Source organism: Cydia fagiglandana, chromosome 20, assembly GCF_963556715.1.
Source record: "Cydia fagiglandana chromosome 20, ilCydFagi1.1, whole genome shotgun sequence".
In the NCBI taxonomy this organism is placed as follows: Eukaryota; Metazoa; Arthropoda; class Insecta; order Lepidoptera; family Tortricidae; genus Cydia; species Cydia fagiglandana.
This window is the reverse complement of record NC_085951.1, coordinates 5,849,891-5,951,204: the sequence shown is the minus strand read 5'-3', so window position 1 is coordinate 5,951,204 and position 101,314 is coordinate 5,849,891. Positions and strand designations below refer to the sequence as shown.

Here is a 101,314-nt window from a genome sequence, read left to right as displayed (position 1 = left end):
TAATTATTCGTTATATCACTATCACCACAAACAAGAGTTAATAAAATTAGGTACTTATTGAAATGTCATAGGGAATCACTAAATTTATTTAATGACTGTAAGCCATATACTTGGTTATAGGTTATAGTTATAGCTATAAAATGCATTTAACCCTTTTAAACGCTTTACTAACGAGAACGCAAGTCAGTGTACATAAATAAACCTTGCTTAAAAGTGTGAAGGTTACTATGAGAGCTTAAGCCACAACACTCATGTGTTCACTGCGCTGTGGCACTAGTTATGACGCTTTGTGGTGTTCTTGTGTAGAATTGCTACAGAACTTTATCAATAATATTTGCAGAGTCATTCTAATTAAATTCATGTTTAGCTATCATAACCTTAATTTTACTCAAAAATTTGTATATATGTAGTAAGAGTAGTTTCTTAGTGGTTTACTTTATCTGGTGCCTACTGGTAGACATAAGCCTTAAAACTTTATTGGTTCTGACCGCTAAAGTGGCTTAATTTCTGTAAACTATTCATAGACATTGCTTAGTTGAATTAGTTCTGAATATTCAGTTTTCTCTATTCAGTGTGTAAATTATAAGGAATCAGATACTTAATTCGAAACCCTAGCTCATCGCGTAGGTGCTTTTAACCGAAATACAAATTTATGTGCTTATTTCGTGATTTTACATTATTTGCTGTGGGAAACCAGGGGGTTCCCTACCATTTGCCGGGCGCCTGTGGCCCCAAAGCCAACGACGCAGAGGCCCTTTAAGAGGGAGCTATTTTATCCAATGCTAGAATCAACACTTTGTCGAATCTAATAGATATTTAGGTATACTTATCCTCCTTATGAACTAAGGATAATTGTTACTTGTTTATATTTCAATAATAGCAAGATTGTAAATTATTTTATATTCTGAAATATAATATTACTTAATTTGGGCCAGTGTACTTTTGTATACTATATCTCTGGCCTACTACCTACTATAGGTTAGTCTAATAACATCCCGCCTCCTGGGAGGCAATATACAGAATTCTTGGATATATATTCACGATATCGCTAAGTATGTGGACCTAGTTTTCCGACACTTGACTGCATGAAATTATTGTGTACATTTTTTACAGGTCTCGAGCAAGAAGGGTACCTATATATAGGTTGAGGTCCTTAACTTGTGGATTTGGTAATAGGAGCAAGACACAGACGGGGTGTAAATTAATTGATCCACCATGATTCAAGAGATTCATGTGCATCGATGCCTTCAAGTTACACTGTACAGACAGACTATATAACTTTTTTGCAGAGTTTTGCCAACATATTATAATAAATGACTGCATTTGTTTGGGTGTACTTGTTCCACGACAAAACCATATTTATATATATTACAATGTATTTTTGAAAAGTACTCGCCTTTCAAAATAGCTTCGCCTTTTCGCAAGGCTTGCTCCTGTTTCACATTGTGCAAAGCAAACAGTATCGCAATGCTATAATTTTGTATAAATTGAGAACTAGAGGGTCATTCATGCCCTAGACGTGACCGCCCAGAAGTTATACTAGAATCGTTCGTGCAAACCATTAAGTCACTGTTTATTAAAAACCTTATGACTGGGTACATTACATTCCACTGTGGGTACATTTGTTAAACGTATAGTATCAAACTATGACGAATAATGATAAGTGAATTAAGTGATAACAATATTCGGTCCGTGCATAGAAGCACGTGCCCTTGAGATTAGTGCATGGGTAGTTTAAAATAAACTTAATCTGTGCATAGGAGCACTTACGATCAAGGTGATTCGAATCCTCAAGGTTCATAAGGGTGTAAAATAAAGCATTCATAAACGCCCCGTTAGGTCAGTTTTGTATATTTTTATTTCCAACATGCTTGTGTAGCACATGACAATTTTCCTATACCATGCCAGTCAGGGATATAATAATTAAATAGGTAACCTTGGTTATGTCGTGTACCTACATAGGTAGGTACTCGTAAAAATGGTAACTGAAAGACTAGTGCTCTCGAGGCAAATATTAATTTATATTAATTTCTAGTCTGTCATAGCAGGCATAGACTTCAAAGGTTTTTTAGATATTCATAGGGCCGCTAAACGGAACCCTTTGTACACCTTGAGCAGGCTGTTTGTGCTCTTGTAATTTTATTTTCACACCATGAGTGATATTAAACATAGCTTATTTCAGAATTGAAACGTAAGCTATGTTGTGTCGTGAGCTTAAGTGAGCCTGATTTAATTAGAGTCCACAGATTATCTGGACCTTGGAGGATTGACCACACCTTATTCTAAATATCAATATTCTGCCTGGGCTTATGGTCGAATTTAGGTGACTAAATCTCTTAGTATTATCCATGCCACCCACGTTATGAGGCTTAGCGTCTCCAGACCACAATTTTATATTAGGGTGCAAAGATTTTTTCATCTTTAAAATAAAAATGAGTCGAGATAGGCCCGGAATCTTAGGTTATTTTATACCTATTATATTATAATTTTAGAAATGTTAATTAGTCCAATTTTGGGTTTAGCCAATAGGGTGTCCGGGACCCTTAAAATAGATTGGTAAACAAAAATGAAACCTCGAATAACGAAGCCTATTTCGACTGATTTTTACCCAGAACATTATTTTGTTAGAACCCTTTTCACTTGTCCTTTGTTATTTTATACCTATTATCCAAAAGGAGGTATTTACATATTCATCTTTGTTATATTTTTATGATTGTGGCCTACTCGCTCGCCTGTGTTATGACCATATCATTTAATTTCTGACATGCCTTGCGCAGGCTTATATAGGTTGTAATATCATCATCAATAACTTGATATCAGTTTGTGAATGAATCAAAGATTCTTTGGCACACCTTACGCAGGTGGAAACATGGCAGCCTTGCGCAGGCTTAAATAGGTACACAACATCTTGGTTTCATCACAAATAACTTGACGTTAGTTTGTGACTGAATATTCTCTTAGGCACACCTTACGCAGGTGGAACCATAACAGACATAGCTTAAGAATATCATTCAAATGAAGTTTATGGGTAATATTCCCTTAGTTGAGAGTTCTTCGCTTGACAAGGGGAAAGGATTTACTTTAATAGGCACTTTTAGAAAGTGTCATTCACGGTGACGAGATTTGCCATAACTAAACTTTAACTCTACCGTTAGCGAATATAATTTGAAATTATGAAGCAAACCATGCGTCTTCGTCAATGAATCAATCTAAACATTCCCATATCGTTAATGCCCTTTCACAGGCTTCCGATTTTATTTAAAACGTTTACAAGTGTAGGTACTATTTATGTAGGTAGGTAGGTAGGCTTAAAGATTGAATAATCAAGTTATTCATATCCAAAATAATACAAGCACATATAGCAACTACATGCAAGAGTTCTTTTAAGCTGTTAGTACCTGTTATTTATTTAAAAAGATACCTATCTTATCTACCTACATTTTAACAATTTTTTTTTTTTTTTCAAAGATCTAGTTGGAGAGATATAAATTGGTAGATAAGGAGTGAAATACTTAAGGATTTCCATGTCATTCTTGCGCAGAGCCATGCTAATCTCTCTCATTATCTAGTCAGACTTAAGTTTACGTACTGCCGAAGTACTCACTTTCCACAAAAATAAATGCAATGCTTGCGATGTAGGTTTGTTCGTTACCTTGTGTCCCTCAGAGCGGAAATAGAAGCCCCGCGAAGCGGGGCTTCGTCGACTCCTAAGCGGGTACACGTTATTTATCAGCAAGTTTATTACCAAAAATATTTTGCAATATTATATTTAACCCGGAACGGGATAAACCGACAAGTTGCTGATAGATACTTGGACAGATAAACCCTACACGTCTATAAGCTTCTACCTTAATACGTAGGTTCTACGTAACACGTATTAACTATCCGATCCTTTCGTATTCGAAAACACAAATCACTTGAAAACTGAAGGGTATGCTTCCACACATCACCATTTAAGTATTATACCTAATTTCAACCGTTATTATAGACACACAAAGATTTAAAGTAATAAGTAATAAGACTCAGAAGAGACTTAATGTAGGTATAATATTAATTAAATTCTAATGGTGACAAGTGCACGCTTTACCAGCTCGATGTGTTTTCTAACATTATGTGTTTTAGTATTTTCATTAGCATAGCCACGGTGCGCGCAGGCAGCCTTTGAAAACTTACACATTACTATTCCGGATCGTTTTTATTTGCTAGATAGTTTAACGGACACTAAATTTAAATGTTTATTTCGAACGGCAAAAGCCGTTAGAAACTGTTTTTCAATATAGTCAGCTAAACTGGGGTACAAATTCAAAAACTCACCAGCAGTTTAGCTTCACGACCTTCCAGATGGAAAAACAGCAAGCCAATGAGTTGGAAATTTGTTTTTGCGACAACCGCCAAAAAGCAAACTGCTGTGTGGTGGGAGTGTGGGAGAGAGAGGGACGTATATGCTAGAAAAGGACAATACGACCGTCAACAGTGTTGCCACTCTCTCAATATTATTATTAGGTTCCGAATAGCGGTACAGTTGTTTAATTCAGATTTATAAAAATTGTGTTATTGAAATAAACATGAATTCTAAAAACGTTTGCTATGTATGGGACGAGAATTTAATCCAAGAATGTGATCGCCTGCCGGCTGTACCCGGTCGTGTATGTTGTTTTTATACTTCGTGCTTACCTAATCTTAGATTCAGTAGATTCTATCACGCTATTTATTTTGTAAGCGCAACTTATATTTTTACTTTTCAGGCTTCTATGGTACACAGCTTGATCACAGCATATGGTCTACTACAGCACGTTAAAGTGGTCCGATCAAAACCAGCGGTTGATGAAGACTTGAAGAGATTTCATTCTGATTTATATTTAAACCACTTAAAGACCTTCACAGAAATAGATGACGAATATATGACGACTAATGAGGATGAAGAGTTAGGCATTGGTAAATTACATTTTTGTATTTTTATGCTAATTACCATTAATTAACTAAATGGAATTATGTTTAAGTATATTGTATTAATCTAACAAGAGGTAATTATGTTAAGAATAAATTATGAGTTGAACTTTTACTGACTAATTAAATTTTATGTAATTATTTACTCAATATTTTCTCTGAAACACTAAACATTTGCAAAAGGTATTTTGTTTAAGTGCCTACGCCTTTTATCTCTACAGGTTATGACTGTCCACCAGTGTCAAAAATGTCTGAATTGGTGTCAACCCTAGCTGGAGGAACCATCACAGCGGCCCGGTGCCTCACTTTAGGTTTAACAAAAACTGTCTTGAACTGGTGTGGAGGATGGCATCATGCCAATAGGTACAGTCTACAGCATATTATTAAGAGTCCATCAATATCTATATAAACTTGTATTGCATCATTTATGTTTTGATACCAATTAACTTGGCTAAATCCAGATTTCCTAAATTCCTGCAGCAGTTGTGGCTAGGTTAAATTACCTTAATTCTGTCAATCTCTTTTAGTTCTTAAATTATTAATTTATGAATTTCTAGACATGGTGCTGAAGGGTTCTGCTACGTGAATGACATCGTACTGGGTATAGAATATCTGAGAGAAAAGTTCCCAAAAGTCCTGTACATAGACTTAGATGTACATCATGGTAATTATTGTTGAAGGTAAATTCTATGCACTACATAAAGTATCTATTATACTTATAACTCATCTATTTAATATAATATAATATAAAATTCAACCTCACAGTTAATTTCTTGCTAAAAATGCAGTGATTCCTTTTCACGCTTGTTTCTTAGTAAGTAATAAATATAAATGTAATTCCTGTAGCAACAACTAGGTAGCTAGCAAGTATTTTACTAGAAGATAGAATTGCTTCATTTAGCTGGATAACTTACTTTTAATGGCCCCGTCATCATCAGTATGTATTGGAGTCAATATGCCTGTGTTGTTGTTTGTCCTAGGGCACCCCGGAGGTGCATAGGGCCTCCACAATATCAATCCTGTAACAAATGAGAATTAAATTTTGTGTTCGAGATGACAATAACCCAATATTTATCAAATATGTCTAATTTGCATATAGACATATTGCATATTAATGCTTAAACATAAAAAATACCACCCAAAAGCTAACTTACTTTTTTTAAACAGGTAATGGTGTCCAAGATGCTTACAACCTAAGCAAGTCAGTGTTCACACTGTCCTTCCACAAGTTTGAGCCTGGGTTCTACCCGGGTACAGGAGATATTGATGACATCGGGAACCTGGCAGGCAAGGGGTATGCTTGCAATGTGCCTCTACATGCCTTCTATTCTGATGATACTTTAGAATATGTGTTTGGAAAGTAAGTTCTTAGTCAAATTAAAATTGAAAATTGTTTAAGTATTAGTTTTACAACATACAGTGTTAGGAGACACCACTCCTTAGTTTTGGTATATTTCAATGATATATTATATTATCCTGTATTAAATATTTGAAGGCATTGCTTCTGGAGCCTATAATATGTTACTGCTTGGTATAGGGCTCTTGTACGAGAGTGTTAATAGGCTGTGGTCCCAACATAATCTAATATGCGGATTGGAGACTTTACCTTGGGATTTCTTTACAGATGTATTCAGAAACTGCTTTTCAAGGCGAATATTTTTCTTCAAAATTTTCTATAATGATTGGGAAGTAGTGGTATAACCCATGCCTGTTCACTGTACCGGTCCATTAAAATTAGGACTGTTGATTTGGAACATGAATTCAATACCTATGTGTTCTACATTGCAGGGTATTCGCATCGATACTCGACTATTTCCTCCCGGACGCTATAGTAGTGCAGTGCGGCGCAGACGCGCTAGCACTGGACCCGCACGGCGGTGCGTGCGTCACTACGCGCGGGTACTGCAAGTGCGTGAGCACTGTCTTGGAGGCCGAGAGGCCGACCATGCTGCTTGGTGGAGGTAATTATCCTCAATGTTAGAGATTGTCATCGATATCCTCCAATAGGGAATATTACGCGAAACTCTGCGTAGGGAGCGCCACTACCGCAATCGCATCACAATCCGGGGGTCTACCGCGAAACAAGAAATTCGAAATTTCGTTATCTAACCTCTCTATCACTCTTGCATATTCGAGTGATAAAGAGGCAGATAACTAAATTACGATTTTCGCGCAGGCCCTTGTTAACAAACCGCCTTGATGCATCCATATCATATTTTATTGTCTGTGGAAACTTGTCAAAAAACAGTTTAAGGCACATTATGTATAAGTTACTCTATGGTTTACTAGAGGCGCTAGTGCTGCACTCTGGCGGCAGAACATTGCAGTAATACCGCCTATTTCCTATAGCGGTGGAGTAGTGCGCCACCGACCGCCACTATGTTGATGTATGCCACTTATACATATAGACGGCGCGGCGGTATTTGGCTCGCGGGCAATACCTACCCTTCATTATGATTCACACAGGCTATCAGTCTAACCGATAACGCGTATGAACTGAAATAATTGAAGGGATGTTTACAAAAACAACATAACTGACTACACTGGTTGACACCTGAAACGATTAACGAATGTTCTTAAAAAGTGTCAACAGCTCTAATCAGTTATATTGTTGGTGTAAACATCCCTTCAATTGTTTTTTTTTTATCACAAGTTAAAAAGTTTTAAACGATTGCTAATAAAAAAATTTAGAACAGACCGAAATATGGCATTCATAACATTCGAGTTAGACCAAGAAAAGTCCGCAACGATTTTGATAGCAGTAGCACACGCAGTGCAAGTGTTAATGATTCATAATTTCATAGAAGATTGACGTTTAAAATAACACTTGCACTGCGTATGCTATCAAAATCGTTGCAGACTTTTCTTGGTCTGACTCTAGACTCAGACTTTTATATTGAAAACGTGAATTTGCTTTCTGAATGTGCTATGTACTTCCACTTGCAACATTTTATGTAATCTTCTACATTTGTACCTTATAATTCTGTTGGAATAGTAATGGAAGTACCTAATGTGTTTTGCACTTTTTGCAGGTGGCTACAATCACGCTAACGCCGCTCGTTTGTGGACGAGTCTCACGGCCTTTGTAACTGGAGTATCGCTTGACGAGAATATTCCGGAACATACGTACTGGCCGCAGTACGGGCCAGACTATACTCTGTTCATACAACCAACGCTATCTAGGGACACCAATAAAACTACTTATTTGGACGAATGTGTCACGAGGATACAGAGTACGTCCATATTATCTTGTGTACTTAATCTGTCGTTTATTTGTTTTAAGCTGATTAAATGATTATTCATCTTTTTATTTTCAGGTAATTTAAACACACATTTACAAAAAGCAAATTGTGTCTCAAATGAAGCATCATCATCATCATCTGACAAGCCCTCAGAAAACGGCTTAGTTTTCAGGCAAAATCGGAGAATATTCGAAAAAACAAGTGAAACAAAATTAGACGCCGAAGAAAAGACAGCTGACGACGTCTATGCGTTTACGGAATAAAATATAATATAAGAAATAAATATTAGTGTTTATATATGAACAAATCGGCCAGTGTAGACGTGCCTTCGGCCCAGACACGCTCGCGGCACGTCTATACTGGCCGTTTTGTGCTCGAAGAAATTGCCTCGCGCGTATGCTCGCTCTGTGTGGACCCGGCTAAATACTTTACAACCGTCAATATCATTACGGGATATCATATCTAAATAAACAAACAACCTTTAATTCGGAAAAAATATATATTTAAAGTTCTCACTGAACTGATCAGCACACCTGTTGTAGTAATCCAGTAACATATCAACTTAAAAAATATTCTAATACATATCAAGGACTGATCACTATGAAATTCACATTTAACATTTAGAACCAACAATATTACAGAATGCAGTAGAGACACTACACAACAGTTGAGACAGGTGGTAGCTGCATTCCTCAAAATCAACCAATTTTCCAAAGGATTTCCCAAAGACAGGTTACAAATATAAAAAAAACCAACAAAGCCTTCTCAGTAACATTGATCAATACCATTTAAAATGCATACTAGGTACTATCAAGAAAACAGCTTTAACATTTAACTTTTGTTCGCTCAATTCTCGGGCTTCAATTTTTTAATTCTTTCCATCTAATGCAAATATTTACATGTATACAAATCCTGACAGGATCATAACACTTGCATATTTTTCACTTCAGACATCAAGCATAAAATTTACGAAGTCCAAAATAATACGAAAAAATAGATTTATTGTCTCTCAAGGTCAAATTGACTACAATACTTATTTTGAGACATATAAAAGTATTGAAATAATTATAAATTTTCCAGTTACCTGACTTATTAAATACAATTCCAAACCTCTAATTTAAGACTAAGCATTAAGTTTAAGCTTTCATCTCCGCCATTGTGTCACTAATTGCTTAGTGGTTTATAAATCTGTGCACAATAGTTATTACAAGCAACATAGTAGTGAAAAGCTATTTCAATGCTAGAAGATAAGATGTAGCTGAATTAACAGCAGTGTTACTGAAATGTTTATAGCTGACATGACTTGGTATGTTGCATGTTGTAAACATACTTTTAATAAGGCTATCTTCTCAAATGAATGACTTGTGACTTAAATAAGTTAATGACACAGTATTATTAATAACTACAAAATGCAAGTTCTCAGGGTAACATAACAGGGACAGGAAAACTTAGTAAATAATATAAATAAATGGAGGTAAACCAGTAAATAGCAATATGACTTGCCCACTGCTGCTAATCCGTGCTACAATCAACTAATCAATGAGCTTAGTCCGAAGGCCGCTTCTCACTATGTTTCTTAGTAGACTCCTCTGCATTTTTTGTAAACTTCTTTCTGTCTTTGAGGAATTCTTCGGCAAGTTCTGCACGCAGCGGGTGCTCTGGTTCGGGATCATTGACAAGAGCAACTAAGGCTTGGATAACTGAAATAAAAAAATGTATACATATGAGTCTAAAATACAGTAGTGAGGGCTCAGTGCATTTCTCCTTAAATTGGGGAAAGGAGTTCTTAAAATAGGCATTTGCATATGGTATGAAATTAATAATGTTAAGAAATTGGGTGACACATTGACGGTAGGGCTTGAAATTTCCTGGGAATCCCCAGGCGTTATATACACAACTGTCTGTATTTTTTTTAACTTGATTAGGCTCTGTAAATTCCAATCTATATAAGAGTATGAAAAATAGTTAACCTACCTTGATCAGTCTTGGTGGCTGGCTTCCAGTTCTCAGCGCTGATGATTGGCAGACAGACCTGGCCTTTCTCATCTATGTTGGGGTGGTAGATTTTTGTCTTGAAGCTAATCTTGGGCGGCTTGAATGGGTATTCAGCGGGGAAGTTAATCTCAATCCGGAAAGCACCTTTGTTGTAAGGTGGGTTATCCTACAAAATAAAGCAAAAGTTGGTTTAATTTAAACCAAATTCAAATTGATATTTTACTTTTATGATAACTCACTTGACCAATGTTAAACAATTACATGGTTTACAAGTCTGTTCCTAAATTTAATTGAATTTAGCAACGTATTAATGATTACACTCTAATTCTCATTGAATATACTTACTGGTACAATTAATCCTTGCCATGTCAGGATGTTTGATTCATCTACCTGGATGTCCCTGAACGATTTTAATCCCGATTGTCTTATATCATTTAATTCCTGAAACAAGTGAAACAGCACCATTGGTAAGACTCCTAATTCGATTTCTAAGCGTTTTTAACCAATTCGACATAGTTGATGTTTACATCAAATCACTTTAACAGCGAGGTGCTACATAATTTAAATAAAACCACACACGGAAAAGCTTAGAAGTAAAATTCTAGAAAACTACTGAGCAATACCGTGTGAGTAAAAGCGATGTCTCACCTTTTGAAGTCTCCTGGTTGCAGCCATTGTACTATCTGTCAAATATCACGTCGCGATTATACGAGTATACGCTTTCCCAGAAACAATATTATTCCTTATTTGGTTAACCGCATGAATACCATAATTAAGCAGCACTACTCAAGTTTCATAAAATAACTAGAAAAACGACGTCAATGCCCCGAAACGAAAATTCTGCCTACCACTTCCACCATTACAAACTTGCGTTTTATTACACCATGAATGAATCATTCGGCGTTACGTCAAAAAACCGGTTATGTTTCGATTTCTATAAATCGATTGAAAAGAAATGTTTGTTTGCAATGTTAATATTCAATAATGTTCCTGTGTTCTTTTTCAAGCTATTTCAATGTTTTGGCTTGAAGAGGGATATATAAAAAGAAACTATATATTTTCTGTACATTAACTAAACGTTTCATTGGTACTGCCATCTATTAAATCTTTGAGGTACTTAATATGAAATGATGTACGCAACCATTACGCAAAGCTTTCAGGGTCGGAATTGTCTCGCTAGATGGCGTTGTTTTACGACTTTTTGTATAAAAATAAGATAGAAAAAACAGACACGAGGACACTTGCGGACCTTGCGGTTCTTGGCGCCCAAGTCCTATAGCCCATACTGGCCCATACATACCTACTTATACCGGTGTATTGGTAAATAATGAAACACACTTTGTGACAAATTAATAATTTTATTACACTGCGATTACAATGCGAACGTTTGAAACCAGGCTATTGAAGTTTACGGAACCAATTAAAAACTTTTGACGGTCGGTCTAACCAATAGTTACACGGAGCGAACACGCGAGCATAGGCTCTATACACTTTTTAATATTTTTACGGGGTAATTGCACTTTTTCAAGCACAATTACCCCGTATAAGTGCATCGGCTCCCGGAAGGTAAGAGAGTTAACGCACCAATTGACCAATCGGCCGATGCGATAGACGTTAGTTCGACATGTCGGCCATATGCAATTTTCTTGATGGTCGGATTTGGTCGGTCGGTGTGTTGATCCCTCAAGTCGGCTAGAGCGACTGGGGCTGCGTTCACTCGTCGTGCGAGCGCTCGTCGTCGCGGCGACGGTTGCGGGTGCGGCGGTTCCAGCCGCCCTCACGCATGCGCTCGCGCTGCCGCCCGTCGCCGCGGCCCGCGCCCCCGCGCTGGAAGAACGAGCCCTGCTTCTCGAAAATACGCTCGTTCGAGTCTACGAGGTTACCGACCTGGGAATAAAAATTAATATAATTATGATTTGTTGTTTGTGTAGCCTGGGATGGCTGTTTAACCTCATTGTTAGTATTTCAACCTTAATGTTGAAAAACTATCAATAAAGTGCGAACTCCTGCCAAACTAGTCAAGAGAAAAAAGCAAAAAAGTGTTGTGTTGCAAAAGTAGCGTTTAGTCATCAATTTTATTTAAGCGTAAAGTTCGGTTTTCCTAGGATAGCGGTGCCGTCGTATAGCGGCCGTCTCCATACTAAATAATACGGCTAAATATAGAGTGCGTAATATTTTGTATGGAGATGGCCGCTATACGACGGCACCGCTATGCTAGGAAACCAGAGCATAAGCGTCATTTCTAGATCTGTGCGTTTAGTAAAACTCCATCATATATTTCCGTGTCACAATGACGCTGAACAGCTCGTTCTGTGCCTCGTGTCCTAACTTTAACCGCATGTTGCGATTGTGACAACCCTGACATAAAGGTGCGTCCACACGCAAATGCATCGCTATGGGTGGTATTCCATCTATCCAATGGCATTGCGTCTCACTCTCTCATTAAATAAAATGTAAGACAAAAACACATTGGACAAAGAAAGTGACAGATGGAATACCACCCTATGGGACCATTGGCGAATTGCTAACGAACTATACGCACGCAGCACAACGTGCTAGCAGTTAACCACTTTTTCCTAAACACACATTCGCAGGGCTTTCTCCAGATCTGGACGCACCTTGAAGTCTTTTTACAATAAATGTTCGAATTATATTATGATGTACCCATAGATGAGGAATCTTCTAGACGGAGCTTAGAGCAATTATTTCATGAAACCGATGCTGCCAAAAATACAGGGGTGCGGGGGACGAGGCGAGCGAGTCCCGTGCCGTGATTGGTCCGTTCAAAGTCACGGGCCCACGGGCGTCACACAAAGACACTTGACTCGATGGAGTAAAACTACCGTATATTTGTGGCAGAGGGGGTAGCGCTACTATACTCAGTCTGGAGGATGTATGTGGTGTGTAGCAGTAAATAATGTCGCAATAATTGACTTGTTAATTTACTTTATTATTTTCTCTAATGTATGAATCTTGTATATTTATAAATCTACCTTTAATGTAGTTTAGTCATGTAAGCCTGACCTGTAATTTATATTATCAATATAATATGAGTATGAGTATGAGAGGGTCCTCCTTTTATATAGAGAACTATGATAAAATCATTACTTACATGCCCACAAGCTGTTAACTATTGCCCACAGGAGAGAAAACTAGTGTGTGTAGCGCACGAACTGTGCATTTTTCTCTCCTGTGGGCAATAGTTAACAGCTTGTGGGCATGTAAGTAATGATTTTATCATAGTTCTCTATATAAAAGAGAGGACCTTTTCACGTGGATAAGGGTTAAATAAGAAAATTAACCTTTATAGCCCTTAACTCTTGTGTATGTCTACAGGAAAGACGTAACACAATAATGTTTTTGACCCATGTACCTTGTCGGCGAGCTGCAAGGCGAGCGCCTGCATGCGAGTGGGCTCCGAGCGGTGCAGGATGGCGCACTCGCTGGGGTCGTCCAGCGACGCCAACAACTCCTCGTTGATTATCATTTTGGACACCAGAGAGTGGACCTACAAATAAATGAAACGCATTGCATTGCAACATAGCCAAACTCAAATTTTAATTCAACAGTTTATTTATGAATGCTAATGTCTAGTTTATGTCGGAGCACACATTTTGTCGTATGTCATTGGTAGTGTACTGGGCCGTGTTGCATAATAAACTACAACTAATATTACAAGCGGAACTCCTTTTCTAATTCCACTTATTAGCAAAGGAGTTCCGCTTGTAATATTAGTTGTAGTTTATTATGCAACACGCCCCTGCACATATAATCCGACAAGAAATTGTAGAAAATTATTGAGCCACTTCCTGCGTAACATTCACATGGCAACAATTTAGTATGGATTTTTTTTGTTCCATTTTATTTAATTGCTACTATTTTATGTCGCACTATAACTGGTAACGTAACGTAAACCGGAGCAACATGTCTTGTTCCTCCAAGAAGCTAACATCGGTACCGCCGTAGATTCAACAACAGTACCAACGCGTAATCAACCCTAGCCTTGTTATACCCGCGCGCACGAAACACTCCATTATACCAGGGGTGCGAAACGCCTGACTTCGGTCAAACTCTGCTCCGCGCGGCTCAGCATTGCTCCGAGCAATTATTAGGATTGGCACCACTTGACTTCCTTTTGCGTGCACGACCACAGATAAGATATCCACTTGATTTTTGACAACCCTAAATAGCCGAAAGGGATAGTACCATATATTAGAAAGGGACAGCATGATTCGACTCTGAACCGCTGTCAAACTTCGTTTTTGTAGGAAGTTTACTTTCTGTACAGTAGTACTATTAATTATTCTGTGATTATGCCTACCTATTCTTACAGATGTAGTGCATAATTGTTTTCCTTCGTTTTTTCTCGGAAATGTTTGTCATGTCATGCTACTTCAGTCAACGTCAGTACTTTTTGTACCGAGACTGACTGAAATAGCAAGATACGTTTGTACGTTACCGCAAAAATACGAAGTAAAACAATTATGCACTACATCTGTACACTGACAACGCTACTAACATTGTCGTTGGTCATTAAGGCGTATCCAGATTAGTTAATTTTTCGCCAATCTGATTAAATTGCCCGACCGAATCAGGAGGTGCGGACGTAAACGGCAATTTGGCTCGCTGATTCGATTGCCCGAGCACATCAGGAGATGCGGGCACAAAAATGACAATTTTCGAAGCTAGTATCTATGGAATGCTAGGATCTGTACGTGCGTTTGTTTATGGTTCTGGTTCTAAAATTGGTGATTAAATTGTGTACGTGTGGACACTGATGAGATTGGCGCCAATTATTTTCCTGATCAAATCGACCGATTTGATCAGGCTCGTCTGGATACCACTTTAGTTTACCTTCTGGCGAGGCAGCTCGAACATGTCAGCGAGCGACTTGAGCGACAGCGAGGCGTAGACGTGGGCGTACGTGAACAGGTAGGTGCGGAGGGACTCCTCGCGGATGAGCCGGCCCAGCATCGCGCGCACGTTGTCGGCGCCCACCATCAGGTCCCACACCTGGAATCAGAACATGATTAGGCATGTGGAATGGAAATATCCCAACAACATGGATCAGCATCAGCCATGATTACAGTTGGTGACGCACCTTCTCAACCACCAAAGACGTCAACTGACGCGCACGGCAACAGCTAGGGTTGCCAGATGGTCGGGATTTGACGGGATTCTTCCGATTTTAGCATGTGTTTCCGATTCCCGACAAAGTCGAAAAATAGCTTCACGTTATAAAACAATAATTTCAAGTCCCGAACTGTCGTAGTGCCAATAATGTAAAATATCGTTGTTTTTAATACAATTATTTTAATTTCAATGTTTTTTTTTCCGACTTAAGTCCCAAAATCCCGAAAAAATTATATTGTTTCCCGATAATAGCGCCTTTCGATCTGGCAACCCTAGTAACAGCCCAATATCAACCTCCGTACATTCGGACAAGGTTTACGATCAGTGTTGGCCGAACGTTAAATGCTGTTTAACTGGAACGGACGGTTACGGTTTACGGTTCAATTTATAACAGTTAATGCATTAACGTTTCGGCCAACACTGTTTACAATGACGCGCTGCACTCTATAGGCGTGGTGTCTAAAGTTAAAGATCGTCTTGTAAAAATCTGTGTACATTTTCCAGAAATAACCGTTGTCAAATTTAGAGTTATTTAGGGTCAAACCCGTGCTTTGAAATTCTCACTATTGCAATGGTGTGTAACCCTCGACCGCTAAATACGTGAAGCACAATATTCTTCGTACATTCCGATCCAAGCGTCCAAGTCATCCCGCCATCTCCGTCTGGGCCTGCCACGTCCGCGCTTCTTTTGCGGCATCCACTTGGTGGCTATACTAGCCCACCTATCCGGATGCATGCGGCAGACGTGACCCGCCCAGTCCCACTTCAGCCTGGCGGTCTTCTCCCCCACGTCAGCTATGCGTGTTTTGGAGCGTAATGTGGTGTTTCGGATGCGATCCGTCCTTTTGATAATAGTATAGCTAAATAAATTCATTCTGTTTAACAGTGACAGACGGTTTGCTGCGACCAATTGTAAGCCTATTTCACTACTGCTGCGATTCACTTTTGCTGCTGCTGCGAGCTTACTGTGGGACTAGGTCGATCTGTGTAATGGACGCAGCCATGCCCTAGAATGAGATAGCAATATTTGCTGCCTCTAACGTATGCGTCCCCTGGAGTGGCCGGCGTTGGCCCATCGTGTAGAGGAGCCATAAAATTGTCCTATAATATTAATTTATTTCAAGAAGAGTTAGTTTACCTTGGCGTTCATCTTCTCGTTGACGATGTAGTCGAGACAGGCGCGCCAGTCGCCGCGGCGCATGGCGCGCGCGGCCGCCACGGCGTGCTCGCGCATGGACTCCGGCGGCCCCACCAGCGCCTGCCGCTCGCTGGCGCGCAGATTCTGTACACACGTGTTTGTATCAGATCAGGGATGTTGCGGATGCAGATTTTTTGACATCCGCGGATGCGGATATTTAGAGCCTCACATCCGCGGATGCGGATGTCATGATTTGAAAAACGTCAAATATTACGTTTAGCATTTTTTATTTAAAAAAAAAACGAAACGTTTAGTATTTGAGCAAGGAGCATTCCATGAAATTGTCTACCGTTTGTTTCGTACAAACGCGATTTTCTGAAGATTTGCAGGTATAAGCGTTTCCTTTTCTTTGACAAATGGTCAAAAGTATGCACAGAAAAATAATCGCCTGCTTTAAATGCCGAAAAAAAAGTCGCAACACAGGAAATAAAATGCGTTTGTATGGGACAGCCCGTGGAATGCTCCGCAAGAATATCGGTGTGTTTTATTTAATAAACAGTAACTTGGCCGACTTTTCGGGATCGACACGATTTCGTTATATATAATGACGAAATGAGGTAATTTACGCCGCCGGCGCCGCCGCTAATACGTTCCTGTTACCGACTTGTTTGACATCCGCATCGATTTTAAGCGGATGCGGATGCAGATGCGGATGTTGAATATAATGCGGATGTTCCGCGGATGCGGATGCGAATATTCGCAACATCCCTGGTTTGTATTAGGGCTGATTTAGACGGCGCGCGAACTCGCATGCGATTTTAGTTACATTGCGCAAAATGTAGCCGCAGAGGGTTATAGTCCCATAGAAGAAATTCGCGCCTTTTTCTACTGGCAATGTTGTTTGACAGACTATACAAGTGACGTAGGTAAAGGGTGTGTTGAAATCAGTGTAGTAACTATAAGGTGGCAAAGCGGGCTAAATGCAACGAGCCCTCGGCCTGTAAGGGGCCTCAATTCGACCGAGAGAAACATGAGCGCCGGCCTCCATTTGACAAATTTTCCATGAGCATGAGCTGGGTATAGTTACGCCACCGAGCCACCGACTGTCATTCGTTATGTATTTAGCACAACGAGAAAAACCTATTTCCTTACGCGATTGAATCTGCAAACTAAGGAAAGTTTGCACAAATCGACTGAACTAGCGAACACCCGCGGAGTGATTCTTTTTTCAATAATTTAGCTGTTGTAGGAAAACTAGAAAATATCAATTTAGGTGTGAGTGGCTACTCGATGAGAAACGGTTTTTTAACGGCATATATTTGCTTAGCATTGATTACACGTGTGATTTGATTTGGGCCTACTTGGGTCGACCAACTGGGCACCGTCCTGTTGGTCGTCCTAAATACAGTTGGGCAGATAGAGTGGAGGCAGATCTCCGTGAGCTCGGCGTCGGCGAAAGCTGGCGGGATACCGCTCTGGACCGATCAAAGTGGCATGCTCTTGTGTTGGAGGCCAAGACTCATTTTGGGTCACGTCAGTAAGTGATGCCAAAAAATTCTTATAAAAATTAATGTTATTTTTTATTGAAAGGTTGTAAATTTCAATAGCTCTTGGTGCAACATACCTGGTAGAATGTCTTGCTGATCATACGCCGGCGCGCGTCGAACTCGTGCGCCGCCATGTACGGGATCTCGATCATCATGGCCGACACCAGGTACACACACTCCAGCAACTCCAGGTTGATGTGCATGTGGAACGGCATCTGACGCTGCTTCTCGATCTTCTCCTGCTCTTTAGAGCGCTCGTGCTGACGCTGAGGCAGCAACCCTTGGGCTAACAACTCCTTAGGTTTGCCGGTCATCATCAGCTCAGCCAGACATCCGTGAGCTTCCTTCACATTGCCGCGGCGGAACGCGCAAAGACCCAAGTTAGCCATCGTGCGGTTGTACAAAATCTGCGTGCTAGGATCAGAATGCTGCACAGTTTCCTGAAGATGCGACATGAGAAGCAAGTCGCGGGCTTGGAACCAGTTATCGTGGAGCGCATGGTGGTACATATGGGACAAGATGGCGCGCGTACGAAGACGGTCGGACTCGTCGTGAGCGTAGATGTACTTGCAGAGACGCTCCATCTTCTTGATCGAAGTTTCCTCGCCTGGAGGCAGGTCTTTCCTCATAGCTCTCGTGTCGAACTTGTAGTACAAGTGATCGATCTTCCGAAGGTACGCGCGGCAGATTTCCTGAGGCGTTCCGTCGCGCTCGACGACGAGGCATACGCGGTCGATTAAGGCTGAAACGCGGACTTCGTCTTTCAGCCTCTCGACGTACTCGTTGGAGTGAGGGTCGCACTCTTTAAGAAGCTTGGTGAATTCGTCGTCAAGACGCTCTAAGGCGGTGAGCAGACAGCCGCGGACGCGGTACGGAGGGGTGACCAGTTGCTCGTTCTCCTCCAGGATGGACTCGCTGAGGACCATGTCCTCATGGGCCAGGAGTAGGGTGACCATGTGGTCGACGTTCTCCACGAGCTTCGACCAGTATTCAGGCTTCATGGCGTCGGACACCTGTATAAAGAAACGTAAAATTGTATAAGTAGATAACTACTTATTTAAATGATAACATTTATTAGTAAAAAACGTTAAAGGAAACTCACAAGGTTGTCTTCTCCTGATCATTGATGCGCATTACGATAAACTAGTCATTAATAAATTCTATTGGTTCACGAAATTAATGTAGTCGAGTTATTATTCATTTATAGTTAGTAGGTAACTAATATCACGTGACTTTTCGGCATTGGTTTGTAGAGTGAAAGTGTATGTTGCAAGTGTCCATGGGCGGCGGTAATCCTCCTAATTCATAAAAAAACCGGCCAAGTGCGAGTCGGACTCACTCACGAAGGGTTCCGTACCATTACGCAAAAAACGGCAAAAAAATCACGTTTGTTGTATATGGGAGCCCTTATCCACTTATATTCTGTTTTTAGTATTTGTTGTTATAGTAGCAACAGAAATACATCATCTGTGAAAATTTCAACTGCCTAGCTATCATGGTTCATGAAATACAGCCTGGTGACAGACAGTGGAATTTTAGTAGTAGGGTCCCGTTTTTACCCTTTGGGTATGGAACCCTAAAAAGTTCACCTTATATGAGTTTGACTATGCCTATTGTGCGAGCCAGTCGTCATTTCGCATGAGACAAAAACAAGGTCGTGTCTCCTCCTCCTTATTCATAAAACTTTAGAAGTTACAAATACATAAGAGAACAAGACAGAATAAGACAAACGAAGTTCGAGGAGGAGTTTCAGGTATGCGCGCCAGTCACTTGCTAACATGGCTAGTTCTAACCCAGTTTCTTCAGACAGACAGAGTAGAGAGTTAGAGTCTAACCTTGGGGTTGTAGTCGAAGAGCGCAGCGACAGTAGCAGCGCGCAGTTTGAGCTGCAGCGCGTCGCCCAGGTTATGTTGCTGGGCAACGGTACGAAGCTCGCGCAGGAGCTCGAGCTGCGCGCGTCGATCGGTGCGCTTGCGGCCTCTAGCGGCGCTATAAATTAAGCTTATGTTTTTAGACTAACCTTGGGGTTGTAGTCGAAGAGAGCAGCGACAGTAGCAGCGCGCAGTTTGAGCTGCAGCGCGTCGCCGAGGTTATGTTGCTGGGCAACGGTACGAAGCTCGTGCAGGAGCTCGAGCTGCGCGCGCCGGTCGGTGCGCTTGCGGCCTCTAGCGGCGCTGATCTCGCCGAGCTTCTTCACTACTAGGGCTGCGTCGATGTCGCTGTCCTGTAACAGACAAAAGGGATTAGATAGCTCAATAAAGCTGTTTAAAATGGCTTTTAATAAAGCCTGAGGTCCTTGTTTTTTGATTATTGTGATAAGGTGCTAGGTGGTTTTAATGTTTTGAAAGAATTTGGTGTAATTCCGCACTTTTATGTGCGCAACATTGTCATTCCAGTATAGTATGGTATAATCAAGACAGTGGGGATGTGGATCGTCTCTGAAGCCGACGGTGTTAAGTTTGATTAATTAAATCACATAAGATCTAATTCCCGAAAATTCGTTATAAATTAAACTTCTAGTAACCTGTTCTAGAGTTGAATAAACCTGTTGTTGTTCATGAGCTTACCGTGGGGCTTAATCAATTCGTGTAAAAATGTCCTATAATATTTATTTATAAAACAAATCCTCTCACCTTAGCAAACATCTTAGGCTTGTCAGACGTAGCGGCGCCCTTCCTGACAGTCTCCCACTCGCCACCATCGTCTGCCTGATCCTTCTTGCCAATCTTAGCTCCACGATCCCTTCCCTTCCTACTCTTCTTCTTCTCCTTCTCTTCATCCTCGTCCCTCTCCGTGGTCTTCTTCAAGAACTTGTCACGGAGAGTGGTGGCGCCGCGCGCCTCGTCGTCAGAGCTGGAGCTGGAACTATCGGAGCTGGAGCCCCAGTCCATGGAGTCGGAGGAGTCGTCGTCCTCGGGCGGCGGGCGGCGCGGCGGCTCGGGCGAACGCCTGACTTTCACCTTCTCTTTTGGCTTCTTTTCTTCTTCCGACTCATCTTCGGACGAGGAATCTGGAATATCAAGTTGATTGAAATTGTATTGACATTGTAAAAATCAGGATTCACCACACCAAAGTTTAATGCAGTCTACACAAAGCAGTGTATATGCTTGCGTTGCATTTGAGACTGTTTGCTGAGTAATTAAAATTTCTGTGTTAAATGCCTCATATGTACTACTACTGTCAGCACTTTGTTTATTCAAATGAGCACATATGAACATAAGACTGTAATTGAGTAAATTTTTGAGGGTTACTGTAAAATACAATAGTGCTTCTAAAACACAAACTGACAAAATGGCTACTTATTGACCATGGGACACCATATTGAACAAACACAATAGTCAAATGAATGAGAAGATTATAAGAATAAATTTTAAACACCCACCTTTCCTTTCCTCATCTTCCTCATTATCATCAGGCAAGTCGGGATTCTCACGGAACTTGGTAATCTCAGCTTCAAAGTCCTTAGTGTACTTCCTGAGCTTTTGCCTCAAAGAGGTTAGGGCTTTGCTGGTGCCCTTGGACAGAGTCTTTCTGCTCTCCCTGTCCGCCCAGGCCCCAGCAACCCAGTCATCAAGTTCCACCAGGGCTCTGATAAAGAACCGTGGAGCAATGCCATTTTCCTCTTTCGCTACAACAGGAGCTGCGCGTGTGTAAGCTTTCTGAAGCTCTTCAAAGGAAGCAAGAGCTGACGAGAAGTCTTTGATCTTGCGGTGGTTACGAATATTGTGGATGATCCCATCTAATTCTTCGTACCTCTTCTCCTTCATGGAGCGCACGACGCGCTTTGTTTCCTCCTCGTCATCACTGAACTAAAATTTAAATAAAACATTTTATTTTATAAATACAGGAAAAGAAAATAACAATCCAATGCCTCCTCTTTTTTAGATGTGTATTAAGTTTTGGAGAGGCTGCTGGTCAATAGATATGAATCATATATCATAATCCACAATAAATGGCCAATCCACATATATAACTGTTAAATATTTCATCATAATCTTATCTGAAGTGATAGTGATTTATATTACAGGTTACAAAGCATGAAAACTTTCTTTTAAAGTTGATGGCCCTTGTTTAAGGGAGTTATTTATAGGTTCTATTAAATTTACTATAGTATAATAGAATGGTACAAGGGAAAATAGGTGTACTGACTTAATGATACAGAATATAAATAGTTTTAAAGAATGGCTAAGGCAATGAGTAGAATGAAACTTACCGTGTAGACAGGGGCCACTGGGCGCACTACCTGATCTTCCTCGCTGGAGCTCTCCTCACTGGAGTCCGTACCAGTCGCGAAAAACCGACTCATTTTGAATCGTCTACCTTATTTACCTGAAACACCACTCACCATTGACAATCACAATAATCGAATATCGTTTTTACATCAAACATTACATAAATATAATTGAAATAACAACAAATTTAAGTAATTAAACACGGTATAGCCAAATATGAGGTGTTGTCTCGTCCCTTTTAGGTTAGGTTTTGTAATAGTGATTTCCGGTGTCTTATTGTAGATTTTTACCTTCGGTAAAAAATTATTATCTTATTTCTGTTAGAAGCACTTGTTAAGAGTGGTAGCTTCATGAAAATATTTTGAAAAAGAGGAGAAAGTCGAGGCAGTCCAGCTTGCCCACGACGCACGTCACTCTAAAAAGAGAGGCTGTTTATATTAGAAAAAGATGGATGATGCTTTGCACGTTGTCAAATGCTTGACAAAAGCAGCGGATAAAGATATAGCTCAAATAGAACGAAATAAACGAGATTGAATGAATGAATTGAATGATATTTTAATTCTAGTCGGTCAGCTATTCAGAAAAAATGACGTTTCGATAGAAAGACGCATTTTCATCAATTTTATTGCATTTTCTTTATGTAAATTAAATTAATGTTGTTCTTTACTACTTATTGATGCCAGTACTTTAAGTTGAAATGAGATGAAGAAAAGCATTGCAAAGTCAAGTTATTAGACGTCTCGATTAAGTTTCTACACACCCATGGAGTTCACCAGCTTGATACTGCCTCTTACAAAAAATATTTGTCGTACATGCCTTGCTGAATCAGATACTGAAATGCTTTTAAATGTACAGGATTTAATCGAACATGAAATGAGCAAAATCAAACTTATAGATATCTTAATATATCTGAATTGTTTGGAGGTAAGGGTCCATTCCAAAGGACACTTTCATTTTTCTACTGTGTCCTACTTTTAATTATATTGTATTGTATGTTTAATTGTAATTTATTTACAGAATAACGATGAGGAGAATTGGCCTAGTGGAATGTGTGCATCATGCGTATCAACAGCACTAGTATCCTACAATTTCAAATTGAACTGCCTTAAGGCTAATACTACCCTGTCTCAAATATTTATTCAAACATCACCTACCAACCTGCAGAGGTCTGACATAGACTCAATTGATATCAATGTTGTGTATCAGGACCATGAGTATGAACTGCCCTTATTCAGCAGCCAGCCTGCCTTAGATTTTGACCATCTGCCAGCCACTAAGGAAGTCACTCCCTTACCTTCTGTCTTTGAAATAACATCTACAACACAACCTCCTAGAAAAGAAGGAGAGAAACGGTATGCTTGCACTTTTTGCCCCAAATCATTTACTAGGATTTACGGACTGAAGTACCATATGGCAAAACACAATGATATACGGAAATATCTTTGCCCCAAATGTGGCAAATGTTTTCACACAGCCAGTGGGTTGAGACAGCACTCAATCTCACATCAAGAAAGTGCTCAATTTAAATGTGGATTTTGCCGTAAAACTTACAAATCTAGACAGTCCTTGAAGGAGCATTTCCGTGTGGCTCACTCAAAAAATCGCAAGCTCTTTGTTTGTGTCACATGTGGCAAGAGTTTCACTGCGAAATCAACTCTTATGATGCATATTAGAAGCCATAATGGAGAAAAGAAGTTTGTTTGTCAGCATTGTCCTAAGACGTACACAAGAGCATCTTATTTGAAAGTGCACAACCTTACCCATACTGGAGAAGAGAGACCTCGGCCATTTGTATGTGAGAATAAAGACTGTGATAGAAGTTTTTCAACCAAACATTCATTGCTTGTGCATATTGCACACACGCACACCGTGGAGAGGCCACACAAGTGCAACATTTGCCTCAAAGGATTTGCTACTTCCTCTGGGTTGAAGGTCCACTGGGAATCTCACTCTAAGCAGGAGATAAGCTGTAATATTTGTGGTAAATCCCTGGCCAATAAGAGAGTGCTCCAGAAGCATATGAAGGTGCATGATGTGGATGCCAATGATATGATTCTTGAGACGGTGGTGGACGATGTGTTCTTTGACCAGGTCTATTGATTAACATCTGTGTTAAAAGTTATTCAGAATTGATATTGTAATAAGTTTGCAACTTTGTATATGGTGTAGTCTTGTTACATTAGTACCCACCATAGTAATGTAAGATTAATAAAAATAAAATTAAAAGCATTGTTGTTTTTATGAACTAGGTATCGAATTGAGTATTGTCTATAATCTATATATAGCGACCATTTCCCCTACCTACCCTTGATGATTGCATTAGAATTACCATGCTTTTGTCAGCGAATGAATATGATTGAGGCACATATCAGTTATCCTGTTTGACATACACATATGTAAATTAAAAACACATTGCTGCATATAAAGTTTATTTATGATACATATAAACTAATGAGGAAAATCTTTATATTATATTTATAGCATACTTTTGGTGATTATGCTGATAACACTAATTAGCAGTTTGCGATTTAGCAATAGTAGTATTTTTTTTGCTATTTATATTTTTATCTACAAATATGTGTACATAAAACCTAAAAATATAGTAACAAAAATATACAGTGGTGAAACATAAGTTTAATAAAATAATAATGTGGAAAGTTCTCTTCTACAGGGTGTCCCATAAGTGACACGACACAGTGACACTGGAGGTAGACCAGGCCAAGAGGACCCAAACCAACTTAACATGACCCCAGTAAAAGTGGCACGGTTTTCAAGTTATTGCCAAATTAAGGTTTTTCATGAATTTTGACCGTTTTTAACATTGTTAGTGCCAGTGTGCACTCGGAAAGGTCTCGAAGTTAGTTTTTATTATGTGTACGGCATCATGAATAGTTGATTAAGATAACAGAAGAGGTATTTTATCGATAAACATTGTAAAATGCAAAAAAATACCGGTTTAATCTTGAATTAAATTCACAGCGAAACATTAATTTCGACTTTGACCACCTGTCGTGAAAAAAAAATACTAGAAAAGTAATGAGCAAATAACGTCAAGCTATTAAGCATGTTATGCAGATTCAAAAATGGTATCATACATGTACCTTTCCGTAATAAAATAAGAATTATGATCATCTTTCGAATGCCTCATAAAAATTAGGTTAAAACTAGGAAATCTGCAATCCGTTGCTACTTAGTAAAAATAACGATTTAATGTTAAGATATCTCATTCTGGATACAGAAATAAAAAATCGCCCATTTAGTATTTGCCGAATGCCTAAAAGAAAGAGATGGAAAATGCTTATCTCCCTTTTTAGGGGTATCATTGAGTTGATAAAGGTTCAAAGAAAATAAAATTCAGGTTGAAGTTTATTTGATTTATTAAAAATGTTACAGTACCTAGATGCTCGAATTGTTTTCCCCGGGCTCGTATGCACGCTTGGCACCGTCTTATAAAATTTCTCGTTAATTTCCTTAAATTAATTTCGGATATGCTTCGTGCTGCCTCGAAGACACGCCGCCGTAGTTCCTCTTGGGACCTTATTGGTTTTGAGTAAACTTTATCTTTTAAGCATCCCCAATAAATAAAATCCAATGGGTTCAGGTCCGGGGAACGCGGCGGCCATGCCACTGGTCCCAATCGGCCGATCCCATGGACATATATATTACTTCGTAAGGACGCGGCTAACGAGCACTAAAAAGGGGGCCGCTACATGGGTGTGATATTTGCATTTATCACACCCCGGCGCTCAGTCGTGTGGCGAATTGCGCAGTAGAAAGTTGTCACGCAGCATAACACAAAAATGCCTTATTGCGTTGTAAAAGGGTGCAAAAACCATTATAGGAAGTATAAGAAAAAAAATGGGATCTCATATCATCGGTAAGTAATTTCCAATTAGGTTTATTTATTGCTTAAAACCAATTTTAAACGATAATTTTATTTCATTCTCACGAGCAACTAATGTTCGCTCGTACGTCATAGCGCTAATGCATTAACCTTGTAAGGACGTCATTTCTCTTTGGAAGTTATTATGAAGTAGAAATGCATACTGCGTGATTTGTATAGGTAAATTTACTTAAATATGATTAGTTGATTACCTACCGGATATAATTACCGAAATTAAAGTACCTATTGTCTGTCTTACAGAGTTTGTTCCCGTTTCTTTTACATAATTATTAAAAACATTCGAAATAACAAGATCAAGTATTTGTTATTGTTTTATTCGTTGACTTAGGTACCTAGTATATTAATTCTTGTCAGGTTAAAGTTTTTAATTAACTGTAGGTAAAACTCAAAAAAAATTAACAGGTGAGCGCTAGAAACAAAGCGCGCATTTTCAAACACCGATTAATTCACATCGCTGTATTTAATACTTTCCATTACCTACTTATATTTTTGCATCATATTTGTGGACAGGTGGCACGCTCTCGTTTCGGAGGCCAAGATTCTCTTTGGATCACTGAGCCAAAATAGTTAGTTTGTATTGCTGTTTCCTTCTTTTTTACTCTACCTGTTTTGCAAGCAAGAAACTAACAGAAATAGTTGTTCGCCGCATTTTACTCGCGAAAGCTCGGGAGGTACTTATCGAACTGTACTGCTGTAGCTAGTAGCTCGGCCAACTTGTCGACCTTGACAGAGCCGGCTTACACAGGGCGGCACACCGCACTGCGCGAATGTTTAAAATATTGCATTGCCACCTGAGACGATAATGACATCACGAAATAACGTAGAAGAACGGAAACTTATAAGGATAAGTTCGCCCATTTTAATACAATAAATATGTTAACTAAAGCATTTATTACGAGAATCATAAGTAATACATAGGCAAAGGGTTAGGTTAAGACATATGTAGGTAGGGTAGAAAAGGGGTTTCAGTCGATGTGTGGAAGGGCGGCACCGTCGTCGAACCCAAGCCACCAGGCGGGGGACTTAAACCGGTGGCGTGTGCCTCGGATGCACATGCTGGTGGCACGTATAACGGCGTTACTGATCCTGCATCTCAGCCAGCCCAGTACAGTACTTAGAGATCGGTTCCAACGTTGAGATATGGTTTCTGCCATATGTTTTATAACGGAGGACATTTGGGGTGCATAGACGCTGTCAACAGATGTTACAAGTGGTGTGAAAGTTGCATGTCGCATTTCACAGGCCGTGGAATATTTTCTCTGTTTTTCGTCTTCAGCTGATTTTAGTACAGATGTCACGGGTCTTGAGAGGTAAGAAGGAGCGTCAGTGTCGACGACACGGATATCAAACAACGCCAACAAATACAACAAATAATTTTGATTAACCATAAACTTAATCGACGCTCTTCTGATATAAACCGCGAATAAACTTAACAAGCCTTGTACGCCCGTACAAAGTTATCGCGAGAGTCGAGCTCACGTAGTTGTACGCAGTGTGTAACAGATGGCGCTTTTTTGCTGACATGAAGATCGCAACGGGCAATTCATATGCATGCGCTCATCCATAGTTTATATCTATGGCCGATCCATCTTCTTGGGAATGTCCGTGTGAGGTGGTCGCGGACGTCGCGAGCGTAGTGTGCTGGGCAGCCATCTTGCTGGAACCACATCCTCCGTCTGAGTGCGAGCGGTGCGTCTTCAATTAAGTCTAGCAAACCGTCTTGCAAGAACTGCAAGTAATTTCTCCCATTCAAAATGGCTGGCAACTCGACCGGTCCTATTATTTGGCCATTGAATATTCCCGTCCACAAATTAATTTTAAATTGGTGTTGGGACCGGTCTTCTCTTTCCTCGTGTGGGTTTTCAAGTTGCCAGCTATGAATGTTGTGGAGATTGAGATACCCATCTCTTCTACACGTAGATTCGTCGCTCCACAAAACTTCATTAAAAAAGGTTTCATTTTCTCTAATTTTTTGCAGCATTTGTCGGCAAAATGCAACTCGAGGTGCGTAATCCGTCGGAAGAAGTGTTTGCACGCGTTGGATATGGTACGGATGATATTTGTTACGTTTTAAAATTCTCTGTGCTGAGGACTTAGGTACGCCAGTGCGGCGTTCAATCATTCGTACTGAAATTTCTGGCTCTCTCCGTACCATATTTAAAACCACGTTGTCGTCAATAGTCCGGGGTCTTCCTTCAGCGTTAGCTCGTCCTGGCATTCTGCCATTGCGATATGCATTAACAATTCGCAAAATAACTTCGTGATTCGTGGCATTACGATCTGCATATCTTTCATTGTACAGTATTGCAGCTAATCTTGAGTTGTAAGTGACATTCCCTCGATTAGATACACGCCTAGTTTCTCCATAAATCATGTGCATGTCACTGTACTCACGATGGGTGTAATTGTTGCGATTTGCCATTGTAGTGGAGTAGTTCCACAAAACAATAATCAGTGTCCAAGAAGAGGGCAGAGTCGTCGTTTCAGTTCCACAAACAGTCCAAGTCAAAAAGAAATCAGAGTCCAGTTGAATGCCAAGTCGATTTGTTTAGGAACACAGAAACAGAGGTGCAAAGACAACACAGGTGTTGCACGAAACGCAAGGTAACGAACTAGGTTTAGCATTCCTGAATGCTTACTAGAGATAAGGATGACAAAGTTGTGCAAGCGTGGCTTATCCCCACTCCTTTTGTTTTTCGTAGTGATAAGCTCTGGGATATTCCCAGGTAGCAGTCGACCGTGCGACAAAGTCGAGATAAAAAGAGCGAGATAGAGCAAGTGGATGTTATGTTGTCTCATTCTCCTGACCTTTTGAGAACGCGGACTCAAAACCAATAAGGTTCCAAGAGGAACTACGGCAGCGTGTGTTCCAGGCAGCACGAAACACCGAAATTAATTTAAGGAAATTAACTAGAAATTTTACAAAACGGTGCCAAGCGTGCATACGAGCCCGGGGAAAACAATTCGAGCATCTACTGTAACATTTTTAATAAATCAAATAAACTTCAACCTGAATTTTATTTTCTTTGAACCTTTATCAACTCAATGATACCCCTAAAAAGGGAGATAAGCATTTTCCATCTCTTTCTTTTAGGCATTCGGCAAATAGGTACTAAATGGGCGATTTTTTATTTCTGTATCCAGAATGAGATATCTTAACATTAAATCGTTATTTTTACTAAGTAGCAACGGATTGCAGATTTCCTAGTTTTAACCTAATTTTTATGAGGCATTCGAAAGATGATCATAATTCTTATTTTATTACGGAAAGGTACATGTATGATACCATTTTTGAATCTGCATAACATGCTTAATAGCTTGACGTTATTTGCTCATTACTTTTCTAGTATTTTTTTTTCACGACAGGTGGTCAAAGTCGAAATTAATGTTTCGCTGTGAATTTAATTCAAGATTAAACCGGTATTATTTTGCATTTTACAATGTTTATCGATAAAATACCTCTTCTGTTATCTTAATAAACTATTCATGATGCCGTACACATAAAAAAAACTAACTTCGAGACCTTTCCGAGTGCACACTGGCACTAACAATGTTAAAAACGGTCAAAATTCATGAATAACCTTAATTTGGCAATAACTTGAAAACCGTGCCACTTTTACTAGGGTCATGTTAAGTTGGTTTGGGTCCTCTTGGCCTGGTCTACCTCCAGTGTCACTGTGTCGTGTCACTTATGGGACACCCTGTATAATGGTAAAAACTTAAACCTAATTACAATGTTCTACTTCTACTATAGCCACTATAGCCCATCCATTCTTACTCCACTTATTTGGTAAAAAGACATGAAATCTTAAACAAAAAACAAACAATGCAACCCAAAACAAAGAATGTAGTTGTGTGTTATTACAATTAGGTAGTTAAATTTATGAATACATAACATGTTTTTGTTACAAAAAACAATTCAAGTGTCTTTTTGTTTACCAGTTTAGACAAGTAGTTGGACATTATACATATAGCCTTATATTATACTAATTATATCTCATTATCTAATGTCTGTGAGATAATCAGAACACAACAATTTATAGGTGGTTGGTGGTCTATATAACTATGTAATTGATAGCTGAAATCAGTGATTGCAAGTTGGGACTGCCACTTGGTTTAGGGATATACAATAAATTGGGTTTTACCAGCAAGATGCATGATGGGGTTTACCACAAAAAACAAGTTGCATTCCCAATAACAGAGTGCCAGTAAACAGTTTGTTAGGCTTCATCTCATATAATATAAATAAGGGAACAACATTATTCCCATTTTTCCTCACAACAAAGTCATTTGAGTATAAAGCAGGACAAATGGGAATTCATAACAAAGTGCAACCACATTTATGTATTGATACAGTTCATTAGGTAACATATTGGTGCTCAGCACACATATGCTACCTCATTTTTCTAATAACAATGCCCAGCTTCAGAACCATGCACTATTTCCCCAGTAGTTTGTTCATTGTCTTATTTTGGCGACCAATTTTAATATCTGCTCCCTCAACTTTGTCCTGGATGGTGTCTATGAGGTCATTTTGTTGTTCAATTTCTTCACCAAGAGCTGCTCCCAAACCTTTAAGTCTTGTAATAGCATGGACCATCTCATCTAAGTTAGCATCTAACATTTTGTTAACACGGTCACTGTCAGTCACGGGGTCAGCCATGGTCTGCTCATTCATTCCTCGTAGCCGAGTAGATGGATGTGAATTGTAATTGTCTCCAATGCCCGAACTCATTGGACCTAGATTATCTAGAGTTTCATTTAATCTGCTGCTGCTAGCAGCAACCCGGCCTGTTTGTGAATTAGGAGAGGCTTGGCTTCGGGATGGAGGCTGTTCAGACTTGCCAGAAATGTAGTTTTTGAGACCCCAGAATACTGATTTGATTCCATTGAGATGTTTCTGCGTCGTGTTTAGGTTGGTGTTGATTTCATCGAGACGGCGGTTGGTGTTGTCGAGCGCGTCGCGCTGCCGCGCCAGCTCCTCGGCCGTGGCGATGCCGATGTTTTCCGAGTCACGCAGCAGTTGCACGCTGCGTGCGGAAGAGTCCAACGTGCGCTGTTCGATCTCTCTTTGTCTCTCCAACATTACTTGCCTTTGTCGTTCTAGGTTCGCTATGTGGCCTCCGTACGCTGTACTGGACGTGTTGGCAGGACGTGTCACGGCTGATGGTGGCGGATTACGGCTCCTGTACGCGTTCACAAAAGTGTCGTCGTCTACGTCCTCCTCGTCCTCGAACAAGTTGTTTGGATTGACATACTTGTGCCCAGCCATTTCAAATACTTAAACTTCCAAAAACGAACGAGTTAGGTATGACTTACACCACAATAATTTTACTGAGACAAAGAAACACAACAAACAATTTAAATTGGTTTGAACCAGATGAGTAATTTATTGTAATTACTCCGTTTCGTTCGATTTCCTTTCACGATATGATGACTAAAACGTCACCATGACAAGTCCGCAGTTCCGCCCCCGCCCACAGACTAACGCACAAAATTGAATGGAATGAAATGAACTAGTTCAAAAAATGGTATTCGTTCAATCGTGTCAGTCGAGTCGTGTTAAGCGGTATCCAAACGGAATGATCAAATCGGTCGATTTGATCAGAAATGAAATTGGCGTCAATCTCCTATTAATCACCAATTTTAGATTTATGGTTATATTGGAGCCCTCTAAAATCTCTAAATTAAAAAAAAGTCCCAGAACGAAAATACTGGTGTGACAAATTGGTATTCTTGCGTCTGCACCTCATTTTTTTATTGGTAATATCGGTCATTATCGGCGGTTGAATTCGGCGAGTCAAATTGGCGTTTGCGTCCGCACGTCCTGCCGGCCTAGCCAAGGTCACAATCGCTATCGCTTCGACAACGAAAAGCATTATGTCTCTCTATCACTCTTCCATATTAGTGTGACAGTGACAGTTGCGTTTCGATCGCTACGGAGCGTAAGCGATTGACATCTTGGCTACGCGGCCTGATTCGATCGGGCAATTTAATCAGATTGGTAAAAATTGACTAGTCTGGATACGCCTTTAGTTTTTTGAATATTGCCATATTCTGTGAATTCTGCGATTCTGTCTTCTGTCATGTTTTGAATGAATGAGATGATTGTGTGATGACTAAAAATGAAACCAAGTTTTTACTTAATAAATATAAGATTAATATAGATATTTACATTTCAATTCTTCAATCATGATGGCAGGAAAAGGTAAGTTAAATAAGCAAAGCAATAAGAAACTGATACTTTTTGTTTTAAGACATGAAAACTAAAGTTATTCCGTGCTACGCTGAATTTAGAAAATCTCTTATTCTTTCAGGAATGCCGGAGACGGAGGAGCAGAATAGGATAAGGTTTCAAGTGGAGCTGGAATTCGTTCAATGTTTAGCCAATCCAAATTACATTCATTGTGAGTATTGAGGTTATATTTTGTAAATAAACTTAAAGGTTACCTACATCAGTAGCAGCCCAAGACTGTAATAGATCATTAATTCGTACTTTTCACAATATATTCTAGTTACCTATACATTACACGTATCAATGGTCTTGTCTTCTAACAATAATTAGTGAGTAAAAACTATGCTTTGGGCAGTGACGGATTTGCAGTCTTTGCCGCCCTAGGCCCCAGGCTCGTGGCCGCCCTTTCGCAGCACCCATCATATTGACTACATTTTGTGTTATTAGGTACATGTTATCATCAGCAATTTTATTTTTCAATTTGCCTTCCCTAAATATTTTGCCGCCCTAGGCCCGGGCATACTGGGCCTTAGGGCAAATCCGCCACTCGCTTTGGGCACTAGTGAGTGGTATTATCAACACATCATATTCAGTTCTAGCACAGCGAGGCTACTTCAAGGAGCAGACCTTCATCAACTACCTGAAGTACCTCCAGTATTGGCGGGAGCCGGAGTACGCTCGCTACCTCAAGTACCCGATGTGCCTACATTTTCTGGAGTTGTTGCAGCATGAGGCGTTTAGAAGAGAATGTGTGTCAGCTCAGGTATGTATCAACGGAAATGACTGCTGGGTCATTTATCATCTTAATAGTTTTAAGAGAATATAATATTTTTTTTTATATCACAGAAATGTAATTAATGTAGTAATCAAGTAAAACTGTCAATCAGAAAGATATAAAACTATTTTATATTCTAATCTAATAAAAAAAAAACTAAGTAGAAAATTAGAAATACTACTATAAGTTCTGTCTTAATATAAGTTCAAGTCTTGATTTCTTTTGCTTTCTACACTCAATCAGTTTCCTTATATTATATCTGATAATTTGATAAAGTAACTGTACCATGAATAGTTTGACAGATGTTGCATACTCAGCCTGTTAGATTATAAATCATAAAGATTGTTTTGAAATTGTATAACATGGGTATACATTTCCACATATTATTTCAATGTAAATATATTAAAAACTGGTTAGATATCTGTCTTATATTAAATATCATTTTGATATATTTCTCTTTGGTGAAGGAAAAATTGCAAGAAAAGCAATTTATATTAGCAGGGCCTAGTTTAAGTGGTTTTCCCTCCGTATTAGGAAGTGTGTCTGCACAAATTCTTATTTTAAAAAGTAGATATGAGGCCCCTTTAGACAGCAACACTAAGATGAGGAGGATGACCCCACTGCAATTGGAAAAAAAATGTTGTGCAAGATTCCACTAAAGTCATTAAACAATAGAATCTATTTCCCAAAGGCCGTAACGGTTATGGCTAATGGTCAGTGGAGTTAACATTTAGTTAGTTCGTTAGTGCTTCTGGGATTTTTCCGCTAATTGACAACCATTGTGGTGCAACAACGAACAGTTTGGTGCAACCAACCCTTAGTACCCGGACCCGGGTATGTCCTTAAACCACGTCCAAGACCACTGGTGGACGGGCAGCAGCGTCCCTCAAATTCCGTGTACTCGACTGCGATCGCCAACCCGCCTGCCAAGCGTGGCGATTATGGCATTCACCCCCCCAAAAACGGGGAGGCCTATGTTCAGCAGTGGACGTCTTATGGCTGAGATGATGACGATGATGAACCCTTAGTGTGCTCGGAGTCCTTAGGTATTTGCTCCTGTATACATTACACCCTTTACGTTCCAGGTGTGCAAGTTCATGGACGACCAGGCGATCCTGCTGTGGCAGCACTACACGCGGCGGCGCACGCGCACGCTGCAGCCGCCGGACGCGCCCGCGCCGCCCGCGCCCCCCGCGCCGCCCGGCCCGCCCAGGCAACAGTCGTAGGGTTAGCTTTGAAAGATTTTAAAAGTTTTGCCCTCCTGTGACTAAGGCCCAGTTGCACCAACCACATTTAACAGACTAATAATCGTCCAACAGCAGTGAAGTATGAAACCCATTCCCATACAAAAGTATTTAGTGAACGCTTTAACGGTGACAGGCGGTTTGGTGCAACCGACCATAAAAGGCCTTGTTAGCCTTCCCTACTTTTGTTTTCAAAGGGTTACCTTTGACTGTACAAGACGTTAACTGACGGGCGCGGCTTCAGCCGAATATCAACCTTCGTGCATTGCGACAAGGTCCATGTTGACACGCCGCGCGCGATAGGGTTAAAGACTTTTCCAGACTCCAGCGGCTTTTTAGTTTGTAGTTTGAGGGTGACAGTGTAGTCCGGATAGACCCTAGCGCATATGCTGATATTGCTAATGCTAGCAGCATAATCGCAAAACTGTATTCTGTGGTGCAAAAACGCGAATGGAAATTAAAAAATATGGGGTAGTAATAATGGTAATATGCCTTACTCAGTCCGTATCCATACACTCTGGCTGGCTTAGTAGTTAAAGGCAAAGAGTTATTTGTTATAGAAGAGGTGTAAAGTTTAAAAAAATCGTGCAGCTGAACTGAATGGCGCTGTACGTCTCCATATGTTGTGTGGAAACTGAATGGTCTAAAATATAAGCAACTTATGACAACCAGGATTACCGCATAATGTACGAAGCCATATAGCGCCATCTATGTTACCTGTGAAATTGTAAGTACGAATGTGTCTTATACTTTACAGATATAATATGTAATACAATCATTGAATGTTTGGTAATAGGGTTCCGTTCAGCATTCTTGAAGCCGAAAATGTCGGCCAAAAATACAGGTCTCTACTGCTATTCTTACCCTAAATATACTTGTCATCGTAATTTAAACATTCTTTAAAAAAAATCTCATGTTTTTTATGTCAGTTTCTGAAATATTGATAGACTGATTGATGTATTATAGTAAGTTTAAGTAAGTAAATTAATTAAAACAAATAATTTTTAAACTATCGCTTTATTCCATTTTCCTTAGTGACCGAAAAACATTACAAATAAGTCTTAGTTTTACTAATTAAATTCATAGAACTAAATAATTTTAGTTCTTAGAATTTAATTTAATTTTTAATTTTGCTAATGCATGAAGCAACCTTTTGACTTTATGTTGCGAACAATAAGTGGCATATTTAAAAGTAACATAATTTGTGTGGCCCTGGAGTTTTTATGACATGTATTTAGCTCAAAACCACAACCAAATATAATTTTATAATTGGTTACATAGAAGTGTGGCGCTCGTAACTCTTTGACTCCTTCAAAAGGCAGTCATTAAACCAATTGTAAGATGGATAGCGTCAATATTTGCTGCGAAGCGTAGAGCAAAACCAGTTCTATATCATAAGTATTACGGTTCGAAATCGAATGTCCCTCCACCCAGTTATTGTGTGAAGTGATGCTTAGGTCTCCGTCGCGTCTGGCAAAGAGCGCGCAGCGTCACGTAGTAGATCAGTTCTACTAGGCTCATCATACTGAAGCCCATGCACAAGCCCAGTAGCCCTCCAGTGTTCGCTGCTCCGGAAACAAATAAAGTATCGGTAATCATTTGTGTAGCCATTTCAGTCAGAAAAAAAATGTGATCTAATTTTCGCACCAGTATAGATAAAAATAATTCTAACATTACAAGACTCGAAACTAGAAGTGGGTAAATGAGAACTATTTGTTCATGTACAGATATAATTAAGTAAAGTATACTATAGTCAGTATAGTCTATGAAGGAGCTGATGAAGGGCGACCTTCCTCTGACCCTAAAACGGAAACTCGTCGACATGTGCATTCTGCCTGTCCTAACCTACGGTGCTCAAACGTGGTCACTCACCGAGGCGCAAAAGACCAAATTGAAGGTTTGCCAGAGAGCTATGGAGCGCAGCATACTAGGAGTAAAACGGATGGACCGAATCCGTAACTCTACGCTGCGCTCAAAAACGCGCATTACCGATGTTGGAACTAAGACCGCCAAGCTGAAATGGGACTGGGCCGGCCATGTCTGCCGCATGCACCCACAGAGGTGGGCCAAAATAACCACGGTATGGGTGCCGCAAGACGGGCGAGGATGTGGTAGGCCCAGACGGAGATGGCGGGACGACCTGGACGCATACCTTAACGACTGGCCGGAGATTGCCCAAAATCGAGACGAATGGAAATCAAGGGGGGAGGCCTTTGCCCAGCAGTGGGACACCGTATAGGCTTATAATTATTTATAGTCAGTATAGTCTGTCAACCAACTTTGTCAGTAGAAAAAGGCGCGAAATAATTTTACTTTATGGTATGATAACCCTTCGTGCCTACATTTTTTTTTTATTTGCCGCTGTCTGCTGACGGAAATGGCTTGACAGACTATATATATATGGAGTAATTTGAGGGATTTTTACTAGGTAATTACCCTGCCCTACACCTACGCGGAAAAATAACGGGGTCGCGTCATTAAAAAAGGCTGAAAAAACATTGTCCTAGAGTACAGTTCATATCAAAAGTAACGGATCAAACTATTACGCGTCGGGTACTTTTGAACTCGAATTGTAGAAATAATCTCTATTTAGAAGAGTATTCCAAGGTGGTAGATACTTTTGGTGTGTTGTTTCACTCGCGACCATTGATACTGACTGTACCTATACGAGTAAACACAGTAAGTAATATTATCTAATTTATACTTACACAAGAACTCCGTCAGACCGAATATTTCGCCTTTGGTGTATCTTGTAAAAGAGAGGTCCTCGAAATAAAAGTGGATTATAAGCATGTTGTTTCTGGAAAACAATAATCTAAGGTTACATTTCAATTCAACTCATACAAAACATACTGGAATACTAGTAAGATCACGTTAGTTATTTTTCAGTTTTAGTAATCTAGTTTAGTTTTTTTTTTAATTTAAATTAAGGGCAGATTAAGGTGGACCGACATGCTTTGGTTAAAGTACTGCTACAACTGCTTTTATCTGTCGCCAGCACTTCACTTCGTGGCTGGTTACTGCACTTTTGTTTGCTCTATAAAAAGGCTGGCTTGGTCACCTAGAGAGGATGGGGGAGGATCGTGCTGTGAGAAGAGCGTATGTGGGGCACCCGGGCGGAAAACGTCCGTCTGGGCGTCCCAGATATCGCTGAAGTGACGAAGCCCGAAAAGAGCTGTCCGCCATCGGAATATCCAACTGGCGTGAAGTGGCGCAGGATAGGGCAGATTGGCGCTCTCTTGTGTCAGAGGGCAAGATCCTCTTTGGGTCACTGAGCCAGTGATGTATGTATGTATAAAAAAGAAAAGGAGCTCCACAACGCAATAACATATTTAGATATGAATAGGCAGCATACTGGCTTTAAATGGCAGTGACATACGTGACATATTCAGCCGTCTTGTTGCCGCTGAGCCGCTTCGCGTACTGCTCCACCATCGCCTTGCTCAGTCTGGCGGAGCTCATACGCTCGTAGTATGAAATTTCTGTGCACGCCGGCAGGCACTCTTCGCATGACTGTTGACGTCCTGCAATAGATACGATGTGTTCTGGTACTCTAGGGGTTATTCCCACTAGTTACCACACAAAACAGTGGTATCATCATATATTTAAGAGTATGACTCTTGTCGGTGGAGCATTTCCATGTTTGGCGGTCCTCTGCCTTCTCCTTGACAGCCCGATACGACACGACGTTGATCTTTTCCTTTATTTGATCCATGTACGCTCTCCTTGGTCTTCCCTTCTTCCTGTTTGCTTCAACTTTCCCTTCTATGATATTTTTGATAAATTCGTCGTGGCGTATCAGGTGCCCAAGCATTTTTCCTCTTCTATTGTCTATAGTTCTTAACAAACCAGTGGTAACTACTGGGATTTTTTCCCATCTTTTACCATTCGCAACTACTGGAAAAAAATCGCAGTAGTTACCACCAAACTGAACCAAACCGAGTTGGTGGTAACTACTGGATTTTTTTTGCCAGTAGGCACCACTGGTAAAGGCGGGGAAAATAATCCCAGAAATAAGACAGGCTATACCACTGGTCACAACTTGGTGGTAACTAGTTGGTTTAACCCGTACTTTGATAAGGAGTTACAAAACAACAATTTTAATTTGTAGCGGACTTTATCTGATATACACATAAATCAATAGGTCTTACCTTTTCTAATAAAACTTATATTAGAATAACAGTTCGCGTCGGCTTTACCACAAACCCGTGTGGTTTTGTTTTCTGAAATAATATAAAAATTGAAATACCTGATTCTTTAACTGACAAATAAGACGACTAAGTAACCAATCAAATTAGATAAGTAAGTGAACCGGTGGTGTTGATTAATATTGACATTTAGACATATATTTTCTACTTACTAGGCATGTAATACAACACACATTTGCATAAAGCCAGCATATTTCGAGCCTCGCACTCCATCTCACAATTTTTTAAAGTGTAAGTCCTGAAATTAGATTCAATATCAATTATTAGGTAAGTAACAGGTTAAACCCTGGAGCCTGCTACAACTCAGAAAAAGTTTGTACATGTAAGTACATATTTCTATGGTCATAGCGCTTATAGCGATCCGAGGTGGCATGATGGTCTATTAGTACAGTTACCTGTAGAAGACCAAGGCTTTCTCACTGGAGAACAGACACACCCGCTTATTGACATCGATCCCCCGCAGGGAGGGGGCTGCGTCCATGATTCGGGGCTGGATGGCAATCCGAGCTTCTATGCCTGGACCGTATATATCACCCAGATTCGCGATGTTGGGAGTTTCCGTGGGATTGTGCAAAAGGATCTAAAATTTCATTTCAAAGGAAATTGATTAGTTGACGTACTATTGTTTGCTACGGCACATGGTACATTAAAAATAACTTGACAATCATTTTATGTGATCAATGTGATCATACTTGCCTTAAAACTGGGACTTTTCGTGGAAGCGCAGTAATATTCAGCCACATTCGCGTCCAAAACCAACGTCAAACCATGATCAGTTCCGATACCTACAAAATAAGCTATTTCTTACATTTTTCGATAGGAAAAAAGGTAATTTTCTGCTCGATGGTGTAAGTAAGTATGCAGCGGTCGCCCGGTTTATTACGATTGAGTACTTAGTTCGATAGATTACGTTTCCGATCGATTTTCTTTTAGTAAAACTAGTCCCGTGAGCCGTGAGACACGATATTATATTTCTCAATCTCAAGTCCAATACTACGTGCCTTAGACATCAGAATTTTATCTGTACCCCAGTTTCTAATACTTCTGAACTGCACGTGTTAATTTGCATTGACGATAAGTAAAAGCTATGTACTTGGTACCTACATACTTTGTATGCTCCGTCCTATCTAGGGTCCTACTTTATTACATAAAATGTACTTAAAAGTGTTATATTCACTTTTAAGTACATTTTATGTAGTGTTAACGTATATAGGTACCTATTGTTGTCTATTACTAACCTCTGGGTCTCCATGGAAAACCGTTGTACGGCGCATCGGCCGGGTACCCGCCTTCGGGAGTCCAATCAACCGAAGGTAATGGGAACGTAAAATTCATATCGTTTAAATCTTTGCTGCAAACATTAAGCATACCTTAAATTTGAATAAATGTAACGACGAATTAATTCAATAGGTTTAATGTATCAGGTAGGTAGGTATTACGGATTGCGGAACAGCTTATTGCGATGGACGACGTTGAAGGTGCAACACAGGCCTTCGTCGGTCAGTTGCGCGTTGAACAAGTCCTGACAGCTCATCTCGCCGGAGTCCCAAATGCACATTGCTAACATCTCGCTACATGGCTGGGTTACCTAGAGGCAAGAGTAATTTCTAAGACAATCTTGTAAAGTCTCTTTCACACAGGAAATCTCGTGTGAACCCCCGAGCGTTAAATATGTAGGTTCGTTCGTACGTTTTTAGCTTTTCCATTTTGGGTCCTATTCCGTTATTCCATACGTGGATTACGAGTAATCCTAATAGCAGTGAGAAAAGTTTAAGCATTTTAAGAACATCGCATAGATTAGTAAAACTCACATTTATTAAGAAGGAGCGGAAGTAGTCCCAATCGGCGCTTTGAGCTACGTCGCTTACAAATATTTCTGTGTCATCCTGAGATGTGCATAAGCTTTCGAGTAATTTCTTGTTCACTGGATTACTGATAAAAATATTCCAATAAATTACACAAAGAAAATTTACAATACATTAAACAAAACCTTTAAACTCACGTGTAAGGTAATTTACTCTAAAACTATGGATCTGAAAAAAGCATGTAAAATATTTAAGTGCCACCCCACACTAGCGTCTTTTGAGCTGCGCAATTGAGCCAACGTTGCGTCTTGCAGCAGCCGTAATAGAGTCGAGTAAAAGCCGACGCTTGAGAGATGCTAGCTTGGGGTGGCCATAATACCTCGATTGTTTAAATATTTACCCATCTTTTTTATACCGCTCCGCGACACTTTTCTTCGCCTGATTGACGTTGCACACAGTAACGGCTGGAAAGGGCAGGTTCTGGAGAGCCATGTTCTCAGGGTTGATGCTCACGATCATGGGGGAACTTCGCCATTTCTCATATATGTTTAGGATGAAGAATCCCGCGCAAACTATGGAGCAACTGAATGCTCCTAACCAGAAGAATCTGTGGGCAGAAGAAGTTGCTCCGATAATGTTGATGATAATGTTGTGTGAACTTGTGTGGGGCAGGCATACCTTAATTTCAATTGCTAACCAAAAATGTACGCCGTGTTATTGACAATATTGACTAGGGATCGGCCTTATTAACTGTTAAGATTGCAAGTCCGCAAGTTTGACAATTTCCCTTGTAAGAAATGTAAGAACTTGCTAGTTGAGCTACTCGTGTTCGTACAGAAATTGGAGAGCTTTACAATGAAAGGGTCGTGAATTGTGAACCCATTTAGTAGGCAAGAATTTAGAACTTTTGAGAGATAAAGAGAGAAAGACAGTGAGACACATTGGACCCCTATCGCGTACCTTTCAAACCAAGTTAATTTCTTCTCTCCCACGTATCGGAGTCCATGCAATGTGGACGTCAACAGATATTCTCTTAGGTCTTTCCGGACACCTCTGCCATCGCAACCTGATATTACATCCTGGTGAGTGTGGTGTGGTCTCTCCTGTGTAAAAATGTCTTTATAATATAAAACTATATTCACATGCGCATCTCTTTGTATTTTTACGTGTGTGCCACCGTTCCACAATATGGTGAATAGGTTCGTTTTATGACATTTGAAACTAACTCCCAAAAATAAGAAATTCGTAGGTACCTAGTCCATTAACCTACCTCACTCTTGCTTCTAGTTATAGTTCGTGTATGATCCCAAACATACCACGGTGCCGGATCGTGGCTATTTTCAGAGGTCCAATAATTAGCTTTTTGCTGAAACGACAGCAGTCATTTTAATAGTTAAATAATGTAACGTAAGTTGAGATTAAGACCGGATCGGATAATGTCTAGAGAAAAGAAAATAGCCAGGTCTACACTTACCCCAAAATTACAAAAAGAAGTTACGAAAAATTTTCATAAATAAAGGATTATAAGGGATATAAAATATCTAAATTAAAGGATATAGTTAAATCACCTAAAACATTTTTCAAATATTCAGTAATAAAAAGCACCTTTCTGAAATCAGTTGAATCTCTCCGTGGACGAATGCCAAAGTTGTGATGAGGATAGACCATCATAGCACTATAACCCTAGTATTTTTTCATCACGTCGAATTCAGTAAAAGTAGTGAAGACAATGGTACAGGACTACTTGTAACGTAATTCCCCACTGTAAATGTTTGTGGTAGATAATCGTTTGATTGCAAAGCTGAATGATAGATCGACCTTGCCCCGCCTCAATGGCCAGCTTTCGATAGCACAATTATACATTTTCTAGTTATTTGTCGTCCTGTCTGATCCATGTAATTAGATTTGTAGTTGCGCTCATTCGGCGGCGAACCTTTAATTTCGTTAATTTAGATTTGATTTTGATAACATGTTTGAACAGTTAACGGCATCGGCGTCTACAAAGATTAATTTAATGGGAGATTACTAAGGCACGTTTTAACTAATCTGAGTGTATTTTATTTATGCTGCGGTTCTGTTTCAAAATTTACCAAGTACTCGATATTGATATTACAAAGTGTACACTGAGAGAAAAGTACAACAAAAACGCACTTAGAATTACAAAAAAAAAACTTAATCCGGGGACAAGGAGAGTTAACTAATAGGAACAAATTGACTTTTGCAATTTCTATTATCTGTTTGTTGAAATTATATTTGGGATTACTGAGCTGTTTGTAGAAATAAATAAACTTTACAGAAATAGTGAAACGTCCATAATTATTACTAAAACTTCATTTTTCCCCCAGTACAGAACTGTTTTTAATTCCTGGTGATGATTTTTCTCTCAGTGTAGGATCAGGAATTCCCAGTTTTCTGTGATCCATTGTCAACAACAACTGGGAACCGTAGTATAGATACTTACTTAAATATTTATGCCAAGTCAGTCAAAAATCAAATTTCTCCTACAGTTAAAGTAAGGATTTTTGTTCTGATCATTTTGCACTATGTTAAATCATTGGGTTGGGACATTGGGTTTAAAAAAATGTTGGTTATTCCCACTAGTTACCACCAAGTTTTTACTATTAGTAACTACTGGGATTTTTTTTCGCTCCCGTTACAGCTTACAGGCTCCATCCGGTAAATAAGTAGACTTCATTTATTATAGAGGGCGATGAGTGTTTGTACTCGTACCTATTGAAATAAGAAGCTAGGAAACCTCTTATTTACTTACATTTAAGAAGATACAATCTAAGATGAGCTGTTTCACATTTTATGTAATGAATTTAGGGATTTATTTTGTCGATGTCATCATTTCACGTCACTATTTTTGGTAGATATTGTATTTAAATCTGCCCTATTTTTTTGAGGCACCCTACTCGTATCATTTACCTGTAGTGTGTAGTGTATTTGGCTGCTTGTACCGTGCTAGGTAACTATTAACGGAATGTAAACTATGACGGGGAATGCAAACTCTATTACGGTTTGTTGACAACTTTTAATTCAAGCTTACGGTGACCCCTTCATGCTGCATCCTCAATAATGTAGTTAGATCGGGTTGATAAATGACATGAAATATCGATTGGGGTGAGCGCGTCGTGGCGTGGTGAGTGTGAGAATAAAAATAAATAAGTACTCGTAGCGTTACTTGACGGAGAGCTCGAAGAGAAGAAGACAAGGAGACAAGTCCTCCAATAATCGTAAGTAATTTATTTTGTTTTTAATATTGACTCCGTTCTGCAAAGGATATGTAAATAGGTGTATGACCATACCGGCCACGCTTGTATGTCCGGCCGTGTTGGGCCAGAATATTTCCCGCTAACCTTGTCCGCTTCTACAGCTATCTACCTACGTGTGCAGTGGAAAGGTGACTCAGTAATTGAAACAATCAGGTATTTTCCGTTCCATATAATTCGTTATTACGCATACATACATAATTATGTACAAAATATCATTCAATATAATTTTATAAAAGTAACAAAAAGCCACAAAGATAGAAAGAGGCTGACGCACTTGCACTTGAAGTGTTCCTAAACGAAGAAGAGATCGGAGGAAGGAAGAGACGACCGAGCGGAGATCTAGCGTGTGACGGGCGCGGCTCGCCAGGAGCGCGGGTCACGGGCTAGCGCTGCGCTCGCGCCGCCGGGAGGGGAGGGGAAGGGATTCACCAGTGCTGCTGGGGAGCGTGCTGCGGGGGCGCGGCGTGGGCGGCCTGCTGGTGGGCGGCTAAGTGAGCGGCGCGCGCCGCGGCCACCTCGGGGGTGTCCAGGATACCGGAGCCATCGTTGGCCAGTCTGATCTGAGCGGCCTGGTGTTGGGGGGCACCCTGCCAGGAGGGAGCACCGTTCCACTGGTTGTGGGCGGGAGCGGCGTTCCACTGCTGGGCGGGGGCGGCGTTCCACTGGTTGTGGGCGGGAGCAGCGTTCCACTGCTGGGCGGGGGCGGCGGATTTGGCGGCGGACAGGGCGGCGAGGTGAGCGGCGCGGGCCTGCGCTACTTCAGGGGTCTCGGCGACGGGGGCGGGAGCGGGGCCGGCGGCGTTCCAGGCGGGAGCCGCGTTCCACTGGTTGTGAGCGGGAGCAGCGTTCCACTGCTGGGCGGGAGCAGCATTCCACTGGTTGTGAGCGGGGGCGTTCCACTGCTGGGCGGGGGCGGCGTTCCATTTGGGCTGCTCAGCGCGCTGCCAGTACTCTTCGCTGTCCCAGCGGGGATCGTATGAGCCATCGTCCTGGGGGTTGGGGTTGTTCTGGGCGGCCTGTTGCAGGGCCGAGAGGTGGGCGGCGCGGGCCTGCGCTACCTCGGGGGTGTCGAGGATGTTGCGGCCATCCTGGGACAGCGCGATGTTGGCCGGGGGACCAGCCCAGCCCTGGCTAGCCTGAGCTCCGCACGCCAACGCCAAGCAAGCGAATACAATCTGTGAAAAACAGAACCATTACTAAAATGAACTTGTAATTATCCAGTCGCGGTGCATGTAACCGAAGGATAAATGGTTGTTTCTTGCATTCAGGTGTTGATTTTGTGTTTGATCGAAAACCTACAGTGTTACTTAAATCGCAGCAGTTGTAATAACCGCGGCAATAGTTATTATTTATTGTACCAACTAGCGAGATAATATTCCGAGCTACTCGCCCGCACCGTGTCTAATTGCTAGCTGCCTCTCGTTATACAAAACGAGTTGTGGGTACCTATCTGGATTTAGTATAATTCTAGTAGTCTGATAAGTCGCCCTCGATAGTCAGGTGTCTGTTGTCTCGCAATTCAGGTACTTTATGTTCGTGTAATTTATACGATATAATAGGCGCAAAAAGGATATAAAGATAATCCACTCATAAACTAGAAGTTATCTAAGAAAATATTAAGTTATGTTGGTAATTGGAATTATATGATAGAATAGGTATAAAGAGGATATAAAAATAATGTTCATTCATATTCTACTCTATGAATGAACATTATTTTTATATCCTCTTTATAGGTACCTATGTTATCTAACAAAATATTAAATTATATTGGTAACTAAATATGAGCTTAATGTTTAAGTTTAGTGACTTATAACTTACTTAAAGCCCTCGAGCAGCCTTTGTTACAAAAGCTAGTACATTTATTTTAATGTATGCAAACAACCCAGATAAAGCTGAACTGGGTGCTGTCAGTGATATGGAATGCGCGAGGTAAAAAGGTCAATTATAAATTTATGTCTGACCATCGATGCCAGTTTATTTATACCTATAATGGGGGCTTTTAAAAATGATATTAAAATGGAGTTACTGAATGGATGCGATGCGAACTTTAACTGCAATTGGTCACCAAATATGGATCGATAAAAAATGTCTTGATATTGTTAAACATTTCATTGACCGCGATTTCATACTTGATAGCACCCGTCAAACAAAAATGTACAATCGATTATTCACCGGTTTCAAGACAATTTTTTTAACAAAAATTAAAGTTACATCTGAGTGAAAATTATATAATATTGTTTATTTTTAAACAAGTTCATAGCCAAAGTTAGGTATTTTCATATACACAGTAGGTATATTTAATGTCAATATTATTCATTTATATGATTAGTGTGTATTTAAGTAGCATAAATATATGTAAATCAATGTAAATATACTAATGCTTGGTCATGACAATGTTTATGTTCTAGTTTGCGTCCATTCTTGCACATTAGTCACAATATCAGTTGAGAAATATTGTAGTTACAATTTGATGAAACTTTAACTACTTATACTAAAAAAACCGGGCAAGTGCGAGTCGGACTCGCGCACGAAGGGTTCCGTACCATAATGCAAAAAAAGGCAAAACAAAAAACGGTCACCCATCCAAGTACTGACCCCGCCCGACGTTGCTTAACTTCGGTCAAAAATCACGTTTGTTGTATGGGAGCCCCACTTAAATCTTTATTTTATTCTGTTTTTAATATTTGTTGTTATAGCGGCAACAGAAATACATCATCTGTGAAAATTTCAACTGTCTAGCTATCACGGTTCGTGAGATACAGCCTGGTGACAGACGGACGGACGGACGGACGGACGGACAGCAGAGTCTTATTGTTAGTAATAGGGTCCCGTTTTACCCTTTGGGTACGAAACCCTAAAAAAGAGGAACCAATATAAGTATCTACGAAAAACCATGATTGTCTTATTCTTCACATCGAATTTCAAGCCTACGTTAGGTACGTTACTACTTCTTTCCGCGAGGGCATATTATTTATTTTTACTAACTTTACGTTAACTTCACTTCCGCCTGGACAATTAACTCAAATCTCGAGAGTAGGTTTTTACTTAAGTGCCTATTTCTGTTTCAACGTATTGTTAGTACTTATGACTCACGACAGTTCGAATTAGACTAAGTATTTCTATTTGTTGGTTTGATTTGAAGAAATACGTCTTTCTTGCTTTTACAAACTCATTTAATTTAAAGTCTTTTGTATTGATGTCTTCCAGAATTTATAGAACTAAGTATACAGAATTAATAGTCTTCAAGTTTATAGTTTCAAGTAAATAAATTTCGTTTAATTTGAATATAACGTTGCTCAAAGTGTGAACGAAATAGTTAAGCTTGATTAAGAGTTTATTTACGAGGCAATGAAATTTAATGAGATGAGAGCATAGGTAAAGAATTTGCGGCGAGCGTAAGTTCAGGCTCGCGTAATGATGTCAGGGCTTGTGGTCGCGATCTCGACCAGGCCCTAGGTTTGATCTAGATCTAGCCTCATATTGCCATTGGGCACCGACCACAAGCTCAGAAGTATATATTAATTATATACGAGTGAGCTCCTATTAGGAATTCTTGCTACTGATCTCGAAGCCACATTTATGCTGGTGGTCCATAACATATACCTACTATGGAAATAGGGCTAGACACATAATCGAATTGCAGATTTATGTACTTGTTTCTACATAGCGGCAGATTTACACGTTTACACGCAAAGCCTTATAAGTGCCGATCAATTTCCAATAAGCTATACAGATACAGATATAACGTATACAGAGAGGTAAAGAAATTTTAGTATTTTTTTCTGTCTGTAATATGAATAACGATTAGATATTAACAGCCTCCTAGCCTAGTCGATAATGACCCTCGCGTGACCATGCCTACGACGCAGAGGACCCGGGTTCGGATGGATCGTAAATCGGATCGATATAAGAACGATACATGACGTTAATTGAAGAGCACACGATCGCGTGCGCCGTTGCATAATAGTTGAATTAAAATTAATTTAGAACGAATTTTTGTGACGCGCTTAACTCTAAGTTTTAAGAGACACTAATTTGAAATAAATATATAACTGTTAAACTAAATGCGAGTTAAGTAATCCACGTCCGTTCTTGCGCGTGACGTTACAAAACGTGTGATTAAAATCGCGGACACTCGCTTCTCACAAAACGTAGAGTTCATCCTTGAATTTCCAACTGTGGTGAAATTAATGTAGACAAATAATTAAAATATATTGTCCTGGAACCAGGCCAAAGTGATAAACATCTAAACAATAGGCAATTTTAATTATGAAACGTTCTGATTTCAATTAATTCGGTCGCGATAATAGGAAGTACACGAATACGAGTAGTAAGCGACAATGAACTTCAAGTTGCAAAATGAACAAAAAATGACACAGGCGTGGTGGCATGCGCTCTAAAGTACTGGTACGAATTACAAGATGTAGCGGTTTTAAGAATTTGTATCGACAACAGCTCCATGAATCTTGCTTGAATCGAAATTTGGAAGAGATTTATTTTGCTTACAAGTTGGTAATGAACTTTACAGATTTGATCGAGTTGTAACTTCTTAATGAGTGTAAAAACGCGTCCGCCTCCGCTCTTGCGCATTTCCAATAAAAGTAAGTCAGCGAGTGAACGGCGCCAAGGTCCGAAGGCCGGCCCAAGGTCGCGGAGCAGGAAGCCAGCCTTCCGGACTTGCCTCCACACTGACTGACCCTCATATGTCAAGTTGGCATTTGCTTTCTATGAGACTGCAATTGCATTTCCTATTTTTGACAAACGCAGCTAGAATACAATAGCTGTAGGTAATTGAAGCTCCATGTAAATCATGGTCAGGGGGGGGCGCTTTTTGAATTTCGTACCTCGATTTCGTCACACGAAAATCGGTGGAAAATGGTGATGTGCAAATTTTTGGAATACGAGATAGAAATTTGGAATCGAGTGGTATTGACTACTCTTTTTCGATTCTATTAGTAGAATTTAAAGGCCTAGTAGTGGTTATATTATTGAACGAAATACACGAAATCGAGCTGTCGAAATTCAAACATCGGCCCCCAGAACAAAAATTTCTTACTTGACATGACACGATAGTGTTGCCTACGTAAGCGAGTGCAAGTACGTGACTGTTTTTTTAAAGATTTTAATCTCGATGCCATGTTGCGGCCACATGCAATATAAAGTTTGGCAGCTATTCAATTAAAATTCTTGTTAATTATCTCCATTTCCTTATTAAACATACTTCCTTTATATTTCGGAAGGTTGCAATAAACATTCGCATGCATAGCGACGTAATTTAGCAAACGAGTAAACAAAGTTAGAAAATACTAGTTAGGTCGCGAAGTTTCAGTTCAAAAAGCCCCGACTTTAGTCAATATTGGCAAAATAAAGTGAGACATTCAAGTGTTAACTACAACATAAATCGCACCAGCCGTACTGCCTTATTACCCACGGGTTATTGAATTTTTCATGCTACCACCATTTATCTTAATACGTTCGTATAATTTTACAAGGGATAAAGAAGGTAATGTCGTATTTATCGAGCCGAAGTACTTTTTAATGCTATGAGATATCGACGACCGACCTTCTTAAAAGTTGTTTGCATTTAAAGTAATGGCTGATGCAACTCTCCCACGCGATGCGTCATGCGTGGACAAATTTAGAGATAAGATGCTGATAAACAAAGACAGGTAATATTAACTAGGATTTAGATTTCAGCGTAACCTATTGCTCTAACTCTAACACTGGCCATTGGTGGGTGTTTTACGTATAATTTATAATTAGGATATCGATTAAACTGCCGCGGGGCGGTGCGTGGGCACCGGGCATGCCCTTCTAAATCGGTGCGCACTGGAATGCAGACAAAAAGCGCCAGTGAGCGGCGAGGCTGGCGACACCCGAGCTGCAGCCGCATTCGAATTATAAAAATCTGTTATTGATTATTATTTGACATTACTCTCAGTACAGCTCACCAACATATAGGCAAGTGCGTGCCAGGTGCACTGCAAATAATATATTATCAAATCAAAATCAGATAACTAAAAGTTGGAAAGCCGCTTTAAGCCAGGTCCCGTGCAGCGAGCGCTGGGTGCGCCGGCGCCGATATACGCTGACAAAGTTGCCCATCCCGACGCAGTCGTCGTCATCAACCAATCAGGCTACACTGATTAAATTCATCTGATAATGCAGTCGAAATAGAAATGTTACTACAAACAATAGACACATTGAAATAGCATCAATAAATAAAGATTGTATCTGAGCGAAACTAATTCAAGCGACATGAAATTGTCATTAAAATAATAATAAAGATATCGCGGCTTGGATTATAATATTGGACACTATGTTTGAGAAGGCGGCCCGGGTTAATCTGTTGACAATTGTTGAGGTAAATTGAGCATGAAAAGGCTGGACAGAAACTAGACAGCTCGTTTACTAACACGATGCGTGGGAGGTGCGAACTTAGCTATCATGTACGCCCATAGTGCCAGTTTGAATTCCTAATGTGCAACTCTGGCTGAAATCGCTGTCAATGTCAGCCAGTTGTCACTTTTTTTGGGAAGTGTCATGTCATAAGTTGTATTTGTTTTAGTTGCCAGTACTTCTACTAACGAAATATATGCACAATTTCCTAAAATTCTCACGTTTTGAAATAGAAACGGCAATTTACAATTCGTCGTTAAAACGCAATTAGGTATGATTTAAATATCTAGGTGGTCGTAAGTTATTTTAAAGTTGATTTAATGAACGCTGGAAGGCAATAATTTGCATTTAAACATTATCGACAATCTTATCTGATCCTATTTACCTTTAAAGAACTGGGGAGGTTACATTTGGAGACAATTGAAATGAGGAATGTAATATTTCATTTAATTTGGTGCTTGTTACCGATGAATTAAATTTGATCTCATTAAATTTAAGTAGTGCAATGTCATTGTCAAGTTATTTATAGCAAGTGAAGGTTGTTTTTACTGGCACAATGACTCTGAACTGCTCGCTATGGATTATGAAATTAATTTCAAGCCGATCGGGCGTAAGCCATCGCTTTATTTGTATCTTCTATCTATCCTTTATTTTTCCGGCAATAAGTTGATGATTCTAGCTTTCCATGTGTAGCAGAAACAACTTCTCTAATATGGATTACTGTGATGTTATTTTTCTTTCATCTGTCAATATCCTTGCCCGTTAATCCTTTCTTGTCCTGACAATGGTGGTACAATGATGACTATGCATTTATAAGGACATGTCGCCCTTGCCTTAAAGATCAATATCTCGGCAATTGGTCAACTTTCAATGACATTGGTGCGGAAACGGGTCGGGTTTCGTTTTGTACTCGTTTTCCGAACACCTTAACCGCATTAGTTATTGTTATTGCAAAAAATGTATACTTTACTAGCTCTTACTCAACTTTATTTCTTTGTAGCGTGCGTACCTATGTTAAAAATAGACCTCTTTCGCAGTATCTATTTAAGGAAGTTCATGTTGATGAAAAACTTTTAGAACATGGGTTATTCAAGTACAAAATGGTTGTCTAATGTAATTATGTCACGTTTATGTAATGGAATGTTAATTAATCGACAATTGAATGGAAATAGAGCAAGTGAAGATGGAAAGGAGGTAGATAAACGTAATTAGTAGTTAGATGCTCGGCAAGAAACTAGTGAAGCTTGGTATCTTTCATCTTTTAGTGTTGTACTCGAAGCTGTCGTTAATGTTACATTCACAAGATAGTTACATTTTTAATTTACATTAATATCGATCATAACAAATATTTACATAACGTAAGGTACCTGACAAAAAGCTGTCACCAAATACGGAAATAAAATTTATAATGAAGCTTTATAAGTGGATCTTGAACTTTTTGGTGGTGCATTTCTTTTTTACATGTATTAAATAAATTAGCCAACAAGTTGCTTATCCTTAGCACTCTTCGTAAAAGTTTCACGGAGACGTGAAAAATAGTATATTTACAACATATGATAGTCAAGTTATGATTTTATAGAGCATAAATGTTTTGAATTGTAAATGTCTGACTGACAATGACCTGCGCGTGCGCCGACCTCACGTGCCGCGTCGCTAACTTTTTAATTTTCGACACAGGCCTAGTTGTTCACGTTCTGCCGGTTAACGACATAATTATGACAATGTGCATTAACTTTACTAATGAATATTTTGTAATGCATATAATGTGATCATTGTTTACAATAGTTTACATTAGCGCTCGTAAAGTCACTTTATGTAGATTTTCATTTATGTTGCCATAAAGTAGGTACTTTAGGTGATATGTTATGAATATTGGATAAGTTTAAATATATTGACATTCGTAAAACTTTGTCTGATGAGTAAAATTTAACGAAAAATGAAAATGTACAACAGAAAACACAAAATATGAACTGACATGCAATCTAAGTACATTTTTTTAAATTAATAATTTAATTTTAAAAAATGATTAGAAAGTTATAATTTATATAAGTATATTAGTCTGTGATATGATGTTGAATGAAAACTTAGAGGTGTTAATGAAAAGTGTTAAGTAGCAAGAAAATAAAAGCGGGAGGTATTCGAAATCGTTTTGTGATAGTGATTGAAAAATGTGGTTGCCATATAATATAACGCAAGTGGATATACTCGTATGACCACTTCGTCTTTTTGATGCTAAATAATGCATTTCCGACAACAAGATAGCAACTAACTATGATGAAAATGTTCATCTATAGTAAGAACTGTCTTTAACGAGATCTTTTGCTCTGTTTTATTACCAGAATATATTATCAATTGCAAGATATGAAATAAAATAAAAAACAATAAAGAAATGAAATTGAATTATGACATTTATGGATTAAACACATGGAGCATTCAATTGTTTATCGTTAAGAAATGTATTATGTTTGATCAGAATTGATTGCTTTGTTATATTGTTAGAAGAACAAGCAGAACCAATAAGATTGAGTAGAGGTCAGGTATCCTGCGGTGCCTGGCGTAACAAGCAAGTTGGGCAAGGCAGAACAAAGTGCGCTACAACTGGTTCCCAGTATCTGATTTAACAACAATAAATTGAGTTATCGCAAACCGAAACTGCCGCTCGAACACCGTTAATCATTCGAACGGAACCATAGAATTTGCATAAGTGATCTACGACACATCATTAGATCAATATAGATCATTGCTAACTGTCCGATTGTATCGAGCCCCGAGGCATATTTAATTAACTTATTCACACATGTCACTGTCCATTTAGATTATGATTAATATGTTTTCGAATAGAAGCTTTTAGTACTCACCATGGGATTCATTTTTGAAAGGATTTTAGCACAGAAGTGAAAGAGAGAGATAGTTTTAGATTATTTAGCGAGTTTCGATAAATAGCGCTGCTGGAAGACTAGAATCTTCCAGGACTCGCTATATTGAAGTGCAACTTGCGTCTGTGGCGAATGAGGGCGGGAGCGGGCTTATATAGTTGGGCAGGTAGGGGGTAGGGGAGGGGGCGCGCCCGCGCCGCGCGCGTGAAAGTACTGGGACTACAATATGCCATTGATAATAGCTGAATATCAACACATTTCAATGGCAGTGCGTAACCATGTGGCCGTCCGTTGCATTTTCGGTGATTTTTGACAGTCGCGCATGTTTCATTGACTTTTCGGAATCGTGTTCGTATAGGTTCGTAGTGGCAAATATTGATTATTAGGTTTCTGTGAATTTAATTTTTCCTTTTACTATTTATGTTTTGTGATTATGTATTAAACGTAAGTTTAAAAGAATATTAATGTTGTTTTATTTTATGGCACATATTTGTTGTTTTTTTAAGGCGAAGAGTTTAATTATTTAGTTTAAAATATTTAACTATTTGGATCTAAACATATACAAGTACTTTAGATATTGTTATGTCAACTTAAGCTTCATGCTAAAATCTTTACAAGTCTTTTGTTGAAATTTGCATTTAATTCTTTATTTAAATTTTAATTATTGCATTATGAACTTATAACATTACTTGTTATATATTTTTGCGATTTTAATAGTATTACTATCTAAAATTAATGATTTCCGATTTATTTTTATAAACCGTGTAATTGATACAATTTATAATTACCAAATCTTAATTCGTTCTTGAAATACGTGACATTGACGTAAACTGAGCCTATATTTCAGTAGGTTTATTGTAAGATACGAAAACGTGGTATGGTAAAGTGTCTCACTTTCAGTGGTAATAGAAAAGAAAAGTGGAGATTTGTAGATGTGTAACGACAACATTTGATTGTGGTTAAAATAACACCAATTATTTGAGCGGCATGGAGAAGAAAAGGGGCGGAGAGTATGTAGTTGCGTAGCCGCGTAGCGCGCGTAGCAATGCTACGGGTGCGTTGATATTTGTTGTGCAGTGGGTGCTGCCTTTACGCCGTATTTTATATAGGGCAAATTAATTTATTGGGCCCTTAACCTTTTGAACGCCACAGACGGCAATTGACGTCAACGCAAAATCGTGACAACGTCGCCAAAGACGGCATTTGACGTCGATCGATTTTTGATGAAAATCTAGTGAAAAACACAGTAGGTTGGCATTATTTATTCACAAAACTTATATATAAACTATTCAGTGGTACGGCAAATGGATGCGCCGTTTGGCGTTCAAAAGGTTAAGGAAAACTGTCTCAAATTCTCTGTTTTTTTTTGTTATCGTAGTAATAAGAATTCCAGAAAATTGAGCTGTCTGAACGATTTAAGGCAGGTTCCTCTAAAAATATACCAAGAAAATGCTACGACATTACAGATGCTCCTTCATGATTGTTAAAAATAATAGAATCTGATGTGTTAAAAAACTTGTTTAATTATATTTGTTTGTAAACAATAAACTAAATCTATATGTAATTTGTAGTGTTTATAATCTTGATTTGATCAACTAAGAATCGGTTAAACGTGATTAATGATTATTCCCTAGAAAGCTTACGATCACTATCAGATTAAGTTCTTAATCCAGTTTGGTCATTCAGATGTAATCAATCAATCATTCAATCTTTTGGTATTCAATATCAATAGTTATTAGTATAGGTACATTAGGTACGATAAGTATTCAACTCAGAGGTTTATTCTTTTATTTTCTCAGCTGTTTTTTTAAGAATCTGTGCAACGGTCAAAATGACGAATGCCATGATGAAGGAAACATGTTGCTCTAATTGTTACTACCAAGACGTAAGCTTAAACGTTGCAGCTTAATAATGAATTAAATTAAGGTATCAGTATTATTTTTCGGGCATTTAAAAATACGGTACCTACTACAGAAATTTAAAAATTCTCATCAAATGAAAATATGGGGTTCACAAAAGGCTACGGCGGCTTTTTGCTACGGCACGCGTGTTCTCTCATAGCTTAATTTTCTCGCAAAGTAAGGTTCCTGAGTCCATAACCTATTGCAAACCACTATGTTGTAAGCAGAACTTTCCTTAAGACTTAATCAAAATCTGACATAATAACTATGAAGATTGTATCTCTAGAGGTGACGCTAGAGTCTGGCTAGCCAAAAATTGTTGACAGATATTTCGTTGTTGTATCACCAATTGTCTATGATTTAAAAAAAAGCTAAAAGTCAGTTGTCAATTGATGTCATTCATTCAAATTGTTTGCGGTTTATAAGGGGTTTATTTTAAATAAAATTAATAATTTCTATACTGAGCGTGGTTCGGCAACTATTATTTAAGCTCGTAAATAATTACGACAGTGTGCGAAGTCGATGTGTAGCGTTGTATAACGAAAAACTGCAATGTTTACAACTCCTAACCAAACGTAAACAAATTTGGAGGTTGGTGCTCTATAAATATTTTGATACTTTAAGTACTAGTTCTAACATTTGCCTATTACTTTGATTAAGTAAGTGAATTTATTAATGCCTGAATCTCATAAATAGGACAAGTGTATAAAGAAACGGATAAACTAAAAGTTCTGAAAAATATCTATAAAATATTAATATTTGAACGTAAACATATGTGTTTGTCGTTGACTGTACTTTAAATTGTGGTAGAAATTATGTGAGCTGACTTTGAGTGCACGTAAACGTTTATTTAACTTATTTCATTAGGTACCTTACTTGAGCACATAATATCAAAAATATTGTCTAGTATCAAAACTATAATTCCTACTACACAAAGTGTGACCAGTCCAAGATTTTTTGAATTTCCCGCCAAATCTTTAGGTAAAATTTCAGTAGCCAGACTCTATCGAAAATAATTATTCTACATATACAGTGGTGATATTTATTCGATCTTTTACTCTTATCTGGATTTGATATTGATATGAATTATCTCGAACATCTTGCTCGCATCAATATACAAGCGCGGGCGAGATTCACAGAGAGTAATATCAGATCAATGTAACAAATCACCTTGGTTTTTAAAGTTCAAATAGCGCTCCAGTTTCGCTAAAACCGTAGCCGTTACTTTCTTGTAATTCTGTACCTAAGTGCGAAACTAGACCCAGTTATATAAAAATACAACCGGGTCATAATACACGTTTTGTAGTATGCTTAACTCGTTCGCGTCTTTTCTGTAGTCATCGCAAAATGAAGGTAATCTAGGTAATTTTTATGCTGCACCCTTACGCGGTATTTTTTTTCAGTACCAGAGTCGTTAACTTTTATTGTGTTGTTCACAGAAGTCATCTTTTCTTAAATATGTTTGATTCAACCATCATATTCGTATAACTTTGACGATGGTGTACTGACAGGCGGAGGAGATAGATTGCTATTACCATCCAATTAGCTAAGAAAATAAACCAATCACTGTCAAAGATCGCAGTAAAACTGTCGTGACACTGTTTTATTTACTGCCACGTAAATTAGGGACTGTGCATATGTATGCACAGTCCCAGTGCAATAAATGGCACTTACGGTGGTTACATAACCACCGTAAGTGCCATTGGAAAAATGTTTTGAACTTGGAATTTAATGCACGAGAATACGGTAAACAATTGAATGAGTTTTCGAATGTCATTCACTGTTGTTATATGGGTTGTGGGGAAGAGCTGACGTGTACATAAAAAGAACCGGGGATCGCTGCCAGTATCTTAGAATTATAATTTAACCTGTAACCTGTACCAGGCGGGGCTTGCTCCGCGATTTCGTCGCTTTGCTACAGGTAGCTAATAGTACATCCGTTCCACCCCAATTTTGGGAAAGCCATAAGCCGCGCGTGGCGCTGTCGCCACCTGGCCGCCATATCTGTGTCTGTGCCTGTACACTATCAACATAAAGCTATCATATACTGGGGTTACTTTGATTCGTGAGGTGACATTGATTGACGATTTATATTTTAGGAAGTTAGTTTTTGAATTTATGTAAATATGACTCTTTTGATTGCCACTAAAGTAGATAACAGCGCACACATACCCATTATTTTTTAGTTTTATGTGCGTTTTCCTGTGGACATAATAAAATATATTTCAATAATTACGTGTAATAATAAATACATGAGTTTTGTAAGTGTTTTTATATTTTACTTTTATATGCATATTATAATTAACCTAACTTAAGAAGGAAAATAAATAAAGAAAATACATGAAAAAAAAATTGAATTAAAAGCCGTATTTTCATGATGTGTTTTCATTAGGCATATTCAAGCTTTATGCTCTTTAAAAAGTTTATGATGAAATTTATGAAAAAAAATAGTAGTAAAATGTGTAGGTACCCCAAGTTATTAACTTTTATATTTTATCCATAGGAAAGACGCCCGTTTTAGGTGGCCTTTAGAAATTCTAGAACCCTACTTTTATCTTGGCTCGTGTTAAAAAACGCCGAAACCTGCAATAATCCACTGTTCACGATATACTAACCGTTGATAAGACTAACGTCACAGAATAAATAATACCTACTCACTCTCTAACAAAACGCGTCTGTTACGATCAGCACAAATATGGCCGCTAGGTGGCGACAGCGCCACGCGCGGCCTAATGGCTTTCCCCAAAATTGGGGTGGAACGGATGTACTTTTAGCTACCTGTAGCAAAGCGACGAAATCGCGGAGTGAGCCACGCCTGCTAACGTTGGGCAACAAGAACCGCTCCAACACGCACATCGAGATCGTTAATTGATTGTGTTGCTTGCGTTTAGTCTAACGAGTGTCAGGTTGTCATTAGATAACACCATTGCGATATTTTTCACACGTTTTTGATGTAAAAGTCTCGATGACGTTGGTAAATTTGTTTTTTTTATTGGAAAAAGGTAAACATTTGACCACAATCACACATGATGATAAGTGCCGATGCAGTCTAGGATGGAGCATGCTTACCTTAAAGATGTCCATTTACTCTCGATTTAAAGAGAGCCAAGTTATAGTGGACTGGGAATAGATGTAAACTTTTGTGTATAGAGATAAACATATTAGTTAGTACTGTAAATTGTAGTTATCAATGTTTTATTCATGTAAATTTAGGTAGCTAGTTATCTTCAAGCTAATGTGAATGTATGAGTCGTTGATAACACTCGGGTGTATCAATCGCATAATTTCTTTGGATGCATTTTTGTCGAAGTGAAGAGATACAATTCAATTATATTTGGCAGTAGTCAGGGACTTCCATGTGATAATTGAAAATATTATCAAAATTGCGAAACACTTCGTCATAACTCATAAGTAAATACTTATAGGTATCTATGTCCATAAAAAATAGGGGAGTTCAGAAACGCTCTGATGACCCTGGTATTTTTATGCTGTTTAATTGTGTCGGTGCATATAAAAATCGCGTATTTCAAAAACCTATGAAATTTTTATATGAATCGACTTATTACACATTTTTTGTTTTATACGAAACTTTAGGATACCTACATTAGGGCTACAATTTTGTTATTATAGTAGAAGAGCCGGCCGCAAATTTTCTAACCGACTTGATACCACGATGAAATACACAATGGGAAACCATAAAAGTGATGCTAAGTCCGAATTCGATAGTCTGCCACGACGGAACTTGCCGAAAGTACGAAAAAGAAGGCCACTTCCGGTGCGAAAAAAGGGGGCTGATTTAACCCATCTGATACCGAAATAATAGTTATGGCAGCAGTTAGAAATTTACATGTAGACACATAAAAGCGAAGTCTGCCAGTATTTTTTTTGCCGGAAGTGCTTGGCAGACGCTCTCAAAGGTGGCCAGCGGGACCCCTAATTTAACCCATCTGATACCACCATGAAACCAATTCCAGTCGGTAGGTATGAACCCTCATGTCAGGAATATATAAGTCTGCCAAGGCTTTTCCTGCCGAAACACCTTGGCAGACGAGATTATGTAAGCAAGGTCGGCATCGGTTACCCTACACTAACCCATCTGATACCACCATGAAACCAATTCCAGTCGGTAGGTACGAACCCCCATTTTAGGAATATATAAGTCTGCCAAGGTTTTTCCTGCCGAAACACCTTGGCAGACGAGATTATAAGCAAGATGACCATCGGTTACCGTACACTAACCCATCTGATACCGCCATGAAACCAATTCCAGTCGGTAGGTATGAACCCTCATTTCAGGAATATATAAGTCTGCCAAGGCTTTTCCTGCCGTAACACCATGGCAGACGAGATTATGTAAGCAAGGTCGGCATCGGTTACCCTACACTAACCCATCTGATACCACCATGAAACCGATTCCAGTTGGTAGATATGAACCCCCATTTTAGAAATATATAAGTCTGCCAAGGTTTTTCCTGTCGAAACACCTTGGCAGACGAGATTATAAGCAAGATGACCATCGGTTACCGTACAGTAACCCATCTGATACCACCATGAAACCAATTCTAGTCGGTAGGTATGAACCCTCATTTCAGGAATTTATAAGTCTGCCAAGGCCTTTCCTGCCGAAACACCTTGACAGACGAGATTATGTAAGCAGCATCCACATACGAGGGATCCGTATTTTGGGATTATACAGATTACGGACATTATTAATAGCTGTAGGCTTATTTATTACTTTATGCTTATACATATTTGTATATTATTATGTTATTAATAAAATATATTTATAATTTATTAAACCTAAACTTAATACATTGGGAATTCATTACCTGCTTACGGCAGTAGTAGGGATAAGTGGGTCAGTTCTGGCTCACTGAGCCAGGCCAACAGTCCCTCCCCCTTTTTTCCCTTGTTGAGGCCCTGCAACCTTGCCTTGAACCCAAACTAATGTCATTGTAGCTCGAATCTAACCTAATCTATTTTTATTGCTTTTAGAATATTTCAATTATCTACTTTTGCAAAGTTAAAGGTTGAAATCTCTATTTCGCAAAATGGAATTTTAATGTGACTTTAATGTATGTGCAGTCTACTTAGTAATTGGGTTTAAAGATATAAAAACACACATTTATTTCCTATCCTAAGTATCCTATCCTAAGTTTATTCAAATAATATTCTGAACATATATAGTAATTAGACTGGTCATATTTTTCATAAAATCTATTTCGACTGGCAAAGTATATAACTTTTTGGCAACCGGGTTTTTTAACCTAATTAGATCCCGCTGAATCCGAATTTGCCGGTTGCTCGATCGAAATCTTGACCGGAAGTGAGATATTTGACATTAAAGGTCCCTTTTTTCGTTTTTCGTAAATAACTCTTAAACGGTGGCACATAGCAAAAAATGTTCTATAACATAAGTATTCTGCATAAAATTGCCTACAAGAAAGATTCAGTACAATTTTTCGCTAGGATCAATATTCAAAGAGATTTTAACGCGGGAAATTTAATTATAATCACTTCTAAGGTCCCGTTTTTTAGGTTTTCGTAAATAACTCATAAACGGTGGCCAATATCAAAAAATGTTGTTAGACGTTAATAATCTACACAAAATTTTGAACAAAAAACATTCAGTATACTTTTCGCAGGGATCAATATTTAAAAAGATAATAAAGAGGGAAAGTTAATTATAATAAATTCTAAGGTTCCTTGTTTTTATTTTTTCGTTAATAATTTGAAAAGTATGACTCATAGCAAAATAAAAACTTATACATAAATAATAAACGTAAAATTTCCTACAAGAAACATGCAGAACACTTTTCGCTAGGATCAATATTTAAAAAGACAAAGCAGCGGGTAAGTTAATTATAATCAATTTTAAAGTCCCTTTTTAGTTTTTTGTAAATAACTCGTAAACGGTGTCCCATAGCGAAATAGGTTTTTAAGAATAAATTATCTACATAAAATTTCCTCCAAAAAACATCTAGAACACTTTTCTCTAGGATCAATATTTCAAGCGATATTAAAGGAAGAAAGTTAATTACAATCAGTTCACAGGTCACTTTTTTTAGTTTTTCGTAAATAACTCGTAAACGGTGGCCCGTTGCAAAACAATATTCTACATAAAATTGTCCACAAAAAAGGTTCTGTCCACTTTTTCGCTACGATCAATATTTAAAGAGATATTAAAGGGGGTAAGTTAATTATAATCAATTTCCAGGTCCCTATTTTTAGGATTTCGCAAATGACTCGTAAAATAAGCCTCATAGCAAAATAAGTTCTTAATGTTCTTGTAAATAAATAATCGATATAAAATTTTCTACGAAAGACATATGGAACGCTTTTCTCTTTTTAGGGTTCCGTACCTCAAAATGAATAAAAACCGGCCAAGCGCGAGTCGGACTCGCCTTGCAAGGGTTCCGAACATTACCCAATTTTTAACAGTGTATTTTATATGTTAAACGCGAGTGAATTGCCTTTAAAAAACCTGTAGGGATCGGTTCAAAAACTAAGTAATGTCCGACTCGCGCTTGACTACATAATTCTAATAGGTTTTTCTGTCATCTATAGATTCTATTCTGTATATCTTTTCAAAATTTTAGACCCAGTAGTATCGGAGATAAAGCCCCCTTCCCCAAAATAAAACATTAAAATACAAAAAAATACCCCCCCCCCCCTTTATCTCCGAAACTACTGGGTCTAAATTTTGAAAATAAAATAAAATAAAATAGTTCTTTACCTATATAGACGTAAACCTAAAAATAGGGACCTGGAAATTGATTATAATTAACTTACCCCCTTTAATACCTCTTTAAATATTGATCGTAGCGAAAAAGTGTACAGAACCTTTTTTGTGGACAATTTTATGTTTAATATTTATGTAGAATATTGTTTTGCAACGGGCCACCGTTTACGAGTTATTTACGAAAAACTAAAAAAAAGTGACCTGTGAACTGATTGTAATTAACTTTCTTCCTTTAATATCGCTTGAAATATTGATCCTAGAGAAAAGTGTTCTAGATGTTTTTTGGAGGAAATTTTATGTAGATAATTTATTCTTAAAAACCTATTTCGCTATGGGACACCGTTTACGAGTTATTTACAAAAAACTAAAAAGGGACTTTAAAATTGATTATAATTAACTTACCCGCTGCTTTGTCTTTTTGAATATTGATCCTAGCGAAAAGTGTACTGCATGTTTCTTGTAGGAAATTTTACGTTTATTATTTATGTATAAGATTTTTTTTTCTATGAGTCATACTTTTTAAATTATTTACGAAAAAATAAAAACAAGGAACCTTAGAATTTAGTATAATTAACTTTCCCTCTTTATTATCTTTTTAAATATTGATCCCTGCAAAAAGTGTACTGAATCTTTTTTGTTCAAAATTTTGTGTAGATTATTATCGTCTAACAACATTTTTTGATATTGGCCACCGTTTATGAGTTATTTACGAAAACCTAAAAAACTGGACCTTAGAAGTGATTATAATTAAATTTCCCGCGTTAAAATCTCTTTTAATATTGATCCTAGCGAAAAATTGTACTGAATCTTTCTTGTAGGCAATTTTATGCATATTACTTATGTAATAGAACATTTTTTTGCTATACACCACCGTTTAAGAGTTATTTACGAAAAACGAAAAAAACGGACCTTTAATGTCAAATATCTCACTTCCGGTCAAGATTTCGATCGAGCAACCGGATCGGATTCAGCGGGGTCTAATTAGGTTAAAAAACCCGGTTTCCAAAAAGTAATATGATTTGCCAGTCGCATCAAGAAGGAGAGCGATTTTAAATTTTTTTGTCTAGTCTAAATATCATTACTTATTCTGTGTACAGTGGAGAAAACGAATGAAATTATGCAATTTGATTTTGCTATTTTTAAATAAAGAGTAACTAAACAGTATTTTCCACAGTTGTTGGTAATGATACCATCTCTTACAATTTCTCTTCATGAACATTTTATGATACCTAACCTTCCAGTTTTCGCCCGAATTGATCAAAAAATTCACCAACTCCATTTACACCAACCAAATAGAAAACGGGTCCGTGTCCGAATTCGTGATCTCGAGTCCGGGTCCGCGTCCGGGTCCAGGTTCAGGTAGAAGTCGAATTCAAAATCTTGCTTGTTTTGCCAGTGGGGTAACTTGCTTAACAATCAATTAGAAAAAGACAAGTCGTCGAGGAGTTCCGTTCTGATCACCATCAGCAATACCACTTCATCAAATGCCACTGTTCTTAATGTAAATCCTTGTTTGCCTGATGAAAATACAAGAGTCACTATACAATGCCATTAAGATTTGTAGAGTTCCCTCGATTCCTTATGGATCCCATCATCAGAACTTGAGCTTCACGAAAATATGACTTAAAAATCTAACGTGCTTAACAAACATAACGAAGACACATCCCCAAACATGAGCTATGCGTCGTTGAAGAGTTCCATTCTGATCATCATCAGCAGTTTCACTTCATCAAATGTCACAATTCTGAATGTAAATGCTTGGTTTGTTTAAAATACACCAGTATCACTATATGTTAGGGTGGTTCAAAAAACATTTTTTTTTCCTAAGGGGCACCCCCTTATTTTGTTAGACTTATTATGTTGATAAATTGAGATTATAGTTGAGATAAATTAAGAAACTTGGTGTAAAAGTTTCTTAATTTATCTCAACTTTACTTCGTTTTTTTTTAGCATTAGAAATTAGGTAAACAATCTTGATGTGTCGTCTGCTTTCATAAGTAATAGTTTTTGAATTTTGAAAAGCGTTTTTCAATTAAAAGACATGCTAAGATCGCTTACCTTCTTGCAAGTTCTTTCTAATGCTAAAAAAACGGACTATACAATGGGTAGGACATCAATTTTAAATGAGTTTGTATGAGTACCTCATTTTCTAAAATGAGGTGTTACAATGTCTTACTTCAAATGAGGTGAGGTACTAGCATATTTTCAGCGTCGACTATTCTATTAATCCAACGGGCCAATGGTGACAAAAATATTTAATAAATATACATATTAATGTATTCATCACTTCCTTTGTAAATTAATAAATAATAATAATTAAGGAGTGCAATTCTGGAGGTAGAAGGTAAGAATATAACTTATAGGAGAAACATCCCACATAGTAACTTAATTTGCTGCTTTTATGAAACTTTTTCTAATTTAGCTCTTTAGATTGTTAGATTGTTTTGTCCTCCTCCTTGCTACTTGATATAGTTTTAAGTATAATAATCACTAGCGAGAGCGACCCGCTCCGGCTTCGCACGGGTTAACAAATTATACATACACCTAAACCTTCCTGAAGAATCACTCTATTGATAGGTGAAAACCGCATGAAAATCCGTCCAATCGTTTTTGAGTTTATCGCGAACATACAAACAAACACACATACAGACAGACGCGGCGGGGGACTTTGTTTCATAATATGTAGTGATATATTTCATAACCACATTTTTAACAAACTAAGGAGAACAAATTCAATATTTTCACAAGTCATTATTATATAGAAGTGACTAACTTACCACTTCAGATAATTTAACAGTAATATCATCAATATGATATTAAACAAAGCACCATTCGCTCCGGCCGCCGCCGGCTACATTTACATTTCATTTTTTCATGCAGGTATTAGAGAACTAAAATTAGCTACAGCGACGTACGAACGAACAAAATAAATAAAAATATGTCACAATCATAATTTGTCAGTCCGAAGTCGTTTACAAATAATGTTAATAAAAAGTATTGCAAATTCAAATCGTTATAATTTACATCTACATGTTTATTTTACCTATGCAAATTATACTTACTTTTTATTTAATAAACTTGAAACTTATTGAAATGATCATGCAGGGTGAAATTTAATTCACTGGCCAAATTCATTCCCGGCACTAGGTTACACTTAAGGAACCTATTTAGCGAAAAAAAAGAGTACACTTTTTTTTTATTTTCATTTTTCAATTTTTAAATATTTTCCATGAGTCGTGGTCACCCTATTACCACAAATGTAAACAAACCTAATAGTAGGTTTTAACAACAACATCAGCAAAACCCTTATCTGACCTTCACTAAACCTTATAATCGTTGCAATAGAGTCCACCCCGTTAGTGTTGGCGATGGTAGGCAGGTTTATCAATTTCGAGGGTAGTCTAAACTAAACCATTCCGCGCTAGCGGTAAACATAACGGTAAGCATAAATGATTAGTCACTCGTCACTCGCCAACCTTAAAACATCGCGCGCGTACTAAGGTTAAAAAAAATGTTTTCGAACCGGGAATATTACGAAGTGGTACGGTGTGTTATTTATTAAGTGTTGAGTGTTTACGTGGTGCACAAATGGAATCCGTTCCACGCCTTCGCAGACAAGGATTGAATCCAAGAGTACCATCTCGTGGGACTTTCGTTAATTGCGTCGATTGTTAATCAAATGTACGTAAGTTGATTCAATTTTTTAAATACGCCTGAATGCAAAGATTCCTGACCTACTTTTTGCTCATTGTTTTTAAGCCACGGACGTTTTGTTAATAATCATTCATTAGTCAGAAATAACATTTTAGATTAAAAATAACATTTTAGATTAAAAGCCCGTTAATATGAAAGGAAAAATTAGCAACTTATGTAGGTAATCTCGCTGCAATAGGGTTCATAATTGGTGACGCGATTGCAAACAGCGGGAGGGGCGGGTGTCAATGACCTTAACTGATAAGATAAAAGCGAGTGTAGTGGGTAGTTGTCGGTTCACCATAACGTACGAGGTTTTTAGGACAACTTGATGATGAGTTATTTCGAAAAAAATGTACTGAGCGGTATTAAAAGAAAAAACACGTGTTTAATATTTTTTCGAGCTCTTTCGGTTGTTTCAATTTGGCCAGTGAATTAAATTTCACCCTGTATATTGTGTACGCTACAGTATTATATTTCAATAATATTTTAGTCACTAAAGGATTACTGTTTATAAGCAAGCTTCGTAAATGCCTGTCTGGTATACAGAGTGCGTACCGCGATCCATGTTCGTCATGTTGCCTCCCTGTCACACTTACGTACAAATTTACAAGTGCAACAGAGAAGCAACACGACGAACTTCCTTTTGGTGACTGATTTCTCGCGCCATTTTGACAAGTAAGTTAGGATCAAAAAGGCTTAAGATGTATGAAAGCTTGCAGCGCTTACGCTTGTTGTCTTTCGTGTTTAATTTTTAACGTATTTTCGGTGGTGACGCGAGGCGATATTGAAGTACGGCGCGTGTCTGTCTTACTCCCTCTTTGGGTATTTCTAATTCATTGTTTCATTTTGAAAGGATTTTTGAGGTGTTGACGTCACAGCGAGGCAGTGAATGGTACAAACTCAACGCATTTCTCGGTGGACCTTTTGTCGTTGCAATAAGGTTTGTAGTTCGGCAGTTGACAGTGTGGGCCATTACTCGTTTCTTCATTTGAGACATTTTGAATTTTGTATGTCGGCGAGCAGGCGAGCACCTAGCGCCTCGTGCCATCCAGGGACTCTTTTGCAAGTTGTGAGGAGCGTTGAGTTTTTGAGGTTCGCGAGTGAATTTGAAAGGATAAGAGTTTTTTTGAAATTTGAAGTGTGTGAATGATTTGTGTGGCAAGAGGTGTTTGTGATGCGCGCGAGTAAATGAGTAAAATGAATAGAGGAGTGAAGTAAGACATTTTTGCGGTATGAAGTACTGCGACAAATTAACAAAATGAGTGGTACAAATGAGGTGCCTCGCGAGTGAGCGACTCAACACTAATTTCAACGTGGTTAAGCACCACCTTGTATAGTATACAAGGTGGTGCTTAACCACGTTGAAATTTTGTATGTTGTTTGAAACCCAACAAAAAGAGTAATTATGATTCAGAATTTTATTTAAAATATCTGGTTTCACACTATTTGCACATGTGATGTATAAGTTTTGAAGTAGAAAAACATTTTCTTTCAAAATAATATCTTTTAAATCACACTTTCAAATAATGTGAAAACTACTACTTACATAAAAATCAAAAAAATAGTAACTTATTTATTTTTTTGATTTCATACAATTTGAAAAATTTCAAAGTGTTTGAGCACCCCCTTGTAGTTAAGATTGCAAGATGCTTGGCGTATTTTGTCAACATAATAAGTGTAACAAAATGAGGGGGTGCCGCTTCTTCTAGCTAGAGTTTGAATTTTTCCCATACAAACGTGAACCACCCTTACAAGATTTGAAGAGTGCCCTCGATTCCTCATAAATCTCACCATCAGAACTGGGTTTTGACAAAGACGGAACCAATCTGTATGTATATACTTACAAGTTACAACTCAACTAAAAAAATATTTTTCAATATCGATCCCAAAATGACGGAGATATCAAACATTAAAAAACCGAATTAATATCTCCTTTTTAGGGTTCCGTAGCCAAATGGCAAAAAACGGAACCCTTATAGATTTGTCATGTCTGTCTGTCTGTCCGTCCGTATGTCACAGCCACTTTTTTCCGAAACTATAAGAACTGTTGAAACTTGGTAAGTAGATGTATTCTGTGAACCGCATTAAGATTTAAACACAAATGTGCAAATAGTGTGAAACCAGATATTTTAAATAAAATTCTGAATCATAATTACTCTTTTTGTTGGGTTTCAAACAACATACAAAATTTCAACGTGGTTAAGCACCACCTTGTATACTATACAAGGTGGTGCTTAACCACGTTGAAATTAGTGTTGAGTCGCTCACTCGCGAGGCACCTCATTTGTACCACTCATTTTGTTAATTTGTCGCAGTACTTCATACCGCAAAAATGTCTTACTTCACTCCTCTATTCATTTTACTCATTTACTCGCGCGCATCACAAACACCTCTTGCCACACAAATCATTCACACACTTCAAATTTCAAAAAAACTCTTATCCTTTCAAATTCACTCGCGAACCTCAAAAACTCAACGCTCCTCACAACTTGCAAAAGAGTCCCTGGATGGCACGAGGCGCTAGGTGCTCGCCTGCTCGCCGACATACAAAATTCAAAATGTCTCAAATGAAGAAACGAGTAATGGCCCACACTGTCAACTGCCGAACTACAAACCTTATTGCAACGACAAAAGGTCCACCGAGAAATGCGTTGAGTTTGTACCATTCACTGCCTCGCTGTGACGTCAACACCTCAAAAATCCTTTCAAAATGAAACAATGAATTAGAAATACCCAAAGAGGGAGTAAGACAGACACGCGCCGTACTTCAATATCGCCTCGCGTCACCACCGAAAATACGTTAAAAATTAAACACGAAAGACAACAAGCGTAAGCGCTGCAAGCTTTCATACATCTTAAGCCTTTTTGATCCTAACTTACTTGTCAAAATGGCGCGAGAAATCAGTCACCAAAAGGAAGTTCGTCGTGTTGCTTCTCTGTTGCACTTGTAAATTTGTACGTAAGTGTGACAGGGAGGCAACATGACGAACATGGATCGCGGTACGCACTCTGTATACCAGACAGGCATTTACGAAGCTTGCTTATAAACAGTAATCCTTTAGTGACTAAAATATTATTGAAATATAATACTGTAGCGTACACAATATACAGGGTGAAATTTAATTCACTGGCCAAATTGAAACAACCGAAAGAGCTCGAAAAAATATTAAACACGTGTTTTTTCTTTTAATACCGCTCAGTACATTTTTTTCGAAATAACTCATCATCAAGTTGTCCTAAAAACCTCGTACGTTATGGTGAACCGACAACTACCCACTACACTCGCTTTTATCTTATCAGTTAAGGTCATTGACACCCGCCCCTCCCGCTGTTTGCAATCGCGTCACCAATTATGAACCCTATTGCAGCGAGATTACCTACATAAGTTGCTAATTTTTCCTTTCATATTAACGGGCTTTTAATCTAAAATGTTATTTTTAATCTAAAATGTTATTTCTGACTAATGAATGATTATTAACAAAACGTCCGTGGCTTAAAAACAATGAGCAAAAAGTAGGTCAGGAATCTTTGCATTCAGGCGTATTTAAAAAATTGAATCAACTTACGTACATTTGATTAACAATCGACGCAATTAACGAAAGTCCCACGAGATGGTACTCTTGGATTCAATCCTTGTCTGCGAAGGCGTGGAACGGATTCCATTTGTGCACCACGTAAACACTCAACACTTAATAAATAACACACCGTACCACTTCGTAATATTCCCGGTTCGAAAACATTTTTTTTAACCTTAGTACGCGCGCGATGTTTTAAGGTTGGCGAGTGACGAGTGACTAATCATTTATGCTTACCGTTATGTTTACCGCTAGCGCGGAATGGTTTAGTTTAGACTACCCTCGAAATTGATAAACCTGCCTACCATCGCCAACACTAACGGGGTGGACTCTATTGCAACGATTATAAGGTTTAGTGAAGGTCAGATAAGGGTTTTGCTGATGTTGTTGTTAAAACCTACTATTAGGTTTGTTTACATTTGTGGTAATAGGGTGACCACGACTCATGGAAAATATTTAAAAATTGAAAAATGAAAATAAAAAAAAAGTGTACTCTTTTTTTTCGCTAAATAGGTTCCTTAAGTGTAACCTAGTGCCGGGAATGAATTTGGCCAGTGAATTAAATTTCACCCTGCATGATCATTTCAATAAGTTTCAAGTTTATTAAATAAAAAGTAAGTATAATTTGCATAGGTAAAATAAACATGTAGATGTAAATTATAACGATTTGAATTTGCAATACTTTTTATTAACATTATTTGTAAACGACTTCGGACTGACAAATTATGATTGTGACATATTTTTATTTATTTTGTTCGTTCGTACGTCGCTGTAGCTAATTTTAGTTCTCTAATACCTGCATGAAAAAATGAAATGTAAATGTAGCCGGCGGCGGCCGGAGCGAATGGTGCTTTGTTTAATATCATATTGATGATATTACTGTTAAATTATCTGAAGTGGTAAGTTAGTCACTTCTATATAATAATGACTTGTGAAAATATTGAATTTGTTCTCCTTAGTTTGTTAAAAATGTGGTTATGAAATATATCACTACATATTATGAAACAAAGTCCCCCGCCGCGTCTGTCTGTATGTGTGTTTGTTTGTATGTTCGCGATAAACTCAAAAACGATTGGACGGATTTTCATGCGGTTTTCACCTATCAATAGAGTGATTCTTCAGGAAGGTTTAGGTGTATGTATAATTTGTTAACCCGTGCGAAGCCGGAGCGGGTCGCTCTCGCTAGTGATTATTATACTTAAAACTATATCAAGTAGCAAGGAGGAGGACAAAACAATCTAACAATCTAAAGAGCTAAATTAGAAAAAGTTTCATAAAAGCAGCAAATTAAGTTACTATGTGGGATGTTTCTCCTATAAGTTATATTCTTACCTTCTACCTCCAGAATTGCACTCCTTAATTATTATTATTTATTAATTTACAAAGGAAGTGATGAATACATTAATATGTATATTTATTAAATATTTTTGTCACCATTGGCCCGTTGGATTAATAGAATAGTCGACGCTGAAAATATGCTAGTACCTCACCTCATTTGAAGTAAGACATTGTAACACCTCATTTTAGAAAATGAGGTACTCATACAAACTCATTTAAAATTGATGTCCTACCCATTGTATAGTCCGTTTTTTTAGCATTAGAAAGAACTTGCAAGAAGGTAAGCGATCTTAGCATGTCTTTTAATTGAAAAACGCTTTTCAAAATTCAAAAACTATTACTTATGAAAGCAGACGACACATCAAGATTGTTTACCTAATTTCTAATGCTAAAAAAAAACGAAGTAAAGTTGAGATAAATTAAGAAACTTTTACACCAAGTTTCTTAATTTATCTCAACTATAATCTCAATTTATCAACATAATAAGTCTAACAAAATAAGGGGGTGCCCCTTAGGAAAAAAAAATGTTTTTTGAACCACCCTAACATATAGTGATACTGGTGTATTTTAAACAAACCAAGCATTTACATTCAGAATTGTGACATTTGATGAAGTGAAACTGCTGATGATGATCAGAATGGAACTCTTCAACGACGCATAGCTCATGTTTGGGGATGTGTCTTCGTTATGTTTGTTAAGCACGTTAGATTTTTAAGTCATATTTTCGTGAAGCTCAAGTTCTGATGATGGGATCCATAAGGAATCGAGGGAACTCTACAAATCTTAATGGCATTGTATAGTGACTCTTGTATTTTCATCAGGCAAACAAGGATTTACATTAAGAACAGTGGCATTTGATGAAGTGGTATTGCTGATGGTGATCAGAACGGAACTCCTCGACGACTTGTCTTTTTCTAATTGATTGTTAAGCAAGTTACCCCACTGGCAAAACAAGCAAGATTTTGAATTCGACTTCTACCTGAACCTGGACCCGGACGCGGACCCGGACTCGAGATCACGAATTCGGACACGGACCCGTTTTCTATTTGGTTGGTGTAAATGGAGTTGGTGAATTTTTTGATCAATTCGGGCGAAAACTGGAAGGTTAGGTATCATAAAATGTTCATGAAGAGAAATTGTAAGAGATGGTATCATTACCAACAACTGTGGAAAATACTGTTTAGTTACTCTTTATTTAAAAATAGCAAAATCAAATTGCATAATTTCATTCGTTTTCTCCACTGTACACAGAATAAGTAATGATATTTAGACTAGACAAAAAAATTTAAAATCGCTCTCCTTCTTGATGCGACTGGCAAATCATATTACTTTTTGGAAACCGGGTTTTTTAACCTAATTAGACCCCGCTGAATCCGATCCGGTTGCTCGATCGAAATCTTGACCGGAAGTGAGATATTTGACATTAAAGGTCCGTTTTTTTCGTTTTTCGTAAATAACTCTTAAACGGTGGTGTATAGCAAAAAAATGTTCTATTACATAAGTAATATGCATAAAATTGCCTACAAGAAAGATTCAGTACAATTTTTCGCTAGGATCAATATTAAAAGAGATTTTAACGCGGGAAATTTAATTATAATCACTTCTAAGGTCCAGTTTTTTAGGTTTTCGTAAATAACTCATAAACGGTGGCCAATATCAAAAAATGTTGTTAGACGATAATAATCTACACAAAATTTTGAACAAAAAAGATTCAGTACACTTTTTGCAGGGATCAATATTTAAAAAGATAATAAAGAGGGAAAGTTAATTATACTAAATTCTAAGGTTCCTTGTTTTTATTTTTTCGTAAATAATTTAAAAAGTATGACTCATAGAAAAAAAAATCTTATACATAAATAATAAACGTAAAATTTCCTACAAGAAACATGCAGTACACTTTTCGCTAGGATCAATATTCAAAAAGACAAAGCAGCGGGTAAGTTAATTATAATCAATTTTAAAGTCCCTTTTTAGTTTTTTGTAAATAACTCGTAAACGGTGTCCCATAGCGAAATAGGTTTTTAAGAATAAATTATCTACATAAAATTTCCTCCAAAAAACATCTAGAACACTTTTCTCTAGGATCAATATTTCAAGCGATATTAAAGGAAGAAAGTTAATTACAATCAGTTCACAGGTCACTTTTTTTTAGTTTTTCGTAAATAACTCGTAAACGGTGGCCCGTTGCAAAACAATATTCTACATAAATATTAAACATAAAATTGTCCACAAAAAAGGTTCTGTACACTTTTTCGCTACGATCAATATTTAAAGAGGTATTAAAGGGGGTAAGTTAATTATAATCAATTTCCAGGTCCCTATTTTTAGGTTTACGTCTATATAGGTAAAGAACTATTTTATTTTATTTTATTTTCAAAATTTAGACCCAGTAGTTTCGGAGATAAAGGGGGGGGGGGTATTTTTTTGTATTTTAATGTTTTATTTTGGGGAAGGGGGCTTTATCTCCGATACTACTGGGTCTAAAATTTTGAAAAGATATACAGAATAGAATCTATAGATGACAGAAAAACCTATTAGAATTATGTAGTCAAGCGCGAGTCGGACATTACTTAGTTTTTGAACCGATCCCTACAGGTTTTTTAAAGGCAATTCACTCGCGTTTAACATATAAAATACACTGTTAAAAATTGGGTAATGTTCGGAACCCTTGCAAGGCGAGTCCGACTCGCGCTTGGCCGGTTTTTATTCATTTTGAGGTACGGAACCCTAAAAAGAGAAAAGCGTTCCATATGTCTTTCGTAGAAAATTTTATATCGATTATTTATTTACAAGAACATTAAGAACTTATTTTGCTATGAGGCTTATTTTACGAGTCATTTGCGAAATCCTAAAAATAGGGACCTGGAAATTGATTATAATTAACTTACCCCCTTTAATATCTCTTTAAATATTGATCGTAGCGAAAAAGTGGACAGAACCTTTTTTGTGGACAATTTTATGTAGAATATTGTTTTGCAACGGGCCACCGTTTACGAGTTATTTACGAAAAACTAAAAAAAGTGACCTGTGAACTGATTGTAATTAACTTTCTTCCTTTAATATCGCTTGAAATATTGATCCTAGAGAAAAGTGTTCTAGATGTTTTTTGGAGGAAATTTTATGTAGATAATTTATTCTTAAAAACCTATTTCGCTATGGGACACCGTTTACGAGTTATTTACAAAAAACTAAAAAGGGACTTTAAAATTGATTATAATTAACTTACCCGCTGCTTTGTCTTTTTAAATATTGATCCTAGCGAAAAGTGTTCTGCATGTTTCTTGTAGGAAATTTTACGTTTATTATTTATGTATAAGTTTTTATTTTGCTATGAGTCATACTTTTCAAATTATTAACGAAAAAATAAAAACAAGGAACCTTAGAATTTATTATAATTAACTTTCCCTCTTTATTATCTTTTTAAATATTGATCCCTGCGAAAAGTATACTGAATGCTGTCAGTTGACATTTGACGTTGAGATGACAGCTGTCAGTTGAAACGAAAACAAAAGCTCCGAGTATTAAGTCTAAATAAAAAATATAAAGTGTTTACATTGTAATGCAAAGTGCGACGATGCGTAGAAAACCACCTAAACTACATGTGACAGTGTTTTCCAGCTTTTCCGAACGCTAAAACCAGGAAAAATGAAACTAAAAGTGACGTGAGCAAACGGTTACTACATTTGAATTCAAAGTGGAACTCAACCTAAAACTTTACTTTAAACTACCTAAACGAAGACCCATACAAATTAAAACATAAGAAATTGAAGTTACCTACAGCCAAAACTTCAAAAAAAAAGTGAAAATTTACTTATATGTACGTTAGTAGCGCCATCTAGCGAAAAAGTTCTGCGACCCCTGCATAACGGCAAATAAAGAAACTAGGTCAAGTTCAAGACAAGGAAAGAAACTACAAACGCCTTAATCCGAAAAAGACAGGCATATGTTAACAAGCGCGTCTTCAAAATCAGGTAGATAATTAGCGCAAACCCCGCCCACTGAAGTGCATCTGTCACCTGCGCCCGGTCAATTTGCCGTAAATTTAGGCCTACTCTTATAATAAACATGGAATGCCAACTATGTGACGAGAAAATAAACCTACGACTGGAACTAATGCAATGTACAACATGCAGTGCAGCCTATCATTACTTGTGCCTGAACATAACTTCAGCATATTACAGGGAAAACTTCCTAAATAGGAATTACACCTGGATTTGTCCGAGATGCTCAAATGTTACGAAAAGAAGAGAAGACAATAGGGCCGCTAGATCATCGCTTCAAACAAGTCTTGAAGAAACAAATATGTCATTAGACGAACAAATATTAATTCATGACCATAAAATATCGGGGAACAGCGGACTTCAAACCGTCTTTTACGGGCATGATCAACGCATAGTACAACCACCAACAACATCACACACAGAAACGGTTACACTAGAACAGATCTCTAAACTACTAGACATGAAACTAGATATAAAATTTACACAAAATAGTCAAATAATGATACAAACTATGCAAACAATGATTCAAAAAGAAATAAGCGGCGCAATCACCCAACTCAAAAGCGATTTCGGGAAAAATATTGATATGCTATCTACACAACAAAGCAATCTTCACCAAAACCTACAAGAGGCAACGTCGAGAATTGAAATCCTTGATCAAGAAAATAAAAAACTCCATCTGGAACTCCAATCATTAAAAAATCGCATAGAAAACGTAACCCCGTCAACACCTCATACACTGATCGACACAAGTAAAACCATTGTTCTATATGGCCTTGACGAATATCACTACGAGGAGGAAACTGATTTGATCTCTAGAATAAGTTACTTGTTTTATGATATATTAGGAATTGATATCAACGGCTTCATTGAACAAGTATCTCGCATAGGGAAAAAAGGACGACGCCAATCTCGACCAGTTATGATAGAACTCCTTAATAAACGAATGACGAATTACTTGCTAAATAATTCAATGTATTTTAGAAATACAGGATATACTATTAGTGAGTTCCTAAACGCCAAAACTTTAGAAAATTTAAAGAAATTAAAACAAGAAATGTGGACGGCACGTAGGAACGGAAAACATGCGATTATCCGGAACAAAGAACTTATAATAAATGGTGAGAGATTCATACCGGATTGGGATAGAAAAACTACACAGGACATTGGACAGGACAGTAACACAAGTACCACAAAACAAACAGAAAATGAAAACCAGGAAAAACCGTCCCAAGAAATAGACACCACCGCCGGACCAAGTAAAAATAACACACACAACTCACACCATACAAATGATCATATGAGAAATCCAAAAGAACAATCTGAGTTTTTTCGCTAATAACGACTTCGAATTATTAGCTCACAATACACAAAGCCTGAAAAACAAAACCTTCATACTGGAAGCGTTCCTTGCAACCAGACACGTCCACGCCTTATGTCTGACGGAGACCTGGATATCCGAAGTACAAAGAGATTACATAAAAATCCAGAACTACACGTTTGCGGCAGGATTCTATCGTAAGGAACACAGAGGAGGAGGTGCAGCCATCCTGTTAAAAGATCATATTGACTATCGAGAGCGACCGGATATATCCGACTTATCAAAAGAACTGGTTTTCGAATGCTGTGGTGTTGAAATTCCATCATATAATATTCTATTAATATGCATTTACAGACCAAATCGGGACATTGAGTTATTTTTCGATTGTCTAGGCAAACTTATGAATAAAGTCGCACGCCAAGAACAAAAGAAACATATACTGATAACGGGTGATTTTAACATAAATTTGCTTACATGCTCCAAAACTTCTCAAAGACTAACTAACTTAATGTTATCCTATAATCTAAAGCAAATTGTAAAAAAAGCGACACGAGAGTCAAATAGCTCAAAAACATGTATAGATCTTATTTTTACTAATATTAAACACTATGAGCTAACAGTGGACGACTACGGGATATCCGACCACAAAAGCCTATCATTTAAATCCGCAATCAATAATATGAATATAAAAAATCAAACCAGATCACGATACGCCATAAGCAGAATATTTAGTATGGATAATATGACGGCATTTAAATCCGCGTTAAACAAAATTGACTGGAGTAAATTGCTAACCTTGCATAATTCAGTAAACCAAAACTATGAAATATTTCACGACCAATTATATGATATCCTTGACAAACATATACCACAAAAGCGAATTAAAATAAAATTTGAGAAATCAAAAACATGGTTAACAAAAGGGTTAAAGCTGTCATGCACACATAAAAGAGAATTAAAATTACTAAACCAGTCAGTTAAGAATAATACTTTATCAAGACACTACAAAACATATTCAAATATGCTAAAAAAATGTGTTAAGTTGGCCAAACGAGCAAATTATTCAAGGCAGATTAAAGCGTCAGATAACAAAGTAAAAACAATGTGGTCCGTAATCAACTCCATTACAGGAAAAAACTCTCGTAACACTAGCAATAAAAACTTAAACCTAACAACTTCAAACTGCACAACAAATAACCCGAATCAAACAGCAGATATCTTTAATGAATATTTCGCATCAGTTGGCGAGCGCCCCTCGTCGCGAGCAGACGCGAGCAACACATGCGCACAAGGCGCTTGCGATTGCCCTACAAACTCGACTTGTATTAACTCCCTATTCTTACAGCCTGTTACGGAACACGAAGTAGCGCGTATCATACGTTCACTTAAGAATAAAAAATGCAGCGGTATAGATGAACTCCCGCCAATATTAATAAAACAATGCGCGTCCGAGTTACAAGCCCCTTTAACAGTTCTAATTAATCAATCTTTTGATAAAGGACAATTCCCAGACAAATTAAAAACCGCGAAAATTAAACCCATCCTTAAACCTGGAGGAAACTCGCAAGACCCCAGCCAGTATAGACCCATAGCGATTTTACCGGCTATATCTAAAGTGTATGAGAAAATAATGTCAAATCGCTTATATAGTTTCTTTGAAAAATATAATATCTTGGATCCCAGTCAACACGGCTTTAGAAAAAATCATTCAACCACGCTAGCAGTTTACAAATTTATACAGGAAATCCTAGACTTTATAAATCAAAAAAGATACGGAGTAAGCTTACTACTAGATATGACCAAAGCATACGATAGGGTGTCCCATAAAATATTGCTTTCAAAATTATATAATATGGGGATACGTGGAAAAGCACACAACTGGCTTAAATCTTATTTAGAAAACCGCGAACAATGTGTGCAAATAGAATACTTTAACCACGCAACAGGGGAAGTAGAAGAAGTAAGATCCAAAATGCGACGTACCACGTGCTCCATACCACAGGGAAGCGTTTTGGGATGTATACTATTTATTGCATATATAAACGATCTACCAAAGGCCATAAACGATAGATGCATACTTTTCGCGGACGATATATCCATACTATTTGATACTACCAGCGACCAGGAATGTAATAATCGCCTAAAAACTATATTAGAGTCCGTTTCAAATTGGCTAGGTAATCATAACCTTGAAATCAATTATAAAAAAACCAAGGTCATCCAGTTTAAACCTTTTCAGAAGAAACCTCTCAATATTGACTTATCCATAAATAATAATCATATCGATATAGTTAGCGACTTTACCCTTCTCGGTTTAACAATAGATACACATATAAACTGGAAAGACCACATTAGTAACGTAAAGACAAAACTTTCAAAATTTATTTACGCATTGTGTGCAATAAAACGAACTACGGATTTAAACTGCGCTCTATCTGTTTATTATGCGTATGCCTACTCATGGCTACGATACGGTGTGCCACTATGGGGAGCCAGCGTAGATGTCGACGACCTCTTCAAAATGCAAAAAAAGTGTATTCGCATCCTTGCAAACATACGAGTACCAGAAAGCTCCCGCCCATTCTTTTCAAAATTTAAATTACTAACACTACCATGTATATACATATTGGAAACAACCATGTTTGTAAGAAAACACTTACACCTATATGAAATGCGCAAAAACCTAGTAACTGGCAATACGAGATGTAAAAATTTACTAGCTATCCCGACGTGCAATTTGGTAATGTATCAAAACAGCCCCCATGTAAGAGCCATTAAAATATATAATAAATTACCCCACAGTATAACGACCGAGATTAGAGATAGCGTATTCAAGAAAAAGCTTGTAGACCTACTGATAAAAAAATGCTACTATAGTATAGACGAATTCCTTAATGACAAAGATTTAAATTGACTAGACACTTAATTAGATGTGACAAATACTATTATAATTAATGAGAATAAATTTAAATATATATAATTAAATTGTATAATACCATTATTCATTAATCTTTAGTACTACATATAAGATGTTACAAAATATAACATAAGTATAGAAATAAGTCATTGTAATGCCCTCACAGGGTAGCATGTACTATTCCTAAGATATATAATTAACACCATGTATTCTTATGCATCACTGTACTGTACATGTATACAATAAAATAAATATAAATGTTTTTTGTTCAAAATTTTGTGTAGATTATTAACGTCTAACAACATTTTTTGATATTGGCCACCGTTTATGAGTTATTTACGAAAACCTAAAAAACGGGACCTTAGAAGTGATTATAATTAAATTTCCCGCGTTAAAATCTCTTTGAATATTGATCCTAGCGAAAAATTGTACTGAATCTTTCTTGTAGGCAATTTTATGCAGAATACTTATGTTATAGAACATTTTTTGCTATGTGCCACCGTTTAAGAGTTATTTACGAAAAACGAAAAAAGGGACCTTTAATGTCAAATATCTCACTTCCGGTCAAGATTTCGATCGAGCAACCGGCAAATTCGGATTCAGCGGGATCTAATTAGGTTAAAAAACCCGGTTGCCAAAAAGTTATATACTTTGCCAGTCGAAATAGATTTTATGAAAAATATGACCAGTCTAATTACTATATATGTTCAGAATATTATTTGAATAAACTTAGGATAGGATACTTAGGATAGGAAATAAATGTGTGTTTTTATATCTTTAAACCCAATTACTAAGTAGACTGCACATACATTAAAGTCACATTAAAATTCCATTTTGCGAAATAGAGATTTCAACCTTTAACTTTGCAAAAGTAGATAATTGAAATATTCTAAAAGCAATAAAAATAGATTAGGTTAGATTCGAGCTACAATGACATTAGTTTGGGTTCAAGGCAAGGTTGCAGGGCCTCAACAAGGGAAAAAAGGGGGAGGGACTGTTGGCCTGGCTCAGTGAGCCAGAACTGACCCACTTATCCCTACTACTGCCGTAAGCAGGTAATGAATTCCCAATGTATTAAGTTTAGGTTTAATAAATTATAAATATATTTTATTAATAACATAATAATATACAAATATGTATAAGCATAAAGTAATAAATAAGCCTACAGCTATTAATAATGTCCGTAATCTGTATAATCCCAAAATACGGATCCCTCGTATGTGGATGCTGCTTACATAATCTCGTCTGTCAAGGTGTTTCGGCAGGAAAGGCCTTGGCAGACTTATAAATTCCTGAAATGAGGGTTCATACCTACCGACTAGAATTGGTTTCATGGTGGTATCAGATGGGTTACTGTACGGTAACCGATGGTCATCTTGCTTATAATCTCGTCTGCCAAGGTGTTTCGGCAGGAAAAACCTTGGCAGACTTATATATTTCTAAAATGGGGGTTCATATCTACCAACTGGAATCGGTTTCATGGTGGTATCAGATGGGTTAGTGTAGGGTAACCGATGCCGACCTTGCTTACATAATCTCGTCTGCCATGGTGTTACGGCAGGAAAAGCCTTGGCAGACTTATATATTCCTGAAATGAGGGTTCATACCTACCGACTGGAATTGGTTTCATGGCGGTATCAGATGGGTTAGTGTACGGTAACCGATGGTCATCTTGCTTATAATCTCGTCTGCCAAGGTGTTTCGGCAGGAAAAACCTTGGCAGACTTATATATTCCTAAAATGGGGGTTCGTACCTACCGACTGGAATTGGTTTCATGGTGGTATCAGATGGGTTAGTGTAGGGTAACCGATGCCGACCTTGCTTACATAATCTCGTCTGCCAAGGTGTTTCGGCAGGAAAAGCCTTGGCAGACTTATATATTCCTGACATGAGGGTTCATACCTACCGACTGGAATTGGTTTCATGGTGGTATCAGATGGGTTAAATTAGGGGTCCCGCTGGCCACCTTTGAGAGCGTCTGCCAAGCACTTCCGGCAAAAAAAATACTGGCAGACTTCGCTTTTATGTGTCTACATGTAAATTTCTAACTGCTGCCATAACTATTATTTCGGTATCAGATGGGTTAAATCAGCCCCCTTTTTTCGCACCGGAAGTGGCCTTCTTTTTCGTACTTTCGGCAAGTTCCGTCGTGGCAGACTATCGAATTCGGACTTAGCATCACTTTTATGGTTTCCCATTGTGTATTTCATCGTGGTATCAAGTCGGTTAGAAAATTTGCGGCCGGCTCTTCTACTATTAAGTATAAAAGGTTTTGTCAATTCCATTACACAACGAACTGTTTGTTTAGTAATTGACCTCGTGATGGGTCACGACTTCAGCCAAAATATCGGGCAACAAAGCCCTAACGTGATACAAATATTGCAATATCATCGGGACTACGCAATGAAACAAAATTCAAGTTCACTGAGAGCTACTGTTTTTAGTATTAGTAAGAAATATCTGGGCGACCGGGATTTGTTGGGAAAACATATAAAAACTCAAAAATGCGCGTTTTCCCAGAGATACCTAGCTAGATCGATTTTCGGCCCCGAAAACCCACATATACCAATTTTCATCGAAATCGTTAGAACTGTTTCAGAGATCCCCGAAATATATATAAATAAATAAATAATATACAAGAATTGCTCGTTTAAGGTACTAGATAGATAAGAACTCTACAGAAGTACCTGAGCAAGTGGTTCTAACTCAGAATTAAAGTTAACTGCTGTGAAGTCATTTCTAATGTTAAGAAATGAAGTTAATTTACATACTTTCATGACTTTTTCTTTTTTTAACCGACTTCCAAATCTCAAAGAAGGAGGTTATCAATTCGGTTGTATGTTTTTTTTTATTTTTTTTTTATTTTTTTTTATGTTTGTTACTCCATATCTCCGTCATTACTAGATCGATTTTGAAAATTCTTTTTTTGATTGAATGTATATGCATACAGATTGGTCCCGTTTTTGTCAAAACCCAGTTCTGATGATGGGACCCATGAGGAATCGAGGGAACTCCTCAAATCTTAAAGGCATACATATAGTGATTTTTGGGTTTTTATCAACAAATCAAGCATATACACCCAAAAAAGTGACATTTGATGAAGTGGAACTGCTGATGATGATCAGAACGGAACTCTTTAACGACGCATAGTTCACGGTTGGCGATTTGTCCTCTTCGTTATGTTTGTTAAGCAAGTTAAGTTTTTAAGCCACATTTTTGTCAAGCTCGAGTTCTGATGATGGGATCCATGAGGAATCAAGGGAACTCCTCAAATCTTAAAGGCATGCGTATAGAGATTTTTGTATTTACATCAGAAAATCAAGCATTTTCATTAAAAACTGTTGGATTTGATGAAGTGGAACTGCTGATGATGATCAGAACAGACCTCTTCAACGACGCATAGTTCACGGTTGGCGATTTGTCCTCGTCGTTATGTTTGTTAAGCAAGTTAAGTTTTTAAGCCACATTTTTGTCAAGCTCGAGTTCTGATGATGGGATCCATGAGGAATCAAGGGAACTCCTCAAATCTTAAAGGCATGCGTATAGAGATTTTTGTATTTACATTAGAAAATCAAGCATTTTCATTAAAAACTGTTGCATTTGATGAAGTGGAACTGCTGATGATGATCAGAACAGAACTCTTAAACGACGCATAGTTCACGTTTGGCGATTTTTCCTTTTCGTTATGTTCGTTAAGCAAGTTAAGTTTTTAAGCCACATTTTTGTCAAGCTCGAGTTCTGATGATGGGATCCATGAGGAATCGAGGGAACTCCTCAAATATTAAAGGCATACGTATAGATTTTTTTTGTATTTTCATCATAAAATCAAGCATTTACATTAAAAACTGTCGCATTTGATGAAGTGGAACTGCTGATGATGACCAGAACAGAACTCTTCAATGACGCATGGTAGACGTTTGGTGATTACGAATTTCGATTTTGACTTGGACTGGGACCCGGACTCGGACTCATACCCGGATCCGGTTCGGACCCGGATCCGGTTTGGACCCGGACCTGGATTCGAACCCGGATTCGGACTCGGACTCGGACCCGGACTCGGACCCGGTCTCGGACCCGGACACGGACCCGGACTCGGACCCGGACTCGGACCCGGACCCGGACTCGGACCCGGACTCGGACCTTGATCCAGAAAACCACTATGATACCTGAACTAAATAAACAACTATGATTACCTACCATAAAATTAATGTAGGTATAAAGTACGATGATGCCAATCTTACTAGCCCCTCCCGCTTAAACCCCCGTACACCGCACGGCATGCGCCATTAAGTGGGTTAGGTTAGGTTTGAACTGCGATCCTCACAGAATCGAACAAGGATTAGGTTAGGTTAGAACTGCGAGCCTTACAGAAACGAAATGCTACTTGAAAAGTGGGTTTGATTAGGTTCGAACTGCGATCCGCACAGAACCGAACTGCTATCTGAGGAGTGGGTTAGGTTAGGCTAGAACTACGACCCTCATGGCTCCTCTTCACGATGGGCCAACGCCGGCCACTCCAAGGGACGCATTTATGCGTTAGAGGGAGCAAGTGATATTGCTATCTCATTCTACCGCATGGCTGCGTCCCTTGGAGTGGCCGGCGTTGGCCCATCCTGTAGAGGAGCCATTATACAGAAGCGAAATGCTAGCAGAAAAGTGGGTGGTTTTACCTCCTTTTCTACATAGTGTACCATCTACAGTAATCTTTCATCGGCCCCCATGGAAGTCGGTTTTTTTTTCTTAAAAATTATTATTGTATGCATTGAAAACTTACGCTTATTAATATATTTTCTTTTATGCTAATAGAGGTCTTTGGGCAGGATGGTGATAATTTTAAGGGTTTACTGACACATAATAAGACACGCCATACTTGAGTGGTAAACATATTTTTCTACAAAAATAACTTTGCAGAATACAGTCAAATTAAGAAGTCTGTTACAATTATTTCGGGTAAGTTCGTGCCTAAATAAACTCGGTAAGAGCTCGAACGTGACATTTAATGGTCTTCTGCTACTATAATTGGCTTATAAAATATTTATCTTTTATTATTACTTTGATATCTTCTCACGAATTTACATATGTATGATCAAGATATACAAACATTGCACTGTACTTAACATAAGTTACTGCTCCGCCAAAAAAGGGCTTATAGTGATTGTACATGTAGTTAATAAGGCATTTCCAGCGAGGACAGACTCATACTTCGATGGATATGATTTGTATCTTAATACTGGGTATTCATACAGTACAAGCTCTTCGCTTTTAGTGTTAAATGCATATAAGTACAGTCACCTGCAATAATATGTTACTCTTCGAACGCCGCAAAAATATGTGACACGCTCTTAATGGCTCTACAAATAAGATCGTGTCAGATATTTTTGCGGCCTACGTTAAGTAACAAATTATTGCAGGTGACTGTACACGCGTTTATTTGGTTTCCTCCATTAATAATACTTTATACTTATACTTGGTCAAGCAGATCTTGTCAGTAGAAAAAGGCGGCAAATTTGAAAAATGTAGGCGCGAAGAGATAGCGTCTCATAGAAAATTTGAATTTCGCGCCTTTTTCTACTGACAAGATTTGCTTGACCATCTATAGTATGATTCATTCATGATTCAAGTGTTATTTTATAAGTTTGTACACAAGTCTTGAGCCATACACCACATAGCAATTCGATTATTATTACAACTAGATATATTCCTAAAATATTTAATATTTTTGTATTCTATTGTTACGTATATATGTATTTTGTTAGTGAGACTTGCAGCCGTATTCGAACAATAAGATATGTCAAATACTAAGATATTGAAACGATATGGATTAGATATGTCAGTGTCAAACAAGTGTCAAAAGTGACGTATTTGTTTGAAGAAACGTCAATTTTGACACTTGTTTGACACTGACGTATCTAATTCATATCTTTTCTAGATCTATTAACTGACTTATCTTAAAGTTGGAATCGGGCCGTAAGGGATTTAGAACTGGTCAAGCAGATCTTGTCAGTAGAAAATGGCGGCAAATTTGAAAAATGTAGGCGCGAATGGATATTGTCTCATAGAAAATTTGAATTTCGCACCTTTATTACTGACAAGATTTGCTTGACCGTCTATAATTACTTTGACAGGACAAAGCTTCCAGATCTAATTATCCGAAATTGCATTTTTTTATCACTGGCATCATAGAGTAGAGACCAAGAAAAGTCTGCAGCGATTTGGATAGCATACGCAATGCAACTGTTATTTATACACCATAATTTCATAGAAGATTGACGTCTAAAATAACTCTTGCACCGGGTGTGCTATCAAAATCGTTGCAGACGTTTCTTGATCTAACTCTATTATTTCAGAATGTCGTTTTATAATGAGAGCGTAACTTGTATTATACGGTGGCGTCTAGGTTCGTGTGTCTCTTAAAACAAGTATGCTTTTTAGTCACTCTGGGTGCGTAGCCAACGTGCCAATCGTTTACGCTCCGTAGCTAATGAAACGCAACTGTCTCTGTCGCACTAATATGGAAGAGTGACAGAGAGAGATGACTACGCTACGCCACGGAGCGTAAACGACTGACACGTTGGCCAGGCACCCTGTAAGGATAAATGTCAATTTGAATAAAATATTCGGCGCTACTTTAAACGCGCTGGATAAACATTGTATGCAAATGATTACATACCCGCTGGGTTTTAATAGTTTTAATTTCGTATTGGTTCTCTCGTTGACAATTTTCATGTGACAGTTACAATGCTGTGCCGTCAACACCTCAAGGTAGCGTCCTAGCGTCATACTCTACTGAAAAAGGAGTTTACTTATACGTGTATCAGTCACTAACCCGGGGTTAACCAGTTAAACCTGGAGCACAGGGCGGACACGCCATACATCGAAAATCATTTGCGTTTATATGTGTGCACGGCACGTCTGTACACGCGTCATTGTGTGAGTAAGTGGCTTAGGGCTGACTCGTGCGGCGCGCGGGGAAGGCGAAGCCGAGGTTTGCCGAGGCCGGCCGAAGGACACGACGAGCGGCCCGCTGCGTTGGATAATTCGACCGAAATACGTAAAAAAACAAAATATAGGTTTATGTTTAACAAAATATAGGTTTATGTTTTATTTCGCTCCAATTGTTGAATTGGCTTTGTCAGTTTATAGGCCTGCACGTACTTGGACTTTCAACACGCCATTATTAAATGTACCTTATTGTTGATGCCTATTGATTATTTTATATAACATTTTAAGAAATAATTATGTAAATTATTTCTTAAATTCTTAAAATTAAATTAAAAATCAAACGCGAATGTCCCGCGACCAACAAGTTCTTTTTTGTGAAAAGAGTGTTAAACTAAAAATAAAACATTTACAAGAAATATCTGTGTAGAAGGTCTAGTTACCTTAGGTACTTTAAATATTAAATGTTGGCTTAACATTCACAAATTCAACGAACGGGTTTTAATTCATATGATATTATTATTTTTACGCAAAAGTATAGCCTTATTTACTGATACATATTTCCTCTCTTTGGAAAACTATATTATTATTCATTTCTACAATAAGTAGGTATCCGTACTACTCGTACATCGCACAATACACCGGCATTTTGAACGTTGCGTCATCGCGTCGCGGCGTCGCTAGCCGAACTGAGCGTACGTCAGGAGTCCGTCAGAACTCAGTCGCGGGGCGAGGTAATCCGAGTCGGGGCGGGGCGGTGCGTGTCCGTTCTGTATGATAATACTATTACTTATTCTGTGCCTGGAGTTACCATGGTTACCAGTTTAATTTGATACTGGGTTAACGGTTTAACCACTTAACCCCGGGTTAGTAGGATGGTGCATGTGGCCCTAAGAGTGTTAAGTCTCTCGCCAATTTGTTCAGGTTACAATATCGTTTTTGTCGTTAAAAGGATTTAAGGTCAATGCTTCATCCAAGATAGTGCGAAACTTTGAGACCAGTAGTTACCAGTTTATTCCGCTTATTATTCAAAGATATTAAGTAGTATAATTATTAGAACTTATTCTTTCAATAAAGTATGTAATATTTAAAATGGGTGTTGGCAAAACTATATTTACTTTCGATGTTTACAGAAGTTTCTCTGATTATGTACCAATACTATCATGTATTAAACATACCTAAATGTGCTTGAATCTAAGTTTAGCTCAGGTAAAAAAAAATTGTTACCAAGAGATAAACAAGAACCTACTAACGGCGCGATTCGGGAAATGAATTAGAGATTCACTAGATATGAAATACTAAATATATGTGACGTTCCACGACAAAAAGTACCTTACGGAGGCTGGCGCTTACGTCGCATAATATTGGAGCGGCGTTATAAATAGCGTAAGCGTCAACCGCCATAAGATACCTTTACCTGTGGGACGTCACATATCTTTACTATTTCATATCTAGTAAATCTCTAATTTATTTCTCGAATCGCGCCGTAAATGTTTATGCTTAACTTACAACCTCGTTGACTAGGGTATCGGTTCAGAAATTACGTACCTACATGTCTGTATCACCTGCCCCTCGCTGCGCGGACGACCGACAAAACCTTTAATGGCTCCTTTTCACGTTGGGCCTACGCCAACGCCAACGAGGGACGCAGCCATGCGGTAGAATGAGATAGCAATATCACTTGCTCCCTCTAATGCATAAATGCGTCCCTCGTTGGCGTTGGCCCAACGTGAAGAGGAGCCATAAGACGACAACAGCCTCATTCATTTTAAATTTTAATTCTGGTAATTTTCAATTTATAAAACCGAATCACTTCGATGACTGCATTCGAGAGGAAATAAAACTGGTCACTTTGTATAAAATTAATAATTGTATGTAGGATGTATAGTTCGTTTTTTTAGCATTAGAAAGAATTTGCAAGAAGGTAAGCGATCTTGACATGTCTTTTAATTGAAAAACGCTTTTTAAAAATCAAAAACTATTACTTATGAAAGCAGAAGAATATAAAAGATCGTATTAGATTCATAGTTTTTACATATTAGCTGTTACTTGTTTTTAAAATGTGTTTTTCAATTAAAAGACACATCAAGATTGTTTACCTTATTTCTAATGCTCAAAAAAAAACGAACTATAGGGCAGGAGCCTATTTCGCTGGGGTGACAAGTTGTAAGTTGTGACATGGCGGTTATTAATGTAAACAGAGAAAAGTTGACATAATTATAATACCAGTGCCCTGTTTATCAAAAGCTTGTAACTTGTAATACAAGTGGAAGTCCCTTTCTGACAGCTTTTGTTAGAAAGGGACTTCCACTTGTATTACAAGTTACAAGCTTTTGATAAACAGGGCATAGAAACAGTTTTTATAAAAACTTATAATAAAACTAAAACTTTGAGACAAAGTCAGGCGTGGCTCACTCCGCGATTTCGTCGCTTTGCTACAAGTAGCTAAAAGTACATCCGTTCGACCCCAATTTTGGGGTTTGCCATAAGCCTCGCGTGGCGTTGTCGCCACCTAGCGGCCATATCTGTACTGATCGTAACAGACGCGTTTTGTTAGAGAGTGAGTCTTCTGTACCTAGTACTATTATTTATTCTGTGACAAAGTAAAGTGTGTTGATTTACAATTTATGTTTGACGACTGTACTTGACACTTTGTATTGATGTAATTGAAGTATCAATTTAATTGAAGTGGTGTTCAGAATGAGATTGATGAAATGTTTTTGACTGAAACATTATATCGTAAATAGAATTGTAAAGTAACTATAGTATGAATTATCTCAGATGATTTTTTCGGGCTCGGGCCCTAATCCTTTAAACAAAAGCCTTTGTTTCTTTTAAGAGCGGTCTACAGCACGTGCCAAAGCAACCGTGTCGTTTAAAAAGCAACAATATCATGATAGTATTAAGGTTCAAATTCATGTGACAGCTCATTCAGAGAACAATCAGGGTGGTCTTTTTTATGGAGATAACAAAACGTGTTATCTCCGAATGGGTTGTTCATGAATTTGAACCATATAATTGGAATGGTACATTTGTTTTTTAAACGGACTTGTTGCATTAAGCAGTAAGCAATGTAACCACTGCATAAAGGAAACAATACCTTTTGTTTAGCAGATTAGGGCCCGAGCCCGAAAAAATCACCTGAGATAATTCATACTATAGTAGAACTATAAAAAAAACTTTAATTCACATATATACAAACATAGGTTAACATATGTTCACTCTATTTTTGAATGTCACTTTAAAGTAACTTTATCAAAATAAACACGTTTTATCGTTGTGATGGCGGCCATTACAACTTACAAGGTGTGTTTTTGATTAAAATAATTGATTTTAAATTGGAACGCCATTTGTTAGCTGTCACATGCGTTTCGAACACTGGATAACCTCCAGTTTTTTTTGTTCGGCTTTTTCGGTGACAATTTGACAAATAACCTGACTAAAGATTGTAGGTTCAACTTTCAAGATGTCATATAGTGGGTGGTGAGTAAATATGTAACTAGCGTTCTACTTACCTGTGTTCTACTAGAGTAGGGTTGCCATACGTCCCGGTACGCCGGGACATGTCCTGGTTTGAAGCATGATGTCCCGGTGTCCCGCCCCATAAGCAAATTGTCCCGGTTTATAAATCATAGTTATTTAGTAGGGGGCATTGAGACAGACATACGGCCGGATGGTCAACAAAGTGATCCTATATGGGCTCCGTGTTTTTCCTTTTGAAGTACGAAATCCTAAAAATCTACGTACTATTATCTCGAAAAAATTTCGCGCTCGCTTCGCTCGCATTTTCATTTAGGTACCTACCTACATTATTTGTGACACTTAAGTTGAAATTTGGTACACATATATTATGTCAATCTATAACCCGAAGACGGACATGTAACGTAAATAAAATGAATTTTAAACATAGGGGGCACTTATTGGTAAATGAGACAGTTAATAAACAAAGTTTTGCAAACTATATGGTGTTATATATCAAGTGATAGAGCTGTGGGAATCTCAAATATATTTTAATAATCATTTTAAGATTAATACCTAGTTTAGAAGTAATTTAAGTAAATAGACAAAAAATGACCACTTCCCCTCTTTATCTCCGAAACTACTAAAATTAAAAAAAAAATACTAAATAGTTCCTTATCTATAGATGACAGAAAAACCTATTAGATATATGCAGTCAAGTGTGCGTCGGACTTATTACTTAGTTTTTGATCGTCCCTTACGGGTTTTTTAAACATTTCACTCACGTTTCACATCAAAATATACCTACATTGTTGAAAATTGTGTAATGTACGGAACCCTAGGAAGGCGAGTCCGACTCGCACTTGACCGGTTTTCTTTAAATGTCCCGGTCCGAGCCCCCACACTTATGGCAACCCTATACTAGAGTCGACTGAATTAAATTAGGGTTCCGTATTCAAAATAGCAAAAACAAAGGTATAACGTGACATTTTTTATAGTAATAAATTAATAATCAACGTATGACACAATACCTCATTCGATATGCCTTTAAAATTATAAGGTTGCAACGACCAATAATTTTGTATAACGAAAACTTTTGGAAATAATTGCTCCGAAAGTCTAAAATAATGTGTGTCCCACAACTTTTCAACTCAACCAAAAAGAATCAGGAAATAAAGCTTAATAAATTGTTTCTACGGAAATTATTTTGAATATGATTGTATTAATTAGTTTTTCGTAAAAATATTTGCAAACATACGCTCTTTTATTTGTAAGGCTTTTTGTACCGTATGAAGGTATGGAAACCTCCATTATACGTCCGATATGCACTTGGCCAGCTCAGATGTTGATATAAATTAATGCAATAATTGGGGATAAGTGGGGGATAAGCATTGAAATTTAAATGCCTGTTCTAATAAGCAATTGTTGAAAACCGGAAGTAGGTACTACAGGCATTGACAGTTAGTGTCAAACCAGAACACAGACTTATACAATTTTAGTGCAAAAAAAAGTGCAGTTCAATTAAAAAAGTTACGATCCCGCAGAATATGGTTTTCAATTAGGGTGCGGCTAATAGAGTTTGCACAACGGATTTGAAATGTATACGAAGATCCGCGGATCCGGATCCAGATCCGGATAATTTCATACATTTCGGATCCGGATTGCAAACCCTAGGTGCGGCATACAGACGACATCAACGCGCTTTGGGCAGGCATTAATTTACAAATTGTTTGATTTGATTATCTGTGAGTGTGAATGTTCTTCAAAGTAAAATAAATAGTACTTAGAAGCCTAAGTACTATTAATAATGATGATGATTATAATAATGATGGTGGCAAACGGGAATACGGCCCGCCCGAGGGTAAGCGGTAACCGTGGCCCGTGGATGCCTGTGACGTCAGCAACAGTCATATTTTTATTTTACAATTGTCGCACCTGTCACCGTGGTGAAATTGGGGCCAGTGGTAGCTGTATAGGTCGTAAAAATATGACTAAGTTCCTATTGATGTTTTCAACTTCAACCTTCAACCCACTAAGGCCCACTTGCACCATTCCATTAACCCGGGGTTAACCGGTTAAACCAGGAGTTGCCATGGTCAGCCATACAATTTGACACTAGGTTAATAGTTTAACCGCTTAACCCCGGGTTAGTGGAATGGTGCAAGTGGGCCTAAGTAGTTATTTGTATTACCCGCCCTGCGTCATACCTTCCTTGTAGGGCAGTCTACAGTAGCTGAACGGGAGTGATACCCGCTACTACCGAGCATAAGAGACCACCTCGAGCTCTGTTATCTATGTTAACTCCTCATGTGAATTTTTACCACTTATATACTAGTGAGGTGCGCTCCAATCCTCTTCTTCGTAACCCGGTGTGAATAGTTCATAAGTATGGTAACCTAATGAGTCGCCGGCGACCTTACATAGCGGACAGAAGAAGCAATTTTCACGCCCCAATAGCGTTGCGGTGGCGCGGCATTATCCCTCGCCACGAACGTGTAATAGCTACTCAAATAATACTAATTTACAGGCTACTCGAATTACTGTGATGTGAAGCTATGCATGTTTTGTTTATTATATGGACGTAGATTCTAATTTAACAATATGTTGTGGTTTTGATATGACCTTGACGGGTCTCTATTGTTTCCCAAATAGTTTTAAGTCATAATGTATTGTTTGTCCGAATTTTCGTTACTCATAATTGATTTTTCTCAGAAACGCGTAACTTTTCAGGATTGCCATAATACAAACCTAATCTATCTACAGAATAACCTTACGAAAATCCCGAAAAGTTAACGGTTTCAGTTTTATGACTAACGATAATATGACAAACAATACATGATGACTTAAAACCTTATGGGAAACAAAGGTACGATAATCTTGGTGATTTGGCGCCAGATCTCTTTGCTTAACATAATGATTGAAAGTCGTAATGATTGTCAGATTATCATTGGTCATAATTCAGAAACGTTAACTTTTGAGAATTTTCGTAAGGTTATCCTATAGATAGGTTAGGTTAGGTTTGTCTTATGGCAATCTTGGAGAGTTACGCGTTTCTGAGAAAAACCAAATTATAACTAACGAAAATGCGGACAAACAATACATTATGACTTAAAACTTTATGGGAAACAATAGGGACCCGATTGGCGCGCATCTCACGCACGCCTTTCACTTCATTTCGCATGCGCCAATAATAATTTTCAAGGTCGTATCAAAATAAGATCAAACCAACAACAACAACAAAACAACAACAACAACACAACACATACAAACAACACAACAAACAACAACACACAACAACAACAAATAACAACAAGTTGTTAAATCTAAAATTGCTATAAATTGCTAAAAACGCATCAATTCTGGAAAGGAATAGTTGCTACTAACCTACATTAAAAATATAGTCACACCGATATCTTTAGACCTTGACTTTGCAATAAAAGTTCACAAAGCGATATTACAGAATCTTCAAGTACTGTTTAATAATAAGTTATTCCACTAAAGTTACTATCGTTTTTTACACTTTTTATTAACAAGCATACGGCCGTTAAAACGTAGCAGAAAAAAAAGTAAATAAAACACGACGTCGGTATTCGACCTCGTCCATTTCCCTTTCTGTGCTTCCGTTCCGTGACATGCGCGGGCGACTAAACGGAGCGACTTCTAACCCCGATCGATTTCAATCTGCATTGATACCAATTGGTTGCGCGTGCGAGCCATATAGTCCGTTTTTTTAGCATTAGAAAGAACTTCGCAGAAGTAAGCTTGTGGTTCCAAATCCGGCACTTTTAGCGGCAATAATTTGAAGTAAATTATAAGTATGTAACCATGCTACATTAGATAGTTCAATAATTATTAACAATTAAAGAGCCTGATAAAAACTGCACACTTGCTTCTGTGGAGTTCTTTTTAATGCTAAAAAAACGAACTATAAGCACAGGATAACTATTAGGCTAGACGGTCAAAATTAAGGAATCTAAGAACTTATAAGACTTTAAACTCTCGCGTTTTGTACACATATTTAATTACACAAACGGGTCTACCGCGATATAATTTCATTGTTTTTATCTTTAATTCCGACGTTTCAGATGAGTTGCACCAGCTGTGGTCAAGGAAAGACTGATGTTCCAACAAATGTCAACGGAGATATTAATAAAACACCAATAAACTACCCGAAATTAGTATTAATTTGTAAAAATGTTCGGGGTAGACAAAGGGGGGAATTAAAGGTAAAAACAATGAAATTATATCTAAGAACTTATATATCAAACCGGCCAAGTGCGAGTCGGACTCGCGTTTCTAGGGTTCCGTACATAAGTCTGACTCATGCTTAACTGTACATTTCTAATAGGTTTTCCTGTTATCTACAGAACTATTTTGAAATTTTTTTTCACATTTTTAGACCCAGTAGTTTCGGACATAAAGGGAGGGCTATTTTCTTAAATAACTTCGAACCTATGTATTTTAAAATTATAAAAAAAACATGTCCATCTTTGGGCGCTAATTTACATATGTGTACCAAATTTCGACTTAATTGGTCCAGTAGTTTCCGAGAAAATAAGCTGTGACAGACGGACAGACAGACAGACGCACGAGTGATCCTGAACACGACGTTGGTAGAGTCTGTGCGGAAAGAGAAGAGCGTAGAGAGAAGAGGAATGTATTGGGCCTCATACATTCCACGACTCTTCTCTATACGAACAGACTACGTGGCCTGAAGCATTTCCGGGTTATAACCGAGAAAATCGAAGTTCGTCAAATGCGGGCATATTTCTCCGTCATTCTAATTACGCTTTAATTGGAGTAAAGGAGAAAAATGCCCGCAATTTGCCGACTTCGTGTTCGCGGTAGGCTCTCTATATCTAATCCTAATAGGTCACTCGATCTGGTTTGACTCGTGTAGTGAGATGACATTACGATTGAGACCACTTTTATATGGCTTTTACCTTCCATTTCATTTCGACCTTACTAAAGTTCTCGGTTAACCAGTCTTCATTTGCAATTGTTAGTAGGTCGGGTTGAAATGCAACAAAGTTGTTTTTGCTTTTTTTTATTGTGAACTTCAAACTGAATTGCCTGAGGGCCCGATTCGGATTTTGAAATAGATATCTATTAGATATCTTTTAGACATCACCAAGATACGAAAATAACGATATTTTTAAGATCTAACCTGTCAAATTTGACATTTGCGGGATTCTGGAGATACTCTTGAACGATTTCCACAGGATATGACTTAGAGATCCAATTCACGTCTAATAGATATCTTACTCTATCTAACGTAAAAGTGACATTGGTTGCCCGAATTGCGCTGCAAAAGAGAACTAGTTGATATCTAAACTATAACGTATCTAGAATGGATCTAGTACGTGTCGTCTCTTGTGAATATCTTGAAGTTCGAATACGCCAATAACACTAGCAATAAAACATTCAAAATGACAAGGTTCTATCTATCTAATACCTATAAACGAGCAATTCTTGTTTATTTATTTATTATGTACATTGTATATTTATGTATATTTCGGGGATCTCGGAAACGGCTCTAACGATTTCGATGAAATTTGCTATATGGGGGCTTTGGGAGCGATAAATCGATCCAGCTAGGTGTTATCTCTGAGAAAACGCGCATTCCAATCCAATCCATTTCGGTTAGATACGATATGGATTAGATATCTCAGTCAGTCAGTGTATCAGTGTCAAACGTGACGTTTCTACAAACAAAAATGTCACTTTTTACAGTGACATATCTAATCCATATCGTATCTAGCCGTAATATTTGACGTATCTTAAAGTTCGAAAAGGACAGTCAGACTCAAATTGTATTCGTTCAATACTAAATATTCAAAGTACTTTTCAAGGTGGGACTTAGATATCGAGAAATTAATGTTACCCACGCGCGTTACACTTAATCTTGTCATACAAACCTTTTAAGTATTTCGGTTAGAACCTTGGAATTTCCAATGAATTTCAATATATTTCATTTAAGTAAGTTCATGGCAAAATAAGTCGTTAGTGAAATACCCCAAAACACATACTATCAATCACACAGCACAGTGCCTATACTCGTAGCTATATTTAAATTAAACTATTGCTAACCTAGTATTAACTTAGTATTAACTTTAAACAGGTTTTATTCGCGGTTAGCAATTTATTAGTAGTCTTTTTAGGTGTGTACCTATATACCTATTTTTTACCAGTCATTGCATATTTAATTTCACATTTTGTTTGTAATCAGGAAAAAATCCTTAGGGGTCATCCATTAATTACGTCACACCAATTTCTAGGTTTTTTGACCCCTCCCCCCCCCCCCTTGTCACACTTGGTCACATTTGGCAAACCCCTCCCCCCCTAGTGTGACGTCACATTTTTTCTACGAAATCGCCAAATCGGATTAAGTAAGTACCTAAGTATTATTAATCCACGCCACTTTGCCTATACGGTTTGGTGGCCTAGGTATAAGGCGGATATCTAGTGTCGCACTGCCCGCTTTTCTGTCTTCCGTGCATGGTACACTATCCCTCGTAGGTAAAATACTCACACCGTCACTGCGTGACTTCGAGGTAGTGTACCTGTCGGAAGCAGAAAATGCGTGGCGCCTAGCTTGCCCGAACATAGACATGCCGGCCGAAAAATCAACCCAACGATTTTGGGACGAACCGCTCTGCCATCAAATACAAAACTGGCTCTTAAATTCAGCACAATCCAACACAGAAAAAGCCCGCCTTCTTGCCTCATCCCAACATGAATCCGGCTTTTGGCTACACGCCTTCCCCTCCATTAATTGCGCAACTTTACTGGACAATAATTCTTTCAGACTGGCTGTCGGCCTCCGCCTAGGCGCCGAAATAGTTGTCCCCCACAGCTGTCCCTGCGGAACAGAAGTTGACAGTCTGGGCTCCCACGGCCTCTCTTGCCGAAGGAGTGCCGGCCGCCTGTCCCGCCACGCCAGCCTCAACGATGTCATCCGTCGGGCCTTTGTCAGCGTGGGCGTGCCGGCCGCGTTGGAACCAGCCGGTCTGGCGCGCGACGATGGCAAGAGGCCCGATGGAATAACCCTCATCTCCTGGCAGATGGGACGGCCGCTCATCTGGGATGCCACATGTGTAGACACCCTAGCGCCGTCCCATCTAGTCGCCACGTCTCAGAGAGCTGGCGGCGCGGCAGCAGCGGCTGAAACCCTAAAACGCCGCAAATATGCTGGTCTTACAAACAACCACATATTTGCGGCGTTCGCGGTAGAGACCCTGGGGCCGTGGTGTCCTGACGCCCACAACCTTTTTAAAAACCTAAAAAAAAGACTGTTGGAAACGACGGGTGACCCTAGGGCTGGCTCATTCCTAGGCCAAAGAATAGGCATAGCTATTCAGCGTGGGAATGTAGCCAGCCTTATGGGCACACTTCCGCAGGGGACAGATCTGGGGGATCTAAGGTAGGTGGGTAAGTTTTATTTATTTATTTTATTAGTTTTAGTTTTAATTTATTTAGTCTATACTTAATTTTAAAAATAGTTTGTATAAGTTTTGTTATTAACTATATTACATATATTCTTACAAAAAAAAAATATTAATATTTTATCAAAATATTTTTGACGATATAAATATTAGTAATTTTATAACCCAAAACTGCTTAGGAAAGAAAATTAAACGATTTTCGTTTTAAAAACTTGTTATTTAAATGTACAGCGAACTAAATAATGTAAATAAATTTTCGGTTACTGATGAAGTTAAAATGACGTCACAAAGTGTCTCCCCCCTCCCCCATGTCACAATATGTCACATTTTCTTGACCCCCTCCCTCCCCCTAAACGTGTGACGTAATTAATGGATGACCCCTTAAACACATATCTATTCGCAGTGAAAATCAATGATTGACTCCCTTTCTCAAATCAATATTTGAGCCAAAAGGAAAAACTCCGCAAAAGAAAATTCCACGCGAGATCCACTTCAGGTCATGTCAAATAAAGTTTGACTTTTAAAAATTTAAATTTAAATGTTCCAATATACAGTGTGGAAGTCTAATACGGGCGAATCTCTTAACGGTGGTTAGTATAGGACAAAGTAAAGGTAATTAAATAACATTTACTTAAAGTTGCAACAGTAATTTTGTCCATACAAAATAATTCAGCCAGCAATGTAATGCAAACACACTCACGTTAAAGGCTCGTTGACAGTTACTTTCAAAAACTCCTATTGCGTATGTAATGTCATTAACTGTCATGAGTGGATAAATAATAAATAAGTATGATGTTTTTTATCTGACGAAATTACTACTTAGTTTAAAATCAAATTACATCAAAAAATCTTATTAAAGCAATCATTTATTTTAATAACGACCCATTGAAATTACAACTGAAATGTACTGAAGTTGCTGAAATACTTACCTAAAGAAAACCAAGTAAAAGAGAAAACTAAAAAACACAATTTACAACAACACAAATTCTGAGAAACCTGAGTTTAGTTTTGCCCCCTCCACCCTTCCAGTTACGGGCAATCCTTCGCGAGCTCCCTGTATCGCGTTTACAATAATTACTCGAGCGTTTCTTGGTACAACCCGATGAGGGAATCGCTCTCTGTACACAGCTGGCGCTCGATGACCATTTTGTAGTGTTTCACCGTAAATTAAAATCATATCCATTAATTTAGGAGCAGTAAAAGTTGTTAAACGGGGCATTTTTATAACATACGATTACTTTTGAATCGAAAGACTGACATTGTCAAATCAGAGTTGAGATAAAATAAGAAACTTGCAATTCCACCAAAGAGTTTGCCACGTTTTCACACAATGTACCAAGTTTTGTGGTGTTTAAACGGTTTAGTTAATTCTCGAAATAATTTTGGTAATAACTGTACAACTATTAGGCGGGCCGTATGCTTATTTTCCGCCATCCTGGTATAAACAATCAGGCAAATTAAATACGAAATGAATACACAATAATCACTTATGAGATACTGATATTAAATGAATTTTCAAAAAAGGTGTGCTATCAAAGGTGCTTGTCTATTGCTCAGATTAGAAATAATCACGTCAAGTGCTGTCATCGTGACTGATTAAAATGAAGTCAGTTTCTTGTTGATAAACATGATAAATAAATAAGATTTAGGTAATATCTTTTAACAGGCCTAGTAGTACTTTTATCTACCAAAATAACTACAAAACATTAAACGCAGTGTAATGCTAACATGTATTGTGAATATTCCTCCAGATAGGTAAGTTTGTAAATGCTATTGTTGTATTGCTAATGAACATTTGACTTTTCGGTACCGCAACCATGTTTACAGTTCATTGCTGCTGAGAAATTTAAAAAAAAATTAATTATGGGGTCGTAATGAACTGCAACTTAAAAAAACCTTTTACTTCATGATTACACTAATGAATACTATGTCCGATTTAATTTATCGCCCGTATAAGACTTCCACACTGTAGAGGGGTCCTGTCATTGTAAATTATGTAGTCACAGTAAATTTACTGCCATCTATCGACACACGACTAAAACTCATAATGAAAACGCATAAAATTATCGAAAAAATTTATATATATGGATAAATGATTTTATTATTTTTATATCATTTTGATCCATGTTCATTAACTGATATACCGGGTGTGGCCTGTAATATGAGCAAAAAATTAAACTGTTGGCTGTACTCCTCATACTGGCCAACATTTGTTCAGCGACTTTTAAAAATAACTTGTGGTTTGATTTTTAATACACTTTAAAGTTTATTCTAAGACGCAATGTATCGCGAATTTTGTTATGTTTAAGGCGTGACAAGCAACGTCAATCACAATGATATGGCGTGGCGATGGCGTCCATTGAAGCTAATATTTATTTTGTATGAAAAATAGAGAGTCTAAATACTTCATAAATTTTAAAAGTTGTTGAACAAAAGTGTCACCGTTTGAGGAGTACAATCTATGTTTTAAGTATTTGCTCGTGTTACAGGCCACACCCGGTATATGTGTTACATCGTTAAATATGAAACGGTGTCGTCACGCCATCTATCCGAGAATGACTTATTCTTGATTTCTGAGGCACGTTTTTTCCTTAGACTTTATTCATCTTAGGCCCACTTGCACCATTCCCTTAACCGGTTAAACCGAACCCAGTGTCAAATTGTACTGGTAACCATGGTAACTCCAGATTTAACCGGTTAACCCCGGGTCAGTAGAATGGTGCAAGTGGCACTTATTCGAAGTTACATATGTCTTTGGTTCCAATATTAGGTATTCCACACACAGGTTACACAGGCGTACCCGCAGTGGGCGCGACGTGACCGGCCGGCCGGCAAGGGCGCCAGGTCACACTGCGCCCCCCCAGCATTCTTTCCCATTGAGTTGTTCTTTTGTGACCTATCTATGTACAGTCAACAGAACTATTCGATTAGGAATAGTTCTGTTTAACCCCAGGTTAGTAAAATGGTGCAAGTGGGCCTAAGGGTACTTGCACCATCCCACTAACCCGTGGTTAAGCGGTTAATCCGTTAACCCAGTGTCAAATTGTACTGGTAACCATGGTAACTCCAGGTTTAACCGGTTAACCCCGGGTCAGTAGAATGGTGCAAGTGGAGCTTACCCTTTTTTATAATTTCTAACTACACAAATATATATTAGTCATTCGGTATCTATTTGAGCGCCGAGGAGGTAAGAACTCTCTGCCTTCGATGTTTTGTTTTGATTTATGGGGTTGTGTTAAAAATTGCTTTTATGAAAACCAAAGGTTGGAAGAAAACTTAGAAAACCATTTTCATTTGAATTGTCTTACCAACACAGTTAAGTAAAGTACCTAATAAAATTGTTGTAAGTACTTATGTTACAGAATAAGTGACATTTTCCAAATAAATATTCGTCCTAGTTAATGAATAAGAAACGTCTCATGATTCCTAAAAACGTAAATGAGATGAAATTCTAAAACCAATTAGCTACAGGTATTATGCTACTAATTGATCATAAGGCATTTTTCTTTAAGGTATAATGATTGAATTCCATGAATGTTTTTAATTAACTATGGAGTCATTACGCATTACTTCTTTTGATTACACGTTTCTTTAGTACTAACGATATAGCAAGATGCCGTGCGTGATATTTGCATCATGAAATCATTAATATTTTACAGTAAGTTATCAGTATCACTATCAGCTTTAGTCATGGAAAATCCTTGTTTGAGCTTCAATCGAAGATTCCTGTAATGATGATTTCCGTTGCAAAATTTCACCTTACTACCTCCATCTATTGAGTGTCCTTAAACTTTAATTATTTCTTTAACCTAAGCCCAGTAGGCCCGGACCCGGTCTAGTAGACATGTGATGTGATGTGATTTGCGCGCCAATTACCAAGACGATTATCAATGTCGTGTCAAAACCAGTTTAAAACCATAACAAACTGTTAATTTTGAATCGACCTCCTGTTTTAGAGCTACGCGAATAAACTGTTCAGTGTCTCCATCAGATATATCGGAGCGGCTAAGTCGCTCACAAATATCTGAACACGCCCATATTGTCAGGGCGTTAGAGTGCGTGTACAGATATTGCGAACACCTTGCTGGTCCTACCATCAATTTGTTATCGATATCATTTGTTACATCAAATGCGTATTTTAGTATGTTTTGAGGTGCACAAAATGGTAATACAGGGTTTACAAAAGGTAGGCGTGGATATGATTCATATAAAGTACAGTATAAATAATGTTTTTAGACGTAGAATCTCTGTTAATATAATAAAATTTACCCTTAAATTGTCCTACTTTATGTGTCCATACCCATTGCACTAGGACACTTCTTAAGTTTTTTACCAACCGCATATTTTAACACCTGACTACACCAAAGTAGCTGAAACTCAATCCGGCGTTTCTGGTTCGACATTTAAGGCACCAATTACAACGCTAATATATCATTCAGTACCTTTTTCTCGGTAAACGGGTTTCTTTAATTCTTCAGTCATTTGTTAAAACTGCTCTCGTTAAGCCGGCGGTATGCATTTCTCAAACGTATAGTTGGTAGCATGGCGGCGTTACGAGTATTACAATCATTAACCGAGCACAAACCAGTTGAAGCTCGGGTTCAACCAGTATAAGTGCGTTCTACGACTACGCAGAATTTTTATATTAGGACCTAAAGGTTGACCCTAAACTCTGTTTAATTTCCTAAATATTAACGTGTTTTGATTTTATATTAAATTTACAGTTGCACTGGGCATTTAAGAATAAGAATAAGAGATGTTTATTAGCACAAATAATAATAACTAATAACACAAAACTAAAATTCAATTACATAAATATTTGTGCCAAAAGGTCCTCACTCAGCTTATTGTCACGTTGTGTATCCTAGGACACAAACACATTTAAGTAGTAGATGCCCCATCGAACGGTCATTTTAGTATTTAAGATATAAAAATAGAATATAGTCTCACTATCACCATATCGTATCGTATTTATCTACGTTAAATCATAGGATTAGTTGTCAAGCGGACCCCAGGCTCCTATG

At 38.0% G+C, this 101,314-nt stretch overlaps 8 protein-coding genes across 10 annotated transcripts; 3 read left to right on the top strand and 5 right to left on the bottom strand.

Moving 5' to 3' along the window:
- Nucleotides 1-4,531: 4,531 nt before the first annotated feature.
- LOC134674636 (histone deacetylase 8-like) lies at nucleotides 4,532-8,472 on the top strand. The gene is made up of 8 exons (XM_063532757.1): nucleotides 4,532-4,646; nucleotides 4,746-4,935; nucleotides 5,169-5,310; nucleotides 5,505-5,611; nucleotides 6,115-6,307; nucleotides 6,736-6,908; nucleotides 7,980-8,180; nucleotides 8,265-8,472. The coding sequence occupies exons 1-8, from the start codon at nucleotides 4,566-4,568 to the stop codon at nucleotides 8,450-8,452; spliced, it is 1,275 nt and encodes a 424-aa protein (XP_063388827.1). The 5' UTR covers nucleotides 4,532-4,565; the 3' UTR covers nucleotides 8,453-8,472.
- A 197-nt stretch (nucleotides 8,473-8,669) lies between these two features.
- Nucleotides 8,670-11,062, bottom strand: LOC134674637 (ubiquitin-conjugating enzyme E2 L3). Its single transcript, XM_063532758.1, has 4 exons — nucleotides 10,833-11,062; nucleotides 10,530-10,625; nucleotides 10,164-10,350; nucleotides 8,670-9,889 (listed from the first exon to the last, which is right to left on the bottom strand). The coding sequence occupies exons 1-4, from the start codon at nucleotides 10,857-10,859 to the stop codon at nucleotides 9,735-9,737; spliced, it is 465 nt and encodes a 154-aa protein (XP_063388828.1). The 5' UTR covers nucleotides 10,860-11,062; the 3' UTR covers nucleotides 8,670-9,734.
- A 468-nt stretch (nucleotides 11,063-11,530) lies between these two features.
- Nucleotides 11,531-22,676, bottom strand: LOC134674446 (eukaryotic translation initiation factor 3 subunit C). Its single transcript, XM_063532520.1, has 10 exons — nucleotides 22,525-22,676; nucleotides 22,216-22,331; nucleotides 21,385-21,811; nucleotides 20,636-21,012; nucleotides 20,023-20,226; nucleotides 18,080-19,015; nucleotides 16,456-16,599; nucleotides 15,039-15,197; nucleotides 13,558-13,692; nucleotides 11,531-12,071 (listed from the first exon to the last, which is right to left on the bottom strand). Exons 2-10 carry the CDS (start codon nucleotides 22,306-22,308, stop codon nucleotides 11,898-11,900), a joined length of 2,649 nt encoding a protein of 882 aa, XP_063388590.1. The 5' UTR covers nucleotides 22,309-22,331; nucleotides 22,525-22,676; the 3' UTR covers nucleotides 11,531-11,897.
- Nucleotides 22,677-22,811: 135 nt separating this feature from the next.
- On the top strand, nucleotides 22,812-24,461 carry LOC134674760 (oocyte zinc finger protein XlCOF8.4-like). Its single transcript, XM_063532892.1, has 2 exons — nucleotides 22,812-23,158; nucleotides 23,252-24,461. The coding sequence occupies exons 1-2, from the start codon at nucleotides 22,997-22,999 to the stop codon at nucleotides 24,332-24,334; spliced, it is 1,245 nt and encodes a 414-aa protein (XP_063388962.1). The 5' UTR covers nucleotides 22,812-22,996; the 3' UTR covers nucleotides 24,335-24,461.
- A 185-nt stretch (nucleotides 24,462-24,646) lies between these two features.
- On the bottom strand, nucleotides 24,647-31,581 carry LOC134674679 (soluble NSF attachment protein 29). The gene is made up of 2 exons (XM_063532802.1): nucleotides 29,839-31,581; nucleotides 24,647-24,896 (listed from the first exon to the last, which is right to left on the bottom strand). Exon 1 carries the CDS (start codon nucleotides 31,408-31,410, stop codon nucleotides 30,577-30,579), a length of 834 nt encoding a protein of 277 aa, XP_063388872.1. The 5' UTR covers nucleotides 31,411-31,581; the 3' UTR covers nucleotides 24,647-24,896; nucleotides 29,839-30,576.
- A 657-nt stretch (nucleotides 31,582-32,238) lies between these two features.
- Nucleotides 32,239-35,401, top strand: LOC134674639 (mediator of RNA polymerase II transcription subunit 31). Of its 3 annotated transcripts, none has more exons than XR_010099645.1 (5): nucleotides 32,250-32,346; nucleotides 32,456-32,545; nucleotides 32,967-33,136; nucleotides 34,234-34,469; nucleotides 34,556-35,401. XR_010099645.1 is itself a non-coding variant. In XM_063532759.1 (4 exons), the coding sequence occupies exons 1-4, from the start codon at nucleotides 32,331-32,333 to the stop codon at nucleotides 34,372-34,374; spliced, it is 417 nt and encodes a 138-aa protein (XP_063388829.1). In that variant the 5' UTR covers nucleotides 32,239-32,330; the 3' UTR covers nucleotides 34,375-35,401. The 3 variants fall into 3 exon arrangements, 1 of the variants encoding a protein (XP_063388829.1); XR_010099646.1 differs by having other exon boundaries at nucleotides 34,234-34,875; nucleotides 35,201-35,401; XM_063532759.1 differs by having other exon boundaries at nucleotides 32,239-32,346; nucleotides 34,234-35,401.
- Nucleotides 35,402-35,748: 347 nt separating this feature from the next.
- LOC134674864 (pickpocket protein 28-like) lies at nucleotides 35,749-42,073 on the bottom strand. Its single transcript, XM_063533019.1, has 13 exons — nucleotides 42,011-42,073; nucleotides 41,366-41,508; nucleotides 40,806-41,012; nucleotides 40,412-40,532; nucleotides 40,040-40,188; nucleotides 39,839-39,951; nucleotides 39,297-39,385; nucleotides 38,996-39,180; nucleotides 38,753-38,838; nucleotides 38,544-38,615; nucleotides 37,772-37,916; nucleotides 37,101-37,192; nucleotides 35,749-35,957 (listed from the first exon to the last, which is right to left on the bottom strand). The coding sequence occupies exons 1-13, from the start codon at nucleotides 42,071-42,073 to the stop codon at nucleotides 35,827-35,829; spliced, it is 1,596 nt and encodes a 531-aa protein (XP_063389089.1). The 3' UTR covers nucleotides 35,749-35,826.
- A 1,761-nt stretch (nucleotides 42,074-43,834) lies between these two features.
- On the bottom strand, nucleotides 43,835-53,105 carry LOC134674598 (pupal cuticle protein-like). The gene is made up of 2 exons (XM_063532711.1): nucleotides 52,938-53,105; nucleotides 43,835-44,855 (listed from the first exon to the last, which is right to left on the bottom strand). Exons 1-2 carry the CDS (start codon nucleotides 52,947-52,949, stop codon nucleotides 44,106-44,108), a joined length of 762 nt encoding a protein of 253 aa, XP_063388781.1. The 5' UTR covers nucleotides 52,950-53,105; the 3' UTR covers nucleotides 43,835-44,105.
- Nucleotides 53,106-101,314: the final 48,209 nt, after the last annotated feature.

Coding starts and splice junctions, on each gene's coding strand:
- LOC134674636 (XM_063532757.1), top strand. CDS start 4,566: ATGAATTCTAAAAACGTTTGCTATGTATGGGACGAGAATTTAATCCAA. Junction 4,936..5,168: donor GGATGAAGAGTTAGGCATTG/GTAAATTACATT, acceptor TTATCTCTACAG/GTTATGACTGTCCACCAGTG. Junction 5,311..5,504: donor GGATGGCATCATGCCAATAG/GTACAGTCTACA, acceptor ATGAATTTCTAG/ACATGGTGCTGAAGGGTTCT.
- LOC134674446 (XM_063532520.1), bottom strand. CDS start 22,308: ATGAGTCGGTTTTTCGCGACTGGTACGGACTCCAGTGAGGAGAGCTCC. Junction 20,227..20,635: donor AGCCTAAGATGTTTGCTAAG/GTGAGAGGATTT, acceptor TGTCTGTTACAG/GACAGCGACATCGACGCAGC. Junction 19,016..20,022: donor TCTTCGACTACAACCCCAAG/GTTAGTCTAAAA, acceptor TTCTTTATACAG/GTGTCCGACGCCATGAAGCC.
- LOC134674637 (XM_063532758.1), bottom strand. CDS start 10,859: ATGGCTGCAACCAGGAGACTTCAAAAG. Junction 10,626..10,832: donor CAACCAGGAGACTTCAAAAG/GTGAGACATCGC, acceptor CACTTGTTTCAG/GAATTAAATGATATAAGACA. Junction 10,351..10,529: donor GGCAAGGATTAATTGTACCA/GTAAGTATATTC, acceptor TTTATTTTGTAG/GATAACCCACCTTACAACAA.
- LOC134674864 (XM_063533019.1), bottom strand. CDS start 42,073: ATGGTCTATCCTCATCACAACTTTGGCATTCGTCCACGGAGAGATTCA. Junction 41,509..42,010: donor ATTCAACTGATTTCAGAAAG/GTGCTTTTTATT, acceptor ATTTTTACACAG/GAGAGACCACACCACACTCA. Junction 40,533..40,805: donor GAGCGGTATAAAAAAGATGG/GTAAATATTTAA, acceptor TATTTTTATCAG/TAATCCAGTGAACAAGAAAT.
- LOC134674760 (XM_063532892.1), top strand. CDS start 22,997: ATGGAGTTCACCAGCTTGATACTGCCTCTTACAAAAAATATTTGTCGT. Junction 23,159..23,251: donor TATATCTGAATTGTTTGGAG/GTAAGGGTCCAT, acceptor ATTTATTTACAG/AATAACGATGAGGAGAATTG.
- LOC134674639 (XM_063532759.1), top strand. Junction 32,546..32,966: donor CAATCCAAATTACATTCATT/GTGAGTATTGAG, acceptor CATCATATTCAG/TTCTAGCACAGCGAGGCTAC. Junction 33,137..34,233: donor GAGAATGTGTGTCAGCTCAG/GTATGTATCAAC, acceptor TTTACGTTCCAG/GTGTGCAAGTTCATGGACGA.
- LOC134674679 (XM_063532802.1), bottom strand. CDS start 31,410: ATGGCTGGGCACAAGTATGTCAATCCAAACAACTTGTTCGAGGACGAG.